This window comes from Sinohyriopsis cumingii, chromosome 6, assembly GCF_028554795.1.
Source record: "Sinohyriopsis cumingii isolate HCF-2022 chromosome 6, ASM2855479v2, whole genome shotgun sequence".
Taxonomy (NCBI): domain Eukaryota; kingdom Metazoa; phylum Mollusca; class Bivalvia; order Unionida; family Unionidae; genus Sinohyriopsis; species Sinohyriopsis cumingii.
This window is the reverse complement of record NC_142966.1, coordinates 13421357-13561540: the sequence shown is the minus strand read 5'-3', so window position 1 is coordinate 13561540 and position 140184 is coordinate 13421357. Positions and strand designations below refer to the sequence as shown.

Genomic DNA, 140184 nt, shown 5'->3' with positions numbered 1-140184 from the left:
GTACAAACATATGGTATCCACAAACCAATCTTGAGTGAAAATATTACTTTATATGGCAGAAAAATATCACCGCTGGTAAAACAATATCAGACACTGAATATAACCTTTAAGCGCCATTAAATACATTTCTATTGCTTGCAATGATTTCTGCAGAATCTGGACGCTAATAGAGTATTTTAAAGAACAACATGTTGGAAAATGAGGCAAAATGATGGCAGACGACATGGTAAATACAATTCCGGAAGAAATTAAGTCTGAACAGGATTCTTCTTGAACCAAAAGAGCCGCGATCATTATAGCAGTGAGGCACGTGTGGGGTGAGATAATCGGAAACTTTCTAGTGGAGTGGACGAGAAGATAGAAGAAAGGCTTCCACAGAGTAGTGTATAAATGGGTGGGAAAAGTTCAAGGGGCATCGATAAGGGGCTTGGGGTTAGAAATCGCGATATGGAAGTATGGCTCAAAACTCAAATGATACTACAAACAGTTTTGAACATATCAATTAGGAACACGTCCTGACACTTGTTTGAGCAAAGGTAAATCTACCGGGATGAACCTTAATATGCCTACAATAGATAACCATTGACCCAAGGTCTGGATAAGATGGTCTGGAATTTCCGCCTTAGCATCACTAGTAGCGACTCCTATGTGGAGGGAGCGGCCTTTGCAATGTTGTGAATTATACCCTAAACAGGAAAAGACCGCCTTATAGTATTGATAAAGAAAGTCCTACTAAAGGCCTGATCCGTATTCATGAGAATGAGTTGATCACAAGGTTTTGCTCCAGCTAATGTCCAAATACGATGGAATTTGTACATCCAGGACGCACAAATACATCATAGTTCGGAACACAGAAAGGAATATTCTCTTTGAGGGACAGAAAGCCCCCACACCTCAAACACCACTAGTCTTCGATGCTTTAGAATGCAGGATCTCTAGTATGTCTGAACTATTATGTCATTCATACACATTGTTTGCTCCATACAGTTAATATCAATTAAATTCGCCAAAGTCCGAAATGGAAAATAAAATGCTAAAGAATATGTGAAGATGTAAGGTTTCTTTGGCGTCCGTTTAATGTACATTAAAATAACACATGAGTTTGGTCATTCGTATACCACGGTAATCACCGTTACGTATTATATGTTTCATAGACCTACTAAATAAAACCGTGCTTGTTTGTTTTTTCTTTTTTTGTGGTGGACCTGCCATTTGTTTCCCAAGGTAAAAAGTTACGACAATACAAATGTAATATTTTATAGATATATACACGGCCATTTAAAAACAAATGTAGACAATAAAATTTGAATGGGAATCTTATTCTCTGATAATATGAAATGACTTTTCACAATTCATTTCTTCTGTAGTAGAAACAAAAAAGTTCTCAATGTCTTTTCATATAAAGGATATTTTTGTTTAAAAGTATGTTTAAAATTCGGAAAGGTTTAAGGAGTGTATTACATAAAACTTTACTCACGTTAATAAAGTTAAATACTCATCTGCTCTTAGCGCAATGCCACTTTTGTTGGATGAAACTTGAAATGATTGGGCGGATAACAGTAACTACGAATATTTACAATATTGGTTAGAAATTTTGCAACCAATCTTGATGGTATTTTCTCCATTATTGGCTTTACTGGATCAATTACAGTGACTTAAACGTTCTGAACCTCTTTGTGTTCCAAAAACGTTAGAAAATTTAACCCTATATGAAGAACGATTCTACTACTAACATCGATTCTACTACTAACATCGATTCTACTACTAACATCGATTCTACTACTAACATTGATTCTACTACTAACATTGATTCTACTACTAACATCGATTCTACTACTAACATTGATTCTACTACTAACATTGATTCAAGACTTACAAAAATGGCACTAACAGCTGCCTCGCTTGGCGCTCAGCATTAAGAGGTTAGTGTTAGGACTGGTCGGCCTGGTGTCAGGATAATGTGACTGGGTGGGACATCATGCTACATGTTTGCGGCATGATGTCCCAGTGCTAGACATCACTGTAAACTGTCACAATGCAGACATCGCAACAATATGACTGAAAAATTGTTAAAGCTACATTAATAAATCCAAATCACACACACACACACACACACACACACGCACACACACACACTAACATTGATTCTACTACTTACATTGTACGATTCTACTACTAACATTATATGAGTCTACTACTAACAGTATACGAGTCTACTACTAACAATATAAGAGTCTACTACTAAAATTATAAGAGTCTACTACTAACATTATAAGAGTCTACTACTAACATTATAAGAGTCTACTACTAACATTATACGATTCTACTAATTACATTATAAGAGTCTACTACTAACATTATAAGAGTCTACTACTTAAATTATAGGAGTCTACTACTAATTTTATACGAGTCTGCTACTACCATTATAAGAGTCTACTACTAACATTATACGATTCTACTAATTACATTATAAGAGTCTACTACTAAAATTATAAGATTCTACTACTAACATTATAAGAGTCTACTACTAAAATTATAAGAGTCTGCTACTTAAATTATAAGAGTCTACTACCAACATTATAAGAGTCTACTACTAAAATTATAAGAGTCTACTACTAATATTATAAGAGTCTACTACTGACATTATAAGAGTCTACTACCAACATTATAAGAGTCTACTACTAAAATTATAAGAGTCTACTACTAATATTATAAGAGTCTACTACTGACATTATAAGAGTCTACTACTAACATTATAAGAGTCTACTACTGACATTATAAGAGTCTATTACTTAAATTATAGGAGTCTACTACTAAAATTATAAGAGTCTACTACTAATATTATAAGAGTCTACTACTGACATTATAAGAGTCTACTACTAATATTATAAGAGTCTACTACTGACATTATAAGAGTCTACTACTTAAATTATAGGAGTCTACTACTAAAATTATAAGAGTCTACTACTAATATTATAAGAGTCTACTACTGACATTATAAGAGTCTACTACCAACATTATAAGAGTCTACTACTAACATTATAAGATTCTACTACTAACATTATAAGAGTCTACTACTAAAATTATAAGAGTCTACTACTTAAATTATAAGAGTCTACTACCAACATTATAAGAGTCTACTACTAAAATTATAAGAGTCTACTACTAATATTATAAGAGTCTACTACTGACATTATAAGAGTCTACTACTTAAATTATAAGAGTCTACTACCAACATTATAAGAGTCTACTACTAAAATTATAAGAGTCTACTACCAACATTATTAGAGTCTACTACTAAAATTATAAGAGCCTACTAATAACATTATAAGAGTCTACTACTTAAATTATAAGAGTCTACTATCAACATTATAAGAGTCTACTACTAACATTATACGATTCTGCTACTAACATTGATTCTACTATTAACAGTATACTATTCCACTACTAACATAGAAAAGTTAATGAATTAAAGATTCTACTACTAACATTTGATTCTACTACTAACATTTTATTCTACTACTAACATTTGATTCTACTACTAACATTTGATTCTACTACTAACGTTGATTCTACTACTTACATTGATTCTACTACTTACATTGATTCTACTACTAACATTTTATTCTACTACTAACATTGATTCTACTACTTACATTGATTCTACTACTAACATTTGATTCTACTACTAACATTGATTCTACTACTTACATTGATTCTACTACTAACATTTGATTCTACTACTAACATTTGATTCTACTACTAACATTGATTCTACTACTAACATTGATTCTGTTACTAACATTTAAAGGGTCTCGAATGGCCCAGTGGTCTAAAGCGCTCTCCGTTACGGATCACTGCCATCTCACCTCTGTCTGCGTGGGTTCGAGTCTCGGATTCAGCCAGTGTGGGTATGTGCAAAATAAGCATATTTGGCCAGGGAAGAACATTTAAAAAAAATACTTACTCATCGGCAAACAAAGTCCAAATGAAACTTTGATGAGGGCAAGAAAAAGTGCTGTTCAAACATACAAAATCTCATCAGGAGCAAAGACAACCCTGTAAATTTACTTCATGCTTCTGGCCAATGTATAAATTCCTCCTTTATTAAACAGCAAGCTCTCTTCAATGCATTAGGATACGAAGAAAGCCATTCAGAGGTTATATTGATACAGACATAAAGAAAAAATAAAAAGAACTACTGGCAGAGACTTTTAAGTTCTTTTTTATTACTGACCGTATAAAGGAAATTGATGCAGCGAGAGTCTTGCCGATGTTCCAAGTATGAATACGATCTCGTTGCCTTGTCAGCACCGATGATGACAATGCAAGAATCACAGTTAGTAAAAATTTTATCCAGTGTCGTCTTTAATAACTCAGCATCTATCAAATTTGAAATTAAAGGACAAATAGGAGATAAGATTGATTTGAATGACAGTTATTTATTCCGAAAAGACAAAGTTTTCAGTGTGGACAAAACCAATCCAGTCGCCAATGCCAGAGTAGCACATCCACCTCCGCTGAAGAACGAATGAATCAAATTGTTTTCATGCATTCATTGTTTAGTGGAAGTGGATGTGTACTTGAACGGTAAACTCGTTAGCAGCATCATGGATATTTACACCTGTCGAGCTTTGCTGGAAAATGTATTGACTTGCGATAAGGAAGCCAACAACACACACAGATGGTATGGAAACATAACACTTTGTAGGTTCGGCTGTCGGTGACGTTCCTCAGAATGTCGGATTTCTTTAAAGAGCGCCTAAAGAAAATCAAAAGAAAGACGCAGATTAGAAATGATGGATCGTTATCATTTTACATGTGATTGTAAGTCAAGTATTTGCTGAATGGAGAGGATATTAGCCTGAGATTGAATCAAAGTAGTACCGTTTTACATTTGATGGCTAACGAGTATCAAACGAGCATCAAACAAGCCAAACTTTACGTGCGACGTGTGGAAGTCTTACACTTAGTGGGACACGACATTACTCAGACTCTGAGCAGAATGAACGCCAATTATTTTCTACGACAGGTGGATGTGAAAAGTTTCTGTATTGCCTATGGACTAGATGCCGAGTTTAGAAGCTAAGCTGGAAGAGTATCTGCAAAATGTATTAGATTTTGAAAAAAAAGTGTAGAAATACCTGAGTGACCATTCCTTACCTCCGTTGAATTTTCAGCAGGCGTAACGCATAAATCTCTGTTGAAACAGGGTACCGAGACAGTTCATTCATCAACTTTCTTGACATATATTTTCTTCATGGCTGTTTTTTCACTAACCCAGGCGTATTGAACTAAAATTGGTGATTGGTAATGAAATAGTGTTGTTTTAGATACAGGAAATTATTTTTGAACCTGCTGTTTCTTATTTGTTTATGTCGGTACTCTTTACATGTGTAATGTAGTCTTTATGTTCTCGTACTAAATCTCAGAAATGTTTTTCTTGACGTCCTGCTTCTTGTGCAAAGTGCCGCATTTCTTTGTCTTGCCATCCATCCTTGGCTCGTAAACACCGACGAATGAGTAATCAAAAGTAGGTCTTTGATAGCATATTTAAAGTGTCTTTTGGACAGTAATCATAAAATTGGTGTTGAATAACAAACAAAAATGTGGTGTTCGAATACTAATCAAACGTTGTGTGTTGGATATAAGCACAGATTAGAGTTTGAATAGGAAAAAACAATATACATATTTTAACATTCCCATTCATATAGGGGGCCAGATTGTCTTCTCCGTGTGAAACCTATTATTTCACATTTCTCTTAAGGGTCAGAATGACTTTGATATTCATTTCCCTTTAGCAGTATAGCAATCGGAGGCTATGAGCACATTTCCATCCGGGTCCATCAGTTTCCATCCAAGGAACCCTTATTTTACCCTAAAAAGCCTTAAATATCAGTTTTTAATGGTCGCACCAACACCCGGTATTTTTTGGTATATTTTACATCCCTAGCGTGTAAAAACGCTTACAAAATAACAGTTTTGTTATAAAACGTTGAAAGCAAAATGGTCAGTTACTAATTTTTTTAACAGTATCATAAAGCAGAATTAGTGTTTTATTATGGAAAAATAATAATATAAAATAAAGTTATCAGGTAACGCTAAAAATTAATACCATTAAATTCACAACCTGACAACTAAATAACCACAACAACCACTGTTAACTTGTTTGTATGAAAATACATTAAATAAAAGATCTAACAGTGATATGGTGACTTGCAAGCCTACTATCTTTGCCGTTACTTTTTACAATTACTTTTCACAATTACTTGACACTATTACCTTACACTATTACCTTACACTGTTATTTTTCAATATTACTTAACCGATATTACTTAATCATCTAGTAACTGTGACTGAGTGGTCTAAAGCGCTCTCCGTTACGGATCACTGCCATCTCACCTCTGTCTGGGTGTGTTCGAGTCTCGGATTCAGCCAATGTGGGTATATGAGAAGGCTTGCCAGTAGCTTCTCGTGGGTCGGTGGTCTTTTTCAGGGGTTTTCCCGGATTCTTCCTCCACCATGAATACTGGCCGCCATGTATAGCCTATCGTGTGCTGAAAAATGGCGTTAAACCATACAACAACAACAACAACAACAACAAATCATCTAGCAACTCATCAATGATTTCACGATACACAGTATTGCTTAGCAGCAGAGAGGGTGAACAGACCATAGAATTCCGACAAAAACAAATAAAACAAACAAATAAATCATCTCGTAGAAAGGTCCAGATTTTACAAATGAACTTTCCTTGAGATGTTTATTTTTGCAATGACCGATTGTGCTAATAAAACCTCAGTTCGAAATAGTATCTGAAAAAATAAAGTACTCTACGTGTTTATTTATTTCTTGTTTATTTTTTTGACGACCAATGTTGGTAGGCACCCTCTCTGCTGCTCCCCCTGTTACCCAAATGTTTTATCAATACCCACACGATATCTTGTTCTTGGATCATGTAAATTTATTGTTATAAATCCATGCGGGGTAGCTTGCGCTCGTGAGAAGAAATTTTTGAATTTAATTATATCCATGTCACCACCACACCAGGTTTGATGAATATTTCGCAACGTGTGTGTGTCTACGCCATTAAACACAACTAAAATGTTGCAGTTGTCTCTGATCACCTTCGGAATTTGTGTATATCGTTGAGTAACATAGATCACGTCTGTATTTTTGTGTCTCCCTCGGGAAAATATTCTGGCTGGATTTGATTGTTTATCTAGCATCACATCGTCGTATACAACTAAATTATTAATAAATCCGTCCAAAACATCTACGGATGGTGCTTCATCAATATCGGTTATAAACTCTATAACATCATTATCTTCATCCAGTAATCGCGCGTTTTCATTGAAATCTTTAAGTACATCATAACATCGTTGATCATCAACGGATGGTGCTACTAAATACAACTTATCCCATTTCAACCATCTCATTATCAGATTAAGTAATAATTGCGTCTTACCCGATCCAGATGGTCCTATGATAATCATTCTGATGGAGTTCGGTAGCGCAGGATGATGCTTAACTGGCTCTCGCTGCCGAGTTGCTGAGAAATCAATTATATCCATATATATTATAACATGAATTTATATTGTTTACGCTGTAAAGTTAAAACTCCAACTATTGATTTAGCTACAGTTACAACAAAAAATAAAAAAATAGCGTACGGTGGAAAATGTTCTGTATGCTGTAGAAAGAAATTTTCGTTTTTACCTAATAAGCGGGGGGGGGGGGGATATTGCTAATTTGATGTCAAAGTTTCCAGGTGCTCCATGGGCTAAATACAGCGGAGAAAAACATCTACCAGGATATAATTATTGCGGTCCTGGTACCAGACTCGATATCAGGCTCGATAATCAAGATCAACCAAAACCAGGCGAGGAACCAATAAATGCTATTGATCGAGCTTGTCATGCTCATGATGTAGCTTATAAAAGTCAAAATCTACAAGATAGACATATTGCAGATGTAAAATTAATTCATTCATTAAATTCTATAAAAAATAAAAATATTAGAGAATCATTAGCTAATTGGTTAGTAAGATCCTCGATGAAAGGTAAATTAGCGATTGGGGCTGGTAATTAATAATGGAATCAATTTATTATTCGCCGAGGGGATACTGGAGAGGCAAAGCAGCAATTGGTAAACTCGCTGATGCAGCATCGGTTAAACATTCTACTGCTAAAGCGTGGTTATCCAAACAAGCAATATGGCAAATTTATCTACCACGTCCTAAACAAATTCAGTACTCGTATTTCGATGTCAGTGTTCCTAATGAAGTTCATCAAGCTGATATTCTGTTTTTACCGCATGATACTGTACGTGGAAAAACGTACAAATACGCGTTAACTGTAGTTGATGTTGCAAGTAGATATAAAGAAGCAGAACCGCTATCGGCGAAAACATCATCTGAAGTAGCCGATGCGTTTGAACGAATTTATCAACGAGGTGGTCTACGATGGCCACAGCTACTACAGGTTGATCCTGGTAAGGAATTTCTTGGTCCAGTATCATCGCTGATGAAACAACATAATACCAAAATACGACGAGGTCATACTGCAATTCACCGTGATCAAGCAATTGTTGAGCGATTTAATCGAACACTTGCTGAACGGTTATTTGGATATCAATACGCGAGGGAATTTATTCAGGATAAAAGATCTCGCGAATGGGTTGCAAGATTACCAATCGTGATAGCTGCATTAAATAATGAAATCACACGAACAACCAACATGAAACCCATTAGCGCGGTCACAAAAAAAAATATACCAACACAACGAAAAGATGCTGGAAAACAAAAAATATTAGGTGATGTTACAGTCAGATATTTATATGAGCCTGGTGAACTTGAAGGTGGTAGCGCGAGAGCAACTGATCCTATTTGGAGTGTTACCACACACAAAATATCTACCGTGACAAGATCCACTGGAAGAAATGTAGGCGTTTCCAGACCTGCAATCTACAGATTAGATTCTGCTGCTCCTCAACGTGGATTTACACGTGAACAACTACAAATAATTCCCGCGGATACACAACTACCGCCGCGATCACTTCGGTGATTTCGATCACTTAACTAGCGCCTCTACGTCGATTACATTCGAGACAGGTTAACATGATATTGTCTCGTGTATGACCGCGACTATTATCTTTTCTATCTACGGTAAATTGTCTTGAATCATTACTCGAATACCGCCATAACATTATACAATTACAACATGTGCAATGATTGTTCTGCTGCTGTTTTAACTCAATAATAAATTCAACATCAAGATCAAAGTCGCGTTTATTTTTTTTGTCAGATTGTTTGTATCCGATTAATTTTTTTCTTATTATATCATCATCGATGATGTTAAATTTATCAACGATTTCAGGAATTATAATTCTACGTAATTGAGATATATTTCTGACCCTCGATACCGCTAAATAAACTAAATTTGACCACTCGATGCGATCGTCTATAATCCAGACTCGTGTATCAGAAATAGTTAATCCCTGAGACGAGTGGATCGTCATAGCGTATCCTAACACCCATGGAGATTTGTCAGCGCGTAATGCATCTTCGACCACACTGATATCAACGGCGACAATATCATTTAATACGAGATTTTGCTTCCTTGACTCTGTCTGTCCTGGAATATCAACATTAATATTCTGTTTTCGTGTATCTGATGGTCTATAACACAACGGTACGGGTAGTTCTGAATATTGTTCTTTATGTAGCTGAAATAACTGTTGTTGTAAAGCGTCTCTGATTATCTTTCTACTTGCTACGATCAAATCGGTGGGTCTCCATGAGTTCAAAAAATCACTCATTGAGGTCTCTGAGATCACTCCACGTATTATTTCACACTGAATTTTGTTTGATTGTAATCTGATTAATTTTTTAAACTCCTTCAAATTTGCATCAAGAGCTCTATGATCATCATCTATTTCTTCGTAATAATCAACGAAATTTTTTAACCAATCATGTGGAGATGGTCCAACAAAGGGCGGCGGTTGACCATGATCGCCACACATTATTATGGCGGTATTTTTCGTCAACAACCAATCAAGAAACGTTTTTAATGTATCTAATGACACCGTGCATATCTCATCCCAAATAATTATTTTAGGTATATATTTTTCCCCCATCCGTTCAGGAGTCCATGTATCCCCGCGCCATCGGAAGAAACTATGATACGTGCACGATTGTACTTGCCGCTGTTTCATCTCACGTGCAAGTCTATGTGTGGGTGTCAGCACGATCATATCTGAATTTCTAAAAACATTAATCGCTCGAGTCGTTTTGCCGCATCCACCAGGTCCATTGAAATATACTGTCTTATATCTGGTTATTGGATCACTCAACGATGGTGCCTTCGACATTTCTGATATTTTATTACCCTTACGATAAAAATCTCTCACTGGAACATCTGCTGATTCTACATAATTGTGTAATAGTTCCTTTTTTATTCTCCACGAACCCCATCGTTCATCATTACTTGTAAATTTCATAACAGGTTCTAAATATTTACTTGAAATATAAAACGAATCTGTTGCGACTCTGACTGCGGTCTCAGGAAATCTATTAATCATCGATAATAAATTTATAGAAACATAAGCCAACATGGAAGATCTTAGATGAGTATATTGCGGGGATACGTCATTTATGTAACTAACGATCGTACCTAATTTTGTTCCGTCGGATAAATAAACACTCTCTCGATTTACAAATGTATTTTTCGCCGTTGTATCAGCGATTATAAAATCGTACTCGGCATCATCTAAAATTAATCGTGCGTGATGTCTTTTATAATCATATGCACCACCTTGAGTAAATTTACCTATAATTTTTCTACCGAGATCTTTTGCGGTTTTGAGTTTAATCTCGAGAATTTTAGGAATATCATCTTCGGAAACTTCAGGATATTTTTCCTTAAACTCGCTGATAACTTCAGAATCTGACATGGGCAACCAAACTTTGGTCTGTGCATGATATGATATAATTGCCTCACTGACCACCAACGATGTCAGTATCGCACAATCTAGCATATATCGCAACAGAACTATAGGTGCCCAACGTTTTTCACAGAAATGTCTACTAAACCAAACATAACAAATCTTGTGAAGATTTTCGTTAAACTCGAACGACTCAATACAGGCGAATCCAGTCAGATCAAAATCAGGTAATGGTCCATTAATTGCCACTCGCGTCATCTCGTTTGTAGGGTGACCAAATCTTTCAAAGTACGTAGAACAATCTCCGTATCCTAGAAAACTTCCCGGATAACATGCAACCATATCAACCGAAATAACATCATTGTAATTGTATTTGGTATTCCATAATCCGCCATGTCCATATTCGACGCAACTTGCGCGTACGTCCTCGAGTAAATCAAATCGTGTTGGTTTCCATGAATTTCGTTCTCTGGCGAAATGAGCCGCAACAGATGGAACGGTAAAACAATTAGTTAGTAATTTGTCAGTATTTTCCGCGTGCTTGCACTGTTAAAACGTCGCAAGATTTTTCATCTCGTCATGGAGGGATTCTGTGCGATATATTTCACCGTTCGGTTTGACAAACTGATCAAATTCACCCTCCTCATTACTTTTGAATAACCATACCGATACAGGATCGGTTTTACTTATTTCGTTGATAAAATCAAACATATCTGTGGGATAAAATCTAACAGTTCGATCACGTGGAAATATTGTTACTGCGTTAGTCCATGCGTGCGCGTTATGATCAATAATATTTATTGGAGCTCCCTTCGATTTATATTTCGACTGGTACAGTACTTCTCCCGTTATTGTTGCTACGGTTATTGGAAATTTTAATATTTTTCCTAACTCAGCAACATCTTTTATTGTAGCACCAGTATCCCTAACTGAATCAGCCCACGAGTTTATTTTTTCACGCCTTAAATCAGTTAATCCATTTCCACGCATCGCGTTTGTAAAGTGTTCTATTACTCGTTCAGCCACACAATTTAACCTTGACAAGGTCAAGGATGATAATTTCATCGGCGCTAGTTTATCAACGTTGGGTTTTTTATTTATCTCATAAATTCCATAAATAACTGCTGTTACAGGATACGCTCGCTCATAATACGGTTTATCAATACCCGTCAACAGACCCGGTCTGGAATTTTTGCTTAATATGATAGTTTTATTATTGCCAAGAACAGGATCATATTTGTCACGGATAATCCAACTACCTGTTTCTGTTAATACAATAAATTTTACTCTGAAGAAATATTTTTGATTGCCCTCGTATTCAGCGATGTAGTTAATGATAGTTGCTGCTCGCTTGTTATTCATTGTAGCGTCCGTGACAAAGTCAGTGTCCTTGACTCCGTTAAGGCGTATAATCTTGAACGTTGACCATGTATGAGATGCACCATCCGTGTAAAATTCTTTCTTAGCGTCATGAATTTTCGAGATCAAACTTTTATTTTTCGGATCAACCAGATCTCGTACTGGCAAGTCAGAAGATAATCTGTCAAGGTTGAATTTATACTTAACAGGCCTAGTTTGGGATAATCTCTCAAACTCGTTCATATAATTAAAACAAATATTTAAATAAAGAAAATTATATATATATATATATACAATGTCCCAATGTAGATGGTTGATGATCGGCTCAGTAAATCGATGCAACAAATCCTGTAGAAAGGAATTTTGTTGGATGCACTCACAAAACATACGACGAGGAAGTCTAGGACCAATACCATGTCTACGGTGTGGTATTGGAGTACGTGGAAAGACAAAATTATGTGGGAAGTGCGGCGGGAAACGGTTCAGAGAACTTAAAAGATATTATGACAAAAAAAATAATAGCGGTGAAAACGCTATAAAATCCGTGGAGGATTATATATCAAGATTTCAGACAAACAATGATTTAAACATATAATATTATTATAATGGAGCAAAATATATTTGTCCCACATCCTGTCATAACAAACTATGAATCAAATATTAATGGTATCATCAGACACTGTAGGTTAAAAAAACCAGTTGGTAATGTTTCTAATACTGGCTATCTTAGATTTACAGTTGGAAAGAGAAGATATCTATGTCATAGATTTACATACGAGTGTCACAAGGGTTTGATCAATGACGGTCTTGTTATTGATCATATTGATGGAAATCCTCAAAACAATAATTTATCCAACCTTCGTGTTGTCACTCGAAGCGTGAACTCTGCATGTGGTAATACAGGAAGATATAAGACAATCGGAAAGAGGGGGGTAATTACTACAAACATAGAAACCGGTAAAGTAATTATGTTTCAGTCTATGAACGCGGCTGCGACATATTTTGATATTAACTCGCGTTCAGTACAAAATGTAGCAGATAATATAACCAGATCTGCTTTCTCGAAAAAATATAAGCAGAAAATTACATTTCAGTATCAATAACTATCATCACCACATTATTAACTATCATCACCACATTGAATTAATTTTTTTAATTTATGTCACAGTAGGTCCTCCATACACTACTGAATTTTTGATTTAAGGGGAGATTACTTTGTAATATATAGTTTTCTTCGTAGATGGTTGGTTTTTTATGATCGTAATTAGTCAGTTTAACTAATTACATCGTAACTAATTACATCGTAACTAATTACTCGTAGAAGTATTATTTATGGTTTTTAAATATTTTCCCATCATACAAAAGATAATATTATTGATCCGTAGGAAGCTGTGTGTAAACAGAAACCGTTACTCATTGTAATTGACCTGCAGTTGTGTGTTCACTGAACTTACAATTCTGGAAAGTTCTTTGACTGGTGCATTAATGATACTGTTATTATTGATTTTCGGTCTGCTACAAATACAGAAACTATTATTCAGAAACTGTTATTATTCAGAAACTGTTATAAATACAGAAACTGTTATTATTCAGAAACTGTTATAAATACAGAAACTGTTATAAATACAGAAACCGCTACAAATACAGAAACTGTTAAATACAGAAACCGTTATTATTCAGAAACCGCTGTTTAGTGTAAATATTGGTTCCTTAGCTATATATTAACTTCCGAAACATATGTTCGTAACAATGTTTGATAGCTCGATCAGTATGGTATTGGACTGTGGCGCTCGCGGTCCAGGATCGAATCCCCATGGCTGACAATTTGTCGGTGGTGCGCATAATTGCGATTTTTATAATAGTGGGGGGAACCGCAATAACCCCTCCGCTCAGCAAATTCACAAACCACAATATTGACTTGTGGTTGATACATATTTTCGTATCACCCACTGGATTAATTATTGTGGGTGTGATTTTGCTGAGCGTACATGTTTGTACTGTCCTTAGTTAAGTTATATGTTTGTACTTCATTCATAATCTGAGCTCGCTAATACACTCGATAGGGGCTCTTCATTCATTGTATATAACCATTTCATTGTATATATGTATACCTCTAAACTTGGTAGATTGCGGTGGCAAGCTACGAGTTTAATGAGGACTGTGCTGTCCTTGTGCCGTCCTTAGTTAGTTATATGTTATATGTATACCTCTAAACTTGGTAGATTGCGGTGGCAAGCTACGAGTTTAATGAGGACTGTGCTGTCCTTAGTTAGTTATATGTATACCTCTAAACTTGGTAGATTGCGGTGGCAAGCTACGAGTTTAATGAGGACTGTGCTGTCCTTAGTTAGTTATATGTTATATGTATACCTCTAAACTTGGTAGATTGCGGTGGCAAGCTACGAGTTTATGAGGGTTGTGCCGTCCTCCCTCTTGGGCCTCTAGACCGTTGTTTGGCGGGTTAGGGGCTCTCGTAGAGGGAATATTTGCCTAATGAACTTGGTAGATTGCGGTGGCAAGCTACAAGTTCTTGGCTGTGCTGTCCCTGAAACATCCCGACGAACTCGCTAATACACTCGATAGGTGTTCTAGGGATATTTTTTTTATTTTAAAGATTTATATATTATATAATGAACCATGAAAATATCAATGATGTAATTGTCGCTATTAAAAAATTAAAAAAAGATGGAATTAATATATCTGATGAACTTAATCCTGAAAAAATAGTTTTTGACTTTGAGATTTTACAAGAACGTAAAACCATGGGGACACACACACTATCATCTGAATACAGGCTCATGAAACGGATTCAATCGGCAATGTTTCAGTCGCTAGCTACCGTAGAAGATGATCATGTGAAGGAGTTCGTTCCTCTTTCTACCGCCGTAGAAAGAGTTAAGTCGTTATTATCCCACGAGTATGAGGCGAAGAAAACGATTAGTACCCGCATAAGACAATTAAGAAAAATAATGTCAGCGAGTAACTTCGTTACTGATGATAATGAAAATGAAAGTTTTGGTAACTGGGGTCCATGTCAACGCTGACCACGTGTATTGGTAGTCAAAATCAAGAAAGTTCTAACCTTGTCAAATTTGTTCCTAATAAATTTTATTTATTATAAATTTTATTTATTATAAATTTTATTTTTACTGAGGATTTTTTTTTTTTATACTAAAATCAAGAAAAATGCACAAATTGCTTGATTCTGACGGGGTAGTTGGTAGTCAAAATCAAAGAAAAATGCACGAACTACTTGATTTCTGATGGGGTAGTTGGTAGTCAAAATCAGGAAAATTGAGCAATTTCGTTGTATTTTAGTAAAAAAAAAATAAAAATCTCAGTAAATAAATAAATAAAATTTATTAGGAACAAATTTGACAAGGTTAGAACTTTCTTGATTTTGATGGGGTAGTTGGTAGTCAAAATCAAGTAATTCGTGCATTTTTATGTTTCTGAGGGGGTAGTTGGTAGTCAAAATCAAGTAATTCGTGCATTTTTATGTTTCTGAGGGGGTAGTTGGTAGTCAAAATCAAGTAATTTGTACAATTTCAGTAAAATTAATAAATATTATTTTTTTTAAGTTGATCGAATTTGAGTCTGATCTCTGTTACAAATGTTCTTCTAACTGTTAAGAAATCCTCGCGTGTAAAACCCTCCTCCACATGAAGATCTACGATAAAAGTCCTTACGACAGAAATCCTTAAGATTTCACATACAGATTTATTACAAGCTCTTCTTCACGTATGTCAATCAAGCGATTAAGGTGGTCTGTGAGTTTAAAATTGATTCGTGTTAACATATTATTGTGACACCGCAAATACACGGGATTAGTTGGTTCTTGCACGATTAAATTTCCAGGGGGAACTTGTGGTGTGAACGTGTACAGGATGTATCCTTGTTGAGCCTGATTTGATCTTCCGAGATCTATTTGATAGCTGCCATCGATTACGTCACAAACCAGATTGACCGCGACCGTCGGTGTTATATTAACGATCCGCGGGGATACGTGTCTTCCGCCGCCATGTGGATCATTATCATGTCTGAGAACAGTTGGGGGTGTTAGTTTTTTCCACGCATCAAGTATTTTAGGAAAGTTTTCGTTGATAAGATCGTTTAATAATTTTACTAGTTCTCTAGCATCAATCCCCGGTATTACAAATGTTGGTAATTGTTGTTCAGTTATTTTGTAATGATTGAGAAACCATGGTTTAGCTTTATAATTATCAATATCATCATCACCGTATCTAACCATGTTCACAATGATAGTTTTATTAACGTATCTAATATCTGATATGACCTGATTTAGATGTTTTATCGTCTCAATGATTTTTTGTTTTACGTCATCGCTGTAGCTATCAGTAAAGAAATTTCGTAGTTTGTTGATTGATTGTTTAAATTCAAAATTAACAGGATCAGAATATGATTTAATAAATTCTTCATCAACGAGTGGATTTAATAGAACACCTGAACGATTACTACGTACATTATTTATTATTTTAGGAACGTCACCATCAGGAGTAACTGTAAACACGTGAAGATCACCGGTCTGGATCCATGGATATTTACCTCTATATTCAGGAACTATCATAAATTTTCTTTCATCTGTGATAAAATCAGCCCGAGTTGGTTCTGGTGGTCCTTCATACACCGGGGGAACATCCGGCCAACCTAGCACGGATCTGATTGAAGATTGATAAATATCAACGGCATAATCAGGCGAGTTTATTTCAACCGTCGAGGACAACGTCGGCTCATGAACGTTTATTGATATTTTTGATTCCTTTCCCGTTATTGATTTTATTCTACGCGCAAATTCCTCACTGATTTGTTCGAGCTCATAACTGCCGGTTGGTATTTCAACAACAACCCAGTCAGGTGTTCCATCGGATTTGTTCTTGTTAGCAAATACAAGCGAATTATTTGCTGGTGTACCATGAAACGATTTTGATCTGATATTTGGCCAGCTGTAATATACCCGTAATTGAGCTTGTGCTATTTCTTTTACTGGAATTGCAGTAGGAAAATTAACACTAAATTCAGGATTAGTTGAACTTACCGAGATCATCGTTATCTTTGGCGGAGTTGTGTTGGTCACGATCTGCTGGAGTAATTCTGTCATTATTGATACTTGTATCTTTAATACCTTCGTCGTATATTTTGGTCATCATTGAAAATTCGAAATCAGATATAATTCCATCACTGAGACTCGCTGATAACAACGAGGATAATTTCGAGTATGCTACCGTCACTGTATGTAATTTTATTTTGTAATCGGATAACTTTTCGTTCGTACAAGTACATATTTTTTTTGTGATGATACCAAGCACACCTGCAATAGTTGTTGCTGCTGAAATACAAATAGTTACAGCTACTGGTGCCATCGTTGTCAACGCTGATAATATTACACCGGTTCCAGCAACAACAGCGGATACTGAATAAACAATCACATCAACGATAACCAATCGTCGTCGATATTTTTTTACTTTTACTGTATATTGATCGACTTGATCTTTTAGCGCAGCCTGCCATTCACGCGCTTGATTGTATCTGTATTGCGCACCGTCCATATATATTTATGCAGTAAACAATTGAGGTGTTTCAGCTACAAATTCCAAACACCACCAGTAAGATGTTGCGGTTAATTCCTTATCAGTTGCTTCCAGCATAAATACTTCTTCGGTTCCGCTATTTAATACAACAGATACAAACCCGGGAAACCTGTCGGTGGAATGACGCCATGGAAACGTTGTAAATATGTAAAATTTTGCAGCACTAAACACAGACAGCCTGTACACGCCAGTGACTGTTGCGGTATATTTGATGGTATTATTTTGTTTTGACCATGTTGCAAATCCCGATGATACCGTGCATACGATGTTTGTGATATGCCCGGGAGTTATTTCAGCTGGAATTTTAATCAGATTGGTTTTATTGATAATCTCAGGAATTCCCGCTACGATGTCTAGTTGTGTTCGTTTGATCGTGTCTAGGTTACTTTTGATATCAGAAAGTTTCATGTCAATGACGGGAGGATTTCCAAAGAACTTATTTGTGGCATCATCGGTTTTTTGAAAATTTCTTCGAAGCCTTGTAAACGCGCCCGTGTGAACGTCATACTCGGCCCGTAGCGTGGATAATTTACCGTCTACGGTGCCATAGTTGACATCAACGTATTTTTTTGTTGCTGCGTCTTCGTCAGATGTTGGATCTTTTAAAACTACTATTTTGTTTCCGTTCATGCTGAGTTCACCCATCATTGTGTCACCGGTGTTTCTCACGCGATTAGCAACACTTTTTACAATTTCATCTCTGATGGTTTTAAGTGACATACTTGAATCTCTGATTTTGCCGCTATCAGTAAACACGGGAATATTATCCGTAACTGCACCGAGTACTCGCCGGACTATATCATTCCATCTGATATTGCTGGTTTTTAGTTTACCATATCGATCTTGAAAAATAACAACTTCATCTGGGTCAACTCCAGCCAGGTTCATGATATCAGCGAGGTCATCTTTAGTCGCATACTTTGACAGATCAACGTCGGATTTTATTTTCTTACCAGTACAAGATCTTCCGTAAATATCAACCATTATAATAAGATCCGTTGTTTAAAATGCTTTACGCGCAACATATCGGTTGCTTGTATAATCGTGCACGACTTTATGTGGCGGCATGGATGATTTTGATATTGCGTCGAGTACATTAATTACTTCACGGCCGCATATTGGCGGATCTGTTATTGTTTGTGTGGGTAGCGTTGAATACCAAACTTTATAACCGCTAGTTGTTGCGTGGAGTGGTGCGACATACTTGATAAATTCAACAGGTGGAGCTAACCCGTACGAGTCAAAATAAACAATTCCACGCGGATCAATCGCGTATGATACCCAATGAGTACCAGGTCCGGAACGTTTGTCGAGATTAATAATACCTGTTTCTAGTTTGTTTGGTTGTTTCGGTAATTGATCTCGCATAAAAACACCTCTAAAGGCGGATATTTTTAATTTTTTAGCAGCATCAAGTAAATCAAAATTTGATGATGGAACATTTAACGAAATGACCCTGGAAGCCTTAGGCCTCTCCCCCAACGAGATCCCGGTAATCTTAGACCGCGCCCCTTTTTTTTGTACCCCCGCCCTGTTGCTTTCTTTAGTGCCATTCCAGCGGCTGTTCCAACAGCACCTAACGCGGCCGCTTTTGCTACGGCTGGAGCAGCTGCAGCTATTAATGCCGGAATGGCCGCAAGAAGTGGAAATATACCACCTGTTTTAACCATGTCTTTGATGGCGCTCGAGGAGAGATGGAATTGAACTCCAGTTTTTGATTCTAGGGCTTTATTGAAATGTTTAATCTGATTATTTGTCAGCGATAATTTGTTTGGACCACCACCAATCTGATCTCGTTTTAGTGATATTTTAGTTCCGCATTTGTTGGCGGTTTTTGATTGAAGCTTTTTTACCTGACCCGGGGTCAGAGTAACATTAACATGACCATACGACATTTTTATATAAAATATATTTTTCTAAATAACACGATTAAAGATTTTCCACCGGTGCATCAACGACCCTCATTCGATTACTGCCACCTTCAAGTAGCATGGCCTTGTCGCTAAGTATGACCGCGATCGCTCTGTAGGCACCACCAGCTGGCGGGGCAGTAACATGAGCTCGAAAGTGTATATCAACAACAGATTGTTTGGATAAATCAAGATGTTCTAATGAAAAATAATAAATCGGATATAGACCTGTAAAATCTAATTGTGATATTTGCAACCCGGTATCTATATTTTGATCACGTCCCATGAATGACATTAAACGATGATATGCGCGCGCTACATGATTCTGTGCATAATTTAGTTGTATATCCTCGGATGGTTCTTGATGTCCATTTATCCGTAAAGAAACCTCACTAACTCCAAGATTATCAAATATCATATGTGATTGTTGTTGATCATTTATCCGAGCATTATCTTGTAGTGCAATAAAAATATGTCGTGGTGCAGAAACACCCTGTTGTGATGCTATATGCCATGTAAATAAACCATTAATATTGCTTTGAGCAGCATCTGTGGTTACTGTTAACCATGATAGCAATGATTTACCCCCTTGATCCATAAAAGATAGTAATTTTTGTTCCTCAGTAATAGATGGAGTCATTACTGGCATCCACAATGAAAGTTTTGATATATTTACTTTACCATCAGCAACAGCATCAGCACCTCGCCAGATTGTATCATTATCATCACCTTTTCTTACGAGCACAATTGTGTGTTTAGCTCCAAAGATGACTTTTCTAACATTTCTGCAAAATCCAAAGATGTGAGATAATGGAATTGCACACGAAAAATTTCTATTATCTCCTGACAGCGCCGCCCGGCGTGTTGCAAATCCCAGGTTGTAAGTCGCATTAACGGTTCCTATAATATCAAAATCAGCACCTGGTCTGTCTGCGTGCTCAAAATCAACTGGTTGTGGATTAATTGCAGTATTTTGTGGTGTTCGTATTTTGGTATACTGAACATGATTAGCGTTGTTGGTAATATCCTTAGCATAGCAAACATCATTGTTGGACCAGCTGATCTTGTAAAGTCGTCGGAATATCTGGCTAGACCAATTATTGTTGTAGCAACATCGACATCCTTCTGAATTGATTCAATATTTTTTCCATCAATCATGTATGTGGCGCTATCAAACAGTGCCATAATTCCGTTGTTGACAAAACCAACACGCAAATTAGCAGCATATGGCGTATTAGCTACAACATTCGTTACAAGTCTACCTTCTACTTCAATAAACGCCTCAGCGGGCAAGAAATATCTACTTGTATCATGAACCTGTAATTCGATTCTCCCCCGCTGATTTGGTAGTCTTGCGTCATAAGAATAAAATTGATAATCACGTACTGACTCGTACTTAAGGACAGGTGCATCCATATCAAATGCTGGGTCTGATTCGCGCCTGAACATTTTTATTATAGTTACCATTTTTCCAAATGATGATCATCGTCGACGAAGACCACTTCCTGCTATTAAATTTGATGTTATATTTTTTTCTGCTTCTTCAGATATCGCCGCTAGTTTTTGATTTGCAGCCTGATTTATTATTTTACTAACATCTGCCGGCATCACCTCAGTACTTGCCAGTTTCACCGGTGGTTGTTGTTTTCGTCGCAATAATCGTGCTAGTCTTTCTTTGATCGCCGAGAACGCCTTACCAGCAACATTGACAATTGCACCAGGAGCTTTATCACGAACAATATCAACAGCCTTCATCGATAATTGTTTTGCAACAGGTGCTACTTTGGGAGCTATCCTCGTGAATAATCCTCGAATGACATCACCAAGTCCATTTCCGTAAATTGCTTCATAGATTGGTAATCGTGAGTTTACCGCTCTAACCTGTGTGGGTTTACGATGATTATCATGCACGATCATCTTATTTTATTTACCATTTATCTAACAACTAGTCATCAACGAGCTCATCAATAAGTTCTCGGTAAACGCCAATATCCATGATACCACCTTGAAATAGTCGCCGACAAATATCAGCTGCTTCATTGGTTATTTCTGGTGAATTATTTCCAGCTCGTTTTCCTCCTATGAGAACTTCTAACCGTGACACGTCATTGATGATATTATCAGGACATAAACCAGATCCTGTTTTAGGTTCATCTTGGGGTGGTGGTTGCATTACCGAAGTAAGTACTTCAGTGGTGTCCGGGGGTGAACCTTCTCGAAATCCATGTGGTGAATCTGTCGGTGTAAATGTCATTTTCGGTGCAGGAATTTTCTTCGAGGAGGGTGATTTAAGTGACTCTTTAGCCTTTTTAATTTCCGACATCAACCTTTGCTGCGGCGAAGAAGATTGTTGTTGTTCTATTTGTTGCAGAGGTGGAGGAAGCTGATACTGGGAGGACTCTCCTTGTTTTGGTTGTTCCCGTCTCCCTCTAAGTCTTTTTACTTCTTCTTTAAGTCTTTCAAATTCTTGACCTCTAGCTTGTTTTTTATTGTAATATACGCGATATATCCATTTAATGAAATTATCATCGTTTGTTTTTTCATGACCGGGTTTTAAAATACTAGATTTATTAGATATATTTTTTAATATCATCTCAGGTAATCTCTCTCTTTCAGTGTTTCTAATTTCCTCAACAACTCCTTCGTTAAATCTTGCAATTAATCTTAAGCTCTCTTCTGCTGTTTTGGGTTCAGATGCAAGTTTTTTTCTCACATCGGCGACTTCAGCACGAAGTTCTTCAATACCTTCAAGTATTTCCTCATCAACAGGTGGAGGCTGAGCTGCGGCTATGTCAGTTGGAAGGTCTCGTAAAATCTTCTTTGTTTGTTTGGTTCTTCTTGCTATTTTTTCAGCCTGCACTGCAGTTTGTTTTGATACCGGAAGAAGATCTTCTTTGATGACAGTTGCAACTTGTTCAGTAGCTGCAGTGACGGGCTTAAACAGTTTTTTAGTGTCTTCTTCATACTCAACTTTTGCTTCTTGTTGCGCTTGTAGATTTTTTCTAAATGAGTCTCTGACAGGAAGAAATTTTTTAATTGTTTCTAATCGTTCTCGAGCTGTTCTTGCAGTATGAGATTCTGGATGTACCATTTTTATTATAACATAATAATTTAATTAATATCAGCAAAAGAGGAGCAGCAGAGAGGGGTGATGATAAAATTAAATTTAATTAAATAGATATCATTAATATAATGAACAACTGTGCGTGGCTGCGTCAAGGAACCACTAACAATTGTAATAAAAAATGCCGTGGAGAATATTGCAAGAAACATAATTATCTTATAAAGAAAAATCCTCATGCTGGTCCACGAAGATGTGTTGGATGTAACAACGGCGTTAGAGGATTATATCAGATTTGTAAAAATTGCGGTGGAGATCGATACAGAAGTTTGATGATATATTATAAACACAGAAAGAACATAAATCCCAAAATAGAAAAACCACCATCAGAACTTGAATATTACTTGAAACATAGAACAAATTCCGAAGATTCAGATGAAGATGAAACAGATGAGGAGAAAGTACAGCGAGAACGTGTTGAAAAATATTCATCAAACTTGGTATGGTGGTAAATTAATAGCAGCAGAGAGGGTGCCTACCAACATTGGTCGTCAAAAAAATAAACAAGAAATAAATAAACACGTAGAGTACTTTATTTTTTCAGATACTATTTCGAACTGAGGTTTTATTAGCACAATCGGTCATTGCAAAAATAAACATCTCAAGGAAAGTTCATTTGTAAAATCTGGACCTTTCTACGAGATGATTTATTTGTTTGTTTTATTTGTTTTTGTCGGAATTCTATGGTCTGTTCACCCTCTCTGCTGCTTGCTTAGATTATCACTTGCAAATAACTCACTGCTAGATGCTTCTTTAATCTTTTCATTATCGCATAATCTAGCTCGTTTTAGGATGGCTTTAATCCGCGCTGCTTTATCCATACTCCGATTAGTGTCCTCGATCAGTTCATCGATAAGTTCTCGGTAAGTGTTAATATCCATGACGCCACCACGCATCGTCATGTACAAAAGCAGCAGAGAGGGCGATCAGACCACTTTAGGGAATGGTCACCCTTGTTTTTAGACAAAAAAAAAAAATAGTGACCCTTCATAGAGGTCAATACCACGTCTAGGATTATTGCTTGTCCCAAACAGAATTGTAGACAAGGCCCTCTCTGCTGATATTAATTAAACAATTGTTATATTAAAAAATAATGGTACATCCAGAATCTCATACTGCAAGAATAGCACGAGAACGATTAGAAGCAATTAAAAAATTTCTTCCTGTCAGAGACTCATTTAGGAAAAATATACAAACGCAGCAAGAAGCACAAGTTGAGTACGAAGAAGAAACTAAAAAACTGTTTAAACCCGTCACTGCAGCTACTGAACAAGTTACAGCTGTCATCAAAGAAGATCTTCTTCCGGTATCAAAACAAACAGCAGAACAAACCAAAAAAATAGCAAGAAGAACTAAACAAACAAAGAAGATTTTACGAGATCTTCCAGCTGATATAGCTGGGGTTCAACCTTCAACTGTTGGTGAGGAAATACTTGAAGATATTGGAAGACTTCGTGCTGAAGTCGCCGACGTGCTTAAAGAACATACACCTGAACCCGAACTAGTAGAAAAAAAAAACGTAGAATTGATTGCAAAATTTAGGAAAGGGGTTGTTGAAGAAATTAGAAATACTAAAAAGGAACAATTACCCGAAGCAATATTAAATATTATATTTAATAAATCTAGTATTTTAAAACCCCGTCATGAAAAAGTAAATGATGATAATCTTATTAAATATATATATCGCGTATATTACAACAAAAAACAAGCTAAAGGTCAAGAATACAAAATTATTAAAGAAGAAGTAAAAAGACTTTATAGAGAGAGACTGAAACAACAAGAACAACTCTCCCAGTATCAACTTCCTCCACCTTTACAACGTAAAACAATTTCTGCGCCGGTTATGACATATTCACCGGTAGATTCACCACATGGATTTCGAAGAAGTGACTCACCTGACATATCCCCGGTCATCACTGAAGTACTTTATCCGGTGATGCAACCACCAGTATTTAAAACACCTCAAGATGAACCTAAAACAGGATCTGGTTTATGTCCTGAAAATATCATTAATGATGTGTCACGGTTAGAAGTTCTCGTGGGAGGAAAACGTGCCGGAAATAATTCACCAGAAATAATTAATGAAGCAGCTGATATTTGTCGGCGATTATTTCAATGTGGTATCATGGATATCGGAGTTTACCGAGAACTTATCGATGAACTTGTTGATGACTAGTTGTTAAATAAATGGTAAATTAAAAAAGATGATCATACATAATAATCATCGTAAACCCGTGCAGGTCAGAGCGGTGAACTCACGATTAACAATCTATAAAGCTACTTACGGAGATGGACTTGGTGATGCTATTCAGGGATTATTGACAAGGATGGCTCCAAAAGTAGCACCTGTTGCAAAACAATTATCGATGAAAGCTGTTGATATTGTTCGTGATAAAGTTCCTGGAGCAATTGTCAATGTTGCTGGTAAGGAGTTCTCGGCGATCAAAGATAGACTAGCACGATTAATGCGACAAAAACAACAACCACCAGTAAAATTACCAAGTACTGAAATTATGCCAGCAGATGTCAGTAGAATAATAAATCGAGCTGTAAATCAAAAACTAGCGGCGTTAGCAGATCAAGGACTCGGTGAACCAGGGAATAATATTTCAAGTTTGATATCAGGGAGTGGAACTTCCCGAACGCGATAATCAACATGTTAAAGGAAGATAATTATAATAAAATGTTCAAGCGCGTATCCGATGAAGCATTTGATATTGAGGCACCTGTCCTTAAAGATGAATCGGTACGTGATTATCAGTTTTACTCTTATGAAGCACGAATACCAAATCAACGTGGAAGAATTGAACTACACGTTCATGACACAAGTAGATACTTTTTACCCGCTGAGGCTTTTCTTGAGGTAGAAGGTACAATTGTGAAATTGGATGATACTAATTACTTAGATACAGTAAAAATTGGTTTTGTCAACAACGGGATCATGGCACTGTTTGATAGCTCCACTTATATGATCGATGGAAAAAATATTGAATCGATTCAGAAAGATGTAGACGTTGCTACAACAATAATAGGATTAGCAAGATATTCTGATGATTATACAAGATCAGCAGGTCCTACAATGATGTTTGTGAAAGATAATACTAATCTCCCCAACGATAATCCGTATGATATAAGACGACCAAGAAACGAAACCAATACCGCTGATGCTGCTGTGTGGCCAGTGGTTCATGGTTCTAACGCAGATTTCAACTTGGGATTTGCAGCGCGTAAAAGTATGTTGCTAGGAGCTAATAGAAGATTCTCATGTGCAATTCCACTATCTCATATCTTTGGATTTTGCAGAAATATTAGAAAGGTCATCTTTGGAGCTAGACACACGGTTGTTCTTGTGCGAAAAGGTGATGATAACGATGCTCTGTGGAGACCTGCTGGTGATGATGGTAAAGTAGTACTATCGAAACTTTCACTGTGGATGCCGGTAATGACTCCAACGATCGCAGAAGAACAGAAATTAATTTCTTTCATGGACACTGGTGGTAAATCCTTGTTGTCATGGTTAACAACAAACACAGATAGTATGCAAACTAACGTTAACGGTCAGTTTACATGGCATATAGCATCACAACAGGGTGTTTCTGCACCGCGACATATGTTTGTTGCGTTTCAGAACATCAATCGTTTAGGCTCACAAGCTCACTCTCATATGATATTTGATAAACTAGGTGTCACAGATATTTGTTTACGGATAAACGGACAACAAGAACCAACAGAGAATATACAACTAAATTATGAGCAGAATCATATAGGACGTGCATATCATCGTTTGATGTCATTCATGGGACGTGATCAAAATGTGGATACCGGTTTGCAAATATCGCAACATGATTTCAGAACTTTGTATCCGATTTATTATTTTTCATTAGAACATCTTGATCTATCAAAACAATTTGTCGTTGATATACATCTTAAAGCAACATTGAATACAGGTGGTGATAATTATAGAGCAATCGCGGTTATACTCAGCGATAAAGCCATGTTACTTGAAGGTGGTAGTGGTCGAATGAGAGTCGTTGATGCACCAGTGGAAAATATCTAATTATTCAGAAAAATATTATTTATATAAAAATGTCGTATGGTCATGTTAATGTTACTCTGACTCCAGGTCAGGTCAAAAAACTTCAATCAAAAACCACCAGCAAATGCGGAACTAAAATATCACTAAAACGAGATCAGACGGGTGGTGGTCCAAACAAATTATCGTTGACAAATAATCAGATTAAACATTTCAATAAAGCCCTAGAATCAAAAACTGGAGTTCAATTACATCTTTCTCCGAGCGCCATCAAGGACATGGTTAAAACCGGAGGTATATTTCCACTTCCCGCGGCTATTCCAGCGTTAATAGCTGCTGCTGCTCCAGCTGTAGCAAAAGCAGCCGCGTTAGGTGCTGTTGGAACAGCTGCTGGAATGGCTCTAAAGAAAGCAACAGGAAATGGATCCAAAAAAGGGACGCGGAATAAGATTACCGGGATCTCGCTGGGGAAAAGGTCTGAGGCTTCCACGTTAGATGTTCCAGCATCAAAATTTGATTTACTTGATGCTGCTAAAAAAATAAAAATAAAAGCCTTTAGAGGTGTTTTTATGCGAGATTAATTAGTCAAAACAACCAAACAAACTCGAAACAGGTATTATTAATCTCGACTCGAATTCAGGACCTGGTACTCATTGGGTATCATACGCGGTTGATCCACGTGGAATCGTTTATTTTGATTCATACGGGTTAGCTCCACCTGTTGAATTTATCAAGTATGTCGCACCACTTCACGCAAGAACCTCTGGTTGTAAAGTTTGGTATTCAACGCTACCCACACAAACAATGACAGATCCGCCAATATGTGGCCATGAGGTGATTAATGTACTTAACGCTATATCAAAATCATCCAAACCGCCACATAAAGTTGTGCATGATTATACAAGCAACCGATTTGTTGCGCGTAAGGCGTTTTAAACAGATCTTGGATCTTAAAACATAATGGCTGATATTTACGGAAGATCTTCTACCAGTAAGAAAATAAAATCCGACGTTGATCTGTCGAAGTATGCGACTAAAGATGAACTTGCTGATATTATGAACCTGGCTGGAGTTGATCCAGATGAGGTTGTTATTTTTCAAGATCGATATGGTAAACTAAAAACGAGCAACATCAGATGGTATGATATAGTTCGACGAGTACTTGGTGCAGTTACAGATAATATTCCTGTGTTTACTGACGGTGGTAGAATCAAAGATTCAAGTATATCGTTTACAACAATTAGAGATGAAATTGCAAGAAGCGTTGCTAATCGCGTGAAATAGACCGGCGACACAATGACATGTGAACTTAGCATGAACGGGAACAAAATAGTAGTTTTAAGACATCCAACATCCGACGAAGACGCAGCAACAAAAAAATACGTCGACACCGTAGATGGTAAACTATCCACGTTGCGGGCTGAGTATGACGTTCACGTAGGCGCGTTTACAAGATTTCGAAGAAATCATCAAAAAACCGATGAATCTATGGATAAATTCTTCGGCACTCCGCACTCCGTTGACAAAACTTTCTGATATCAAAACTAACCTAGACACAATCAAACGAACACAGCAAGACATCGTAGCGGGGATTCCTGAGATCGTTAATAAAACCAATTTGATTAAAATTCCAGCCGGAATAACTCGTGGGCATATCACAAACATCGTATACACAGTATCATCGGGATTTGCAACATGGTCGCAGAAAAATAAAACCATCAAATATACCGCAACAGTCACTGGCGTGTACAGGTTGTCTGTGTTCAGTGCTGCAAAATTTGAATTATTTACAACGTTTCCATGGCGTCATTCAACGGATAGGTTTTCCGGGGTTGTATCTGTTATATTAAATAGCGGAACCGAAGAAATATTTATTCTGGAAGCAGTTGATAAGAAATTAACCGCAACATCTTACTGGTGGTGCTTGGAATTTGTAGCTGAAACACCTCAATTGGTTACTGCATAAAAATATATGGACGGTGCACAATACAGATACAATCAAGCGCGTGAATGGCAGGCGGTGCTAAAAGATCAAGTCGAACAATATACAGTAAAAGTAAAAAAATATCGACGACGATTAGTTATAGTTGATGTGATTGTTTATTCAGTATCCGCTGTTGTTGCTGGAGCAGGTGTTATATTATCAGCGGTGACAATGATGGCACCAGTAGCCGTAACTATTTGTATTTCAGCAGCAACAACTATTGCAGGTGTGCTCAGTATCATCGCAAAAAATATGTACTTGCATGAATGAAAAATTATCCGATTACATGATAAGATTACACACAACGACGGTAGCATACTCGAAATTGTCCTCGTTGTTATCAGCGAGTCTCAGTGATGGAATTATATCTGATTTCGAGTTTTCAATGATGACTAAAATATATGACGAAGGTATCGGTATTAAAGATACAAGTACCAATAATGACAGAATTACTCCAGCAGATCGTGACTAACACAACTCCGTCAAAGATAACGATGATCTCGGTAAGTTCAGCTAATCCTGAATTTAGTATTAATTTTCCTACCTCAATTCCAGTGAAGGAAATTGCACTAGCGCAATTACGAATATATTACAGCTGGCCAAATATCAGATCAAAATCATTTAATGGTGCACCAGCAAATAATTAACTTGTATTTCCTAACAAGAACAAACCAGATGGTACTCCTGACTGGATAGATGTTGGAATACCCACTGGTAGTTACGAGATCGAACAAATCAATGAGGAATTTCAGCGTAGAATAAAATCAATAACAGGAAAAGAAGCAAAAATATCAATAAAACGTTCATGAACCGACGCTATCCTCGACGGTTGAGATACACTCTCCTGATTATTCCGTTGATATCTATCAGTCCACGATAAGATCCGTACTAGGTTGGCCTGATGTTCCCCCGGTGTATGAAGGACCACCAGAACCAACTCGGGATGATTTTACATCATCGAAAAGTTTTCATCATAATATTAAAATGAATTATACAAGTTTCTGGTGGAACATAGAAAAACGGGTATGGGATAAACGGGGTCAATTTCGTGTCGATAAAACCGGTGAGTACTATTGGCTTTTACACAACGTTGATGGCGGTAATTCATTTTACGATATAAATATCAATAATGTCATTTATATCATAAATTCAGATCACGAAGAACAACTAGCTAATTTACGTGATAGTTTTCGGAAATATTTGTCTGATTTGACATCTACGCGTGAAGAAATTATTAAACGAGTAGAAATTTTAAATCATGTAGCCGATACTATTGAATATTTTCATAACAGAATCATAAATTTGGTTTTTGAATCACCGAGCGATCATAGAAGATTTTTCGCAACCAAGTACAAAATATCCGAAGCTGACATTGTAACGTGTAAGTTCCCTGATTATAATCCGGATAGATTAAGAAAATATGTCAATGATGTCATTGATGAATGTTTTCCTAAAATACTCGATGCATGGAGAAAACTAGCACCACATCCAACCATTCTTAGACATGATAATGATCCACATGGCGGCGGCAGGCACGTATCTCCGGGAATCGTTAATATAACCAGCACAATCGTGGTCAATCTGGTTTGTGACGTAGTCGATGGCAGCTATCAAATAGATCTCGGAAAATCAAATCAGGCTCAACAGGGATATATTTTATATACATTTACACCACAAGTATCCCTTGGAAGTTTAATCGTGGAAGAACCAACTAATCCTGTGTATTTGCGGTGTCACAGTAATGTGTTAACACGAATAAAGTTTAAGCTCACAGACCACATTAATCGCTTAATTGACATACGTGGAGAAGAGTTTGTAATAAATCTGTATGTGAAATCTTAATTAATCCAGTAAATATTATATAATGTACCAGCACGTGATGGTCTTTATACATGACAAAGAAGCACTTGAAAACGCCATCAGAATAGTGTTTTCACAAAACACAGAGCAATTTAGCGTAAATTTAGCTATTGAAGAATACGGAAGCGAGGATTTCTTATTAACACAAGAACAGTTAGATGAACTCCGTCGAGAACATATTATCGAGATCATTTGTAACAGAGATCAGATTCTAAATTATGCACACTCCTGTATTAAAGTCGATCAACTTAAAAAAATAATATTTCAGAATAAATAAAATATTATTGATACAGGGGGTGATTAGATCTTTGATCATAGATCTTTGATCTTAATATTTTATTTTATTTTTAGTTTATCAGAAATATTTTATTTTATCAGAAATATTTCAACATTTTTAGTCAAATTTGTTATTTTTTTCAGCTATTTTAGTTGATTTGTCAAGGAAAATTTGTCAAATTACAGTTTTTCGTCCGGTCAAACCTCAAGCGGTTCTCTAATTGTGTCATCGATAAATCGTCAAAAATCCTCATCTGTTTCGAAAATTACCAGACAAATTAACAAAAATTGCATGAAAAATCTCATTTTTTGAGCTAATTTTACTGATTTTTAACGATTTATCGATGAAACAATTAGAGAACCGCTTGAGGTTTGACCTGACGAAAAACTGTAATTTGACAAATCGACTAAATAATAGCTAAAAAAAATAACAAATTTGACTAAAAATATTGAAATATTTCAGAATAAATATATAATATTTCTGATAAAATAAAATATTTCAGAATAAAGATATAATATTTCTGATAAAATAAAATATTTCAGACAGGGTTGCTTTGGTCGTTACCCGCTGACATAATTTTTCTTAAGTATCTTATGCGGGTACTGATTGTTTTTTTCGTTTCGTACTCGTTGGATAATCCCGATCTGACCTTTTCTATTGCGACAGAAAGAGGAATAAATTCATTTACTTGATCATCGTTCACCATAGCCAGTGACTGAAACATAGCTGCCTGAATCCGCTTTATGAACTTATATTGATATGATAGAACATACTTATTTTCATTTTTAATTTCTTCTAACGTTTCAAAATCAGATATTTTTTTTTCAGGATTTAGTTCATCAAATATATTAATTCCGTTTTCTTCTAGTTTTTTAATAGCAGAAATAATATCTTTGATATTTTCATGGTTCATTATATAATATATAAATCTTTAAAATAAAAAAATAATTTATCCCTATAAAACCCCTATCGAGTGGTTAGCGAGTTCGTCGGGATGTTTCAAGGACGGCACAACATATACAATGAATGAAGAGCCCCTATTCGAGTGTCAGATTATGGATGACGAGCCCCCATCGAGTGTATTAGCGAGATCATATGTAATGAATGAAGGACGGCACAAACATATATTATGAAATGAACTTCTATTCGAGTTTTTTAGCAGGTTCATTAAGTATGAAATGAAATATTTACAATGAATCAATGAGATGAAATAAATGAATGAATGAAATGAATGAATGAAGGACGGCACAAACATATACGGTCAGAAAAACCCACCTACAATAATCAAGCCCGTGCGTGATACGAAAATATGTATCAACCACCAGGGCGGGGGGAGTGGGGTTGCGGTGCCCCCAATTATTTTAAAAATCACATTTATGCGTAAACCACCGACCAGTCATCAACCATGGGGATTCGATCCTGGAACGCGAGCGTCACAGTCCAATACGATACCGATCGAGCTATCGAATCTTTTTACAAACATATGTTTCGGAAGTTAATATATAGCTAATAATCATTGAAAAGGAACTAATTTCAAATATTTTTGCTCAAAATACAATTCTGAATTCAAGAAATACGTTTATACAATATATTCTCACCAAACAAGTTAGATTTATAAAGCTGGATTAAGGAATTTCCTATTTACTATAACGTACATAATCACGCCATTTATGATAGAACATCCGGTCCAGATCATCTAAATGCTAGATTTTTCCATCCACTCAATAACTGTTCAATGGAGAAATATATATTACTCAATTTTCCATTCGTAGTCAAAGGGAGTATTACTCGATAAATAAATAATCACACATACGTACACAATCTCGCATTATATTTCTGCACTGAACAAGAAAAATGCAACTAATTTTTAATTCCAAACACCATTATGCACGTATTTCTGTAATCGAGTCAGTATATGCAGGATCCATGTGCTGTACATTGGATCTAAAATTAACCCGCCACGATCGATACAGACTAGACGCTGGATTCTGCACTCAGTAAGCTGGAATATACATGTCATACTGCGCTCGGTTTTCTGTAGGTTAGATGAAATATACATGTATTCTATGTGCTGTCTATGTGTTGCGCTGTTCTAAATGTTTCAAGAAAAGAGCAGAAAAATACACAAACTGTATATTTTTGTAAGCTAGAAATCATAAACGGATATACTCCACCAGGCATCACAGACCTTGGATGTTGTATATGATTATGACCATATACCGAGGATCATAAAATTACTTCCCTTTCATGAGTAAAAAAATAAGTAGCATAATAATGATAATTTCTGACCCCCCAAAAATAAATCTAATTCGAGGTGGTGATGATAGTTAACAATGCTGAAAGGTGATTTTCTGTTTATATTTTTTTGAGAAAGCAGATCTGGTTATATTTTCTGCTACTTTTTGTACTGAAGACGGATTAATATCAAAGTATTTCGCAGCAGAACATATCGAACGAAATATAATTTCTTCGCCAGTTTCTGTGTTTGTTGCCTTGATCACCCTTCTAGAAACTGTCTTACATCTTCCAGTATTACCACGTGCACAGTTTTCGCTATATGTAATAGCCTGAAGGTTGGATAAATTATTGTTTTGAGGATCCCCGTCAGTATGATCGATTACAAGACCGTCTTTGATCACTCCGAAGAAACATTCGTAGATGAAACGATGACAATGATAATGTTTTCTCTTCCCAACAGTAAACATTAGATAACCAGCATTAGTAATATACCGGTTTTTTTAACTTACAGTGTCTAATGACACCATTAATATTTGATTCATAGTTTGCTATGACAGGATGTGGGACAAATATATTTTGCTCCATTATAATAATATTATTTGTTTAAATCATTGTTTGTCTGAAATCTTGATATATAATCCTCCACGGATTTTATAGCGTTTTCACTATTATTATTTTTGTCATAATATCTTTTCAGTTCTCTGAACCGTTTTGCACCGCACTTTCCACATAATTCTGTTTTTCCTCGCACTCCAATACCACATTGCAGACATGGTATTGGTCCTAGACTTCCTCGTCGTATACTTTGTAAGTGCATCCAACAAAATTCCTTTCTGCAGGATTTGTTGCATCGATTTACTGAGCCGATCATGAGCCAAGTACAATGATTCATCGTGTATATATATAATATTCTTTATATACATATTTGTTTTAATGATATGAACGAGTTTTGGAGATTATTCCAAACTAGGCCTTCTAAATATAAATTCAACCTCGACAGATTATCTTCTGATTTACCAGTACAAGATCTGGTTGATCCGAAAAATAAAAGTTTGATCAATAAAATTCACGACGCCAAGAAAGAATTTTACACGGATGGTGCATCTCATACATGGTCGACGTTCAAGATTATTCGCAACACTGACTTTGTCAAGGACGCCACAATGAATGACAAGCGAGCGGCAACTATCATTAACTACATCGCTGAGTAAGAGGGCAATCAAAAATATTTCTTCAGAGTAAAATTTATTGTACTAACAGAAACAAGTAGTTGGATTATCCGTGACAAATATGATCCTGTCCTTGGCAATAATAAAATTGCCATATTAAGTAAAAATTCCAGACCGGGTCTGTTGACGGGTATTGACAAACCGTATTATGAGCGAGCGTATCCTGTAACAGCGGTTATTTATGGAATCTATGATATAAATAAAAACCCAACGTTCATAAACTGACACCCATGAAATTTTCAAGGTTAAATTGTGTAGCCGAACGAGTAATAGAACACTTTACAAACGCGATGCGTGGAAATGGATTAACTGATTTAAGACGTGAAAAATAAACTCGTGGGCTGATTCAGTTAAGGATACCGGTGCTACAATAAAAGATGTTGCTGAGTTAGGAAAACTATTAAAATTTCTAATAAAAGTATCAACAATAACGGGAGAAGTACTGTATGAATCGAAATATAAATCGAAAGGAGCTTCAATAAATATTATTGATCATAACGCGCACGCATGGACCAGCGCAGTAACAATATTTCCACGTGATCGAACTATTAGATTTTACCCCTCAGATATGAGCATGTTTGATTTTATCAACGAAATAAGTAAAAACGATCCTGTATCGGTATGGTTATTAAAAAGTAATGAGGAAGGTGAATTTGATCAGTTTGTTAGACTAAACGGTGAAATATATCGAACAGAATTTCTCCATGACGAGATGAAAAATCTCGCGGAGAAGTTTTTAGAGTGCAAGCACGCGGGAAATACTAACAAATTACTAACTAATTGCTTTACCGTTCCATCTGTTGCGGCTCATTTTGCCAGTGAAAAAAATTCATGGAAACCTACACGATTTGATTTACTCGAGGATGTACGCGCAAGTTGCGTCGAATACGGACACGGCGGATTGTGGAATACCAAGTATAATTACAATGATGTTATCTCGGTTGATATGGTTGCATGTTATCCGGGACGTTTTCTAGGATACGTAGATTGTTCTGTGTACTTTAAAAGATTTGGTTACCGTACAAATGAGATGACGCGAGTGGCAATTAATGGACCATTACCTGATTTTGATCTGACTGGATTCGCTTGTGTTGAATCATGCGAGCTTAACGAAAATCTTCACAAGATTTGTTATGTTTGGTTTGGCAGACAGTTTTGTGAAAAACGTTGGGTGCCTATAGTTTTATTACGATATATGCTAGATTGTTCGATACTGACATCGTTAGTTGTCAGTGAGGCGATTATATCATATCACGCGCAGACCGAAGTTTGGTTGCCCATGTCAGATTCTATCAGTTTTGATGAAGTTATTAAGGAATTTAAGGAAAAATTTCCTGGTGTTTCCGAATATGATATTATCAGAGAAGCTCCTAAAATTCTCGAGATTAAACTCGAAACCGCAAAAGATCTCGGTAGAAAAATTATAGGTAAATTTATTTAAGGTGGTGCATATGATCATAAAAGACATCACGCACGATTAATTCTAGATGATGCCGAGTACGATTTTATAATCGCTGATACAACAGCGAAAGATATATTTGTAAATCGAGAAAGTGTTTATTTATCCGACGGAACAAAATTGGGTACGATCGTTAGTTACATAAATGATGTCTCCTCACAGTATACTCATCTAAGATCTTCCATGTTGGCTTATGTTTCTATAAATTTATTATCGATGATTAATAGATTTCCTGAGACCGTAGTCAGAGTCGCAACAGATTCGTTTATATTTCGAGTAAATATTTAGGATCTGTTATGGAATTCACAAGTAATAATGAACGATGGAGTTCGTGGAGAATAAAAAAGGAAATATTACACAATTATAAAGAATCAGCAGATGTTCCGATGAGACATTTTTATCGTAAGGGTAATAAAATATCAGAAATGTCGAAAGCGCCATAGTTGAGTGATCCAGTAGCTAGATATAAGACAGTATATCTCAATGGACCTGGTGGATGCGGCAAAACGACTCGAGCAATTAATGTTTTTAGAAATTCAGATATGATCGTGCTGACACCCACACGTAGACTTGCACGGGAGATGAAACAACGGCAAGTACAATCGTGCACGTATCATAGTTTCTTTCGGTGGCGCGTGGATACATGGACTCCTGAACGAATGGGAGAAAAATATATACCTAAAATAATTATTTGGGACGAGATATGTACGGTGTCATTGGATACATTAAAAATGTTTCTTGATTGGTTGCTGACGAAAAATACCGCTATAATAATGTGTGGCGATCATGGTCAAGCGCCGCCTTTTGTTGGACCATCTCCACATGATTGGTTAAAAAATTTCGTTGATTATTACGAAGAAAGAGATGATAATCATAGAGCTCTCTATGAAAACTTAAAGGAATTTAAAAAATTAATCAGATTACAATCAAACAAAATTCATTGTGAAATAATACGCGGAGTGATCTCAGAGACCTCAACGAGTGATTTTTTAAATTTATGGAGACCCACCGATTTGATAGTAGCAAGCAGAAAAATAATCAGAGACGATTTACAACAGCAGTTATTTCAGCTGCATAAAGAAAAATATTCAGAATTACCCGTACCGTTATGTTATAGACCATCAGATACACGAAAACAGAATAGTAATGTTGATATTCCTGGACAGATTGAGAAGCAGAATCTCGTATTAAATGATATTGTCGCCGTTGATATCAGTGTGGTCGAAGATGCATTACGCGCTGACAAATCTCCATGGGTGTTGGGATACGCTATGACGATCCACTCGTCTCAGGGATAAACTATTTCTGATACACGAGTCTGGATTGTAGACGATCGCATCGAGTGGTCAAATTTAGTTTATTTAGCGCATTCGAGGGTTAGAAAAATATCTCAATTACGGAGAATTATAATTTCTGAAATCGTTAATACATTTAACATCATCGATGATGATATAATAAGAAAAAAAATAATCGGATACAAACAATTTGATAAAAAAAATAAACGAGACTTTGATCTTGATGTTGAATTTATTATTGAGTTAAAACAGCAACAGAATAATCATTGCGCAATTTGCAATTGCATAATGCTGTGGAGGTATTCGAGTAATGATTCAAGACAATTTACCGTAGACAGAAAAAATAATAGTCGCGGTCATACACGAGAAAATACCATGTTGACCTGTCTCGAGTGTAATCGACATCGGGGTGCTGGCACTAGTGCTAAGTAAGTGATCGCGGTGGTAGTTGTGTAACCTCGGGAATTATTTGTAGTTGTTCACGTACAAATCCACGTTGAGGAGCAGCCGAATCTAATCTGTAGATTGCAGGTCTACCTGAGGATCTTGTCACAGTGGATATTTTGTGTGTGGTAACACTCCAAATAGAATCAGTCGCTCTTGCTTTACCACCTTCAAGTTCACCCGGTTCATATAAATATCTAACTGTAACATCACCCAATATTTTTTGTTTTTCAATATCTTTTCGTTGTGTTGGTATATTTTTTTTTTGTAATTGCATTAATGGGTTTCATGTTGGTTGTTCGTGTAATGTCATTATTTAATGCAGCTATCACGCTTGGTAATCTTGCCACCCATTCGCGAGATCTTTTATCTTGAATAAATTCCTTAGCGTATTGATATCCAAATAACCGCTCAGCAAGTGTTCGATTAAATCGCTCAACAATTGCCTGATCACGGTGAATCGCAGTATGTCCTAGTCGTATTTTCCTATTATGTTGTTTCATCAACGATGATACTGGACCAAGAAATTCCTAACCAGGATCAACCTGTAGTAGCTGTTGCCATCGCAGACCACCTTGTGGCCCGGGTCCTCGTTGATAAATTCGTTCAAACGCATCGGCTACCTCAGATGCTGTTTTCGTTCATAGCGGCTCTGCCTCTTTATATCTACTTGCAACATCAACTACAGTTAACGCGTACTTGTACGTTTTTCTGCGTACAGTATCATGTGGTAAAAACAGAATATCTGCTTGATGAACTTCATTAGGAACACTAACATCGAAATACGCATACTGAATTCGTTTCGGTGGTGGTAGATAAATTTGCCATATTGCCTGTTTGGATAACCACGCTTTAGCAGTAGAATGTTTAACCGCTGCTGCATCAGCAAGTTTACCAATTGCTGCTTCGCGTCTCCAATATCCTCTTGGTGAATAATAAATTAATTCCATTATATATTACCAGACCCAAACGCTAATTTACCTTTCATCGCGGATCTTACTAACCAATTAGCTAATGATTCTCTAATATTTTTTATTTTTTATAGAATTTAATGCATGAATTAATTTCACATCTGCAATATGCCTGTCTTGTAGATTTTTACTCTTATACGCAACATCATGAACATGACAAGCTTTATCAATAGCGTTTACTGTTTCCTCGCCTGGTTTTGGTTGATCTCGATTATCAAGTCTGATATCAAGTCGAGTACCAGGACCGCAATAATTGTATTCTGGTAGATGTTTTTCTCCTGAGTATTTAGCCCATGGAGTACCTGGAAACCTTGACATCAAATTAGCAATATCACCACCGCGCTTATTAGGTAAAAACGAAAATTTCTTTCTATCACACACAGAACATTTTCCACCATACGCTATTTTTTATTTTTTGTTGTAACTGTAGCTAAATCAGTAGTTGGAGTTTTAACTCTTCAGCGTAAACAATATAAATTCATGTTATAAAATATATGGATATAATTGATTTCTCAGCGACAAGAAAACGAGAACCTGTTAAGCATCATCCTGCGCTACCGAATTCCATCAGAATGATTATCATAGGACCATCTGGATCGGGTAAGACGCAGTTATTACTTAATCTGATAATGAGATGGTTGAAATGGGATAAATTATATTTAGTAGCACCATCCGCTGATGATCAACGATGTTATGATGTACTTAAAGATTTCAATGAAAACGCAAGATTACTGGACGAAAATAATGATGTTATAGAGTTTATAACAGATATTGATGAAGCACCGTCCGTTGATGTTTTAGACGGATTTATTAACAATTTAGTTGTATACGACGATGTGATGCTGGATAAACAATCAAATCCAGCCAGAATATTTTCTCGCGGTAGACATAAAAATGCAGATGTGATCTATGTTACTCAACGATATACACAAATACCATAAGTGATCAGGGACAATTGTAATATTTTAGTTGTGTTCAATGGCGAAGACACACACACGCTGCGAAATATTCATCAAACCTGGTGCAGCGGTGACATGGATATAATTAAATTCAGAAATTTCTTCTCACGAGCGCAAGCTGCTACGCATGGACTTATAACAATAAATTTGCACGATCCTAGAACAAGATGTCGTGTAGGTCTTGATGAAATATTTGGATAACAGGGGTGATGATAAAATTAAATTAAATTAAAAAATATCATTAATATAATGAACAACTGTACGTGGCTGCGCCAAGGAACCACTAACAACTGTGATAAAAAATGTCGTGGAGAATATTGCAAAAAACATAATTATCTTATAAAGAAAAACCCTCATGCTGGTCCACGAAGTTGTGTTGGTTGTGACAACGGCGTTAGAGGATTATATCAGATTTGCAAAAATTGCGGTGGAGATCGATATAGAAGTTTGATGATATATTACAGAAAAAGAAAGAACATAAATCCAAAAATAGAAAAACCACCATCAGAACTTGAATATTACTTGGAAGATAGAACAAATTCCAAGGATTCAGATGAAGATTCCCAGGATTATTCAGAATAGCATAGCAGCAGAGAGGGCCTTGTCTACAATTCTGTTTGGGACAAGCAATAATCGTAGACGTGGTATTGACCTCTATGAAGGGTCACTATGTTTTTTGTCTAAAAACAAGGGTGACCATTCCCTAAAGTGGTCTGATCGCCCTCTCTGCTGCTACAAAGGATAACTCACAAGAGTATATGAATAAACATTCAGAGTTTATGAAGGAAAATGCAATTAAAACAATAATAGGACTGATCACAGGCAGTGTAAGAACAATAAAAAAGATATCATATTTTTCTATTTTTTTTAACTGTGCACCGACTGAATTTGTCCGGACTTTTGATTAACAACATGTTGTGTCGGTGGTAAATCCAGAACAAGTTCGATCGCTTACTTTTGAGTCGTTTTCAATCTATATTTATGTTTAGCTGATAGGCTGGAATACCAGAAAGAATATGTATAGGCAAAATAACACTAAATAAGGACACGCACAATTAACCTGTTTGCATTAATAGTTAAATATTCACATTTTCAGGGAAGAGACTTAATTCTTGCTTAAGACAGTCAGTTGCCCTGGTAAAAGGTGATTTATATCAGTACCAAGATATGGAACGGAGTTTATTTTTAGGCAATATTAGAACCATTACTATTTATCTTAATATAATATAGGGTCTCAAAAAGTTAAAACTAATTACAATGCACAGCTTCTGCTGTGCTCATTTTAAATCACTTGACACAAATAGCCAGAGTAATGACCTGAATGGGTGCATAAACCTTCAGCAGTTAACTGTATGAATCAAAATTATACCATCAAGCCTAGTGAAGAATTAAAAGACTAACATCTACATGATCATAAATACAAAAAATTGATCCACAGCTACACAGGAAGATGTATATCGATAACACAGTCGTGCTGTTCATGTTTCGTGTCCGAACTTTAGCACTGACCATTTTAGAAATAAACGGCCGCAGTAGCAAGTAACGAAATATACTTTGTGTGAATATTGTCATATTGGAATAGCAGCATATCATACAGAAACTATATGGATCATAATATGCAATGACAGGAAGTCATTAAATGCATTTGGAATATAACATGTAATGACAGGAAGTCATCAAATGCATATGGAATATATCATGTAATGACAGGAAGTCATCAGATGCATATGGAATACAATATGTATTGACAGGAAGTCATCAAATGCATTTGGAATATAACATGTAATGACAAGAAGTCATCAAATGCATATGGAATATATCATGTAATGACAGGAAGTCATCAAATGCTTATGGAATATATCATGTAATGACAGGAAGTCATCAAATGCATATGAAATATATCATGTAATGACAGGAAGTTATCAAATGCATATGGAATACAATATGTATTGACAGGAAGTCATCAAATGCATATGAAATATAATATGTATTGACAAGAAGTCATCGAATGCATATGGAATAGAATATGTAATATCGGGAAGTCATCAAATGCATATGGAATAGAATATATAATGACAGGAAGTCATCAAATGCATATGAAATAAAATATGTATTGACGGGACGTCATCACATGCATTTTAAAAATTTGATACACATATATTGGACGTGCAAGATTCAGAAGAAAAAATTGGATTAAGCTTGTTTAAAAATGAACACTGCAGACAATGGGAACATTAACTGTATGTTTCTGCAGTTTCCGTTAAATAGTATTCCCTGATGACATGTTTGTGTGATAAAGTGTTATCATCTTAGTCAGCAATGAGAGATACGCGTCTATCCCCATTTATCAAACATCGTCAAAAGTTAACTGTTTTACCCATGATTTCTGAAAATGGGGATAAAATGGATACACTGCATTTTAATAGCGTGAATTTGAATCTCAAAGTTTCTGATTTCATTTAACCTGACCCATTGACTTTATTGAGATAGTTTAAGTGGACCAATCAATTTAATATAGCTAGATGACCCGATGGAAAAATATAGTCAGTCCCAGGCACTAGTTTGGGTTAATGAATCTCCATCCTTAGGGACAGAAGTATTTGGCTAGGAGTACGGCAGAGTCTCGTTCTGAGACTTCTGACCCTTAAGTCGACACCAGTGTAGACATTTTATCCCATTAATCTACGCATTCTAAAATTCACGCAAAAAACTATAAGCCAAAAAGAAGTACAATTTCTGAGGTTACTTGACTTAATCGCGACGACTGGATACTATTTAAGAAGCAATACAATTATAGGTATGGACAAATGCATACAAACAATGTGCAATATAAATATAGATAAGGATACATACATACATACGTTGTGCAATATAAATATATGTATCTATACATGCAAACATACGTTGTGCAATATCAATATAGGTATGGATGCATGCATACATGCGTTTGCAATATCAACACAGGTATGGATGTGTGCATGTTTTCATTGTGCAATATAAACATAGGTATGGATACATGCACAAGCATACATACATTGTACAACCATAAATTGTGCAAAGAAGATGAGGTAATTCTAATTTCATACAATCGCATAATCAGACAAATAACTCTGTGTGAAGTAACCAGGTAGCGTACGCTATATGTACAAAAAGTACTTATCTACATGTATGTTTACAATTAGGGAAAAGGAATTATAGATCTATGCACATGAGGCTGTTGATTATTACAATACCCTGAAGAAATGAAATGTATATTTCGCGATTAATATTCTAAAAAATAGGAGAGATCATTTTATAGCCAGGATAGCCAGCAATTCTACTTTCGACACTGGTGTGTTTTATTTATCGTTGTTATTGTTACTGCTGTAGTTATTCTCACATGGGGAACAAATAATTTGTTGACGTATTTATTGTATAATGCACTGAAGTTTATTAGCTGAAAGACAAATTGTTTCGTTATGCATACAGGGCCAGATAACAAAGATATACGTCAATATCTGATGATCATTGCTTCGGAGATATCAGTAGACAAATAGATTTATATATAGTGCAAACTCAGCTATATTCTTTTATTATCTTGATAAGAAAGCTTTGTGACCTGTATCTTTTAATATTATGGCCAAAGCTTTGTGTCTGAAATTAAAAAATTGCGTTCTCGAATACGACCAGATTATTGAGGTAATTAATGTTTATGTTCTGCAGAATGTTGTATACTATGTACGTAATGTACATTAATATACCACTATGCAATAATCGTGTTTTAGCCATGTATAATGATACTAACTAATAAAGTCATTAAACAGTTTTAGTGTTCTGTATTGTAATTTTACTCTTATTAATAATTTAATGCTAGCCAAAACCCCAAAGCGTGCAAACTAATCAGTGAGAATTATTATAAACATGTACCAAATTACAATTTAAGTAATTAACAGTAGCTATCCACATTACATGTTCGCACCATATTAAGAGTTATAAGACTAACAATCACTTTAAACAACGGACGGCATGTGCCATTGAACTTGGTAAATCTCAGTTTACTAAAAGCGCTGATATTATTCGATTCTTGATGCAAATGCACTAGAACCAAGACAATAACATGTGAGATTCGAACCTCTATCATCACGATTTAAAATTAAAGACGTTATCTAGTGCACTATAGTGATACCGATCTAAGTTAAACCAAAAGGTGACAATGTTCAAAAATATTGATCTAAGACCAGCTCTGATGTATTTACCAAGAAGGTAGAATCTTACAATAAATACTTGTCTGTACAGAAGTTCCATATTACAATGAAAATAACACATACAACTGGCAATATCAGATCTATAAGATGTTATGTATGACATACATCATGTGTACTTACAACGAGTTGCTGGAATTCAAAGCAATATATGTTACTGGTACAATTGACTGAGAAGAGCAACAACTTCCACAGTACTTATTCTCAAAGGCGGGAAATATTTTAATTGGTTGTTTGGGAAATACCATCACAGCAAGATAACCTATTTAATATGCAAATGATTAATATTTATACCATGCATCCATCTTCTTTTAAATTATTAATTAAAGGTGGAAAATAGAATTTCCACATGAGCTCGGCACATCATACAGATGAAAAACTTTAAATTTTGGGTAATTTATAGTTGTTAAGTTCAGTCTTGTGAGAACTATTGTATTGTGACACACACACGCAGACACACAGAGACACACTCATAAATTCTCTCTCTCTCTCTCTCTCTCACACACACACACACACACACACACATACACACACACACAAACACACACATGAATCCATTTGAATTGATGAAATCGGAAGGATCCCAAAGTAAGCAAATTTATGAAATCTGTTTAAAAGGCCCTATAAAATTAAAATGTCACACACACATACACACAGAATCACATACACATACACATACATACATACATACATACATACATACATACATACCTACATACATACATACATACATATATTATGTGAAATATTTTCAGATGAACATCAGTGTTGCTTACTCAATTAATTATCATCATAAGTTTTCAATCATAAATTGCCTATGAATTCAAATGATTTTGCGATTTGTTTGGTTTGTTCGTATGAATTGTTATACGGTTTTGAGATTAGACGAAATCATAATCTTCTCTAACTCGTTTAATATCATCTTATCCATACGCATTATGCAAACATCGATATACTTCCGATGATTCTGAAATGTATTCCTGCTTACATGCAAAAATTAAAAAATGTTCGAATCTATGTTGTGCATATTCATTTGTACCGCTTATCAATTGTAAATTATACTTACTAATGTATTTACAAGACGGATGCTGTCAAGGACTAATATGTGCTCTTTTGGCACTCTTGAAACATGTACGTATCAATTGCAATGATATTGAAGCATGTACGTATCAATTGCAATGATTTTAAAGCATGTACGTATCAATTGCAATGATTTTGAACCATGTACGTATCAATTGCAATGATTTTGAAGCATGTACGTATCAGTTACAACGACTCTTGAACATTTACGTATCAATTACAATGACTCTTGAAATATGTACGTGTCAATAACAATGACTCTTGAAACATGAACGTATCAATTACAATGACTCTTGAAGCATGTACGTGTCAATTATAATAACTTTTGAAGCATGTACGTATAATTTACAATGACTCATTGAACAACAATATCAGAACAACTAAGACGGTACTTTCCTCAATTCAGGACGCTGGGGTAGTTCATGAAAAAGAACCTGTTTTTCAGCCTCATTGTTTTGTACTTATTTACATTATTGTATCTTGTGTTAACCTACAAACACTTATCTTGTTTAAACCTAGAAACTTTACACTTAATGATAGGCACTGACGCGATACAAGGTTTCAGACTAACACTAACATTATATAGTGTGTAAAATGGTACATTTACATATACTTCAGAAAACTGTACAGTAGCAAGCGTCACCTGAACGCAAAATATTAACCTAATCAATGGAGCATGGTGTACAGACAACCTAATCAATGGAGCGTGGTGTACATATATCCTAATCAATGCAGAGTGGTGTACAGATAACCTAATCAATGGAGCGTGATGTACAGATAACCTAATTAACGGAGAGTGGTGTACATATATCCTAATTTAGACCAATCAGTGTAAGACTCTTCGTGACATCAATGGATACAGGTATGTTGTCGTTGCAGAAAGAATATTAGAGACATTAAGTGGCAGGCTTCACACAATACACACGCCCAGAGGAGGGATTTTATTTATAGAATCAACATTATGTTGATCTTAGTTGCTTTATAGTAGGACCAACAGCAAAATCATATTATCTTGTTTCTGATAATTTACATTATTTTGCAACGTTTCTTTTTCCGCCTTCGTTCTATCACGTTTTCAGTAGGTGTCTCCTGGTCGCTGTCCACCTCATGGAGCATTTCCGGATACGTCTCTACCAAATAATTTTTCATTTCATCCTGCCCATTCATGATTGCTTTATGTAGCAAAGTCTTTCCATCAGCGCCCTTATGCCATGGATCAATACCGTAATCGATAAGATAACTCAAGACGGCAATACTACCACTGTGTGCAGCTTCATGAGCTGCAGTCTCCCCGAGGCAGTCCTTCTGATAAAGCATTTCGGGATAGGTCTCTACCAAATACTTGGTCATTTCTAACTGACCATTTCTGCATGCTATGTGTAGCAATGTCTCTTTATGAGAGGTCCTATACCATGGATTTAAACCACGTGCAATCAGATAGGTTAATACAGTCACGTTGCCTCTTTCGGCAGCGTAATGAGCCGGTGTTCTCATTTCGCTGTCCACTTCATGCATCATTTCAGGATATGTCCCCACTAAATATTTTGTTATGTCTAACTGATGAGCAATGCTTGAACTATGTAGCAACGTAACTTTCTCAGAGGTTCTGCACCTCGGGTCTATGCCACAGTCAATTACATACTTTAAAACAGCGACATTGCCGCCCTGTGCAGCATAATGAGCTGCTGTGGTCCGCTTGTTGTCCACCTCGTAGAGCATTTCCGGAAAGGTATTTACCAAGTAATGTGTCATTTCTAACTGTCCATTTACACAAGCTCTATGCAATAACGTTTCATTCTGAGTGCTCTTACACCACGGATCTGTGCCACAATCTAATAGAAAATTTAATACAGGGATATTTCCATTCTGTGCAGCATAATGAGCAGGTGTTCGTTCACAGTTGTTAACCTCGTTGAGCATTTCAGGGTATACCTCTACCAAGTATTTGATCATTTCTAATTGACCATTATTGCAAGCACAGTGCAGGAGCGTCTCTTGTTGAGACGTTCTGCACCATGGATTTGCGCCTCGAGCAATTAAATTACTTAACATAGCGATGTTTCCGGTTTTTGCAGCGTAATGAGCAGGAGTTCGATTATCACTGTCTACCATATGGGACATTTCATGATAGGTCTCCACTAGGTAAGTAGACACTTCTAGCTGATCTGCAAGGCATGCACTGTGCAGTAACGTTTCTTTTTGAGAGGTTTGGCACCACGGATCTGTACTTCGATCAATTACATACTTTAATAAGTCTGCGTTGCCGCTGTGTGCAGCATAATGAGCAGGTGTTCTCCTTTCGCTGTCTACCTCACAGAGCATTTCAGGGTAGCTCTCGATCAAATATTTGGTCATCTCTAACTGCCCATTAATACATGCTCTGTGCAGCAGTGTCTCTTCCTGAAAGTTTCTACACCACGGATCTGTGCCACGATCAATTAAATACCTCAATACAGCTACATTGCCTCCCACAGCAGCATAATGAGCAGGTGTTCTCTTGTGGCTGTCCACGCTGAAGGTCATTGCAGGATAGGATTCTACCAAGTATTTGGTCATTTCTAACTTACCATTTCTGCATGCTCTGTGCAGTAGTGTCTCTGCATGAGAGGTTCTACACCATGGATTTATGCCCCTTGCAACGAGATATTTTAATACAGCGACATTACCTCTTTGTGCAGCATCATGAGCCGGTGTTTTCTTGTCTCTGTCCACCTCATGAAGCATTTCAGGATAGGTCTCAGACAAGTATTTTGTTACTCGTAATTGATTGTTAATGCTTGCAAAGTGCATCAACGTCTGTTTGCGAGAGGTTCGACACCACGGATCTGCGCCACAATCAATTAAATATCTTAAAACATAGACATCATCACTCATTGCTGCATAATGAGCAGGTGTCCTATTTTCGATGTCCACCATATGGAGCATTTTAGGATATGTATCAACCAAATATTTCGCCGTTTCTAACTTCCCATTAATGCATGCACTGTGCAGCAACGTCTCTGCTTGAGAGGTACGAAACCACGGATTTGTACCACATTCAATTAAATAGTTTAATACAGCGACGTTGCCGCTTTTTGCAGCGTAATGAGCAGGTGTTCTATTGTAGTTGTCCACCTCATAGAGCATATGAGGGTATGCCTGTATCAAGAATTTAGTCATTTCTGACTGACCATTTCTACAAGCCCTGTGCAACAGCGTCTCTCCATGAGAGGTTCTACACCCCGGATCCATGCCATGATCAACTAAATGGTGTAACACAGAAAGATTGCCTTTCTCAGCTGCGTAATGAGCCGGTGTTCTCTTTTCCCTATCTATTTCCTGGATCATTCCAGGAAAGGCCTCCACTAAGTATGTTGTCACTATTAACTGGTCTTTAATGCAAGCTGTATGCAACAACGTCTCTTCCTGCGAGGTTCTACAATATGGATTAGAGCCACGATAAATTAGATACTTCAATACAGTGACGTTGCCGCTGTGTGCAGCATAATGAGCCGGTGTTCTCTTTTCGCTGTCAACCCCGTGGAGCATTTCAGGATAGGTCTCTACCAAGTATTCGGGTATTTCTAACCAATCATTAACGCATGCTCTGTGCAGCAGAGTCTCTTCGTGAGAGGTTCTACAAAACGGGTCTGCTCCAAGATCAATCAGATATCTTAAGACTGCCAAACTGCCACTCTCTGCAGCATTATGAGCAGGCGTTCTCTTACAGATATTCGCCTCATGAAGCATTTTAGGATAGTTTTGTAATAAGTGTTTTGTCATTTTTAACTTACCATTCCTGCATGCTTTGTGCAGTAGTGTATCGTTTTGAGATGTTCTACATTGCGGATCTGTGCCACAATCAATTAGATACCTCAATACGGCAACACTTCCGCTTTCTGCTGCATAATGAGCCGGTGTTCTCTTTGTCGAATTGTCCATGTCATGAAGCATTTCGGGATAGGTCTCTATCAAGAATTTGGTCACTGCTAACCTACCGTTAATGCATGCTTTATGCAGCAATGTTTCTTCCTGAGAGGTTCGACACATATGATCTGTGCCACAATCGATTAAATACTTCAAGACAGCGACATTACCGCTCTCTGCAGCATAATGCGCAGGTGCATTCCTATCGTTGTCCACCTCATGGAGCAATTTAGGATACTTCTGTACCAAATATTTGGTCATTTTTAACTGGCCATCAATGCATGCCCTGTGTAGCAGCGTCTCGTTTTCATTGGTTCTACAAAACGGATCTGTACCACACTCAATTAGATAACTCAATACAGCGACATTGCCGCTTTCTGCAGCATAGTGAGCAGGTAATCTATTTGATCTGTCTACCTTATGATTCATTTCAGTGTAGGTATCTACCAAATATTTGGTCACTTCAAACTGACCTGTTATGCATGCTCTGTGCAACAATGTCTCTTCGTGTGAGGTTCTAAACCAAGGATCTGCGCCACGATCAATTAAATTCCTCAATATAGTGAGATTCCCGCTCTCTGCAGCATAATGAGTTGGTGAAGTATTATCGGAATCCACCTTCTGCATTATTTCTGGATAGGTCTCTAGCAAATATGTACTCATTTCACTAGAACCGCCTAGACATGACATATGCAGTAATGTTTCTTGATGTATTGTTTCCCGCCTCAGATTTCTTATGACATTGGTAGAATTTCCATCTGAGGTTGAATTATGAATTTCTTTCAAACCATTCTTCTCCAATTCACAAATTTTGTTGAAAATATTTATATTGCCACCAAATGCAGCACACAAAAGTACTGAAAACCCATCTTCTGTTTCGCTGAATGTCAGTTTGGGATAGGTATCCATTAAGTGATCAGCAATATCCTTCTTTGCGTTCCAACAAGCATAGTGAAGAAGATTCCAACCGAGTGAATCAGTACATGTTGGATCTAAACCCAATGAAAAGAGGAAGTTCAGAATCTCTATGCTTCCGCCAGAAGCAGCAGAATGACCGACACTCCGGTTATCATCGTCTAATTCGCTGAATAGGCTTGGATTTCTTGAAAGCAACAGTTGGGCAATGTCAAGTCTACCGTACAGGCATGCAGTGTGAAGCAAGTTTTCCCCGTTGTCTGCTCTATAATTAACATCAGCTCCATATTGCAAAAGAAATTCGATAGCATCTATAGATCCTTGTTTAACAGAGCTATGTAGAATCTCATTGGCATCTACACCACTATTTTCACATATTCTTTTAAGTACATATGTATCCTTGTGAGCACACGATGCTTTGGCGCCTTTCGCAAGAAACTGAACAGCTTTTTTCTTCATATTCCCTGATATCTGGTCAAATACACGTAGAAGCTCATCAACAAGATCTCTGTTATTGGCAATTGCAGCATGCACAATGATCGAATTTTCGTCGTTGTCAGCTAAAAAATGTATTTCTTTGCATTTGGCAGTAAACGAGGTTCTAAAGTCTTTACTCAACCAAACATATGCCTCCGAAATAATTGCGAAATCCTTTGGATTTCTCCCCATCAACGATGTTATGAATCGTTTGATCAAAATTGTTTGATAATATGGCTTTAAACTTAAAGTATTTTCCTCTCTCGTTATCGCAAAAGAATCAGATGCACATTTGCAAACGAGTTCCAAGGGACAATAAAGCAGTGTTTCTTTAGGAAAGAATTCTCCATAGGACATAAATACAGCCTCGGCGATGGAATCATGGACAAAAGAATAGGATTCTTCAGCTGTATCCAACGAAACATATGTTTCTTGCAGAGATTTCAGCGTGTCTAGGACTTTAATGGGTGTTACGTCACGAATACCACATGTCCTAAAAACTGAAATGATTCTATTTTCCATCTTTTCACTGCCGTTCTCAGAATCTCTTATTGATTGTAGGTTTAATTTTCCTTCGGAGAGCATCACAAGAACAAGGCACCCGTAGGTCATACTATCATTCTGACGGAATTGTTTCATTTGTTCAAGTATGATTTCCCGAGGATTAGAAAAAAGATCGAATAATCTTGAGTTCCCCTTAATCATCGCTGCGGCTCTACACAACTGTGGAAATCCCACGGGTGAATCATGTATATTACATAAGTCTGATACTTCATCTTCGTTTAAACCAAAGTCTTTAAGATACTTGTTGGCGAATTCAGCCTTTTCTGTTAATTGCAAACTAATATTGTCTAAGTTCAAAAGTATTTCGTCGGACAACAGAGGACAGGAGCTATTAGATTTGGATTGTATTGCCACTATAATTTTCAGATATAAATTTGATTTCATAGTAAAAATGACGACGTGTTTTCCATTCTCTATTAAGGCTGACATGAATATTGCTTCCTCTCTCCATTTCGTTAATTCTCCTTCGTTCAAGTCAAACTTCCCACACATGTCATCAACAATAATACCTAAAGTATAAGAACAATCTACCAGGGTCCTCCATCCATCGATTGTGGATATTATCAGCGGTCTAATGCTGGAGTCATCTTTGAGTATTTTGTTCATGAGCTGATATGCCAAGTAAGTTTTACCTTGTCCAGATTTACCGGCTATTATCAGTTTCTTGTGTTGCTCCAGTATTTCCGTTGCTGTTCTGTAACCTTGGGTTTCGATAAAGTTTGCATCTGCATGAGACCTATGTTGCTGAAGAACCATTCGGCTTGAATCTGAAGAAATACAAACGATAGTAGTAATAGGGGAAACCCTACGGACAATGAGATTTTAATGTTAATGTAAGAGGGTTGTACCCTACGGACAAGGGGAATTTAACATGCGAAATTTAACAGGAATATGTAGGGACAATGGATAGGGACTTTCTACGGACAAGGGAAATTTAACATGGGTGGGATGCTCTATGGATAAAGGAAATTGAACATAGAAATATATAGGGAAAATGGATTGGGACTGACTACGGACAATGGAAATTTAACATGGAATCTATATATGATGTATATTGGGTCTGTTTACGGACAAGGGAAAGTGGGGTCTTTATAGCGTCTGACGTCACGGTATGGGAGACTGGTAATAATGTTGCAACAATGTAGAAACAGACGAGGTGGCGTCACAGTACTGAGCAAAGAGCGAGTGTGTAGGTGTGCACCGGGCTGACCTCAATCGGGAATAAAGAGTGGGACTTAGATTTATATAACACACACAGTATACAACATACAACATACAAACACTTATACAACTGACTAAAACACTTTTTAAGGCAAGAAAGCAATTCTTTTCGAGGCATATGGGTCGCCCTGAAAAGGGCTTTTGGGTTTATGTTAACATTATTCCGTTAACATAGTGGGCATTGCATAGGTCTTCTTCTTTTTCTCAAACTTCTTCTGACTTCTGGTGCGTAGATTAAGACCATTTTCAAACAACCTTGTCTCTCCACATAAATTCTTCTTTTCCATGCGCTTGTATCTGTGATCCTGATAATTGTCCATGATGATTTCACATACATGGGTAAGTCCGTACGGAACAGCATTGATGATAGGAGAGTAGATGATTCTACGTTGGTCCACATCTTGTGACGAGAACAGGTGAAGGGAATTGACTGAACGGGTCATTTATAGGGGAAGGGAGGATCGAAACGGATTGAGTTTATTCATACATCCCAACACGCGTTAAAAAATTCAGTCACAACACGGAGTCAGTCTTCCAATCCGAAGAGAGCAGTGTGTAACGTCACATTCCCTATATAGATGCGCCAGCGTCTGTGCGCAGTCAATCCACAGTTTTCAAACATGACAGAAACTAAGAAGACAATGAATTGGGGAGCACCGGATGAGGAGACGAGAAACGATGGAATGGCAGCGGCTACCAAAGTCAACACAGGCCTACTTCCAGAAAGGGTTAATTTTAACTGGGATTTGGTCGATTTTCTTTCTTCTTCGCAAAGATTTGTTCCGGTAGGAGTACCTTCGCCACCTTCCCCTTCTTTACCACACGTGGAAGATTTTAAACAGAGACAGAAAGAAGAATTGGAGAAATATTTACATCAGCAGAAGGAAGCAGAACAAGTTTTTCTCCTTCAACATCAGCGACAAGAAGAAGAGGCAAGAAGGAAACGACAGAAAGAAGAAACAGAGAAGAAACAAGGTCTAAGAGAGAAGGAGAATAGTGAAAGTCAAACTGTCACGGTACTCTTGGACATTTTAGCAGAGTTAAGGAGTCTAAAACAAATGTATCATACCTTTTTATTACGACGGAAGAGAAAAAGACCTTCCCGGGCTAACAACCCAACTCTGTTACTACGCCTGCGATACCACCCTCATGATTTCTACCAAATCATCATCGACAGGAAGCAGTCCAGAAGTAGGTTTTGGTCGTGGAAAAGGCTTAAGGCAGTTAAAAATGGTTACGTCCCGTTCCTGAGTTTGATTTTTAAACAAACAGATGCCTAACGGTCGTTTTGAGGGCCACTCACTTCTCTCGAAAGGAGATAGTATTTCAATTGCCAAAATCAATGAAAACTCAAAAAGCCCTTTTAACCCATCATGTACGTGTTTGAATGTTTGAGTGAGTGCATGAGTGTAGGTTCTTATTCTAAAAGTCAAAATCATGAGACACTTACGATTTATGCCTGGTCTATTCTGGTACAAATTTTACAATCCAATTCACAACACAACACTTTAAACGGTTCATAGGATTCTTCTGTGTCTTTTCACTATCTCTATTTTTTAAAAACTTTCTTCACTTTCACAGATTTTTCCTCTACTTCGTCCTCACTTTTTCCTCTTCTTCTTTTCTTCTCTTTTTTCACTTTCTTATCGTGTCTGGGTTGTTCCTTTGGGGAGGATAACTCTTCTTCTTCCTGTTCGGAACCATTCTCTACTTCTTCTTGCTCCTGTTGTTTCTTAGGGCAATCTGAAGACCGATGTCCTTTTTCTTGACAATGATAACAGGTATCTTGACTTTTGTCTCTTTTAACACCTGTTTTGCTTTTTTGACGGTCTGGACACTCCGAAGACCAATGTCCTTTCTTCTGACGGATATAACAAGTATCTTGACTTGTATCTCGAAAGTATGGTGACTAGTTCGTCAGCTTGTCTGAAGAAAATCTTCTTATGACACCTCGCAAAGCTCTGATCAGAAGTTCGATCTGTGTGGGCTTTTCCATCGTTCTGCTCGGTTTGAGAGTGAAATGAATATTGGAAGGGAAGACACACACCCTTTATAAATACACTGGTCTGACATGGATATAAAGTGACCCATGTCATTTAAAATGTAGACATTTGACTTTTCGCAGTCAAGATGAAACGATCGCATAAATTAGTGGAAAAAGGAAAAGAAAGTAAGAGGCAGAAACGTGATCTATCGCCTCGTACAGTAACTGAAGTTTTGGCACAAATTAATGCCAGTGATTTTGAAGATGACATGAGTGAACCAGAATCCAGACCCAGAGATTCTACATCCAGCTAAAGTTCACCATTAGTAAACCCTGAAAAGTACTACCACATCCGAGAGACAGAAAAGCGTTCCTCTAGAAAATTTAGAACGACGGCTTACACGTACACGGTGAAGTTTAAAGATTTCAAGTCCGACGTACCGCTGGAGAAAGTAGAGGGTTTCATCACCGAGGTGTGGGATTCTTTGTTAAACACACTTAAGCGACAATGTCAAGCGAAAAAAGACGATCGCTTGAGACTTTATATTCATCACGACAGTCTTAAGTCTCATGTTTGGATTGAGTTTAGAAGCCCAGCAGAATTAACACCTTCCAAAGGCATCGACAAGATTGAACACGTGCAACAATCCAAGACCAATTTCACATCACCGATGGAAATGCCACACTGTTCATGACCCACGTGTCTCTTCCCCAAGGGACAGGACACAAAAAGGTGTGATTGGTGGGCGAACTTCTCAGCACCAAAACTAGTCTCGTCCGAATTAACAACCCTCAAGACCAGATGTGTTTAGCCCGTTGCATTGTGGTGGGACAAACGTATGCCGCCAAGAACGACACAGTAGGATGGAAAAAAGCTTGGCAAACAATTCAAAAATCGAATCGTGCCAAACAATGAAATGAAGCAGAACTTCTGTTACAGCAAGCAGGGCTAACCAAAGACACACCCTGTGGCATTCCTGAAATGCAAAAATTGCAAGCTGTCATAGCTCCACGCTGCACCTTGAAAGTGCACCCTCAAGACGTGCGCGGACCTCTAATGTTTCGACGCAAAGATTTCCAAGACGGAAAATACATTTAGGTTTATTATCACGATGAATATTTCGATGCCATTACCAGTGTCACCGCATTCTTGGTATACGGATATTACTGTGAAAAATGTGACTATGGCTATAACAATCGAGAACAACACAAACATTGTGGATCAAAATGTGAGGGATGTTTGGCCTCTCAACCCTGTCTGGACGAAGGACAAGAACGAGTGCATTGCCCTGCTTGTCAGCGCACTTTTATCAGTCCAACCTGTTACCAACAACATCGAAATACACAAGGTTAACAGCGGAAAAGTGCTTGTAAGCTCTTGAGATTGTGCCCTACTTGTGGACAAGGTATACGTACCAATAGTGCCAAGTTACACGTATGTTCAGGAAAGAAACGATGTCACATTTGTCACCAAATCGTGGACTTGGAACACCAATGCTATATGCAAAAATGCCATCAAGAGGAGGACGACGACCAGAAGAAAGGGAATTTCATTTTATTTATATTTCGAAAGCATGCAAGAGACCGGTATTCACATTCCTAGTTTCTGCGTGGCTCATCTAGCCTATCTTTAGTCATTGCCCTCACTGCAGCAAGATTCCTGGAGGACGTGAAAAAATCTTTCGGGGACCGAACACGATAGCCGATTTCGCCCAATGGATCTTTGACCCCATCGATGAGACGTGGTACCAAGAGGATATCGAACGTTACGGAGATTATCATCGCTATGCCACGGTAATGGCTCACAATTTCTCAGGATACGATGGACAGTTTCTTTTGAGATACTATAAGGAACAAGGCACCGAACGACCGAAAGTGACTTTGAACGGAACCAAATTTATTTCCATGCAAGTGGGACAAGTGCAGTTTAAAGATTCGATGAGTTAATTGGCCATGCCTTTGAGTCGAATGCCTAAAACGTTTGGAATTACAGAAATGGCCAAAGGTTATTTGCCTCACTTTTTCAATACCCAAGCCAATCAACAAACCGTTCTGCCCCATTTGCCTGAGTCTCACGATTACAACCTCGCCAACATGCGTACAGAGCAACGAGAAGTTTTGAAAGCTTGGTACCAGGCTCACGCCTCGGTCCCCTTCGACTTCAGGAAGAAATGTTAAAGTATTGTCGTTCCGACGTAGACATTTTACGACGTTGCTGTGGAAAATTTCGAGAACTGTTCATGGAACACGGAGGGATTGTTAAGGATGAAAGGTGAAAGAGGCCTGCACCATTGCCAAATCATGTTCCTTAGTGTACCGTCAACGATTCATGCCAAAAAACACCCTGGCTGTCATCAGCCCTCAAATGACCAACTTGTGCGACAAGGAAGACAAATGGATTCAGCACGTACGCAATGAAGAAGGTGAAAAGACCATCTGAACGTATTGGGTGGATGGATGGGACTTAGAAAACCCCAAGATCGTGTACGAGTTTAACGGTTGCTTATTTCACAGATGTCTCCTCTGCTTCCCTGAACGTAACACTAAAAATCAGTTTTTACAACGGACCATGGAAGACTTGTACGAGACCACTTGTCAGCGGTGAATCAAGTTAGAACAGCAAGGATACCATGTGGTGGAAATGTGGGAACACGAGTACGATCACCGTTTGAAAACCGATCCTGAATTTAAATGCATCGTAGAAAGTTACAAGTTGATGGACCCACTGAACCCGAGGGACAGTTTGTACGGAGGAAGGACATATGCCACCTGTTTGCTGTACCAGGCCAACGAAGAGTAAGGAGAAGAAATTACATACTGGGACGTGTTTTCGGTGTATCCTTACGTGTGCAAATATTATCGCTTTCCTGCAGGGAACCCGCAATTGCTGACGGAACACATCAACCTGGACAACATTCAACAATGCGAAGGACTGATCAAGTGCAAAGTCTTGCCTCCCACTGACTTGCACCATCCTGTGTTACCTCACCATTGCCAAGGAAAACTGGTGTTTCCCATTTACAGTACTTGTGCCGAGACGTATAACCAAGATCAGCCTTGTCAGCACACCCAGGAAAAACGCGCCTTGACGGGAACGTGGGTCAGCGTGCAATTTTTTAAAGCTCTGGACCTGGGATACCAGCTGTTAGAAATGTACGAAATTTCCCACTTTCCCACCAAAATACCACAGGGGCGACGAGACTCAGAAATGCATTTTTGCAGACTACGTGGATTCTTTTTTGAAACTGAAACATGAAGCTGGCGGCTATCCTTACTGGTGCCAGACTCCCGAAGACCAAAAGAAATTTAAAGAGAAATAGTGGTTACAGGAAGGCATCACTTTACACAACATAGAGAAAAACGAAGACAGGCGGTCGTTTGCCAAGGTGATGTTAAATTCCTAGTGGGGCAAAATGGCACAACGCCCGTGTTTACCTAAGACGGAGTATTTGACATAACTTTCCCGTTACTTCCAGATGATTCACGACAAAACCAAATGCATGAAACACGTGGACGTCGTTCGTGAGTATTTGAGCTTAGTTGATTACGAAGAAAATCTGGACTTTGTACAAGGCGACGAATTTGGAAATATCATCATTGAGGTCTATGGGACAGCCCATGCTCGCGTAAAATTGTACGAAGCGTTAGAACTGTTAGGTGATCGTGTCCTGTACTATGAAACGGACAATTGCCTGGGTCAGCATCACCCTGACATCGAAGGACATCGTTTATGAGCCTGGACAGAAGAACACCCCGATGAGAAGAGTTTAAGTTTCGCTAGTGTTGGTCCTAAAAATTACGGCTACGAATATCGGGACAAACAGGAGAAGTGCACACAGAGTGTAAAGTGAAAGGATTGACTCTCAATTATCGCACCAGTCGAGTGGTGAACTTTGGGGTATTGAAAGAAACTTTGGAGTCTGGAGAGGATCGAGATTTTAAAGTGACCACCTGCGAACCGCACAAGATTGTACGTTTACCCACTCACAAAATCGTCAGTCGACCCTTGGTAAAGCTGTATCAAATCGTGTACCAGAAGCGAGCGCGTCTTCCCAGTCACTTCACATTACCGTATGGACATGTCGGTATTGGTCAGCATATAAAACGAGACAACGTCCAATATCTATAGTTCATTGTCACTACAAAAACCAAGCGAGAATCCTTTGAAACAAACATCATTCAAGTTCGGTGATTTTTAAGTGGAGTGCGATGCTGTGCCTTGCGATGAAAGCAATACAGTAAAGCATCATGGGAACTGTGGTATCACTACTACTATCACTACACCTACCATGGAAAGGGATGCTGTGAGTGTCAAACCTGATGCGTGCAAAAGCGATGACACTCGTTATCGTGGACTCTTTACTGGTTTTTATTGTCAATGTCAACCTCACGTGAGACCATGCGTCTACCACCCTACGGATTCATTGAAAATTGAGCAAACTCCTGTCGATGTCACCCTACCCTCATCGAAACGAACCTGTGAAAGATGAATATTCGTTCCCTATGCGTTTGCCTGAATAGTGCGACTTTGAAAATCGTCTTCAATCGTTCAAAAGAAAATGGCCTAAATATCTGGGAGGACCTACCCCTGAAGAGTTAGCCAGAGCCGGATTTTTATACTTGGGCGAAGGGGTTAAAGTCAAGTGCTTCAGTTGCGGTGTGTCACTACACCAGTGGGAACAACAAGATTCAGCATATCTGGAACATGATCGATGGTCCCCGAATTGTCACTACCTACCTTTAGTAGGCCCGTGTTATTGAAGTGACATACGATGTCGTTTAAGAAACCAGATTGGCCAAGGGTCAAACGTTGGACACCACCGAGACCAGTATTTAAACCCTATTTATAAACAATTATTCAAGCATTACCACACAAACTGCAAAAGAAGATTTCCAAGGAAGTTTGGCAGGGACTTGCCAGAGCAAAATCTCAATGGGTGACTGTAGAACCTTTGTGTCGAGAAATTCACCAGAGGAAAGTGAAAGAAGTCAACTACAAGTGAAACGCAGACTCAAAATCATTTCTCGATTTTAAAATTATGCTCTTTTCCAAAGTATACGAAGACTGATTATGGGAGTCCACTACTGCAGTCACAAATATAAACGAGGCTATTGGCCACGACCCAGTGATTCCTGATTCTTGTAGGGCATAATCATGGATGCTTGATAAGAGAACATTCGTGGCTTGCCTGTGGAGTTGAGAGAACGCATTTATCGAGAGCTGGTCAAAATACAAGTGAAACGCAAAGAACAATTGCATCCGTTACTTCACCGGAGTTTAAACCACTGGTAACTGAATGCTATAAGAGGGCTGATTCATTTGAAAACGTTCCAATGATCAGACATTGTTCAACTGGACAAGGACAAGAATACTTTGGTGTCTACTCATCCTAATACTTACATGTTCACCATTATACAAAGAGTACCAGAGGAAGAGTTAGTGGATTACCAAAATCTTTTACGTGATCGAATTTAGTCTCAAGAGGAAAATTATCTGCGACGTGTAGTGTGTGAACTAGAAACTAAAAAATTTGGTTTAGTTACTGGAGTACAATCAGTTTTGTGCAGAAAGTACACTTATTACCTCCGAAAAAGAGGGTATAAAAACAGGCTACCATGCAACAACCTTTATCAGAAACGATATGACAGATTCATTGGAAGGAAATCAATGATATTATTTAGACAGTGGAAGATTACCAATACTTATTACGAGAACTGAGTCCATTCAATTGGGGTCGTCGTGTGGTGTTTATCTTAGTGACTTGTTTTTTGGGATTTAGTTTACCAGTCGATTCATTGTGGACTCGTTACAAACAGTACTTACCACCAAATAACACATGAAAGTGGACCCTTTAAATGTCGACGAGAGACTCATTTTACTCAAACCTTCTGGATACTTATAGACCTCTACCGGGAAAAAAGATTCGTCAATTCTTATGTACCGAAGATGTGTATGACGATGTGTGTGTGTGACTTACAACCGCATTGGAGAGATGTACATGACTGGAAAAATTGGGGTTTTGAGGCTTGGACTCAAGAAGTGGATCATTATGCTCAAGAGCTGTGATCCTCCATTCAAGCTTCCAAGGAAAAAAGTCACTTTTAAACCTGTGTTAATGACAGTGCCAGAAGAACCCGTCACCGAGGACAATCACTTCCTTCAGGACAGGACTGTCATCGATATTCCCGAAAGACCATTCCGGGAGGCCACTTGTGTGACATTACCCTATGTAGAGACTGTAAGAACATTACACACTGTCCCAAGGACATCTTGCTTACCAAAAAACATGCTGTACAGAGACTTGTTTAATCGTTAATCGTTTTAATGTGTATTTTATTGCTGTATATAACCATTTGGCTTTTATGTATTTTTGTTTTTCGTGTTTATTTTAAAAAGATCAATAAACGTGTCCTGAAAAAAGTATAAAAACTCTTGTCTTGTCTGTCTTTGTGTCAAAGTGACATTCCTTGTACTATGGCTACCTCTGCTGTCTCTAATCCCTCTTCCTCCACTTTAAAGTCATTAACGAACACTTAGATCGTACCAGTTGGTAGGCCGTATATCTTCGCCATCCCTTTAACATGTTAATTGCTGGGCCTAGCGGTTCAGGCAAAACCGAATTTGTCAAACATTTGATGGAACATAAACCTTATTTGATCGATCGTCCACCTCAACGGATCGTGTGGTGTTATAAAGAGTGTGAATCGGCGTACAGCCTCTTTTTCGAGAAAGTCAAGGCGATTCCATCATGTTTGTGGAAGGCGTTCCTAACGAAGACGACGGAATCATGTAAGACCACAGCCAAACCCATCTGGTCATTTTCGACGACATGTTAGAAGAACACGAAGAAGAAATTAAAATGTGGTTTACGCGCAAAGAGAATCATCGTAATGCCAGTGTCATTTACATCACTTAAAATTTGTTTCCACAAAGTAAAGCCCAACGCATCACCAGTCTCAATGCTCATTACGTGGTCTTGTTTAAAAGCCCTAGAGATAAATCGCAAGTGTAATTTTAGCCAAACAGTTAGGAACGACTTGGCTGACTCATGCGTACGACGATGCCACTCAAACCCCACACGATTATCTCCTCGTCGATTTGGAACCCACCACTCCCGATTATTTGCGATTTCGTACCCACTGGTCTCACCACTGGTGTCAAGACGGAGGGCCTGTCCTGTACACGTCTCAGTCGATGACTTAATCACATAAATTTTATAAAAATCTCGTCCTGTCAAATTGATTCTTGCCGTGTATTGCTTCAGTCGTGATAAAAATCCACAAATATGTGCTCTTGTCTTAGAAGCCAGTCTCAAAGAAGTCTTACGATGGTTTATGGTGACATCACATCAATTACTGCAAGGCATCATACAGATTAAACCAAACGCTTTGTTGACAGAAACAAAGTAGCCATGACACAAACTGGCCGATCCCCGCATCGACACTCAAAGCAAAAAGGAAATTATTTTGAAACCTGGAGGGAGCGGTTCTCTAGGACGGGCCATCATTCGCTTCCTCTTAAAATGGTATCCTAATGACCCCAAAGTTCTCCCGAAGAAAAAGCCACAACCAAAAAAGCCAAACGAAGCCCACAGAGACAAAAAAGCAGCGGTGTTAAGACCAGGTCACACCTCAGAAACATAAAAGCCCACAGAAAAAGAAAAAGAAAAGTCCCCAGGACAAGAAAACGCGTCCGAAAAGTTTCTTCCCGCAAGAGAGACACTTCGGCCAGGAAGCAATTTTTACATTCGCAAACCTCGACCTGCAACGACGCTGACCACATATCCGGTAGCCTCAGGTTCTTCCACATTTCCGTTGCTGGTGATGCCTGCCCAATCCAAGTTGACACCCGTACTTCCTCAGTTGATGAAACCATGGAAACCTACGTCTCCAAAAGCTTCACCCCAGTGGTGACACCCTCCTCCTCTTTAGCTGCAGTGACAGCTGCTCACAAAGTACCTGCTCCGAAAACAAAGTCCAAGAGAGATCGGGCATGTTAAAGAGTTTACTGGATTTGTCCAAGCAAGAACTGTCCCGATTTAATCCGTCGCGAACATGTCCTCGACGCGTGATGCCTGTCATCAATTTGATACGGCGTAAGGAGAATCAGTGGCGACGCGTTCCAGTATAAAAAAGACCCGAGGCAAAGCATGGGCATCAGTGTTTTTCTGCTCCTGAACTCCCAAAGATGTCACCCCCTAGAAGTCATCCCTCTTCTAAATCCAAAAGAAAGAAAAGGAAAGGACTGCCTCCTCGTTTAGTTAAATATGGGGACATGTTGCACGTCCTGTCCAAAGCTTCTCCACCAATGCGGAAAAAAAAAACTCATTCAATCTGCCTCCAAAGATGTCATCGATACTTTGTGCGAATGTTGTTTGAACGTCTTGAAAGGTACGATACCTTTGTCTAAACACCAGAAACAATGCTTAGTCAAACATTGTCACGTTCTTCGTCAAATGGTTCATAAGAAATTCCCATTCGTCAAAAGAAGATGTTGGTCCAACGATGAGGAAGTTTGTCTCTGTAGTTAGGACCCTTGCTGAAAGGAGTATTGGAAAAAATGCTGGGAGGACTTGTGGGAGCAAGATAAAAGGGACCTCTGGAATCCAAACATCTCAGATGTGACTCTTGAAATAGTATGGAAAGACGAAAACTAGCATAGTGCCTTACAACGATGGATGGAATACCATCGTTGGCAAGAACAACGCACTCCACATTTACCTCTCAATCCAAATTTGACCGAGATGTTCCAGTTACAACACGAATTGCAGACATTGATGGATCGCCACGATTAGTCTGAAACAGAAAAATCGCAAACGTACGGTCGACTCTTACAACGACTGTAACTCTTTCACCAGAAAGCGTTAGAAGTAACTGCTCTACCCACTCGAAAGATTTTAAGGCCTTGATGAAAAGTGCATCACTCACACCACCACCACTACCCCCAGTGGTCAAGACAGATGCAACCGCACGAAAGCCTGAGGAAGAAGTGGTACGAGAAGTCTTTCAAAAACCATTAGCAACTCCCATTCCTAGTAAAATTGTACCATCATTGTTGACCCCTTCCCCCACACCCCAACGAGAAGAAATGAAAGCTTGGGTTAAAAAGATATGTCCACTCCTCCTTCGACAGAAGTGAAAAAGAAAGAAGGGAAACCAGAAGTGAAAAATGAAATGAAGACTAAAGCCATTTCACTACAATCACCTCCACCGCTAACTTCGACTTCTACTCCCATGGTCCATCTGACACGTAAATCCATTTCCAAACCACCCTTTCGCACCGTCCAAAGTATCATCAGCGAAGAGTGAGTGACTTATTAAAAAATGGAAAAGGTGTTAACCAGCATTTACTAAGATCCATCCCATCCTTCAGGTTACGGAGGAGTTCAGAAGTTGTATCGTGCTGACGAATACGACTGAAAAGTCTACGTTTACCTGAAGTGGAACGATGGTTACAAGAACAAGGCACATACATATTACACAAACCCATTGGACGAAAATGTTCCAGAAATCGCACCCAAGTGGAGGGCATCGATCATCAATGACAAGCCGATTTAGCTGATGTCTCTCATTTGGCCAGCTACAATCGTGGCTACAAATATTTGTTTTGTGTCATCGACGTCTTTTCCAAATTTGCCTGGGTCGTACCATTGACTTTCAAATGGAGCATGGAGTTATTGCGAGCCCTCCAAGTGCCGTTGAAACAAAGCGGGCGTCACCATTCTCGATGGCAAACCGATAAAGGCACCGAATTTCTGAACCAAGCTTTCCAAAAAGAATTAAAGAAACGTGACATTCATTTTTTCACCATCGAGAATCCTGAAACCAAAGCCAGCATCGTGGAACGTTTTCAACGCACCTTTTACGCATCAACACACTCTCAACATCTTACCGCACTTGGTTCAAGCGTACAACCAATCTTACCATCGAAACATCGGGCGTGCCCCACAAGAAGTGACTCCGGACAACGAAGTGCTCATGTTCGAGCGCTTGTCTGGTACGTCCCCGACGGTCACTGTCCCCAAGAAAAGTGGAGTGTTTACTGTAGGAGATTGGGTGCGCACTGGTAAAACCAAGTGCACTTTCGACAAAGGTTACTTACCCAACTGGACCACCGAATTGTTTCGTGTCACTGGACGAGTGCATGGTCGTCACCCTGCCGTCTATAAATTGGAAGACATGAACGGGAAAGTGTTAAATTGAACGTTTTACATGCCCGAGTTAAAACGCGTCACCAAAAAAGAAGACGACATGTACGATATTGATAGCATTCTCGAACGCAGAACCCATAAATTGGGAAAACGACGTGTCAAGGAAGTCAAAGTACGTTGGAAAGGATATCCACCCAGTTTTGATTCTTGGATCGACGCTTCTCAAGTCATCGACTATAAAAAGAAGTGACCATCATGCCCTTTCACACAGACGCAGCTACGTCGACCACTCCTTCACCCAGTTCTTCTCTGCAAGATTTACAAAAACAACCCTTGTGGGTGTGGTGTGGAGAACGTGTGCCTAAAACGCAAATCGTCTTTTTTCTGCCAAATCTTCGTGGTGTATTGTGTCATCGGTGCAACCATTGCCAATTTGATTTGCAACAAGGAGACAAACAATTGTGGACCATTTTACTGAGAAGTTGCATCGATACCTTCTTCCGAATCCTTCCGTGAAATAATCCTCGAACGGCAACAACGGGAATCTTGCGTCCAGTGTCAGTCACCACTCCAGTAATAACAATCACATTTTGGGCGGAGACACTCCTCTGACTTCCAGTGACCCTCAGACAGCCACAGAACTCTGGAATTATGAACCACAACAACCAGTTTTCTTGACGTTACCCAGTGACAGTTCCATGGAGGTGTTTCTCCATAACCCTTTGTGTTGTCACACGGCCAAATTACTTCAGTCCATCCAATTAGATCACGACGCTCATTGGGAAGTGGCTTTGGTTGAAATGATTTACCCTACACGAATCAAATACATCACTGAAAAGCAAAACACTTTCCTGGTCTAAATCCTGATTGCCCAATTGCAAGAATAAAAAAATAATTTTGGGTTTTCAGATAACACCAAGTCAGCGAGCAATCCATCCTTCAGCATCTACACGTTGAAAATTCCTTCAGGTTATTATTTTAGTGGTGAACATTTGGTGGACACCCTTGCGGACAGGTTCGACTTAGCCTTTGGCAAAGCCCTGAACAGAGTCAAAAGAAGTGTTAAGATTGAGTATCATAAAGTGGCTTGTCGCCTCATGATCTATTATCAGGATACCGACACAATGTCCCTCAGGTTTTATAATAGTTTGTTTGAAATTTTGGGTGGACATCCACAGATGGTAGCACACAATTTTGCTTCCAAAATCAACAGTAATATGGATTTGTACGGGGGGTTTTGGAAACCCGGTAGAACTGAACGAATGACTTAATTTGATCTTTGTGTACTCCTATGTGGTGGAGTATAACGTAGTTGGACACACCTCCGTACAGTTACTGCGTGTCATTCCTTTCAAAGTGGATATTACCACAGCAAATGACCAATTTGTACATCCACATTATTTACCTGTCAGTAAGTCGTATTTCGACACTGTCAACATTATAAAAGATCTGGGACAAAATATTCCATTCTCTAAAGGAAAAGTCACGGTGGAACTCCATTTTCGAAAGAAATTCTCCAACGAATTGTATGTCATGTATCCAGTGCACCGAGGAGTCACTTGACAGCGAGGACATGGTTTTGGAGATATGTTGAAATCAGCCTTTCGTTCGATGGCCCCAGTGTTGAAACCGATGGTGACACGAAGACTGCATGCTTTGAAAGATGCCACATTGACGCACGGTAAAGAATTTCTCCAAAATGTCATCTCTGACAAACAAAACCGCAAAGAAGCTTTCTTCAGAGCAGGCAAAAATGTCTTGCTTCAAACAGGCAAAGACATTTTGGGCCGACGAGAAACTCCTGTAAATGCCCTGAATGATACTGAGTCAGGCATTCCCGCTTCCCTGACGACACAGCAAGGACACGGCAGAAAGAGGCGACGAAAACAACACTTCAGAAACCTTCACACTCCTAAAGCTAGAAAGACAAAGAAAAGAAGAACTGTTCGAGACTTAGACGTTTTTGATTATTAAATGATCCAACCAAAAAATGATGCACCTAGAGTCTTGCGCCTGTTGCAAGTCTGAACTGGATCTGTTTGCCATGCCAACTACTATGATGACAATGCAAGAATCCCAATGGGTCGAATTTCATCCCATCTTCTCTGTCTATGGACAGAACGAAGATTACATCGATCTGAATAGCAGTTACAAGTACTTGAAAGTAAAAGTGATCGACACGTCCACAGACGTTCCCGATTTCAAGGACGAAGATAAAGTAGCCCCCGTCAACAATTTCATGCATTCCTTGTTCAGTGGTGTAGATTTGTATCTGAATAACAAACTGGCCAGTAGCAGCATGGACACGTACCCTTACTGAGCGTACCTGGAAAATCTCTTGATGTACGAAAAAGAAGCCAATAACACCCATCTGGATGCTTGTGTGGTATGGAAACCTGACATAGCGGGCAAGTTTGACGATACCGATTTGAATACAGATAAAGACCCCAACCACAATGCGGGATTCAATGCCCGACGAAACAAAATCAAAGGCCCCAACAAACATTTAGACCTGATGGATCGTTGCCATTTAAACGTGTGGTTGAAAGAGAGGTATTTGCTGAACGGTGTGGATATCCGCCTAAGACTGAATCGTAGCAGTGCCACTTTCCTTTTAATAAGTGATGCTGTCTATTAGAAAACCATCATCTAAGAAGCCAGACTCTACGTGCGACGTGTGGAAGTGTTACCTAAAGTGGGAAACGACATCTGTTACACTTTGAGCAGAACGACACCCAAGTATCCAATATGCCACGTAGAAGTGAAAACTTTCACCATTCCCGCTGAATATCAATCCATGGTCAAAGATCATCTGTTCCAAGGACACTTACCCAGACGTTTGATCCTTGGTATCGTCAAAAATACAGCCTTCAATGGAGCCTTTGAGGAAAATCCTTTTGAATTTCAGCACTACAATGTGCCTAAGATTGAAGTCAGTCGCGATGGCAAGACCTTGTGTACCAGACCTTTCGAACCTGCCTTTAGTGACGAGAAGAAGAATTACTTGAGATCGTACTTGTCCCTGTACGAAGCCACAGGACTGTTAGGAACCAACACGAGTCACGGTATTACGTTCGAGGATTATGAAGAAAGTTACCCTTTGTGGGCTTTTGATTTCACCCCAGACCAAGGCAGCGACGAGGGACTTTTCCACCCTATAAAATCCGGCCAAATTCGCGTGGAACTTCAGTTTGCAAAGTCAATACCCGTAAACAACACGGTGAACGTCATCCTGGATAATACCATATAAATAAACATCTTTAGAGAAGACATTGTAGACGATTAGAAGCTATGGAAGACTGCTATCCCTCTTTGCATAGTGGAGAATCGTTGGATATAGAATGGAAGCACATCGAGGAAGTAGAACCCCAAGACGAAGACGAAAAGGACATAGTGATGAAGTCCAGATGGCCAGAACAAGAACAATATTTAGTCTCCTGTTGTGCCAAACACTTGGCAGAAAAAATTTCGGAATTGATCAAGAAAGATTGCTATGGATGTCAAAACGATTATCCCAGTCAAACTGAACATGATTAATGTCTGATGCTGAGTCAAGAACAAAAAATTGGACGGGTATCTGGGCGAAGCTTGGAGTCTCATCTCGGAAGAAGCCGTGTTGAATTTGTGGTAGCTTGCGTGAACATTCCTTTCCTCCATTATTAACTGTACACATTTATCGCATCGAAGCTCTCATGGCTCAGAGTGCAGAGATAAAACGAAGAAACGGTTACTTGTCAAACACATTCAAAGAGAAAGTCAGGATTGAATTGACCACTTATCATTACCTGTGAAGAAAAACAACACAAAAATGGATACCTGTAAACTTTATTACCTTTTGAACCACGGCTCGTACACTGCTTCTTGGTATCCTGTCGTGTGTGATAAAGATGAACTACCTCTTTGCAAACCTCATAACCATCAAGCTAATGTCATCAACATAGACGACAGTCATCTCTCAGAAACCCACGGGGTAGCCGTCTACTTTCCTAAAGAAGGTTGTATGGAGTATTTTGATTCGTATGGATTGCCCCGCTTTGGAAGACGATATCATTGACGTTATGAGAAGAAATGCTCAGACAACACGATTCAATAATGCGAAATCACAAGGCACATATTCCATGGTGTGTGGACAATATTGTGTGTATTTTCTTCATCAACGCAATCTTGGATATTCTTTAGAACATTTAGTGACTTATTTTGATAGTAATTCCTCTAGAAACGATGAGAAAGTAGATCGATGGTTTTGTGACCGTTATGGTTATCTTTTGTCTTTAGCTAGGAAAGGTAGTGTACATCAATGGCCCAATGACTTCCAACAGTGGAAGTCGAACTTCAGTTCACAACGTTGTCAACATTGTCCAAAATAGATTGTTATTTGAAAAACATGTTGTTTATTAAATTGTTTATTTAAAAATATGTTGATTGTTGGATGTTAGTTATTTGAATAAAAATGTTGTGTTTTGAAAAAGTGTGTTTCGTTTGTCTGCCATTTGTATCATGAAACATGCTCTTTGACTTCTCTCTATCCCTCAAATCAAACTATTTTAGCGTTCCAACTTTAAACTGTGTAGGGATGTTTTCGATCGTGTCCGTGCTTGAACTATATAAAGCGGGGTAGTCTCCAGTCTGACCATCCATTGTTGACTCATCCTCCTATGAAGATGTTCTCAAGACTAGCAAAGTTGAACGAAGCTTACGTGAATTTACATCGTGTCAGGCAAAGCCTGATACCGAAGCCTGAAGAGATAGAGAATATCAGAATGTTGAAAGTAACTGAAGACCTGACAGAAGAGCTCTTTAGAGAGGAAATCAGGAAAGAAAAAGAAGAATGGAAGAAGTACAGACTTCAGAAGCAGCAGCAGCAGAGAGAGAGAGAGAAAGCAGCAGCAGCAGCAGCAGCAGGGACCAGACAGAGGTTTTTTGACTGTCGTGTAGACACCAAAGAGTTCTCCTTCTCTTTCCGACGAAGCAGACCCTATCCTGTGGGAAAGCCTGCCGCCAGTTGGGGACGCAATCTTAGACCATAAAAGAATGCCATAGCTCCCCGTCCACAAAACAGCCCTTTTCAGGGCCACCCAATGCTCTAGAAAAGAAATACTAATTCAGTTGCCAATGATATGTTATTAAGTTTAAAAAATAGAAATGTGCCTATAAGCACTTCATTTCTTTATCTTTGTTAGAAAGTGTGATTATAAACACTTCGTTTCCATAGCTTGGAAAAATTTGTAATTAATGTTTGTCAGTAAAAATGTAAGTGACTGTTTCTTTTAAGTCCGCGCGTTCCATGTATATTGGATTAATGATATGGGTAATGTAAGTTTTGGTGACATGGGATGTTTTCCTTCCGTGAATGACAAATATAAAAGGAACCCTCGTCAGTCTAGCTACCCTTTTGATTCGCGAACAACGAAAAAATGAGCAGCAGACTAACGAAGCTTCTGGAACTTCAGATGCACCTGTAGTACGCCCGACGCCTGTTGGATGAGCTGCCCATGGAGGCAATTGAAGAGAAAGAGAGAATGGAGAAGGAGGAGGAGAAGAGAAAAAAGAGGAGGAAAAGAAAAGACAAATTTTGCCTCAGCTGATCATGAGGCATACAAGTGAAGTTAAGCCTATGGTGATGACACCTCCACAGGCAGCACCAGCACCGGCACGACAGCCACAAAAGCACAACACACACTAGCAGCAGTACCACAACCTGGACCAGTACCGCAACTTCGTCATCCACGGATGTGGCATAGAAGACAAGAACGCTTCAGAATCCCCCAAACGTGAGATTGGGATTCTGAAGCAAATCAACCAACCTCTGCGCTCCCAAGAGCAAGACTGAACTGGGAGCAAGATTGGAGTAGGAGATGTGTTTGTGGTGCCAGACCGGGGAGATGTCACCATTAGCCAGGTACATCAGGAGTTCCAAAATAAACCCTTTTCAGGGCTAACCAAAGCTCTAGAAAAGAGACACTCTTCAAGTTGCCAATTTGTGTGAATGTGGAGTAGTGTGAATATAAACACTCACTCTTTTACTAGTGTTATTGTGTATGTGTGCGTGTTTGTGTCTGTGTGTATTTGTATGAGCCCACGTACGTTTGTGTGGATAGTAGAGTGTGTGTAAGTGAGCGTAAGCTTGTGTGGATAGTAGATTTGGGTTTGTTTTTCATCCTTCCTGTGTGTGGATAGTATATTTTGGGGTTTGTAAGCGTTCGCGTACGTTTGTGTGGATAGTATATATTGTGGTTTTTTCTCCTTCTCGTATGTGGATAGTATAATTTGGGTTTGATTTTGTTTCTTCGCGTGTGTGGATAGTATATTTTGGTTTTGTTTTGCTTCTTCGCGTATGTTGATAGTATAATTTGGGTTTGATATTGCTTCTTGGCGTGTGTGGATAGTATATTTGTGTTTATATTTTGCTTCTTCGCGTGTGTGGATAGTATATTTTGGATTTGTTTTGCGTCATCGCGTACGATCATAGTATAATTTGGGTTTGAGTTTGCTCCTTCGCGTGTGTGGATAGGATAGTATATTAGTGTTTATTTTTTGCTTCTTCGCGTGTGTGGATAGTATATTTTGGTTATTATTTTCTTCTTCGCGTGTGTGGATAGTATAATTTGGGTTTGATTTTGTTTCTTCTTCGCGTGTGGATAGTATATAATATATAATATGTGAAGTGAGTGTTCGGGATGTTTTCCTTCACGTCCGTGCTTGATATATATGAAGTCATAGCGTCGTATTTCGCGCCAATCTACACAGAATAAAGGAATATGAGTATAGAGAAATTTAACGAGCTAAAAGACAGTTGGTATTGGATGATAGATGCAGCTTATGTGGTGGAAAGGCTAGAGAAGGAGTTAAGGTATCCATTTATATAGTTACCAAGGATTTTGTCACAAATCAAGTGACCAGTCTAAAAGTTGCCAGGGATCTGGTTCAGGGTATGATTGAAGAGGAAGTTAAAAAGTTAAGAGGCTTGATTGTATTTGAGTATGTGAAAGTTGGTAACTTGAAAGAAGCCCTAGATATTGTAATCAGAGTAAGGTGTTTCTTGGAAGATATACTGCAATGGACAGAGTGGTCTTTTGTAAAATGGGGAATGGAACAGATAACGAAAGTAGAAAAACTGATGAGAAATGTGTTGACAGAAGATGTAAAGAAGATAAAAGAAAGATGGTCAAAGGGGAGAAAAGAAAGAGAAAACATAAAGAAAAAGTAGGAATCTGAGAGACTAAACAACAACTGGATGAAAGTCCAGGAGAAACTCAGATTGATGGGCCATCATGACTGGATGCCAGAAGATGAAAAGAAGAAAGGAATGTTGGAAAAAGTGAGGAGATGGTGGAAGAAGTGGAGAAAATAGAAGAAGAAGAAGAAGAAGAAGAAGACAAAGGCCCTTTTAAGGGTCACTCATATGCCTCGAACAGAGTTGCTTTCTTGCCTCAAAATAATTTTTGTCTATTATATAGTTGTTTGTGACTATATGTTGTCTATTGTCTGTGTTATATAAATCTAAGTCCCACTCTTTATTCCGGATTGAGGTCAGCCCGGTGCACACCTACACACTAGCTCTTTGTTCAGCACTGTCACGTCACCTCGCCTGTTTCTACATTGTTGCAACATTGTTACCAGTGTCCCATAACGTAACATCAGGCGCAATACAGACCCCACTTACCCTTGTCCGTAAACGTACCCAATATACATCATATATAGATTCCATGTTACATTTCCCTTGTCCGTAGACAGTCCCAATCCATTGTCCCTATATATTCCGATGTTCAATTTCCCTTGTCCGTAGAGTATCCCACCCAAGTTAAATTTCCCTTGTCCGTAGACAGTCCCTATCCATTGTCCCTATATATTCCTTTGTTAAATTTCCCATGTTAAATTCCCCTTGTCCGTAGGGTATACCCCCCCCAGTTTAACATTAAAGTCCCATTGTCCGTAGGGTATCCCCTATAACTACTAACGATAGTGCAAATGATTATACCTATGTAGCAAAATGATTCGAGTCAAAACAGCAATAACGGGATCCAGCTTTTGTCATAAAGGGAAACAACTCTGTTGGTGTTACCAAATAATCGACAATTCTGCTGTCATTATTTGTAGTGGATGTGTTATTACCATCTGTATTGTAGAATAGTCTACCACCAGTACATGTATGTTGCAAGTTCTACATATTTCTACCAATGACAAACCAAAGGCATTAAACATTTCAAATCTTTCGTTTTACGTTGGATGGTCCCCAACCCTACGTACCCAGTATATATTCCTTGTACGTTTCCTTATACAAGTTTCACAAAGGGAAACTTTTTCAAAATAAATAATTGATTTGATTCCCCCAAAATTTGTTATCATAGCCAATTCCTGACATCCAGTCATCTACGACCAAAGGAGGCTGCTTTCTTTCTGTCTCAGCCGGTTGTTCTAGAACAGATTGTCAATTTTTTTTAAATAATAAGAACAACACTACATTAATGAAAGATCAAACTGAGGAATCGTGTCATATATATCTATATATATACATACATACATACATATATATATATATATATATATATATATATATATATATATATATATATATATATATATATATATATATATAAAAGCTAGAATAATTAAATGTCAACTTTCAATTATGCTTTCGGAAAGGTTGTGTGCAAGAAAAACCCCAACAAAACACACACACACCCGCAACACATAAATGCTTCCGCAGTTGCCTTTTTGCCCACAAACAGTGTTTTATTAAAATGTTCGGGCAAAAATAATTCACATAAACAACAATATTTCAGCACAAAGTTTGAAAAGATTAAATATTACACTAACTGGTAATACAAATGCTCCGGTTGTAAATAATTAAAATGATATTTATTTCTTCAAGCTCATTCACCCTTTTCAAAATAGGATGAATTAATTTCAGTTTTTGAGCAGATTGTTGGAGGGATGGAAGTTTATGATGAACGTTTCTGTCATGTCGCCTGGCCCTTTTAATATTGGAACTTATTAATGCAAATAGAGACAAGAAAGGTTGCTTAAGGGGGTGGGGGTGGGCGACTAAGGAGAATACCGTTCGTACGCTGTTATTGTTCTGTTGGCACCGATAGACAGCGAAGACACTTAACACTTTTCGATCTACTAAAGAGTTTCTGTCATTATTATTAAATAACATGCAATCAAATTATCAACGACAACTGTATTCTAAAAATTTTAGCTTCACCGGAAATGACATTGTGGCGAAACAGTATATAACTTATTTTACCGTGCGAGAATGCTTTCAACTTGACAAACTTATTTTATCTTTCGAGAATCAAAATACTATTCAAGAATGCTTACAACGGTGGCAATCGTCTTTTACCATGATATAATGCTTTCTACCATGGCAAAGTTATTTTACCATACCAGAATGCCTGCAACTATGGCAAAATTATTTTACCATGCAAGAATGCATACGACTATGCAAACTTATTTTACCATACTAGAATGCCTAGAACTATGCAAACTTATTTTACCATGCTAGAATGCCTACATCTATGCAAACTTATTTTACCATACTAGAATGCCTACAACTATGCAACCTTTTGTACCATGCTAGAATGCCTACAACTATGCAAACTTATTTTACCATACTAGAATGCCTACAACTATGCAACCTTTTGTACCATGCTAGAATGCCTACATCTATGCAACCTTTTGTACCATGCTAGAATGCCTAGAACTATGCAAACTTATTTTACCATGCTAGAATGCCTACATCTATGCAAACTTATTTTACCATACTAGAATGCCTGCATCTATGCAACCTTTTGTACCATGCTAGAATGCCTACAACTATGCAAACTTATTTTACCATACTAGAATGCCTACAACTATGCAACCTTTTGTACCATGCTAGAATGCCTACATCTATGCAACCTTTTGTACCATGCTAGAATGCCTACAACTATGCAAACTTATTTTACCATACTAGAATGCCTACAACTATGCAACCTTTTGTACCATGATAGAATGCCTACAACTATGCAAACGTATTTTACCATGCAAGAATGCATACAACTATGCAAACTTATTTTACCATACTAGAATGCCTACATCTATGCAACCTTTTGTACCATGCTAGAATGCCTACAACTATGCAACCTTTTGTACCATGCTAGAATGCCTACAACTATGCAACCTTTTGTACCATGCTAGAATGCCTACAACTATGCAAACTTATTTTACCATACTAGAATGCCTACAACTATGCAACCTTTTGTACCATACTAGAATGCCTACATCTATGCAACCTTTTGTACCATGCTAGAATGCCTACAACTATGCAAACTTGTTTTACCATACTAGAATGCCTACAACTATGCAACCTTTTGTACCATGATAGAATGCCTACAACTATGCAAACGTATTTTACCATGCAAGAATGCATACAACTATGCAAACTTATTTTACTATACTAGAATGCCTACAACCATGCAAATTATTCTACCATATCAGAATGCTCACAACTGTGGCAAATTTCTTTTGCCAAGCAATAATGTTTACAACTATGGAAAACTTATATCACTATGCAAGAGTGCTTCGAACCACGGCAAACTTATTTTGTCATGCTAGAATGTTTGCAAATATGGAACACTTGTGTCGCTATGTGAGAATTATTACAACTTGGGCAAACGTATTTTACCATCCAAGAATGTTTAGTTTACAGTGCGAAAATGTTTACAACTTTGACAAAGTTATAATACTATGCGATACTGCTTATAGCTATTACAAACGTCTTTCCAAATGGAATTGGTGGTCGTAGATATGAAAGTAGGAAACTGTGACTAAAATATTTTTAGCAGAATGCTTTTTTTAAATAATTAACTCAAAATTTAAAACCTTTACACACCAGCAAGTCCTTACATGAAAATATCTTATTTGCTACTGTATTTTCATGTTCGTTAATTTTCATTGATATTATTATTATTATTATTATTATTATTATTATTAAACCTAATCATAGCATTAAAAGTTTGATATTGAAAGATAAGTAACCGAATGATTCGTACCAATTATCCTATGTTGTTTCGTCTTGTCTATGAAGACTGATCCTTCTTTACCTGAAAATAAAAGACATAGACAGAAACTAAAAGTTGCATAGTAAATATCGTGTATTAAAAACATGCTGTTAAATATGACTAGACCAATTGATAGGTGATTGTTATTTCAAGATAGGTCTAAAAAGTTTCGGACAATAAATCTAAATGAGATACGTCAGTATTCTCAATAAATGAAATAATTCTAACATCCTTTTGATCGCTGAATCTAGATAGATTACCACATAAATGAATTTGAAACAATACCGGTATTTATTTTGCCGCTGTTAGGAAGGATAATCCATAGTGATAATCATAATTGCTAAGTTTTGGAAGTAGAGTATACTCATAATGAAGTAGAATATTGTTTGACACAATAATGCCATGGCAAGAACAGGAGATGTGAGAAATGCTAAAATATTTTTCCTGATGTAAATCCTACCGAGTTTTCACTTGTAAGCGAAACAATTCAGTTGATGGCGGCGGAAGGAAAAATAATCCAGTTATTTAGATGATACCTATATCAAAACTACACTAGTTTAGTGACCAGGTTGTAAGCAAAAAATACTAGTATCTTGACATAGTGAGGGTACCACAGCTTATAATAATCTCTTTTTATTAAATCAGCAACAACAATGTTATTATTATTATTATTATTATTATTATTATTATTATTATTATTGAGGTTGTTATTATTATTATTATTATTATTATTATTATTTGGGTATGTAAATCCCAACAATTTGAACAATAATGTACAAGGAGAAGTGCCATTCAATTCATATATGTATCTGCTTTGTGGACTTACTTGGTTTGGGAAACTTTTTCTTTTTAGGCAGCTCTGGCAGCTCTGGAAACAAAATATATCGTTACACATAGAAAGGAACTGAATTAAAGAGCTAGAGGAAACGAGATCAGCAAATAAATGGAGCTTACCAAATATTAGCTGCTCATTAACACTATATTTTATGCCATTTTAGATGAAACCAAATCATGCAGATAAAACATTGCAAAGAAGTAGTTATTTAATCGTATTAACTTCAGAATAAACATGATTTATCATAGACAATTTTTACCAAAAGAGATTTATTACACAATTATTAATAAAGAAAGTTAATAATAATAATAATAATAATAATAATAATAATAATAATAATAATAATAATTTATTATTGTCTTTATTATTATTATTATTATTATTATTATTATTATTATTGTATTTAGTAATGAACATTTTCAAACATTTCGAATTAAATATTAAACTGTTCTTATACCTGTCTCATTTATGAAAGATAGCAGGTTCCTATGAAATCAAAAGCAACAAAAATCAGCAGTTACTCACTTTCGACAACCTTGGAGATGGTATCTGATATTTCGTTTAGCTTATTAGTCGTTACTGAAAAACAAATAGGAAAGTTCAGCCATATTTACATTTGCTGCTAGCAACATTCTAATTCAAAAACGTTGAATGCAGTAATGAGAGACTAATTAGGCATTCAAACCAATCGTAGTTTACTCTTTCTTTTTTTCTTGATATAATGATGGTTTTGGGTAAGTGCTGCACTAAAGCAGTATGGAACCAGGCTAAAGTCGTGTTGGATTCTCTAGTATATTAAATTCTGTGCATGATTCCTTTCACACACTTATCATTAGAATATGTATTGATCATGAAAAAGTACATCCACGAGCACCAGTGGAACAACAAAATGGTGCATATTGCGGTGTGATAAGGGCACAAAAATGCAGACAGTGTTGTACCTCTGTAATGAAAGAAATGAAAAGAAACAACATGGAGAAATTTGAAAAAGAAACTGAGACAGAAATACAGTTTCAAAGACTGCAAGCTGTAAAACGTGACCTTGAACAGCATCAAATGTAATGCAAATTATATAGACGTTGGTGTAATTGTTAGAACATTGAAAACTATTTTAATGTTTATTCAGGGAAGTAAAGAGAAGTAATACATGCAATTCACACGTTTACTCAATTAATTTTATACTTTTCTTGGGGAAAGGTTGCACAATATACCATTATATCGCATCCATAAATTATTAAATCACAAAGTAACCTAAATTATGTCATTTGTGAAGAATTTATCACCATCTGAGAGAAGCAACATAAATATCGTTTAGATATACATATTGTGAAGATGCAAACATCAGAGAAAATTCATGTTACACCTTGTATTAATTGAAAATAAACTGCATAAGTAAATGGTACGAACTAGAAGCAAGTCTAAATGATGTTAATGCAACATAGAAAAAATGATATTGGGAATAGGGAAATTAAATACAAAATACCAGAGATGCAAGTATTGGGACATAATTTTTAAGTAAAAGTATTAAGACTGAAATTTTCTCTAAATTGTATTAAAATTAATTTTTCATTAAATTATATTGGAAGTAATTTTCACTAAAATTTATCTCGATATATTTTATCTCAATATAGTGGAAAATTAGTTAAATTTATCTCAATATATTTTAGTGGAAATTCTGTCCTAATACAAGTATTGCATAACAAAGGAAAATCACAAGAGTATTACATGTGAGTGTGAAAAAGTTAATATAAGATCGTTGTATTTGTAAAATAAAATAAATTACAAATACAATCAACAAGTGACACTTTGCAGAACTTTATCGTAGATTAGTAAAACTAACCAGTGCATGACATCTAAACCTTGCGCTGCAACTAAATTGAACGCCCAAGTGAACCAGGTAATTTCAAAATTATTAAACGACATAGCATGTTACTACTATGAAACAAATGTCACAAATACGTCATTAAATATTTTGTAAATGTACATCTTGCAATTTGCAATATGATAATTCTATGAAAAGATGCAGGTCGCAGTTGGACATAAAAGTTGGACAGAATTAAATCAATCTTGATAGCGTGGATAGCAATATCTATTTGTCAGATTTCCTTAATGAGTTTGAAAGAAACAAAGTACCAGGTGTTGTTCCATCTCTGCATGACAGAGCTACCAAGCACAGGTACTGTTAGAGAGTTACTAAAACAACTAAAATATTTCATGTACATGTGCAGATCTGAAAACCGCACTTGCTATGTATAGTCCCAAAGATGTGTTAATGATGCATTCAGATCCAGTAACATTACCATATATATGAAATAACTTAATTTGAGATGTAATATTTTTAAAATTCTACCATACCACTGACCGTATATACCGTAGATTGAAACGATTTATACTTGATTGATAATGGGTCAGAAAAAAAAACAAAAAAAAAACGTAGGCCAAGATTTGAATGAGCCTACCGATAATGCCGTGCGTGTAAACATAAATATAAATACGCAACATGCACTATTGAATACTGGTAAATATAGTCAACTGATGAAACGAATTCTACGATAGGCAAATACGAACAAAAGATGGACACGTTTCCTTTTGAAAGAAAGGTTGTTAAAATTGAAAGGAGCAGCGGGGGGGGGGGGGGGGGGGAACAGACCTTTGCTTGAAAGGCGTCGAAACGTCGAAAATAAACCCTCCTACGAACGATTGAAAAATAAAAAGTGTCGACAAATTTTTAAAAAGCGTCGACACTTTACTGAGAAAAATCTCGGAATTTTTCTAATTAATATTACTGCATTGTCGTTGGTGATTTTTTCTAGTTTATTATCCATGCTGTTTACGCAATTACGCCTTCGCTGAGGTCATCACCCCCTCTGCTGCTATTAATTTATCCAAATTTACCACCATACCAAGTTTGATGAATATTTCTCAACACGTTCTCGCTGTCGTTTCTCCTCATCTGTTTCATCTTTATTTGTTTCATCTTTATTTGTTCTATGTTTCAAGTAATATTCAAGTTCTGATGGTGGTTTTTCTATTTTTGGATTTATGTTCTTTCTTTTCCTGTAATTTATCATTAAACTTCTGTATCGATCTCCACCGCAATTTTTGCAAATCTGATATAATCCTCTAACGCCGTTGTTACATCCAACACATCTTCGTGGACCAGCATGAAGGTTTTTCTTTATAAGATAATTATGTTTTTTGCAATATTCTCCACGACATTTTTTATCACATTTATTAGTGGTTCCTTGACGCAGCCACGCACAATTGTTCATTATATTAATGATATCAGTTTAATTCAGTTTAATTTTATCATCACCCCCTCTGCTGCTATAATAATTAAATCTAATGTTATAATAAAATGGTACATCCGGAATCTCATACTGCAAGAATAGCACGAGAACGATTAGAAGCAATCAAAAACTTTCTTCCTGTTAGAGATTCATTTAGAAAAAATCTACAAGCGCAGCAAGAAGCACAAGTTGAGTATGAAGAAGAAACTAAAAAACTGTTTAAGCCCGTCACTGCAGTCATCAAGGAAGATCTTTTTCCGGTATCAAAACAAACAGCGGAACAAACCGAAAAAATAGCAAGAAGAACTAAACAAACAAAGAAGATTTTACGAGATCTTCCACCTGACATAGCCAGGGAAATAGCTGCAGCTCAACCTCCACATGTCGGTGAAGAAATACTTGAAGGTATTGGAAAACTTCGTACTGAAGTCGCCGACGTGAGAAAAAAACATGCATCTGAATCCAAACCAGCAGGAGAATTGATTGCAAGATTTAACGAAGGAATTGTTGAAGATATTAGAAATATTGAAAAAGAAAAATTACCTGAAATGATATTATCTGGTATATTTAATAAATCTAGTATTTTAAAACCCGGTCATGAAAAAGTAAATGATGATAATTTTATTAAATGGATATATCGCGTATATTACAACAAAAAACAAGCTAGAGGTCCAGAATACGAAAGTCTTCATGAAGAAGTAAAAAGACTTTATAAAGAGAGAATGAAACAACTAGAACAGGAACAACCCTCCCAGCGGAAACTTCCTCCACCTTTACGTAAAATAATTTCTGTGCCGGAAATGACATTTACACCGATAGATTCACCACATGGATTTCGAAGAAGTGACTCCCCGGTCGCCACTGAAGTACTTTCTCCGGTAATGCAACCACCAGTATTTAAAACACCTCAAGATGAACCTAAAACAGGATCTGGTTTATGTCCTGATAATATCATTAATGATGTGTCACGGTTAGAGGTTCTCATAGGAGGAAAACGTGCCGGAAATAATTCACCAGAAATAATTAATGAAGCAGCTGTATTTGCCAGCGATTATTTCGCGGCGGCATCATGGATATCGGAGTTTACCGAGAACTTATCGATGAACTTGTTGATGACTAGTTGTTAGATAAATGGTAAATAAAAATAAGATGATAATACATAATAATCATCGTAAATCCGTATCGGTCAGAGCGGTGAACTCACGATTACCAATCTACAGAGCTACTTACGGAGATGGACTTGGTGATGTTATTCGGGGATTATTCACAAGGATAGCTCCAAAAGCAGCACCTATTGCAAAACAATTATCGATGAAAGCTATCGATATTGTTCGTGAAAAAGCTCCTGGTGCAATTATCAATGTTGCTGGTAAGGCATTCTCGGCGATCAAAGAAAGACTAGCACGATTATTGCGACGAAAACAACAACCACCTGTGAAACTGGCAAGTACTGAGGTGATGCCAGCAAACGTAAGTAAAATAATAAATCAAGCTGCAAATCAAAAACTAGCAGCGTTAGCAGATCGGGGACTCGGTGAATCGGGAAATAATATTTCAAGTTTAATATCAGGAAGTGGAACTTTCCGAGGTGGAATTTTCCGAACGCGGTAATCAACGTGTTAGACGAAAATAATTATAATAAAATGTTCAAGCGCGTATCCGACACAGCATTTGACATGGAAGCACCTGTCCTTAAAGATGAATCGGTACGTGATTATCAGTTTTATTCTTATGACGGACGAACACCAGATCAACGTGGAAGAATTGAACTACAAGTTCATGACACAAGTAGATATTTTCTACCCGCTGAGGCTTTTATTGAGGTAGAAGGTACAATCATAAAAACGGATAATACTAATTACTTAGATCCAGTAAAAGTTGGTTTCGTCAACAACGGGATCATGGCATTATTTGATAGCGCCACGTATATGATTGATGGAAAAAATATTGAATCGATTGAGAAGGATGTAGACGTTGCTACAACAATAATAGGGCTGGCAAGATATTCTGATGATTATACAAGATCAGAAGGTCCCACAATGATGTTTGTGAAAGATAATTCTAATAACCCTGAAAGCGATCCGTATAATATAAGACGACCAAGAAATTTTGCCAATAACGCGGATGCCGATGTGTGGCCGGTGGTTCATGGTTCTAATGAAAATTTCAACTTGGGATTTGCAGCGCGTAGAAATATGTTGCTAGGAGACAATAGAAGATTTTCATGTACAATTCCACTATCGCATATTTTTGGATTTTGCAGGAATGTTAAAAAGGTTATTTTTGGAGCTAGACACACGGTTGTTCTTGTAAGAAAGGGTGATGATAATGATGCTCTGTGGAGACCCGCTGGTGATGCTGGTAAAGTAGTATTACCGAAACTTTCACTGTGGATGCCGGTAATGACTTCAACGATCGCAGAAGAACAGAAATTAATTTCTTTCATGGACACAGGTGGTAAATCCTTGTTGTCATGGTTAACAACAAACACAGATAGTATGCAAACTAACGTTAACGGTCAGTTTACATGGCATATAGCATCACAACAAGGTGTTTCTGCACCACGGCATATTTTTATTGCGTTTCAAAACCATGATCGTTTAGGTAATCAAGTTCACTCTCACATGATATTTGATAAACTAGGTCTTACAAATATTTCCTTGCGGATAAACGGACAACAAGAACCAACAGAGAATATACAACTAAATTATGAACAAAATCGTATAGGACGTGCATATCATCGTTTGATGTCATTCATGGGACATGATCAAAATGTAGATACTGGGTTGCAAATATCACAATATGATTTCAGGACGTTGTATCCGATTTATTATTTTTCACTGGAGCATCTTGATCTATCAAAACAATCTGTCGTTGATATACATCTTAAAGCAACATTAAATACAGGTGGTGTTGATTACAGAGCAATCGCGGTCATACTTAGCGATAAAGCCATGTTACTTGAAGGTGATAGTGGTCGAATGAGGGTCGTTGATGCACCGGTGGAAAATCTGTAATCGTATTATTTAGAAAAATATATTTTATATAAAAATGTCGTATGGTCATGTTAATGGTACTCTGACTCCTGGTCAGGTCAAAAAACTTCAATCAAAAACCACCAACAAATGTGGAACTAAAATATCACTAAAACGAGATCAAATTGGTGGTGGTCCAAACAAATTATCGTTGACAAATAATCAGATTAAACATTTCAATAAAGCCCTGGAATCAAAAACTGGAGTTCAATTTCATCTTTCCCCGAGCGCCATCAAAGACATGGTTAAAACCGGTGGTATATTTCCACTTCTTGCGGCTATTCCAGCGTTAATAGCTGCTGCCGCGCCAGCCGTAGCAAAAGCAGCCGCGTTAGGTGCTGTTGGAACAGCTGCTGGAATGGCTCTAAAGAAAGCAACAGGGCAAGGATACAAAAAAAAGGGACGCGGCTTAGAATTGCCAGGATCTCGTTGGGGAAAGGGTCTGAGGCTTCCACGTTAGACGCTCCAGCATCAAATTTTGATTTACTTGATGCTGCTAAACGATTAAAAATAAAAAACTTTAGAGGTGTTTTCATGCGAGATCAATTACCAAAACAACCAAACAAACTAGAAACAGGTATTATTAATCTCGATGAACGTTCTGGACCTGGTACTCACTGGGTATCATACGCGGTTGATCCACGTGGAATCGTTTATTTTGATTCGTACGGGTTAGCTCCACCAGTTGAATTTATCAAGTATGTCGCACCACTCCACGCAACAACCAGAGTTTGGTATTCAACGTTACCCACACAAATAATGACAGATCCACCAATATGCGGCCGTGAAGTAATTAATGTACTTAACGCTATATCAAAATCATCCAAACCGCCACATAAAATCGTGCATGATTATACAAGCAACCGATTCGTTGCGCGTAAAGCGTTTTAAACAACAGGTCTTATTATAATGGTTGATATTTACGGAAGAAGATCCTCACGTGTTAAGAGAGCATCCGGCGATGTTGATTTGTCAAAGTACGCGACTAAGGATGACCTCACTGACGTTATGAACCTGGCTGGAGTTGACCCAGATGAGGTTGTTATTTTTCAAGATCGACATGGTAAACTAAAAACGAGCAATATCAAATGGAATGATATAATCCGACGAGTACTTGGTGCAGCTACGGATAATATTCCTGTGTTTACTGACAGCGGCAGAATTAGGGATTCAAGTATGTCACTTAAAACCATCAGAGATGAAATTGCAAAAAGTGTTGCTAATCGCGTAAAAAATACCGGTGACACAATGACAGGTGAACTTAGCATGAACGGAAATAAAATAGTAGTTTTAAGAGATCCAACATCCGACGAAGACGCAGCAACAAAAAAATACGTCGACACCGTTGACGGTAAATTATCCACGTTACAGGCCGAGTATGATGTTCACGCAGGCACTTTTGGAAGATTTCGCAGAGTCCATCAAAGAATCGTAGAAGAATTCTTCGGCATTCCGTTTGTCGTTGACATAAAACTCGTTAATATCAAAACCAACATTGACACGATCAAACAAACACAGCAAGATATCAAAATCAACATTGACACGATCAAACAAACACAGCAAGATATCAAGACCAACATTGACACGATTAAACAAACACAGCAAGACATCGTAGCGGGGATTCCTGAGGTCGTCAATAAAATCAGTCTGATTAAAATCTCAGCCGGAATAACTCCCGGACATATCACAAACATCGTATACACGGTATCATCGGGATTTGCAACATGGTCGCAGCAAAATAATACTATCAAATATACCGCAACAGTCACTGGCGTGTACAGGCTGTCTGTGTTTAGTGCTGCACGATTTGAGATCTTCACAACGTATCCATGGCGTCATTCCACCGACAGGTTTTCCGGGGTTGCATCTGTTATATTAAATAACGGAACCGAAGAAATATTTATTCTGGAAGCAGCTGATGAGAAATTAACCGCAACATCTTACTGGTGGTGTTTGGAATTTGTAGCTGAAACACCTCAATTGGTTACTGCATAAAAATATATGGACGGTCCACAATACAGGTACAATCAAGCGCGTGAATGGCAGGCGGCGCTAAAAGATCAAGTCGAACAATATACAGTAAAGGTAAAAAAATACCGACGACGATTAGTTATCGTCGACGTGATTGTTTATTCAGTATCCGATGTTGTTGCTGGAGCTGGAATAATATTATCCACGGTAACAATGATGGCACCAGTAGCTGTAAATATTTCTGTTTCAGCAGCAACAACGATTGCAGGTGTGCTTAATATCATCGCAAAAAAATATGTACTTGCACGAATGAAAAATTATCCGATTTCATAATAAAATTACACACAGCGACGGTAGCATACTCGAAATTGTCCTCGTTGTTATCAGCGAGTCTCAGTGATGGAATTATATCTGATTTCGAGTTTTCAATGATGACTAGAATATACGACGATGGTATCGGTATTAAAGATACAAATATTAATAATGACGGAATTACTCGAGCAGATCGTGACTAACACAACTCCGCACAAGACAACGATGATCTCGGTAAGTTCAACTAATCCTGAATTTAGTATTAACTTTCCTACTGCAATTCACGCTAATGAAATTACACTAGCGCAATTACGGGTATATTACAGCTGGCCAAATATCAAATCAAAATCATTTAATAGTACACCAGCAAATAATTCGCTCGTATTTGCTAATAAAAACAAACTCGATGGAACACCTGACTGGGTTGTTGTTGAAATACCCACTGGTAGTTATGAGATCGAGGAGATCAATGATGAATTTCAACGTAGAATAAAATCAATAACAGGAAAGGACGCAAAAATATCGATTAATATTCATGAGCCGACGCTGTCCTCGACGATAGAGATACATTCTCATGATTATGCCGTTGATATTTATCAATCTTCAATCAGATCCGTACTAGGTTGGCCTGATGTTCTCCCGGTATATGAAGGACCACCAGAACCAAAATTAATTGAATTTCTTACTGACGAAGCCAGTTTTATAACAACTCCAGAATACCGAGATTCGTATCCATGGGGGGTGTTGGGTAATTATTACATTTTGAGAGATGGTAAAGAATATCCTATGACACCGTTTTCTATCTATGATTATGATGCAAAAAACTGCAACTAATATCGTTTATGAAGGATATCTCATATTATATGCTAACAATATTAGAATTGAATACACAACTACATTAACGATACTAGCACAGTTGTTTAAAAAATATATCCTGGATTATACTAATGACGATCTAAAACATCAGATCATTGCAACGATACAACATTTAAATCAAATTGTATTAGATCTTAAATATTTTAATCAGAGCATTATTGAGGTAATAAATGCTAATACTTATATAGATACAGGAGAAAGAAATAGTATCAAACAAGCATACATTGATCATTATAAAATAACTGAAGCAGAATTATTAAAATTTACACTACCAGTATTTGAAACCGACGAATTGATAAGATCACTCAAGGATCTTATCACGGAAAGTCTTTCTGAATTACTTAATGCATGGAGAAAAATAGCCCCACCAACAACTGTTCTTAGAGAACCCACCAAATAATCAACCCGTGGGTGGTACAAAACATGTATCAACCACCAGTTGATATATGGGTGGTGTTTCTCGCGGAGAGAGGCTGGCGGTGCCCCAATTAATTATAAAAATCGCTAATATGCGTAACCACCCGACCAATTGTCAGTCATGGGATTCGATCCTGGACCGCGAGCGTCACAGTCCAATGCCATACTGACTGAGCTATCGAACCTTGTTACGAACATATGTTTCGGAAGTTAATATATAGCTAAGGAACCAATACAATTCTGAGTTCAAGAAATACGTTTTCACCAAACAAGTTATTTATAAAAGCTGGATTATTTACTATACCACGCCATCTAACTGTTAGATGTTTTCATCCTTCCTGTGACTATACGAGATTTTCAGTCCTCTCTATAGCTGTTCAGTGGAGAAATATATTTACGAGATTTCCCACTCGTAAATCTGTATCGTGGTCATTGCTAATATTACTCGAACCACACACACGTACATAATTTCTGCACTGAACAAGGAAAATGCAACTGATTTTTAATTCCTACATGTATTTCTGTAATCGAGTAAATGCACGCAGGATCCCTGTACTGTTAACCCCACGATCGATACAGACTAGACGCTGGATTCTGCATTCAGTAAGCTGGCATATACATGACGGTTTTCTGTAGGTTAGATGTAATGTGTTGTGTTGTTCTAAATGTTTCACGAATAGAACAGAAAAATACACTAACTGCATATTTTTGTAAGTTAGAAACCGAAATAATTATGACCATAAAATTACCTCCCTTCATGAGTCAAAAAATAAGTAGTGTATGGGGGAAATACTATGACATAAATTTAAAAAATTAATTCGAGGTGGTGATGATAGTTAACAATACTGAAAGGTGATTTTCTGTTTATATTTTTTCGATAAAGCGGTTTTATATATATTTTCCGCTACTTTTTGTACTGAATGCGGGTTAATATCAAAATATTTCGCAGCAGCACACATCGAACGAAATATAATTACTTCGCCAGTTTCTGTGTTTGTGGAATTTACCGTCTAGCAGCAGGGGGGGGCGAATCGGACATTTTGTCCAATCGTTATTTTGCTTAATTATTACTTTCTGCACTCAACGGATCCGGTGTAGTCAGCGCTGGTAAAAAAAAAACGACGTCGGTCCATCTTACACGATGGTGACGTCATTTGGTTTAATTAACACCTTCTGCGCGTCGATCCCCAGCGTCGTCAGCGTCCGGTAAGCACATCGACGACCGCGTCGATGTCATCGCCCCCCTCTGCTGCTAAGTGGTTATTTACAATGAAAATTATTTACAACTAACCGAATATTTGGTCAAGTCCGATACGATATCGTGTCCGAGGATCATGTAAATTTATCGTTACGAATCCATGTGGGGTTGACTGAGCATGACTAAAAAAGTTTCGAAAAGTATTAAAGTCCATGTCACCGCCGCACCATGTCTGCCAAATATTTCGTAGCGTGTGTGTATCAACGCCGTTGAACACAGCAAGAATATTACAGTTGTCTCTAATTACTTTTGGAATCTGAGTGTATCGTTGAGTGACATATATCACGTCAGTGTTTTTATGCCTGCCTCTGGAAAATATCCTAGCTGGGTTTTTTTGATTGTCTAACATAACATCATCGTACACGACTAGATTGTTAACGTCGCCATCAATATCATCAATACCCGGTGCATCATTGATATCTGTAATAAACTCGATGACATTTTTTTTAGCGATCGCTGATGCATTCTCGTTGAAATCTTTCAACACCTCGTAGCATCGTTGATCATCTACGCTAGGAGCAACCAAATACAACTTATCCCACTTCATCCATCTCATTATTAAATTGAGTAACAATTGCGTCTTGCCGGATCCAGATGGTCCGATGATAATCATCCGGATCGAGTTTGGTAACGCTGCAACATGCTTAACTGGTTCTCTTGTTTTAGTCGCCGAAAAATCAATTATATTCATATCTCTATACATAAATTATGGATCTATATTGTGTGAAGTGTAGAGTACGTACTGGCACAAATGATATGACAACCGCTACAACAAGAAATAACAGATCGGCCCTTACTGGCAAGTGTGTACAATGCGGTACAAAGAAATTTAGATTTATTTCTATTAGACCCGGAGATGTTTTAAAAAAAAGCGAGGAGGTGACATCGCAGCCAAATTGGCAAAACTCCCCGGAACACCGTGGGCAAAGTATCCAGGAGAAAAACACCTCCCAGGATATAACTACTGTGGCCCCGGAACACGATTAGATATTAGACTCGATGATCAAAATCAGCCCAAACCCGGTGAGTATCCAATAAACGCTATCGATAAGGCGTGTCATGCTCATGATGTTGCTTACAAAAGTAGCGATCTGCAACAGCGTCATATCGCGGATGTAAAATTAATTCACGCATTAAATGCTATTCCTGATAAATCCGTCAAAGAAAAATTAGCCTCATGGTTGGTAAAATCGGCTATGAAAGGTAAATTAATGATTGGAAGCGGAGCTTCTGGCGCTGGTAATTGAAAACGATAGCGTTTATAATAACAACATGGAATCCATCTATTATTCTCCGAGAGGATACTGGAAGGGGAAGGCCGCAATTGGTAAGCTTGCAAGCGCTGCAAAGGTAACAAAGACCACTGCGGCTAATTGGTTATCCAAACAGGCTATATGGCAAATCTATCTACCACCGCCTAAACAAATCAACTTCTCGCGCTTTGATGTCAGCGTACCTAATGAAGTTCATCAGGCTGATATACTATTTTTGCCGCATGACAACGGTTACAAATACGCGCTAACCGTAGTTGATGTTGCGAGTCGATACAAACAAGCGGAGCCGTTAAAAACAAAGTCGGCAACTGAAGTAGCCGCTGCGTTTGAAAGAATTTATCGAAGAGGCCCTCTGCGCTGGCCAAATCTATTACAAGTTGATCCCGGTAGTGAATTTCGCGGTGCTGTTTTATCAACGCTGAAACATCATAGCGTTGCGATACGACGAGGTCATACTGCGCTACATCGTGATCAGGCAATTGTTGAACGATTCAATCGGACTCTTGCTGAACGGTTATTTGGATATCAATACGCGAAGGAATTCATCCAAGAAAAACGATCTCGTGAATGGGTTAAAAGGTTGCCAGGTGTAATTGCAGCGTTAAATAACGAGATTACCCGAGCAATCAACATGAAGCCCAGCGACGCGATTAAATACGAGTATATACCCGGAAAATCAAAAATAAATAGCGTTTCCAAGCCGATTCTTGGCGATGTCACTGTTAGATATCTATATGAACCAGGAGAGCTTGAAGGCGGTAAAAAAAGAGCTACTGATCCTATTTGGAGTGTTACCACACATAACATATCAACGATAACACGATCAACTCGTAGACCACCGATCTATAGACTGGATTCAACTGCTCCTCAGCGCGGATTTACACGCGAGCAACTACAAGTGATACCTGACGATACTCAATTACCCCCGCGTGGTCTTAACTAGCGCCGTTGCGTCTATTGCACTCAAGACAGGTCAACCTCACATTGTTTTTGACATGACCGAGACTGTTATCGATCCTATCCACGGTAAATTGGCGAGTGTCTTTATCCGAATAACGCCAACTCATTATACAATTGCAACTCGCGCAGTGATTATTCTGTTGTTGTCGTAGCGAGATTATTAATTCGGCATCAATATCAAAACGCCGCTGTTTTTTTTTATCCTGTTGGCGGTAACCCGAGAGTTTTCTATCAATGACGCTTGCATCGATGGTGACTTTGTCGCCGGCTTCGTCAGTGACTCCGTCACCGGCTCCGTCAATAACAATTCTTCGAAGCTGATTTATCCTTCGTACTCTGGACACTGCAAGATAGACTAGATTCGACCATTCGATGCGATTATCAACTATCCAAACAATTGTGTCCGTGATGGTTAATCCCTGCGAGGAATGTATTGTTGTTGCGTATCCTAGCGTCCACGGGGATTTATCAGCACGTAGCGCGTCCTCGACGACGCTGATATCAACGAGCACAATATCATTCAGCACGAGAATTTGTTTTTTTACCCCCGACGCTGTCGGGCCCGGGATTTCAACTTCAATGTTCTGCCGCCGTGTGTCCGCGGGTCTATAACATAACGGCACTGGACGCGTTGGAAACTTTTCCTTATGCAACGTAAACAACTTCCGCTGAAGTGTGTCTCTGACTATCTTTCTACTCGCTACAATCAAATCGTTTGGTCTCCATGTTTCCCAGAATTCATTCAACGGTGTTTCCGGAATCACCTCGCGGATTATTTCACACTGAACTCTATCCGGCTGTAATCTGATTAGTTTTTTAACCTCGCGCAGTTGTTCATCACGTGCTCGGTAATCAGTATCGGTTTCTTCATAATAGTCCACGAACCCGCTCAACCAATCATGTGGACCCTCGCCGACAAATGGTGGTGGTTGGCCATGGTCCCCACACATGATTACCGCTGTATTCGCGCGCAGCAACCACTCAAGAAACATTTGTAAAGTATCTAACGAAACAGTACATATCTCATCCCAGATGATAATGTCGGGAATAAATTTTTCACCCATTCGATCAGGAGTCCACTCACCGCCGCTGTATCGAAAAAAGCTGTGATAAGTAACGGCGTCAACATTTCGTTGTTTTATCTCTCGCGCTAGTCTATGGGTCGGTGTAAGCACGATTATACTTGCCCGCGTTCGAAATAATTCAATTGCCCGAGTCGTCTTTCCTGACCCGCCACAGCCGCTTAAATAAACCGTCTTGTGTCTACAAATTGGATCAGAACACGATGGTGCATTAGACCATTCTGACAATTTATCACCGCGTAAGTAGTTGTTCTCAACGGTGACATCTGCTGACGGGGAATAATCGCGTCGTATTTCATTTTTAATTCTCCATGTACCCCAACTCTCGTCCGGACTAGTAAACTCGGCTACGTTTCCCTTATACGCTACGTCAATATAAAATGAATCAACGGCTACTCTAACCGCGGTATCGGGGAATCTATTTATCATCGAGAATAAATTGATAGCGGCATATCCCAGCATAGACGCCCTCAAATGTGGATACGCCGGGCTGTCTCCATCGCTGTAGGTAACAACTGTACCCAACCTCGTTCCATTGGACAAGAAAGCTGTGTTGCAGTTCACGTATCTATTTTTTGCCACTGTGTCCTTGATTACGAAATCATATTCTGCGTCATCTATAATCAGCCGTGAGCAATATCGTTTGTAGTCGTAGTTTTTTCCACCTTGTGTGAACTTACCGATTATTCTTCTACCGAGATCTTTTGCCTCGTGGTTTCGTTGGTTAAATATCCTCCTGGACCATTCGACGATATATTCCTCGTCGGCATCGATGTGTTTTCTGGATTCGTCAATTATGCTATCTAGACGCTCTGGTTCTGGTAACCAGACTTCAGTCTGCGCCCGGTATGATATAATCGCGTCACTGACAATCAACGAAACTAGCATGCTACAATCAATCATATACCGTAGCAGCGCTATTGGCAGCCACTTCTTTTCAGCCATGTGTCTACCGATCCAAATATAGCAACAGCGATGAAGTCCTGCCGCGAACTCAAATGATACTATGCGAGCGAATCCGGTTAAATCAAAATCAGGCAGTGGTCCATTAATAGCAACACGAGTCATTTCATGACTGGGGTGTCCAAATCGTCTAAAGTACTCAGCGGCGGATCCATACCCGAGAAAACTCGCTGGATAACAGGCAACCATATCAACCGAGATCATAGCGTCGCGGTTGTATTCAGTGTTCCATAGTCCACCGTGATAGTATTCCAAACAACTGGATTGTACATCCGGTAGAAATTCCTTGCGCGTTGGTCTCCACGCATTTTTCCTTGCTGCAACATGAGCTACAACCGATGGAATCGTAAAACAATTTGTTAGCAGTTGTTCATCATGCTCTTCAAATTCCATGGCGGTTTTTTTCATCCTGTTGTGAAATGCTTCAGTGCGATATAATTCGCCGTTTGGTCTTACAAACTGATCAAAGGTATCCATGTCGTTTTCAGCGCTGCGAAGTAACCACACTGATACAGGGTCGTTTTTACACAAGTAGGCAATAGCATCAAATAGTTTCCTCTCCGCGAGAAAACCGTTCTCTTCCAGGAATTCCCCCGGGATATACTTTACTGTTCTATCCCGTGGAAATATTGTGATCGCGGGCGTCCATGCGTGTTCGTTATGATCAATAATTTTGATTGGGGTTCCCTTTGATTTATACTTTGATTCGTGTAATACTTCACCGGTTATTGTTGTAACGGTTATTGGAAATCTCAACGACGTTTCTAATCTCGCTATGTCGCTGATGGTTGCTCCACGCTCTTTTACGGTTAGTTCCCACTGGTTGATTTTGCTACGTCGTAAATCAGTCAATTTGTTTCCTCGACATGCATTTGTAAAATGCTCTATTATTCGTTCTGCTACACAATTTATCCCAGTTGACTGTTTCATCGGTTTCAGTTTTCCGATATCAGGTTTCTTATTTAACGGGTATATTCCATAAACAACTGCTGTTTCAGGATACGCTCGTTCATAGTATGGTCTGTCAATTCCGGTTAACAACCCCGGCTTGGAGTCGCGGCTGACAATGACTGTTTTCATGTCGCCGAGAACTGGTTCAAATTTATCACGTATGATCCAATCGCCTGATTCCACCCGGACAATAAATTTTACTCTGAAGAAATATCTTTTACCGTCAAGTTGTGATATTATCGTTGCTGCGCGGTTGTCGTTCATGGTAGCATCAACAACACCATCAATTCGAAATGTTGACCAACTATGAGATGCGCCATCACGCTTGAATTCATTAATACAATCGCGTATTTTATTCAACAGGGTTTTATCGTTTATTAACGCTTTTGGTGTGTCCTTGAGGACTCTATCGAGATTGAATTTAATATTTTTCCGGGGTTTAATTGCTGCTAATCTCTCGAACTCATCCATATAATTAAAACAAGTATTTAAATGAAAGAATATAGTATAATGAATCACTGCAAATGGTTGATGATTGGGTCGACAACCCCGTGCAATAAATCATGTAGAGGTGAATTCTGCGGATATCATTTACAAAGCGTTCGTAATGGTTCTCTTGGCCCCCTCCCGTGCTTGGTTTGTCACGTCGGTGTAAGAGGAAAATCGCAGTTGTGTATTAATTGTGGCGGAAAGCGATACAGGGAACTAAAACGCTATTATGACAAGCGAATTAAAAACACCGTCATTGACCCCACCGCTGACTTCGTCATCAAAACCCCCCAAGACTACGTTGAAAGATTCATAATTAAACCAAATAATAAATTAGACAAGTAGTATTATTATACAAATGGACCAAGAATTTCAGATGCATCCTGTGCTCGTCAGTTACGAGGCGTCTCGCGACGGCATTGTTAGAAACCGCAAACTGAAGAAGCCGGTTGGTACCGTAAATAATCACGGGTATTTAATGTTTGGTGCCGGAAAGAAGAAATATCTCTGTCACAGAATCATCTATGAATGTTTTCACGGATTAATCGAGAATGGGCTTGTTATTGATCATATTAATAATAATAAGACTGATAATTCTCTTACAAACTTGCAAGCCATCTCTCAGAGTGAAAATAGTAAAAAAGGCCAAACTGGTAAATGCTCAAAAAAAGCAAAAAGCGTAAAATCATTTGATACAACAACTCACGAGGAAAAAATATTTCAGTCGATGAATGAGGCAGGAAAATATTTCGATATTTGTAGAGCCTCAATACAATTTGTTGCAGAACGAGTATATCAAACAGCGATCTCAAAAAAGACCGGGCATAGAATTCGATTTTCATATATAACAGAAATTAGCGAGTGACGAAGTCACCGGCGCCTATGGCGCTGACGAGGTCACCATGACAGTGTGAAACGTTATTGTCTGCTCCGGAAGAAAACAAAGTATGAACACCTCGGAATTGATACACGGGGTTTTCATTTTTTTTTATTTAAAAACAAGATGTTTTATAAGAATAATGAATATCGAAGACATCAATAATATATTAGCCGAGATTTCAAAATTAAAAAATCAAGGAATTGAATTATCTGATGGTCTCGACAGTGAAAAAATATTATCCGATTATGAGATTATTAACGAACAGTCGAAACGGGGACGTTTTACCCTGGCCCGCGAGTACTTTTTTATAAAACGATTACAACATACGATCAATGAAAACTTGTACCACAATGACGCAAATGCATTCATTGGACTATTTACTGCCGTTGAAATAATACGAAAAAAACTCGGACGTGTTTATGAACGACGCCGGGAGATTTCTAGTAAGATCAAAAACATTAGAAGGATTATAGACGAAAACTCCGGCGAGAAATTAGAAATTGCTTCACAATTGCAATAATGGTAGGCGAATCACTTACTACTCGGCTAGCCAGAGAGCGGCTAGCAGCGCTTAAAAAGTTCATACCGTTACGAGACAGGGTCCGAGAACAACTTCAAACGCGACAACAAATGCAAACCGATTTTACTGTTGGAAGCGAACAACTCTTTGCCCCGGTAACTAAAGCGACCAAAGATGTTACGGCGGCAACTGTGCCCGTCCTCGATGCGCTTGAAAAGATAGCGGCAGAGACAAAACAAACAAAAAAGTCTTTAGAAACACTCCCTGCGAAAATAGCGGCTGCTACAACACGGAGGCCACCACCACTCGCTATAACCGAACCACAAGAACCTTATGTTACAATGGCCGATGAAGAAGAACTAGGCGCCACCGCAAGAGAACCAGAAGAAGAAATACCGGAAGAAGAAATACCGGAAGAAGAAATACCGGAAGAAAAAGAGGGGAATATACCCCGTATTGTACTCAAGAAGAGCACAATAGATGAAATTAGAGGCTTCAGCAACAGGGAAGAATTAATTAATTTTACTGCCAACAATTTTGCTAAGAGCATACGAGATAAGAAGCATATCAATAGCGGTTACGAGAAAAATATAAAGTCGTTAAAGGACTGGGCAAGAATAGTGTATTTAGCAAGTAAACATAAAGATGCATTACCACATCGTAGTAAATCCGATTACGACGCATTCCACAAGGAAGTTAAGAGTATAACACCAAAAAAAGGAAAAGGATACTCTGTTGGTAAAGAATCCTACGGCGTTACCTGTCCTGGTAGTGTTCTCAGTGATATATCACGGCTGGAAGTACTAATCGGAGGAAAACGAGCCGGAAATAACTCTCCGGAAATAATCAATGAGGCCGCTGATATTTGCAAGCGGTTATTTGCAGGCGGTATTATGGACATTAATGCATATCGAACGCTCATAGACGAACTCGTGGATGATTAATTGGAAAACTGGTGTTTTTAATAAGGATGATCATACACTACAACCATGATAAACCAGTACTCGTCTACGTGGTAAACTCGCGATTGCCTGTTTACCGCGCGTACTATGGAGATGGTCTCGGTAGCACCATTGCGGGGTTATTTACAAGAATGGCTCCAAAAGTAGCGCCGTTAGCCAAACAATTAGGAATGAAGGCTATTGATGTTATTCGTGATAAGGGTATTAGTGCCATTGGAGATGTTGCCGGAAAGGCGCTTTCAGCCGCGCGGAACAAACTAATGTCGTTGGTGAAATCCAAGAGAAAAAAACAGAAACCACCGGTAATGCCATCAACGACAGTGATGCCTGCAAATGTCAGTAAAGTAATAAATAACGCCGTGGAAGAAAAATTAGAGTCGTTGGCGACGACTCAGTCGTTGGCGGCGACTCCGTCGTTGGCGACTTCGCCATCCGCCGATGCGGCAACCAACGCGCTCATGAACGCGATAGCGGGGAGTGGTTTAAATTCAAAGAATTTACGACGAAAAAATCGCAATTGAAAACATCAACATGATAAATAATAAAATGTTTGCGCGAACCGCTGACCCCGCGTTTGATATGGACGCCCCAGTGCGCAGGGATGATTCTGTCCGTGATTATCAATATTATTCTTATTATGCAGCGCAACCCGACCTACGATCGCGAATTGAACTTCAAGTCCAAGATACCAGTAAATACTTTCTGCCGTGTGAAGCGTTTATCGAAATTGAGGGAGAACTCGTGACAAATGCCGCCGATAATGCACCATACGCAGATGACCATCGTGTTCGAGTTGGCTTCGTCAACAACGGTATCATGGCGTTATTTGAGAGCGCCAGATATCTTATTGACGGGCGAGAAATTGAATCAATAGAACGCGAGGTTGATGTTGCAACGACGATAATTGGGTTGGCGAGATACTCGGATGATTATACAAGATCGGCGGGCCCATCTATAATGTTCGCAAAGGACACCACTAATAACGCTGATCATATTCAGTATATCAACGTGCTAGCGAAGGAAAATATCGCAGGTGATCAGGCTGAAGCAGCCAATCCAGATCGCAGAGCAAAACCAGGCGCTGATTTCAATATTATAAAAAGTCTTAACGGTAATTACAATATGGGATTCGCAGCACGAGTAGGAATGTTGCAAGGACCACGCCGACAGTTTTCATGCGCGATTCCACTCCATCACATATTTGGATTCTGCAGAAATGTTAGAAAAGTTGTCTATGGGGCTAAGCATACAATCGCGCTGACGCGAAGGGGCGATGATAACAATGCAATATGGCATGCTGCTGGCGTCGCTGCCGGTAAAGTCGTTTTAACTAAAATGGCATTGTGGATGCCGGTGCTGACTCCATCAGTTACCACGGAAGCACGATTGTTAGCATTTATGGAACAGGGAGGGAAATCGCTGTTGAGTTGGCTAGCGGTAACAACTGATGCTAAAGAGGATAACGTCGCCGATACGTTTACATGGCACCTGGCATCAAAACAGGGTGTTTCGGCCCCACGTCATATATTCATAGCGCTGCAGAATAGGAATCGATTGGGTAGTCAAGAACACAGCCATATGATATTTGATCAATTAGGAGTCAGGGATGTTTCGCTGAGAATAAACGGACAACAGGAACCATCCGAGGACATACAGCTTAATTACGGCGACAACCATATCGCACGTGTGTACCATCGATTGCTGTCATATATGGGTCGTGATCAAAACGTCGACACTGGTTTGCAAATATCACAACTTGATTTTAAAAACCTGTATCCGATTTATTATTTTTCGCTGGAACATCTTGATTTAACGAGACAATCCGTCGTTGATATACACTTCCGAGCTCGTATAGCCCCGGGTGGTGTTAATTATAGAGCGGTTGCTGTCATTCTCAGCGATAAATCAATGCTGCTAGAAGGTGTTGGTGGACGAATGAGAATCGTTGATGCGCCAGTGGAAAACATGTAATTGAAAGCATAAACGCGTTTACAATAAAATGTCGTATAGTGTCGTCAGTGTAGAGTTGACTGATGGTCAAGTCAAGAAATTACGATCAAAGTCGGCTAAACAATGCGGGACCACAATAACGCTGAAGCCGTCACAGATGGCGGGTGGTAATCATAAGATATCGTTGACGGCGCGTCAAATAAAACATTTCAATGATGCGATGAAGAATAAAAAGGGTGTTCAAATAGATTTTTCAGCCGCAGCAATTAAAAACATGGAAAAGACCGGTGGGATATTTCCGCTGTTAGCTGCGATTCCAGCGTTGATTGCCGCGGCCGCACCAGCAGTGGCTAAGGCGGCGGCGTTAGGAGCCGTTGGTACCGCGGCGGGAATGGCATTGAAGAAGGCAACCGGGAAAGGCTACAAAAAAAAACGACCCGTGGCCGGAAAGGGTCTAAGACTACCGGGAACCCCGTATTCATGGTACTCGGGAAAGGGTCTAAGACTACCGGGAACCGTTTATTAACGCAAGAGTCTATGACTCCTGAGTCTATGACTCCTGAGTCTATGACTCCAATGTCTAATTTTGATTTAATAGACGCCGCAAACGCGCTAGCGATAAAAAACTTCAGAGGTGTTTTTATGAGGGATCAATTACCGGCGGCACCAAGGAATATTGAAACCGGCATAATTAACCTCGATGGATCCTCCGGAGCGGGAACTCATTGGGTTGCGTACGCGATTGATCCGCGTGCGATCGTCTATTTTGATTCATACGGGTTAGCCCCACCAAACGAATTCATGCGGTATATCCGGGCGTGTTCAGCCCGGGTTTTTTATTCCACGCTGCCAACACAGCAGTTAAGTGACCCACCGATATGTGGCCATGAGGTATTGAACGTACTTGCGGCGATTTCATCATCGCGAAAACCACCTCATGTGGTTGTAAACGAATACACTAGTGGGGTCGTAGAAGCTCAACGGATTTTAGAGAATAACATTTACAATAATAATGATTGATATTTGGGGACGATCGGTTTCGGCGCTGAAAGAATCCACGGAAACAGCCGCCACCGATGACATAAAAAAACTAATTGAGGATGAAATCGCTGATACGTTGAACTTAACCAGTGTTGACCCAGATGAAATAGTTGTATTTCAAGACCGCCAGGGTAAATTGAAATCCGGTAATGTGTCGCTAAATGACGTTTTATTACGACAGCGTGATGCCGCCGAGAACACCATCGCGTTGTATACCGCCGACGGACGAATCAAACCGGGTGGACATATATTTCAGATAGAGAATACGATAGAATTAATCCGAGACGGTGTTATAAGGTTGAATAGATCAATAATCGAACTCGAAGGGTATGTGAAAACAACTATCGATAGATTTTTTGGGTACCCGATAGTATTCGAACCAAATCTTGCAACAATAAAAAATACTATTTCGGAGTTTACAACGCTGTCGGGCCAATTTTACACGTTGCGAAAAAATGTTAACAGGATCGATGACAACTTTGATAAATTCCTTGGTAAAAAAAATACCAAGCCGGATGAAATCACAATAACTATAAATGATATCACTGCGTATGGACAGGAAATAGAAACAATCAAAACTGATGTTGCAACAAACAAAAAGGGTGTAGACGCGCATGAACGGGAAATAGAAATAATCGGCGTTAATGTTGCAACGATCATAAATAATGTAGACTCGCATGGACGGAAAATAGAAACAATCAAAACTGATGTTACAACGATCATAAATAATATGGACGCGCATACACAGGAAATAGGAATAATCAAAACTGATATTGAAGCGAACAAAAAGGGTGTGGACGCGCATACACAGGAAATAGGAACAATCAAAACTGATGTTGAAGCGAACAAAAAAAATGTAGACGCGTATTGGCGGGGAATAGGATTAATCAAAACTGATGTTGCAGCGAACAAAAAAGGTATAGACGTGCATACATATGAAATAGGAACAATCAAACTTGATGTTGCAGCAAACAAAAAAAGTATGACCGAGAATACACGGGAAATAGAAACAATCAAAACTAATGTTGCAGCGAACAAGAATAATATAGACGCGAATTTGCGGAGAATAGAAATAATCGGAACTGATGTTGAAGCGATTAAAGACGGACTACCGAGAGTAGCAGAGCAATTCGAAAAAATAAAAATCCCTCATGAGAACATCATCAACACAGTATACACAATTCGGCATGGATCATTCGATTGGACTCCTACACAGAATACAGTAAATACTACCGCAACTGTTAAGGGCATTTATCGATTGACACTGGTTTCAATGATGCAGTTTAATATATTATCGTCGAGTTCATCCGGGTTTAACAATACAATATCAACAATTATAGACAGGAACGCAACTGAACAGTTTACAATTTATGCCGTTGATGGAAATTTAGCCCGGGCAAACATCACATGGTATGTGGAATTTGTAGCGAATCTAAGTAATTAAAAACACTAGCTCTTTTAGAATAAAATGACCACCAAGGTAGTTGAATCAGAGGTATCACCGACGTCACATCAATATCGATTCGATACCGCAAAAGAATTTTCCGCGAACTTGAAAACGCTTTCCGAACAATACCGTGTAAAAATAAAAAAATACCGTCGTAAAATAACCGCCATCGACGCGGTCGTGTACTCGGTGTCGGGTATAGTAGCTGGCACCGGTGTTATTTTATCCACGGTAACCACGATAGCCCCGATCGCTGTTCCAATCGCTATCTCCGCGATGACAACAATTGCTGGAGTCGCCAACGCAATCACTAAAAAGATATCATCGTGTTTTCAGAAAAAACTCAACGAGTATACAGTAAAACATCAAATAGTATCCGACGCGTACTCGAAATTATCCGGGTTGATCTCATTATCGATTGATAATTTGTTCGTATCCGATGTTGAATTCTCCGCGATGGTCCAGTTATATAGCTCCGCGATGTCAAAAATCGAGGATTTTCAACTGGAAGCCGAAACCACCTGGTTGTTAAAATTAGACACTAAAAACAACGAATAATAATAATGTCGCTGAACCCCGAAGGGTCTCAATTACTTCAGCGGATCGCGGAGAACACCACTCCGGTACAAACAAGTATGATATCGATAACATCAACGAAACCCGAATTCAGTGTGAACTTCCCATCACCGGTTCCAGTAAAGGAAATAGCGCTGGCAAAATTGCGAGTATATCACAGTTGGCCTAATATCCGAGCGGACGCATTTAACGGACAACAACCTAATAACTCGCTGGTTTTTGCACGGACAAATAAACCCGATGGGACCCCAAACTGGGAGGAGGTTACAATACCAACTGGGTCATACCAAATAGAGCAAATCAATAAAGAATTTCAACGCAGGATAAAATCGATCACAGGAAAGGAATCAAAAATCGCTATTACGGTTCATGAACCGACGTTATCGTCGACGATTGAAATAAGCACACCGGGGTATATGGTTGATATTTATAACAGTTCAGTAAGAACCATACTAGGATGGCCTGAGAATCCACCCGCGGACATCCCCCCATCAACTATCCTCAGACACGATAACGGAGATGGTGGTAGGCATATTGCTCCATACAACGTAAATATCGCATCAGTGATAGCGATCAATCTAGTGTGTGATGTTATCGAAGGGAGTTATCAGGTGGATACCAAGCAATCAAATCAAGCTCAACAGGGGTATATCCTTTATTCGTTTTCACCAACAGCCCCTCCGGGATTTTTGATCATTGAGAGTCCGATTAATCCGGTCTATATGCGATGCCATGATCGGTTTTTAACGAGAATTAATTTCAGACTTACCGATCAGTCAAATAACCTAATTGATCTGCAAGAGGAGGAGTTAGTGATCACTCTGTTTGTAAGATCATAGCAGCAGAGGGGGCGATGACATCGACGCGGTCGTCGATGTGCTTACCGGACGCTGACGACGCTGGGGATCGACGCGCAGAAGGTGTTAATTAAACCAAATGACGTCACCATCGTGTAAGATGGACCGACGTCGTTTTTTTTTTACCAGCACTGACTACACCGGATCCGTTGAGTGCAGAAAGTAATAATTAAGCAAAATAACGATTGGACAAAATGTCCGATTCGCCCCCCCTGCTGCTCGTCTTTCTAGAAACTGTCTTACATCTTCCTGTATTACCACGTGCACAGTTCACGCTGTGAGAGATAGCTTGTAAATTGGATAAATTATTGTTTTGAGTGTTCCCGTCAATGTGATCGATCACAAGACCGTCTTTGATCACTCCGAAGAAACATTCATACGTAAATCTATGACATAAATAATGTTTCTTTTCTCCCTCGCATGTGAACATTAGATAACCAGTATTATTAATATAACCAACTGGTCTCTTCAACCTGCAATTTCTGATGACACCATTAATATTTGATTCATAGTTTGTTATGACAGGATGTGGGATAAATATATTTTGCTCCATTATAATAATATTATTTGTTTAAATCATTGTTTGTGTGAAATCTTGATATATAATCCTCCACGGATTTTATAGCATTTTCACTATTATTATTGTTTTTGTCATAATATCTTTTAAGCTCTCTGTATCGTTTACCACCGCACTTTCCGCATAATTCTGTTTTGCCTCGCACTCCAACACCACACTGCAGACATGGTATTGGTCCTAGACTCCCCCGCCGTATGCCCTGTAAGTGCATCCAACAAAATTCACCTCTACAGGATTTATTGCATCGATTTACTGAACCCACCATGAGTCATTTGCATTGAGACATTGTATACATATATTCTTTATTTAAATATTTGTTTGATATATATGAACGAATTCGATAGATTATCCCGAATAAAACCCTCAGGTGGAAATAGATTTAATCTTGACAGAATATCCTCTGACTTACCGATGAAATATTTGGTTGATCCGAAAAACAGAGGTTTGATTAATAAAATTCACGACGTCAAGAAAGAATTTCACACAGATGGTGCATCTCATGTCTGGTCAACGTTCAAGATTATACGCAACAAAAATATCGTTAACGCTATGATGAACGACAACCGAGCGGCAACTATCATTAACTATCTTGATAATCACAAGTATATTTTCAGAATAAAATTCGTCGTGTTGACAGAAACAGATGATTGGATTATCCGTGACAAATATGATCCTGTCCACGGCAATAAAAAAACTGTCGTACTAAGTAGAAATTCCAAACCAGGTCTATTGACTGGCATTGACAAACCGTATTATGAACGAGCATATCCCGTGACCGCGGTTATTTATGGAATCTATGTGTTAAATGAAAAACCCAGCGATGATAAACTATCACCGACGAAACTTTCAAAAATAAATTGTGTGGCTGAACGAGTAACAGAACATTTTACAAACGCGGCCCGTGGAAACGGTCTAACGGATAAAAGACGTAAAATAATAAACACGTGGGGAGATATGGTTAAAGATACAGGTGCGTCTATCAAAGATGTAGCTGGGTTAGGAAAAATATTAAAATTTCCAATAACCGTAGCGACGATAACAGGGGAGATTTTGTATGAATCAAAATATAAATCAAAAGGAGCCTCAATTACAATTATTGATCATAACGCACACGCGTGGACTAACGCAGTAACAGTGTTTCCACGAAATCGAACTGTTAAATGTTATTCCCCAGATAATTCTGAAGGAGGTATGTTTGATTTTATTAACGAAATAAGTAAAAACGATCCTGTGTCAGTATGGTTATTTCAGAGTTCTAACGACGAATCAGATATGAAATTTGATCAGTTTGTGAGACCGAATGGCGTTATTTATCGAACAGATCTTCTTCACGAGAAAATGAAAAATCTTGCACTGCAATATACTGATGACGCTGACGAATTATTGAGTAGCTGTTTTACTATTCCGTCAGTTGCGGCTCATTTTGCTAGAGAGAAAAATTCGTGGAAACCAACTTGGTTTGATTTTTTCAATGACATAGTATCTAGTTGTGTCGAATATGGACACGGCGGATTGTGGAATACTAAATACGATCACAGAGATGTTATTTCAGTTGATATGGTTGCGTGTTATCCCAGAAGTTTTCTTGGATACGGAGATTGTTCTGTGTATTTTGAGCGATTCGGTCATCCGACGCATGAAATGACGCGAGTATCACTAAATGGACCATTACCGGATTTTGACCTAACTGGATTCGCTCGTATCGAGTCATTCGAAATGTCTAAAGGACTTCATCCAATTTGTTATGTTTGGTTTGGAAAACATTTTTCAGAAAAAATGTAGACACCAATAGTACTATTGCGGTATATGCTTGATTATACGATATTAACACGGTTGATTGTAAGTGAAGCAATTATATCATATCGAAAACAAACCGAGGTTTGGTTACCACATTCGGACGAAACCGATTCGAAGGATCTTGGTAGAAAAATAATTGGCAAGTTTACACAAGGAGCAGCATATGATCACAGACGACATTGTGCAAGATTGATCATGGACGATACTGAGTTAGATTTTATACTCGTTGATACAACGAACAAGAACACGTTTATAAGTCGAGAAACAGTTTTCTTGTCAAATGGAAATAAATTAGGTACAATTGTGAGCTACATGGACGATGAGTCACCTCAGTATACTCATTTAAGATCATCGATGCTCGCGTATGTTTCAATAAATCTATTATCGATGATAAATAAGGTTTCTGCGCATGCCGTCAGAGTTGCTACTGATTCGTTTTATATAAATAAAAAAACATTCAATACTGTTAGAAGGATTAAACACATCGTGGGGTTCGTGGAGAATAAAGAATGAATATATGCTCGATTATTCCGAATCCGCTGATGTTGCGGTTAAAGATATTTACTGTAAAAAATGTCAAACGTTGACAACTTCGTTGTTACCATCGGTATACGATCCAATAACCAGACACAAAACAGTTTATCTAAACGGACCTGGATGTTCTGGTAAAACCACTCGAACTATCGAACTATTTCAGAATTCAGATATGATCGTGCTAACACCTACACATAGACTAGCGAGAGAGATGAAACAACGCGGTGTTAAATCCTGTACTTATCACAGCTTTTTTCGATGGAAGGGTGATGCATGGATATCTTTAAGGATGGGAGAAAAATACATTCCAAGGATCATAATATGGGATGAGATATGCACTGTACCGCTAGAAACATTAAAAACATTTCTTGATTGGTTGTTAACAAGAAATACTGCCGTGATAATGTGCGGCGATCATGGTCAACCACCACCCGTAGCTGGACCATCTCCACATGATTGGCTGAAAAATTTCGTTGACCACGCTGAAGAAGTATCTGATGATCATAGAGCACTTGATGCAGCGTTGAAGGAATTTAAAAAATTAATCAGACTACAACCGAATAAAATTCAGTGTGAAATAATGCGTGAAATAATTTCAGAAACACCCATGAAAGACTTTCTGCAAACGTGGCGACCAAACGATTTGATAGTTGCAAGCAGAAAGATAGTTCGTGATAAACTTCAACGGGAATTGTTTCAGTTACAACGAGAAAAGTTTCCAACGTTGTCAGTTCCGTTATGTTATCGACCAGCAGATACGCGACGGCAAAATATCGACGTTGATATACCAGGAGAGTCAAAGAGGAAACAGAATCTTGTATTGAATGATATTGTTGCAGTTGATGTTGATGTTGTTGAAGATGCTCTACGTGCTGATAAATCCCCGTGGACGCTTGGATACGCGATGACGATTCATTCATCTCAGGGATTAACTATTACTGATACAGTTGTTTGGATCGTTGATGATCACATCGAATGGTCGAACTTGGTTTATCTCGCAGTGTCTCGAGTTAGAAAAATATCTCAATTGAGACGAATCGTCATGGACTCGTCAGTGATTAGTGATGATATTGACGAATATCGAGGTGATATAATAAGAAAAAAATTATCTGGTTATGAACAGTGCGATAAAAAAATAAACGCAATTTTGATCTTGATGTTGATTTTATTAATGCGCTGAAACAACAACAGAATAATCATTGCGCAAGTTGTAATTGTATAATGCTATGGCGGTATCTGAAAAATGATCCAAGACAATTTACCGTAGATAGAAAAAATAACAATCTTGGTCATACACGAGAAAATATAATGTTGACCTGTCTTGAATGTAATCGACGTAGAGGCGCTAGTACTAGTTAAGTGATCGCGGTGGTAGTTGTGTATCCGTGGGGATTATTTGTAGTTGTTCACGTGTAAATCCACGTTGAGGAGCAGCTGAATCTAATCTGTAGATTGCAGGTCTACCTGAGGATCTTGTCACGGTGGATATTTTGTGTGTGGTAACGCTCCAAATAGGATCAGTCGCTCTCGCTTTACCACCTTCAAGTTCACCAGGCTCATATAAATACCTGACTGTGACATCACCCAATATTTTCTGTTTTTCAACATCTTTTCGTTGTGTTGGTATATTTTTTTTCGTAATTGCGCTAGTGGGTTTCATGTTGGTCGTTCTAGTAATCTCATCATTTAATGCAGCTATCACGTTTGGTAATCTTGCCACCCATTCACGAGATCTCGTATCCTGAATAAATTCCTTCGCGTACTGATATCCAAATAACCGCTCGGCAAGTGTTCGATTAAATCGCTCAACAATTGCCTGATCACGATGAATTGCAGTATGTCCTCGTCGTATTTTGGTATTATGTTGTTTCATCAACGATGATACTGGACCAAGAAATTCCTTGCCAGGATCAACCTGTAGTAGCTGTGGCCATCGTAGACCACCTTGTGATCCACCACCTCGTTGATAAATTCGTTTAAACGCGTCGGCTACCTCAGTTGCTGTTTTAGTCGTTAACGGTTCTGCATCTTTATATCTACTTGCAACATCAACAACAGTTAGCGCGTATTTGTACGTTTTTCTACGTACAGTATCATGTGGTAAAAACAGAATATCAGCTTGATGAACCTCATTAGGAACACTGACACTAAAATGAGCAAATCGAATTTGCTTAGGACGTGGTAGATAAATTTGCCATATTGCCTGCCTGGACAACCACGCTTTAGCAGTAGAATGTTTAACCGCTGCTGCATCAGCGAGTTTACTAATTGCTGCTTTACCCTTCCAGTATCCGATTGGTGAATAATAAATCGATTCCATTTATATATTACCAGCCCCTAGCGCTAATTTACCTTTCATCGCGGATCTTACTAACCAATTAGCTAATGACTCTCTAATATTTTTATTTTTTATGGAATTTAATGCATGAATTAATTTCACATCTGCAATATGTCTATCTTGTAGATTTTGACTTTTATAAGCTACATCATGAACATGACAAGCACGATCAATAGCGTTTACTGGTTCCTCGCCTGGTTTTGGTTGATCCTGATTATCAAGCCTGATATCGAGTCGAGTACCAGGACCGCAATAATTATATCCTGGTGGATGTTTTCCTCCGCTGTATTTAGCCCATGGAGCACCTGGAAACTTTGACATCAAATTTGCAATATCACCACCGCGCCTATTTGGTAAAAACGAAAATTTCTTTCTACCGCATATAGAACATTTTCCACCGTATGCTATTTTTTTATTTTTTGTTATAACCGTAGCTAAATCAGTAGTTGGAGTTTTAACTTTACAGCGTAAGCAATATAAATTCATAGATATTTTATACAACATGGATATAATTGATTTCTCAGCGACAAGAAAACAAGAACCTGTAAAGCACCATCCTGCGTTACCAAATTCCATCAGAATGATAATAATAGGACCATCTGGAAGTGGAAAGACACAGTTGTTACTTAATCTTATAATGAGATGGTTAAAATGGGATAAATTATATTTGGTAGCCCCGTCAGTTGATGATCAGCGATGTTATAATGTACTTAAGGATTTTAATGAAAACGCTAACGACGTTATCGAGTTTATAACCGATATTGATGAAGCACCATCAGTTGATTCCATAGACGGACTTATTAATAATTTAGTTGTATACGACGATGTGATGCTGGACAAACAATCAAACCCAGCCAGGATTTTTTCTCGAGGTAGACATAACAATACCGACGTTATTTATGTTACTCAACGATACACACAGATACCAAAAGTGATCAGAGATAACTGTAATATTTTAGTTGTGTTTAATGGCGTAGACACACATACGTTGCGAAATATTCATCAAACCTGGTGCAGCGGTGACATGGATATAATTAAATTCAGAAATTTCTTTTCACAGGCGCAAGCTACTCCGCATGGGTTTATAACAATAAATTTACACGATCCTAGAACAAGATATCGTATTGGACTTGATAAAATATTTGGATAACAAGGGTGATGATAAAATTAAACTGAATTAAAAAGATATCATTAATATAATGAACAATTGTGCGTGGCTGCGTCAAGGAACCACTAATAAATGTGATAAAAAATGTCGTGGAGAATATTGCAAAAAACATAATTATCTTATAAAGAAAAACCTTCATGCTGGTCCACGAAGATGTGTTGGATGTAACAACGGCGTTAGAGGATTATATCAGATTTGCAAAAATTGCGGTGGAGATCGATACAGAAGTTTAATGATATATTACAGGAAAAGAAAGAACATAAATCCAAAAATAGAAAAACCACCATCAGAACTTGAATATTACTTGAAACATAAAACAAATAAAGATGAAACAAATAAAGATGAAACAGATGAGGAGAAACGACAGCGAGAACGTGTTGAGAAATATTCATCAAACTTGGTATGGTGGTAAATTTGGATAAATTAATAGCAGCAGAGGGGGTGATGACCTCAGCGAAGGCGTAATTGCGTAAACAGCATGGATAATAAACTAGAAAAAATCACCAACGACAATGGAGTAATATTAATTAGAAAAATTCCGAGATTTTTCTCAGTAAAGTGTCGACGCTTTTTAAAAATTTGTCGACGCTTTTTATTTTTCAATCGTTCGTAGGAGGGTTTATTTTCGACGTTTCGACGCCTTTCAAGCAAAGGTCTGTTCCCGCCCTCTGCTGCTAAAGGAAAGGCATCGAAATGTCAAATGAAAGTATTCGGTTATACATGTTCAGATTAAATCATTCGATTATACCCAATCAAATCAAAATCATTCGATTATACTCAATCAAACAAAATCATTTGATTATACCCAATTCAATCAAAGCATTCTATGATAACCAATCGAATCAAAAGCATTCGATTATACCCAATCAATTAAAAGAATTCGATTATACCCAATTAAATCAAATAATTTGATTATACCGAAACAAATCAAAGCATTCGATTATACCCAATCAAATCAATGCATTCGATTATACCCAATTAAATCAAAGCACACGATTATACCCAATCCGTACAACACACCGCACCTATTACACATCTATTTCACACGTATTGCACACCTATTACACATTTCATTTCGAGAAAAACGGACAATGTTAAATAGCTAACGATTTTACTAGAGCAAGGTAAGAATACAAATGGAAACAACATCATAAATTCCAACAATATTTAACATAATTATAGTTTAAATTGGACTATGCTTTGATAGTAAACATGCGTAGTAACTTCAGATACAACAAGAAATCACAGAAATCCAGTGGCTTGTGTAAGACTGGGTTAAACACTAGCATCAATACGGAAACAATAGAAACCACATTATAAGGGCTAATAAAGATTGTGTGAAATAAGATAGGAACATGTAGAAGAGAAACAAGAAGGAAAAGTAGGTTCAAAGATTATATCGGAATGGTATTAGTTCTGCTATCACGTCCGCCAAGTCTATCTAATTCTCTGATGGTCACATAACTCTAAAAATCTCAAAAGATACAGCTCGTGTCGTATCCGTTAGCACAGCCTTGTTACGTAAAAACAACGTGAAATAGGAACATATAACGTCGTAAACGACGACGAAGCCGAATATGTCATTCGCGACAGGCAGGTGGTCGCTGCCGTAGTGATAGATCATTGGCGGAACAACTGGCAAACCCACTAATTACAAAACAATTGATACGATTTTGATCAGCTACAAAATAAATAATTTTCCCAGCGCTTTCAAATAACTAACCAATCACCTCATTAATAATTACACGTACAGCTGCTGCTAATAGCTTGGCTGAAACGAATAAATAATTGTGTAAGTTTTGCAAGCCATTCTTAATTGCGTCCAACATTATTCGCCTGGAGTAGAAGTCAGTTCAGTAATTGGTGTTGGAAGAGGTGAACTAGAGAGATTTGCAGGTGTTGTAGGAGCAGAAAGAGATTAAATAAAAAGCAAAAAGCGCTTGCTACCAAATTTGGCATATATGTGGCAATTGCTGAGACAGGCATTGTTATAGCTGTGGATATATCAGTTATTGCTACACAATTTTCTTCAAACAGTACTTTCAACATTCGGTAAATAGTGATTTCTCCTTGAAGTACAATGTTGGTTTGTTGGCTCCCCAAAGAGTTATCCTTGTCCTTATCTCCGTGCACACAGAGAAATATCAAAAGTCTTTCAAGTGAGGGCAAATTTTCTCGTCGGGTATTTTATAGGCAAACCTCTCCAAAAGGGTTCAAAGAGCGTGCAAACCATATTTTGTTGAACTGGCGGAGTTTCGCACACGAAATTAGCCCGGTTGCAACCGAAGAACCTTTCATTAGAAAACTGTTTTGATATTATGCACTGAGCGATGATGACCCACAATACCTGTGAATGTCTGTAACTGGGAATGACAGAGCGATGTCAGTAATACTGCGAGGTAAACCGGCGAAGTCTGAAAAATATAAATGCCCGAAAGTGTCGGGCCGTACATGTACTTAGGGGCACTCGCAAAGACGCAGCCTTATCACGTATGCAGCAACGATGAAGCAAAATACCATATGCGGAGCAACGAATAATGCATCGCCTTTCCTGCCTCAACGATTGTGGAGTTTCGAGAAAGACCCTCCTACATTCAAGAAACCCGTTAGTAATCATCACATGTTCGTAACATTGCATGAGAGATGTTAGACAGGGATGCCCATGCACAAAACTGTCAGGGTTGAAACTGCGAAATAAAATGGATCAAAGAAATATGTGACCACAATTAAATGTGCTCGCCATCATCTGAGACGAGATCTGTGCAGTCCCCCTATGCATCTTTGAGACTTTCTCGTTTGGCGAAACTGTGAGACCTGCAAGTAATTTGATGTGGGACTAGGTCCAGGTCCCGCACATTAGCGGCAAACCAATGCATCAATGGCTGCACGCGACTGTACATGGTGACGGTTTCTACAAAGAGGTCGAGGAATATTACTGGGTCAAGGATGAGTCCCTAAAATATCTCAGAAAGAGAATGCGCCTTGAATCTTACAAGATTAAATGAGAAAAATAGCGCAAAGGCCCTTCTCAACTGTCCCGATGAGAGGTCTGTATAGGAGAAGTGAGTGTGCATCGTGCAGGACAGAGCCCAGCAACTCTTATATGAGCACCATAAAAATGATAGAAAGAAAGAATTTTGTAGACGCGCTGGTTGCACACCTTTGTTAATCAAAGGGAAGTCAGTGGCATCATAGTCATGTTATAATTTCAGGGAGGAATAAACTTGTGCTGAAAGATATCTTGGATGTGACTAATGCAACCGCGAACATGCCATAATAGGTCCAGGCTAAAGTTTTGGTAAAACCATCATCGTATACAGCTCCCATGACCTTCCCATGAAAAACGCGCACAAGGTGTGGAATATCAACAATAACTTTCAGAGGTCTAATGTTGGGTATTTGGAGATAATCCCACGTGGGGCGCCTGCTTCACCATGACTGTATTGATGCGCAATCAGCTTTATGGGACAAGTTTATAAAATCCATAAGGCTGTTTAGAGAACGTCTGTTGCATACACAGTGCAAAATATGTCCCGTGGTAATGTAACCTTCTCTAGGTGGATGACGTGCTCCACCTTAGGTAAAAACAACGTAAACTGCAACATAGAACGTTCCTGGCTTACGATCCAAAAGACACACAGCAGTTTAGTGTAGACAGCCTGGACAAGGCCCTGGGACACTTGAAGGAGAATATGAGGTGTGATGTTGTCCAATTTTGTGTGTAACCAGAAGAAAAGGATTGCACTTCTTTCTTTCGCGGGGCAGGTAGAAAGTGGCTTTTATCTCAGCGATGCGTATGTTGACTGAAGACCAGGTCCGATGATAGTTTTGTCAGGGGACAGAACATGCAACTTTTCATGTACAAACACGCGCTTAGGTTCTTTAGTACTGCAGCTAAGCACACAATATAGTTAGGCGAATCGGTCTTAGCAACAGCGCGCTCTAAGCTGATGAACTTAATAGGCAATCCAGGGTCGGTGGCAGGACGTTGGCCTCCGTTCAGCCTTCCTGGTGCATATGTGTACAGGTATTCGACGACAGGCGTTTGTCTTTCAGACCAATTGTGCACGCCAAAGACACTGTCGAGCAAACCGCTCTGTAGTTTCACGAATGGAATTATCAGGACTTTTGCCTTTGTGCTGCGTTCTCTCGCCATATATAGCCGCCATCGCAACCAACTCAGTCCTGCTCGTTGCAGTTTGGCTTTTTGAAAATAAAATCTGCAGGACTTAATGCTGTCCAAACTACTGCACCATTAGAAAAGGGTTGAACCTCATAGCAATGTCATGCGAATGGCTAATAGTGGTCTCCACCAGATTCACACTCGATGTGCTAATCAGAGAGTTGAGACATAGGGCTAATAAACTTCGGACGGGGGTCAACCCTCTTTACCGATCCCAGTTTGTATATACGTGCCACTAAGCCGGTTGCTTCTGGAAGTCTAGTTTGTTGTGTGATATATACTTCATTTGTATAATATGATTAACCTTGGTCCATACTTGAAAGTATTAGTTTGGGCCATACTGATTTTTTATAAAGATGTTTACTTGAGTTTGAACTTTAGATATAGCATTCACTCTGACCTTATAAGATTCTAAATAAGAATTTTGTTAACAGGTTGGGATAATTTTCCATTAAGGTGACATAATATTTTCAGAAAATGGTTATTACGACATATGTTATGTGCGGATCGACATAATATTGTTTACCTCAGAATTATATAATCCTATTTTAAGATCTGTCTCGTGAAATCAGTCTTTTAGCTATGTGTAGCTATAACCTCAGAGGATTTATTTATTTTCATTATTCACTGGAATAGAATGCTCTAATTGATACGTTTGGAGTAAATCACTATTTTGTGATTATTGCGCATATATGGACAATCTAGACTGTATCATTTATTTTTATCCAGATTGCTATCTAATCCGAACATTTAAGACTATTGGTACATCAACCCATTCAAGATTCAAATTCCTATCGGAGTACTCTTTACGTTGGATTTGTGAGAGAACCTAAGGACTATTTCGGACTCCATTCACAATAATGTATGTTCCTTTTAAATTTTCACTTTTTTGTATTCTAAGGAAATAAATATTTTGAATTTTACTCAACTTGTTGGTTTTTCTCCTCTATGTGACTTAGTTTAAGACAACATAATCGTAACATAAATTTTGGAGCACTAGTCCGGGATACAAATTTCTTTAAGATAATACAGATATAATAAAATTGCTATTGAAATTTAGATTGATTTTCTATTAGAATATTCTTAGTCTCTGGTATTTTAATTTCATATATTTAAGAAATGATGAGTGAAGCCAAAAACGTTTACGATTTTATCTAAAGTTGAGAACGTTATTTTAAATTCTACCCAGGAAGGGTAAGCCTCGTTGAAAGGGACAAGTTTCTTGAGCTTGCTGTAAAATATGATCATTATCGAGCAAAAGCCTTGTATAGAAGCAAGAGATAAGAATATTCTGGTTCAGTGGCTGGTGGAAAATAATGTTTTGGTCACAAGTGCTTTAGTACTTTGAGTTTCATTAGTATGTCTGTGTCTGGTTCGGATAAGAAATTAAACGAATTTTAGTTAACGTACCAGATGGAAATATAAATAAGAAAGATTCATTTTTAGAAGAAAATGAAATCAAACATCAGAGAGAGAGAAAGAGACAGAGAGAAAGAGAGAGAGACAGAAAGCGGAGAAAGTTCAAAGAAATGGAGAGGCAAGATAAACAGAGGGAGAGAGAGAGAACTGCAAGAAAGAACAAAGGGACATACAATTTCTCAGCCAAGACAGTTGTTCAACAGTATTATAACCTTATACAACTCATATTGGTTGAAGAGTTCAAGAATTGCATCCATAGGTATGTCAAGGGCTGTCTTGGTGTGCGAACGGTATTAACTTTAGAAAATGCTGCTTGTAACTCTAATGACTAGTCCTTGACTCCAAATGTTTCATTTATCAGTATATCTTCCTCTCTGCAGGTTTTTGGTAAAAATAACCATGTTGGTATCATAGGAGTACCTCCAAATGTTATTCAAGCACAACCTTTAGGAATCAAAATTCGATGAGATTGATCAGAGATCTTTATTTCTTTCTACATGCATTTACTATAATTAAAAAGGATACCTTATTTCTGATTGCTCTAGACTGAAAGAAGCAGCTGAATAAAGACAGACCTATTCCAAATACTCTAATTTCTAAGATGTAAACGAAACGATCATGCATTAAAGCAATACATTTGTTGGGTTAAACAATCCCCGGTCTGATTTTATTATAGAGAACTGTGAATCATTCACGTCGAAAAGTTCCATATCGCTTATTGGCGATTCTGCCAAGCCTATCATAATAAAAATATTAAGGGACACAGGAGCTTCTCAGCGTCTTGAATTATCCGGTGCTCTGCCTTTGTCTGAGATGTAGTCTTTTTGTGAACGTGTTATTATTCAGTGAGTAGAATGTTCAGTGACACCTACAGTCACAAGAAATGAGCGAATTAAAACGGCTATTATATGAAAATGAGCACTTGTTTCCAGATGTTTCAACAAGAACAAATATATTTACCATGACGTTGAGATTGTAGATAGTACACCTGTGAAACAGCATCCGTACAGAATGAATCCTCTCAAGCAATTATGTTGGAAAAAAGAAATTCAGTATTTGCTGGAGAATGATGTTATTGAACAAAGCAAAACTAAGTGGAGTTCATCATGTATTCTTGCACCAAAACCTGATAATACTATCCGTATTTGTACTTAGTATAGAGAAGAAAACAGTGTTACCAAAGGATTCATTTGCAATGCCAGGAATTGCTGGCTGCATTGACAAAATTGGAAATGAAATACGTCATAAACTTTGACCTTTCGTAAGGGATCCTAGAAAATTCCATTAATGAAATTTCGGCTTTTGCAACTAAAGATGGACTTTATCAATATAAGGTGATACCGTTTGGTATGAAACATTCTACGTCAGTTTAAGAAAAATGATAACATCTGGAGTAGATAATTGTGACGCTTACATAGACGATGGCATCATTTAGAATGACATAAATATTTATATTCAGAATTTAGGTCCATCTAACCGCCTATGTAATACATAACAATATTAAATTTATGTATGCAAGTTTGGACAAGATTAAACCTGTGGCACGTTTGAGGATACAAGTACTTTACTACTTCTGTTAGGTACTTGATTGCTTTTAAAGGAGCTTCCGTTTGATAGCTATGTTAATTTAACCTGACATGGGTGAATATTGGGTCTTGTTTACTTAAATGCTAAGGGCTGAAATGTTGCAGAAACAGTGTTTGTACTTGCAGAAATTTGTCATAAGTTGAATCTTTGCAGAGATCAGTATATTAAGGGAAGAGGGGAGAAAGGGTGTGTTAATAATGGCGGTTAGATGGACCTGAATTCTGATTCGGTACTATTACGGTTTGGGGTATGTTTCCCAGCGAAGTCATGGGTTTCATAAATGTCTTACACAGAAAGATTAGGCTGTGCAGTTCTTGCGCGAGGCGGAATGTCATGACTACACGGGTGGGCGAGAGTCTTCGTAAATATTGTCCAAGGGATGCATAGCTGAGAGCCGTTGAGAGACACGTAAACAGATGTAAGAAGACGGTTCTGCTGAAGAAAATGAGAGAGGACTTCAAAGTTGAAGGTATAGTGTCCTAAATTCATTTCATACGTGTTGAATTGATTTTTTTAAATGTTATATGAATCATGTATGCTAAGAATTGATTATTGTTAGGTTCGTGTGATGATATATGCCAATGAAATGTTATTTAGCTATATTGTAATTAAACTGATGATTGAATTTTATCTGATATAATTGTTTAACTAATTGGTAAATTCTTTAAACCTACGAATGGGTTGTATTACTATTGGATCATCACATACAGTTATTTATTGATAACCTATTAGTGCACCTGTCCAACATCTAGAAATGATGGTGATTAATACGTTTTAGTGCAGGGGTTAATTATCTTAAGCGAGAGCAGATTATTATTTCGATCAATTAGAAAATGTATCTATTTTTGTTGGAGGAATACTTTAATTTCCTGTACTATGTTAATTATATCTGAAGAGAGAGAAGCGAATGTATGTAGACAAATACAGCGCTGTTTGTATTGAATGTCATGTTATGACCAATGAGCAGCGGTGTCTGACGTGAAATATGAAACTGGCTATTTCTGAATACTAGAGAGTGGAATGTTGGTTTATTTAAGGAAAGTTATGCAACGAACATAGGTTTACATTGCATTTATTTTATTTTCAAAATGAAATTAGATTACAATACTAAATGTAAGAGTGAACGTATATATTTTAATTTTATCCGAATGTGGAAGTCTCGTAAAAAATCTTCCCTGAATATTTTAACTTATTGTGAAAGTTGAAACATAAATGTAAATGTGGATATCACTATGGGTATGTACTTTTGCAAGGTGAAATTAAAATATAAGAAAATATAATCTACTTCGATGACGATGAACTCACTGTTGCAGATAAGAATTCATATCGTTGTTCCCCTTTTTTAACTATAAGGGCAACTTAAAGTATCGGAGCATTGAGTAAAGACTAACGTTGATCTCACATTAGGTTCATTAATTGGTCCTAGGGACATTCATAATCCAAAACTATTAGTTCATGTAATTCATACTCTACCCATAGCAATTTTAACATATGCATCCGAAAGTTTAATCTGTGATTTTAGTTATGTATCTGAAACCTGGATCTGTGAATTTAGTATTAATACCAATATAATAATCTGAAACCTGGATCTGTGAATTTAGTATTAATACCAATATAATAGATCTGTGAATTTAATATTAATACCAATATAATAATCTGAAACCTGGATCTGTGAATTTAGTATTAATACCAATATAATAGATCTGTGAATTTAGTATTAATACCAATATAATAGATACTTTCCAATTCGAGAAGATGTAAGTAATCTGTATAAGGTATGTGCAGTGGTGCGATTATATTATCTTGAACCAACAGAAAGAAAGAAAATCAACAAGTTTTATAAACTTAACAAATAATTTAAATCTCTCAGTTATAAAATGGAAATTAACGTGTAACTTGCAGTGTTTATAATTAAATCCAATATAGTCCTCTAAAGTTCTATACAAGCCCAAAATAATAAAGCGTTCCGAATAAATTACAGGTCATCGAATGTGATGACGTGCCAACAGTCTTGATGTATCGCAGTGACATTTCACAATATCTCCCCACGTGAGTTATGTCGCAGCACTAAATCACCTGACTCGACCATCCAACCAGAAGTGTCTTCAAACTCATAAACAGGTCTATTCTTCATTTTAATATTAAGGATGGTAAAAGCCTATACTTATCTCCTATTAGATCTACAGACATGTGCCGAATGTTACACACAATATAGATATATATTATAATAGTTATAAAGGCTTAAACGTTAAGAAAAACTATCCCTAGAAAAATAAAATCAGAAATGATTTTTCATTAACATCTTGAATATATATATATATATATATATATATATATATATATATATATATATATATATATATATATATATATATATATATATATAATGTTAGTCACTTAGGACTTAGTAAAGAAATTAAACTTATAGGATCTTTGAATTTCGTTATGCTTTTGATAAGCTAGGCAGGTTATAAAGGTAACTCGCAAAGTGTCAAAACCATTAATGCATTTGTCCAAAACATAGCATGTCTGTCTTTTAATGGTACAACGTGTCTTTAAAAATGTTCATTTACGACATCTTGAGTATGAATGTCATCCTTACCTGTTTGGAACTTTTCAAAATCCACTGAATGTTTCTGTAAGATCTCTTTAACCTCTTCGTCTTTGAAACAAGAAATATAAAGCAAAATGAAAAAAATAAATAACCTAATGGTAAAAAATTTATAAACTTGCCTGAACGTCTCATCTAATGAATGCATTATTATTGTATTTTATATATTTTTAGACTGTGAGACAACCATGTTACCACGGGCGTCCACTAAGTAGCCTATAATCTGTAGGTGTTAGATAAATTTTCTAGCGTCTAATCATAGTTATATATTTACAAAGAATCAAGTCGAATGGAGGCTATGTACATCCGAGAAACTGTAATTAAACTATCATTTGTTTATATAATTGGTCTCTATCTGATTGGATTGTGTAGATATACAGTTGGTTTGATTGCATTCATGAAAGGCCATCAGCCGAGTGCACGTCCTTCTACGGATGTTTCACTCCTTACCTGACACCCTCCAGTTGGTGGGCCGGCAGTAGTGATTGGGTACTGCCCATCCATATTTTGTTTTCCCGACTGAGCCAGAGCCAGAACTGGCTGGGCTGGAAAACCTCTACGACTTCCACAGGCAATAACAATGTTTTCCATCCTCTGCCCCTGCAAAACTCTACCAATTCCTGGTAATTTATCCTCATTCTCTCGTAAGAGTCTTCTGTTATCTCATCACACGGAATATTAATTTCCACCAGGATCATTTTCTTTGCAGCTGGTGACCAGATGATAATGTCAGAGCAGAACGATGTCTGAGAAATAACAGGAAACATCAGTTTCCTGCTCATGTCGACCGACATCTCTCATGACTTTGCTTCCTGGAACAGTCCAGCCTTCCCTGCCGCATGAGTCTTTTTCTGTTGTCCCGCTTTAACAAAGTTGATAAACTGGTGACTGTTTTCTTTGGGATTCTCTCTTTCCGCATTTCTCTTTCAAGAATATCAGCCATCTTTCTCAGTATTTTGTCATGTATCCACATGTAGCAATCTTGGGCAAGTGCAACGTGGCGTTCTGACAATATGTGAGCGAGTGTTCCTCTTCCTTTGACATAGTTCACATAATGGATCTTCTAAAAGCTTCCATCTCACTAGGCTGGATGGTGACGGTAGGAGGTTATACATCGATCCAGGCAGACACTACAGCCAAACTGATTCATATCGCCATGTATCTTCCCGTGTAAATTTCCAATACCGGTGAGTTTCTCGTCCGGTCGAATCCCTAAGGGTGAAGGAGAAGTTTTGCTTTTGCCACCTTATTTTTCTATACCAAGGATGCCTGGAGTAGCTGTAGTTTATTGGTTCTGTTATATAACCTGATGTTCAGATTATCTGGATTAGTTCTGTACTGAAATCAGTTGCAAAGGCTATGAAAACTATCCATTCCGTTTCAAAAGGACCCTTTCAAAACTTGCATACAATGATAAAATCTTCCAACCAGCAACATGCTATTGTAGTTTGAAATTACGTTTAAATGCATTGGCAATAACTGTATCTTCCGGATAATCCTATGTCTTTTATTCTTCTTTTCAGTATGGACTATTTTCGGTCTTCATGAATTCTACCTTTCCTGGTTTCTCGAAATTACCATTATATAAACTCTCGGGAAAACATTTTGGAGGGGTGATCAAGTTAAGCCGATACTGTTTGTATTATGGAATTAATAAAAGCAGTTTATGGAATATACAAACAAGTGATAGTGCATCGATTGATTACCATAAGTACTTTTAGATGACAAAATACAGATTTTTTTTTAACTTTGCACCTTCGTGACACAACTAACAATGAGACCCACTATAGACCTTCCGATAATACCTGTATAAAATCCCAAAAAGAAAGGGAAAGTTTGGCTTCCTGGCCAATTGTCTATATTTCCTCCACAATGTAATAAAAGCATTTTCCTTATATACATTATACATATAGATTTGGAGATGGCATGTTATTTTACAACATTTGAATTTAGTGGCTGTACTGAAAGCTGTACTGTATGTTGTCTTACCTTTTCAAGCTTATTTTGAATTAAAAAAACTATTCTTTAAATTCAAGAAAATTTTTCGTAAAGATTGCTGATTAATAATAATAATAATACTAATATTATTATTATTATTATTATTATTGTTGTTGTTGTTGTTGTTACAAATAAACCTTAATTATCGTAGTCACTGGATAGAGGAGAGACACATACCATTAGCATGATCATCATCTGCTTCTTCATCTAACGCTATTGCGAATGCTTTAACAATTATAATGACGATGCTCCTGCAAATGACCATAATTACAATAATAAATCCATGATTCTGTTTATTTTTCTTCTACATCATATCGACCTCCCAATATCTGTTATAACAAAAATGCTATTCGCTTACCATATTTGTACCAGACCTCTATTTCTGATTTCATTCTGGCTAGTTCATTATCCAGATCGGGTTCTAGTGGACCACTTATTTCCTGGTCGATTATTTGCTGAAGTTCGGATTGAGTCAGTTGAGTCCCTTGGAATGGCGATATAAGACGCATGTAGATTGTTTCTAGGTTCTTTACTTCACTAGTGAAGATCGCTGTATCCAAACTTGCTAAGGTTAAGTGTGCATAAAGTGTATTCCTGGTATATCTGATCCTAGCAACGTCAGCTTGAAAGGAATTGTCATTAGACAACGGATTTGTCCACACCTTGTCCGTCCAGTGTATATTTAGGTCGAGATTTCTGAATAGCACACACATAAGTGATATGTCAAAATCTTTAATTGTCGGTTTGTTACCGCTAGGTGGATACAATATATTACGTTGGTCCTGTCTTAGAACATTTTTTGGTAACTTTAGCAAGTAACACTTCTTTGAATTAAGGTACGCATCGAGTGTAGTTTGACCTAATTTTTGATGAAAAGTAAAAACTTCTCTCAAAACTTGCGCGCCTACATCAAGCAATAGGCCGCTAAATCGGTAAAAATTTTCTCTTTCAGCCATTTCGCTTTTGGCTGTTTTTCAGGCGGTTGGTATCCTTATAGCTTAGGAATCTAAGAAGGATATATTCATACCTGAAAGAAAACGAGTTTAAGGAACTCAGTCAAAAGCAAGGAAACTAAATATGTTCATTCATTCATTATACAATATTCGTAAATGCATTACGAGTAAAAGCCTGAGCATAATATAAAACTATTTGGAATTCTTGAGTGTCGATCATACTATTATACATTGGATTGTAGGCTGGTTGTATGTATTTTCAGTGTCATACATTGGATTGTAGGCTGGTTGTATGTATTTTCAGTGTCATACCACTTATAAACTATTTAAATTGATCAGTAGAAAATCATAAGAAATGGCATCCCATTACAACTTTACCTTACGTCTGTCAATTTTTCACAGAAGTACGTAAAAATCTGAAAAGCGCAACCAGAAAAAAGACTTAGAGATCTATTTTAGACAAATTAAAATTGTATCTTCTAAATTTGTTATAATCTAAGAACAATTTCTGAAATTTATTTGAGAGAAAAGATGCTCTACGCTCAAGCCGTTCTAATTTCAAACATTGTTACTACACAACTTGGCTTTACAATCAACGCCAATGTACTAAACGGGAAAATCACGTTGTTCAGAAATCTCTCTACATCCGCAGTCTTCTGCTTTGGTGGTCCTTCTAGTGTCACAGTCCAAACATAAAAATACTATATTTAAAGCAATTTTGGTGGTTCTACATGTATTTCCTTCCGTCTCTTGGACAAGGCGAACGATGCAATCGCCTTGGGCCCTGCCCTATCAGGAAATCTAATAAGCAAACCAATGTTTTCTTTGGGGCCCCGCTCATCGCTTGCTGCCTTGGGCCCCGCGCATACTTCAGAGTCTTTCGGATGTGCAAGAATAGTATTAACCAAAGTGATTAATACAACAAATAATATCCTACACCCATTTGCATATGTGACTGTGTATTCCTCGAACACACACACACACACACACACACACACACACACACACACACATATATATATATATATATATATATATATATATATATATATATATATATATATATATATATATATATATATATATATATATCCTTTAATGTTTGAAGGTCGGTATTTGTATAACACGGCTAATTGGCATTTTATGCCAAGGCATCATTTGTGTGTGTAATTGTGTAATTGTGTGTTTGTATGGAAATATATCATACCCTCACTATATTTTGTATGTGTAATTATGTGTTTGTATGGAAAGATGTCGTGACCTCAGTACATTTTGTATGTGTAATTATGTGTTTTTATATGGAAATATATCATACCCTCACTACATTTTGTAAGTGTAATTATGTGTTTGTATGGAAATATATCATACCCTCACTACATTTTGTACGTGTAATTATGTGTTTGTATGGAAATATATCATACCCTCACTACATTTTGTACGTGTAATTATGTGCTTGTATGAAAATATATCATACCCTCACTACATGTTGTACGTGTAATTATATGTTTGTATGGAAATATATCATACCCTCACTACATGTTGTACGTGTAATTATATGTTTGTATGGAAATATATCATACCCTCACTACATTTTGTACGTGTAGTTATGTGTTTATATGAAAATATATCATACCCTCACGACCTGTTGTATGTGTAGTTATGTGTTTATATGAAAATATATAATACCCTTACGACCTGTTGTAAGTGTAATTATGTGTTTGTATGGAAATATATCATACCCTCACTACAATTTGTGCGTGTAATTATATGTTTGTATGGAAATATATCATACCCTAACGACCTGTTGTAAGTGTAATTATGTGTTTGTATGGAAATATATCATACCCTCACTACATTTTGTACGTGTAATTATGTGTTTGTATGGAAATATATCATACCCTCACTACAATTTGTGCGTGTAATTATATGTTTGTATGGAAATATATCATACCCTAACGACCTGTTGTAAGTGTAATTATGTGTTTGTATGGAAATATATCATACCCTCACTACATTTTGTACGTGTAATTATGTGTTTGTATGGAAATATATCATACCCTCACGACCTGTTGTAAGTGTAATTATGTGCTTGTATGGAAATATATCATACCCTCACGACCTGTTTTAAGTGTAATTATGTGTTTGTATGGAAATATGTCATACCCTCACTACATTTTGTACGTGTAATTATGTGTTTGTATGGAAATATATCATACCCTCACTACATTTTGTACGTGTAATTATGTGTTTGTATGGAAATATGTCATACCCTCACGACCTGTTGTAAGTGTAATTATGTGCTTGTGTGGAAATATATCATAACCTCACGACCTGTTGTAAGTGTAATTATGTCTTTTTGTATGGAAATATATCATACCCTCACTACCTGCTGTAAGTGTAATTATGTGTTTTTGTATGGCAATATATCATACCCTCACTACATTTTGTACGTGTAATTATGTGTTTGTATGGAAATATATCATACCCTCATTACATTTTGTACGTGTAATTATGTGTTTGTATGGAAATATATCATAAGCTCACGACCTGTTGTAAGTGTAATTATGTGTTTGTATGAAAATATATCATACCCTCACTATCTTTTGTAAGTGTAATTATGTCTTGTTGTATGGAAATGTGTCATATCCTCACTACCTTTCGTAAGTGTAATTATGTGTTTGTATGGAAATATATAATACCCTAACTACATTTTGCAAGTGTAATTATGTGTTTTTTTATGGAAATATATCATACCCTTACTACCTTTTGTAAGTGCATTTCTGTGTTTGTATGGAAATGTATCATACCCTGACTATCTTTTATAAGTGTATTTATGTTATTGTATGGAAATATGTCATACCCTCACTTCCTTTTGTAAGTGTAATTATGTGTTTGTATGAAAATATATCATACCGTCAGTACCCTCACTACCTTTTGTAAGTGTAATTTTGTGTTTGTATGAAAATATGTCATACCCTCACTACCTCTTGTAGTGTAATTATGTGTTGTTGTATGGAAATATATCATACCCTCACTACCTTTCGTAAGTGTAATTATGTGTTTGTATGGAAATATATAATACCCTAACCTCCTTTTGTAAGTGTAATTATGTGTTTTTGTATGGAAATATATCATACCGTCACTTTTGTAAGTGCATTTATGTGTTTGTATGGAAATGTATCATACCCCAACTACCTTTTATAAGTGTATTTATGTTATTGTATGGAAATATGTCATACCCTCACTTCCTTTTGTAAGTGTAAGTATGTGATTGTGTGGAAACATGTCATACCTTCACCACTTTTGGTTAGTGTATTTATGTGTTTGTATGGAAATATGGCATACCCTCACCACCTTTTGTAAGTGTATTTATGTGTTTGTATGGAAATATATCATACCCCCACTACCTTTTGTAAGTGTAGTTATGTGTTTGTATTGAAATATATCATACCCTCACTACATTTTGTAAGTGTAATTATGTGTTTGTCTGGAAATATATCATACCCTCACTACCTTTTGTTAGTTTATGTATGTGGTTGTATGAAAACAAACTACCTTTTGTAAGTGTAGTTATGTGTTTGTATGGAAATATATCATACCCTCACTACATTTTGTAAGTGTAATTATGTGTTTGTATGGAAATATATCATACCCTCACTACCTTTTGTTAGTTTATGTATGTGGTTGTATGAAAACAAACTACCTTTTGTAAGTGTAATTATGTGTTTGTATGGAAATGTATCATACCCTCACTACTTTTTATGAGTGTATTTATGTGCATGTGTAAACAAAATTCGTTAGCATATAACAATATCATAGCATACCCTCTTTTTATATAGAAAGATAAATGTATGATAAAATGATTGGAAAGAAATCAGCATGATACTTAACCCCAAGAGTATTTGTGATTGCGTGGATTAGAGAAATCATAACCGGTTTCATTTGTTCGTGTACTCGCGTGTTGGTGTGAAACCAGTATCAAGGTATCCATTTTTGTATGTGCAATTGTGTATTTCTACGAAAACGTGACATTCCAGTTTTATTTTCAGTATTTGCACGAGTGGAAATGCTAAGTGTGAAAGTACTTTAGTTTTTCACCCAGGAAATGTTTGCTTGCTACGAGTTAATAACGTAAATAAAAATTCTGTTATTCACGCGTAGCAATTAAATTTTATTTTTATCTTATGAACAAACGTATGTAGGCCTACAAACAAATGGAAAAAACAGACTTTTTACTGGATCCCGCGCGATGTCGTTGGATTCCCGTTTTTGTTCTGCTGTGCATTTTATATTCGCATATAAGATATAAAAATTAACATAACTCATTTGCCTAATTCAATGTAAAACAGCAAATTAAGAAAATAAAACAATGATTTGCACATTGTTGGGAATTGAACTTGATTCATGGTAAAGGGAAGCGATAATGTTTACTACTTGACTACGTAAACGTTTAAGAATAACTTAAATTTCTTGTTCCTTGTATTATCCGTGTCCAGTGAAATATCAAGATTATTTCTCATTCCGGATCAAAATCTTAGGAGAATCTGAACTAAAGAGCGACGGGCAGCGTCTGCAGCTCTGTTCTGGGCAGGAAAGAGGTGGAATTTAATTACTTAGGTTGTAAGGAGTATAACCTCTTTTTAAAATATTTTATTGTAGTTGGCTTTTTCTTGTTCCGATTATTTTCTTCTGTATTTGAATGATAAAAAGATTTGCAAGCTTCCTTGAATTCATTGTTGTTATGAATTAGTTTTGTCTCGTGCGGGTGAGTAATGAGGTGTTGCTTTTAAGAAAATGAAAATGGTCTTTTCTGGCGAAGAATCATGTGTAGAAAACAGTAGACCGGACAAAATGACAGAAATGTCGTGTAGTGGTTGGGTGTTGGTTTTTAAAACAAGATTTGTATTTGATCTTCTTTAATAGTTATTATTTTATTGTTGTCTCTTGGCATATAAGATCATATACCAATGACTAAGGTATGTGCTCATTTTTGGATGTCATTATTGTAAGAATGGAATGTTTGAATCTCAGAGCGTCTCTGTATATTTACAGACACCCCAGAAGGAATGCATATGGGAGCAAGTAGTGGTACATAGTTCTAATGTCGGAGTTTTCAAAGTTAATACTTCGTCCGTTGCATTACTACCGTCGTGGTGCGGATTTTGGGACAGAGTATTGTTTTATCAACAGAGGTAATAATGACCACCCAAACTAGCGTCTTATTGAAATTTATAGGCTACTCATGCGAGATAATCTGCGTGGGCGTAATTGTTGCAGCCAGTGACCGTAGATTCTTAGATCGAATCTAAACCATTGGCTTTGGTGGCATTCATATATCAATGCGGTTACTATGACAGATCTCTACCCTGGATACAGCGCTTATGTATAAATATTTACGTAACCAACTAGGAAAACGTCTTAGATCACATTAAGATAACACACACACACACACACACACACACACACACACACACACAGACAATCACACACTCAGAGTCTGCACACAGGCTCATTACAGTAGTATGATCAAGGTAGTTTTTAGATTTTGGTGTTACTGTTTATTCGAGCCAAAATACGTAACACTTCCCCACAATCAGAAAAAGAAAGATTTATATGATAAAGCTTTCTTCTTACCACAGATTAAAGAATAACGTGAGGATAAGTGTTATGAATTGCACACAGTGTACATGAAATAATACATTGTTTTACACGGCAAAGCGCATCTGCTGTTAAATTATATTTTCCCTTGATATGCCTGATGTCAAGATTATATTCCTGTAACAATAAACTGTATTTTAGCAGTCTTTGATTTGTAATTTTCATCTTGCCGATGAAAGTAAGGAGGTTGCGGTCACGAAACACAATAATCGAAGAAGGAGCTGAATTAAGGTAAGCTTCAAAATGTTGCATTGTTAAAGACAAACATTCCTTCTCGATTGTCAAATAATTTCCTTGGTGCATATTTAATTTCTTAGAAAAATAGCAAACTAGATGATCAATACCATTTTCATCTTTTCGAATCAAAACTGCTCGAACCCCAACATCACTAGCATCAACAGACAATTTAAAAGATTGGCCGAAATTTGGAGCTGTAAGAACTGGCGCGCTCTGAAGTATGGCTTTCAACTCGTCAAAAACCTCCTGATATTTTTCAGTCCAAAGGAACTTGAAATGCGCTTGGTGACCCTTTCATACAAAACGGCATTAATTTATATTGGTACAGTCCATCTGGAGTCACGAGTGCCGAAATTTCCTTTGCTCTTTACGTTAGTGCAATTTGCCAAAATCCATTCAGAAGGTCACATTTGATGACATACACGGCACTCCCGATCTTATCCATACAATCATTGATTCTTGGCAATGGGAATGAATCTGTTTTGTCACACTATTCACCTTCCTATAGCCCGTACACATACGGAAAATTTTATCTGGTTTTGGAAACAGTATGCATGGTGAACTCCAGTCACTTTTACTGGGCGCAATAAAATCATTCTCCAGCAAATATTGAACTTTTTTTCTCAAGTATTCCTGTTTGAGAGGGTTCATCCCGTACGGGTGTTGTTTCAACGGTTTGGAATTTAGAATTTCAAAGTCATGGGAAAACGTTTCTTCGTTCTTGTAGTTACATCTGTACATAAGTGCTCATATTCTAATTATAACTGCTTAAGTTCATTTCTTTCTTGCTCTTGCAAATGTGAATGTTTCTGGTCCAGATCTTTCGTTATTTCTGAATGCCGAAAATTTGCCACTCCAATATCAGTAGAATCCGATGACATTCATTCACATAAATCTTCAATGAGTGCGACAGGTACAACTAAAATAATTGTATGTTTAAAATGGCTATCTCTTTCAATATACTCTTTTAGCGTGTTTATGTGACCGAGTTGCCTTCCTTTACGCCTCCTAGGAGTATTTATGATGTAATTTAAATCATTTATTTTCCTGTCAACTGTGTAGGGACCATACTACTTGGCCTGAAGAGGATTTTGTGGTATTGGCAAGAGAGCCATGACTCTATCACCAGGCTGAAAGCTCCTTTTCTTAGAGTTTTTATCAAATCTTGACTTCATTTTGGATTGAGTAAAGTGCAGATTGGCTCTTGCGACCGCACAAGCCTTTGACAACTTATACTTGAAATTAGAAACATAATCAAGACGATTAATTTCAGAATCTTCATTAGAAAGAAGTTTCTCTTTCAATAACGTCAAAGGACCATGCAAAGTGTGTCCAAAATCCAGTTCAAAGGTACGGAAACCTAAAGATTCTTGAACCTAGTCCTTAACAGCAATTCATAGTAATGGATGCCTTCATTCCAATCTTTACCCGTATCAAAACAATATGATCAAATCATATTCTTCAAAGTCTGAGGGAATCTTCACAATGCCCCTTGGCTCTCAGTGTGATAGGCAGAAGATTTGAATTGTTGGATGCGTAATTCATACATAACTTGCAGGAAAATTCCAGACATGAAATTTGAGCCTTGATCAGACTGGTCAGACTTGTAAAGGTCAAATTGAGTAAAAAATATCTTTATCAAAGCCTTTACAATTGTTTTAGATTTTATATTCTTCAAAGGAATTGCCTCTGGAAACCTTGTAGACGCACACATAATGGTCAACATAATTCTACTAATTGGTCCGTCAAAGGCAGGAATAGGTTGTAGATGAGCCGTAGGTATTTTCGGATTTGGTTTCCCTACCATTTGACAGGTATGACAAGATCTACAGTATTTACTAACATCACTTTTGATTTTTGGCCAAAAGAAGTCAGTCAAGATCTTCGGATAAGTTTTATTGATACCTAAATGACTAGCCAATGGAATTTCATGGGCCGGACTAAGTATTTCCTGTCTGTAAGGTTTTAGAACCACAATCTGATAGTTCACTGACCATTCCACATCAGCAAGTACCTCGGGAGGTTTCCATTTTCTCATAAGAATTCCAGTTTTAATGAAATAACAGATATGAACTTCAGTAGCTTCAGTTTCACTAATGACCCTTTGAAACAAACAGGAGATCTCAGGATCTTTTTCCGGTTTGAAGACAAGTGATTGTCCTTTATCACCCTGATTAGAATAAAGAGAATGAGTCGTTAAAATAGGATCACTATGATCAATACCTTCTAACTGATCCAAACAAGGAGAGAAAGTGACCAATACATGTGTCAGCTAAAGGAATACTTTCCTTATCTACATCATTCTCAATAGCCTTCTTTGCCATAACTCTGGTAACTGTACAACCTGGAAATAAATCCGGGAATTCTTTTGAATAGGATTGACTTTCTGATCCAAGCACTGTCAGGTACAAGTGGATTAACCACAACATTGTCTCCAGCTAGTTCGTTGCCTAGTAATACAAGAATGCCCTCAACGGGTAAAACATAGACTGTTCCGACTGTCACGGATCCTGAGACTAAGTCTGATGACAAATTTACACTATGGAGAGGAACATTAACAAAGCCGCACTCTACTCACTGAATAAGAACACTGTCATTAGGGTGTCCCTTAAAAATATTAATAGGGATTGGATTGGTAAAATCACCCAAGAGTGATATAGAACTTTTCGACATGAATGGTTCATAATTCTCCATAATAAAATAAGTCTGGTTTATTAGATCCAAGAAATGTATTGCTTTCAATACATGACCGTGACATTGACCTCTTAGAAATAAGAGCATTGGAATAGGTCTGCCTTGATTCTGGTGCCTATTTTTCCATTTGTAGCAATCAGACATAATGTGTCCATTTTTCTTGCAATAGGTACACGTTGGAAGAGACAATGATCTTGAATCAAGCTTATCAGAATCTTGAGTTTTAAACGTTGTGCCAGTTTGAGTTTTAGAAGGGCTTTTATTAGGCTGAAATACTTTTCTGCCAGAAGACTGTTGAGTAGAAGTCTTATTTACAAAAGGAACTTTATGAATTAAAGAATACTCAACGGCAGCTCGAGAAGTACTTTCCAAGGTTTCAGTCTGATGCTCATCAAGATAAGACTTAATGTCACTATGGACACATTTTTTGAACTCTTCAAGTTGTTTATGACTTTGATGATCTTGTTCGACTTTCTTGGCTAAGCACCAATCTGTAAAATAACTGCTCTTTTCCTTTAGCAAATTCGACATGATTTTGTCCGGCTTCTTTTCTATCGTTTCTGAATTTTTGCCGGAAAGCTTCTGGGACTAACTCAAAACCCCTTAAGATGCATTCTTTAACCGTATCATAGTCACCACTTTGTTGAACTGACAGTGAACGGTAAATATCACTAGCTAGCACACATTGTAATACCTGAATCCAATGCTCACTTGGCCTTTTCTTATTTTCAGCACCTTTTTTAAAATAAGGAAAATATTTGTCTACTTCTTTTTCTCTGAAAGAGGGCACTAATCGAATATTATTTGGAAGATAAAAACTTAAATTTGTGTTTGAAGCATAAATGTGCTGTTCACTTGCCCGTTCCGTTTCTTTCATTCTAAACTGATATTCCCTCTCTTCCTTCTCTCTTTATATTTGCATCTGTTTTTCTTTTACTTCCGCTTGTAAAAGCATTTGGTCTTTTTGTAATTGCATTTGTCTTTCTTTCTCTTTTTCTTCCGCTTGGAAATGAATTTGTTTTTCTTTATCTCTTACCTGTCTCTCTCTCCTCTTTCTCAAATTGCAACTTTATTTGTTCTTTTTCTTTCTCCAATTTAAATTGTTCTTGTTTCTTTTCCAATTTCTTTTTTATTCTTTTTTCTTTCTTTCCAGTTTCATTTGTTCTTTTTATTTTTCTAATTGCATTTGTTTTTTTTTCCAGTTGTAATCGCATTTGCATTTGTTTTTCTATTTCTTCTTTTTCTGAAATTCCAGCTTCCTTAACTTCAATGCCATCTTGTATTTTAATTTTAATTCCTTCGTTTTTATGTCAGAGTCTGATACATACTTACTGATCGAAACCAAAGCACTTATATCCGAAACATTCTTTTCTACCAAATGCTGAACTAAAATATTCCTTATTTTTTGATTCGTTAAGGAAGCCTTTACCTCAGAAAGATCGTATTTTCTGGCAAGTTGAATGAATTCATCTTTTTTGAAAAGATCTAATTGTTCCTGCGTAGGATTTGAAAGAAAGATTTCTACTTTTGATGACATTTTAGAAAAGCTTTCCGATTTCACAAAAAAATTTTCAAAAATTAAGGAATTCGAATTTAAAAGAACAAGGTTTTCTCAAATATTCTATCCAAATTACAAATTTATCCCGGACAAGCCCCCAATTCTTATGTTACGTTTCTAGGTTCGAATAAACAGTAACACAAGAAGAGTGAAAACAACAAACTTTGACAAATATAGCAAATAATTTATTTCCCTGGAAAAAATACTGTAAAAATGAAACAATATTAGAACTTATGGTTTCCAGAATCAAATCCAAAACTAATACAAGAGTAATTCACGAATACAATTTTTGAAGTCCTAATATTGAAAGGATCTAATGATTACAAGTTCAAATCCCGACGAAGAATCCAAGACGGAAGGCGATGATGTATGCTATGGCTTGTACTGTGTTGACGTCTACAGTTCCTTGTTCAAACAAAGTATTTAATCCTCCGGTTTTGGAAATCTAAAAATTTGTTTCAAAAAATGTCCTTATTCACGAGTTCTGTATCAATAGAATACTATTTCCAGAAAAACGAATTAATCTTCTATAGTCCAAGTAATCAGAAGAGGAATTAACATATAACTCAAATACTTAAAATCTTTAATACTTCATTTCTGGTTACAACATAAAAAACCAACTTGACATCAAGCGTTTAAAAACCCCGGACTCTGAGATCTCTCTCTAAGCATCGCTATTAAAGCTAAGTATTTCGCAATTTAAAAAATGCCTAATTGCGAAATAGAGGATGACCTGATCATGTTTACATGTAAGAGTCACCTATCTCCTGTATGTCATTAATAAGAACCAATCATTTTACTCCTAGACAAGGCTGTTTATTTAACCATCAATCAAGGCCAGGAACTATGACAAAAATAGAAACAAGTGTTTCTATTATTAGGTATCTAAGGAAAAACTGAATTATCTGGAAAATATCAAATTCCTAGTAAATACAATTACATTACATTGACATGTAAAGAATATATAAAGACTTCAAAACCCGCAAACAATCAAAATCAAATCAAACACAACTTAAATCAAATATAAATTAAATCAAATATAATAGTATTCATGTTGTTGGTTTAACGCCATTTTCCAGCACACGATATGCTATACAGGGCGGCCAGTGTAACTGTTTGAGGAAGAAACAGGAAAACCCCAATAATATCCAGTGACCTACAGGAAGATACTGGCAAACGTCCTGACATACCCACATTGGCCGAGCCCGATACTCGAACCCACGCTGACAGAAATGAAATGACCGTGATCGGTAAAAGCAAGCGCTTTAGACCTCGGCCACCCTGGAGTTAGACCACTCGGCCACCCGAGAGTTCTTCTGCTAATGTTCTAGGTCAAAGTATTATACCCCCAACCCTCATGACTTTGTACTTACAAGTGTGCACTAACCGGCCAACTAAAGTTACCACGAAGCGCCCGTGCGAGAGAAAGGTCATGGGTGGTAGAATACTTTAACCAAGATTAGTAACCAAACAGATCCACTATTATCATACTACTCAGTTGAACTCGACAACATTTTCACCTACTTTTTCAACTTCCTCTGTTGAAAAGCCACAGAAAGCTCGCAGAGACTAGCAACAGAAGGGCGTTTTCTTCCGCCACCAGCACGACCACACATGACAGACACCATAACACGTAAGACCACATAAAACCGCAACACAGGCCAGGGGGACCACGATCATGCAGGAATAGTCGTAGTGTTTTCAAATTGGAGAAACGATATCGTTCATAAACATGAGTGTGTGTGTGTGTGTGTGTGTGTGTGTGTGTGTGTGTGTGTGTGTGAATTTGATCTTTAATGTAGCTTTAACAATTTTTCAGTCATGTCACGACGATGTCTGCAGTGTGACAGTTTATAGTGATGTCTAGCACTGGAGCATCATGCCGCAGACACGGAGCATGATGTCACACCCAGTCACATTATTTTAACACCAGGCCGACCAATCCTAACACTAACCTCTTAATGCTGAGCGCCAAGCGAGGCAGCTGTTGGTACCATTTTTGTAAGACTTTAGTATGACTCGACCGGGGATCGAACCCACGATCTGCCGCATCCGAGGCGGGCGCTGTAAACACCAGGCCACCGGAGCGGTACATAAACATGAAACCAGCAAACATGTATCTATGAACACGCAACTCGAGCGAAACGATAACAAACATTTCAAAGAAGATTCATTCTTTGTGGTCTTGAGTTTTCTGGTCTCTCTGGTCTGTATGGGCGTGTCGGTGATGCTCCATATATTTATAGAGAAGAAATATTTATCATATTAGAATTTTTTAATTCGTACTCCATTGAGATTCGAACCCTGTCAGTAGTTTACAGAACCGTATATTACACAAGGATACGTGATAATATGAAGTGAATTTCTAACTATAGAGGAAGAATATTACGTTACATATTAGAGATATAGAAATTAATTTCATATTATTACGCATCCTCCTGTGTGATTCTGGGCCACGAGTGGTCGAGTAGTCTAAAGCGCTCTGCGTTACGGATCACTGCCATCTCACCTCTGTCTGCGCTGGTTCGAGTCTCGCATTCAGCCAATGTGGGTATGTGAGAAAGCTTGCCAGTAGCTTCTCTTGGGTCGGTGGTTCTTTCCGGGGTTTTCCTGGGTTCTTCCTCCACCATTAATACTGACCACCATGTATACGCTATCGTTTGCTGAAAAATGGCGTTAAACCACACAACAACAACAACAACAAGAACAACAAAATCCTGTGTGTTTCAGGGATAACACATACCAATCTGACGTTGCCTATTGTAACTATGTAACTATATTTGGATATTTGTACCGGACAGCCAGCTGGGGAAGGTCGCTTTTTGCACTACTTGGAATTACTCGGCCTGGCTTTTAAGATAACTTTTTTTTTATCTTGCCTGAATCGTTCTAGCCCCTCCCCAGTAATGAAATTAAAACCAAAAAGTTTTTTAATGGTTGGTAAGAATGAGACTGAGAGAATGTAATGAAGAAACCGGATAAAATGGGAATGGGGAAACCCTACCTGGCTACCCCTACCGGTCTTTGTGTGTGTGTATGTGTGTCTTTCTGACTTACATTTGTGTATTGTATTCTTTTCAGCTACCTTCAATACCTAATTATATTCAGATCACAATAGACCATGCTTACCTATATTATAGCTGTAACATGATGCAGCGAAAATATTACCTTTAGCATTAGTCATGTTACACCGAAGCAAAAAGAAAATTCCCCATTCATAAGTGGGTAAAGCACTGTGTAAAACAAAGATATGTTGGCTCATTAGCTAGACGAATCATGCCATATCATGAATATATAAAGTATTTACAGTCCTATGAGCTATCGTACTATAATTGTTGTGTATACACTGAATTGTACCCTCAATAAAATTGTCCAAGATACATTGCGAAATGCTTCAACAGTGTGTGTGTTGTGCCTCCAAGAATCTTGAAGTTTTCAAAATGTGTGTAATGTCCTTATTTTATTGTCGTTATCTTTCTAATTTGTATCGTATTGCAGTCATTTTATGATCACTCTTTTGTGCATATCAATACGAAAGTCTATATCACTGTAAACTCACTGCATATAGGTGAATCGATAGTTGTGTATGAGTGGCACACGGGGCACTCCATACTAGCTCTGTCTGTACTTTCAATGCATATATTTACATCAGAAGAAATATGATCAGTTAAACACAAAGATATAAAGCAAGCACAATTAGAATGAACATAAAGACAGCAATCTGTAGTATGTTTTCCTTCAGTACGTAACTGAGTTTCAATCCCTCTGCAAGACAAACTTGGTACCTTCCGAAATCTAAGGCTACGAATACCGAGACAAACAAGGAGAAGTGCACACGGAGTGTAAAGTAAAAGGATTGACTTGCAAATCATCGCACGAGTCAAGTGGTGAATTCTAGCGTGCAGGAAGAAGCCTTGCAATCTGGAGAGGATCAAACGTTTAAAATGACCACCTACGAACCTCACAAGATTGTACGTTTATCTACTCATCAAATCTTCAGCCATACCTTGGAAAACTGTATCAAATCGTTTACAAGAAGCTAGTGCGGATTCCTAATCGCTCCACTTTACTGTACGGACACGTCCAAGACCGATATTTCATTGTGACTACAAACGCCAAGCTAGAAAGATGAATCCTTTCACGGGACAAGAATCGAGTGAGAGACTCAAGTCCAATGATGAACTCGAGTGTGATGCTGTGCCTCACGATCACATCACCAGTGCAGTATCAGATCTTAGTTGTTTATTTACTAACGCCATGGAATACTATGTACAACCAGTGCGTCTTCCAGACAACAAGACTTTACCTTTCGGAAACGCTGATATCATCCAGTCAAAAAAAAAAAACGAATATTTCGTAGAACGACACTTTATTGCGAGGACAAACGTCGAAAAAGACGAATCACTCTACGCAAATGAAAAATGAGAAAGAACAAATATCACTGACATCTTTCACCATCACACCGTCACAGCAAAGTGCTATCCAAGAAGGGAAATAATCCAGGAGACCCAAAGGAGCATTTTAGCATCCAAATGACTCAGACAGCGACTTCGAGAAAATTTAGGACGACAACTTATACATACACCGTGAACTTTAAAGATTTCACGTTTGACGTTCCACCCGATGAATCAGTAGGTTTCATTACAGACTTATCTGACTCACTGTTGAGGAACTCCAACGTCAATACCAAGTCAAAGATAGAGGTCATTTGAGCCTATCTATGTATCACGACAATTTGAACTCTCCTGTTTGTCTCGGGTTGAATACGCCTGCAGAATTAACTTCTTCCAAACTTTTGAGGGCTATTGAAGACGTACAGACGATGAGAGAAAAAACTGACATCACCGATAGAAAAGTGACCATTTATATGGCATACGTTGTACCTCCATGGGAAGAAAACAGTGACCGGACTTGATCTGTTTATCGATAAGTGAACCTAAAACGATGAATACACCAACAGATTTATAAATGAAAGGGAGTACGTGACTGGAAACACCTACACTGGAACACAAATGGTAGCTGAGCAGATTTAAACAACGTGTGTGACGGGTAAAAAAGAGTAGCATAGACTTTGTCCTATTTGGTCGTTTCATTCTTGTTTTGTTTTAGCTTTTTCTTAACAATGGACATTAATTGTGGCATGAAAAATGCCATTCTTTTATGAAATGTAAATACGTTGATTATTTTATTTTTCAATGGCATGAACTTTTTGTTTTAAAGTGGTTTTCTAGAACCAAGGAATAGACAACTTGTAAATAGGTTTGTTCCATATCTAGATTTGTATATATGAAACGAATAGTGCTTAGACCAACGCACAAGCAATAGAGCCCATGTATATATTTGAATAAATGTTTTGTACCCAGACAATAGACTTCTTTTTGGAGTCCCTATTATGTCTGTGAGTCTTTCTTTAGAACAGCTCTGTCCTCTTTTCTGTGTGTTTCCATCTTCTTTGTTTGGATGTGTATTTGTTTGTTTATGCATGTCTATGTTTGTCCCTATCAACCCTTTGTCCCTATAAATGCATTTGACCCAATAAATAGTTTTGATCCTATAAACCCCATGATGTCACACATGTTCAGTTTTCATTATCGGACAAGTACCATTACCATGTTAAATTCCCAGTGACCCCCAAGTGAAAACCACCTCTTTTAACATAGGAAGTCGTATGTATGTTATGTTTATGTGTTTTTATTTCCTGAAGTCAGTCGTGAAATATTAAGATAACTAGCCATGTTTAATGAATTAGGCGCACATGCAACCATTTATATTGAATCTTTGTCCCTGTTACATTATATACGAGATGAACAATACTTTCTACAATAAAGTCACGGTGGTTCTTACCGGGGTTTTACTGAGTTCTTCTTCCAGCAGTTATAATGGCCGCCATATATAGGCGTTGGTGATGAGAAATGCCCTAAACAACAAAGCAATAAAGATCTGATTAAAACTGACTCTTCATATCAAATAATAGTTCGACCTTTCAATTTTCCTCATTTGAACAAAACAGCCAGCAGCAAGACACATTTGAACAAAACAGCCAGCCGCACACACATATCGAAAGCTAAAGGTAACAGTAAACTTAAATATCTGATACATTTAGAAACTAACGTTGGTGGAGACTAACCTGTTTATAGATTCACTGACAGTCAAGATTGTTCATTATCCCATATTGCTGCGTGAAAGTATTCACTTCAGCGTCTTGAAAATCCTTGGCAAATGGGTAAATTCCAAAGTTAGCTAGAACTCCATTCTTCGGCACTTCTACCCGGGTCCTGCATAAATCAATGACGAAAGTGTGTTATGGAAATGCAGGTTCCCAAAAATTGTATGGTGGTGACGAGCGATAAGACCGCACACAAACAGGGTCAGTGTAGTAGCTAAGTAGGGCGAAGTTAAATATACATGTTAGCATGTTCCATTCGTATTGCCATGCGTAATTATGTATATGTAATATATCACTTCCTAGTTGGTATGTAGTACCCCATTGTTAACTGTCACGTAACAGTTCCGATCTAAAGATACCACGTTTGGAGAAATATTGTATACCTCAGACACTCGCACATTCATACAAAGACCAGAAATACAATCAACCCAGAAAACTAAAATGTCAATCATCGAAATGTTCGTTTATCAGTAAATTACATTTGACCTTCTATAACGTCACCTTTCTGGACAAAGGTAAAACTGCGTATTTGTAAGGTTACTTGATTACTTCATATACGGCTGCATTTTTTATTGTGGTAGAAGTGGCATAAAATCTAAATGTATACAGGTGATGTGATGTGATGTGATGTGGTGTGACGCGATTTGCATTATTAACGTAGCTTTAACAATTTTTCAGTTATTTTGCTACGATGTCTGCAATGTGGCAGTCTATAGTGATGTCTAGCACTGGGAGTAGTGAATGGGGGCACTTTACGTACAATGGGAATTAGCATTACAGACCCCCCCTGGGTTAGATTACGTACAATGGAAATTTAACATGGTGAAAAATCGTGGGTCAGATTACGTACAAGGGGAATTAACATGGCGATAAATCGTGGGTCACTCTACGTACAAGGGGAATTTAACATGGCGATAAATCGTGGGTCACTCTACGTACAAGGGGAATTTAACATGGGGAATAGAGTTTGGGCTTGTTTAGGGACAAGGGGAATGGAACATGGGATTTTTTTTAAAAAAAATTTTTAAAAAAGGGGTAGGCAATTCAAAGACTATCTCTTTTCGAGAAATATGGCTGGCCCTGAAAAGGGCCTTTGGGTTTATGTTAATATTAATATTAACATAGATGGCATCTCTCACATCTTCTTCTTCTTCTTAAACTCCTTCTAACTGCCGGTCCATACACAAGTACCCTCTTCAGACATCCTTGTCTTTCTATATAAACTCTCCTCATCCATAGACTTGTATCTGTCCTATCAACAACAGTCCACTTGGACCGGACATACATGAGCATGTCCGTCCTGAACATCATTGTTGACACAAGGGTTGAAGATTGAACGTCGGTCCACATCTTGAGGCTCCGAGAAACAGGTGAATCAATGCAGTGAACGGCGCTTATTTATAGGCAGAGGTAGGATTGAAACGAATTGAGTTCATTCACCAATCCTAACACGCGTTACAAAAGCCAGTCGCATCCAATCCGAAGAGAGCAGTCTGTGACGTCACGTAGTCAATATAGATTTGCTAGCGCTTGTGTGCAGTCAATCTATGCGACAGTGATTCAACATGACGGAAACTCAGAAAACGATCCATTGGGGTGCACCAGCAGGGGAGACTGCCCAAGGGAACCCGGACTTACTTTCAGAAGAGGTGAATTGGGATTTTGTGGATTTTCTCTCTTCGCAAGAATTTGTTCCGGAACCTGCGTTACCTTCTTCATTACCGCAAGTGGAGAATTTTAGACAGAGACAGAAAGAAGAATTGGAGAAATTTATACAACGACAAAAGGAAGCGGAACAAGCTTTTCTCCTACAGCAACAGCAACAAGAAGAAGAGGTAAGAAAAAAACAACAGCAGCAACAGCAAGAAGAAGTAGCAGCAAAGAAACAAGAGGGTGAAAATCAAACGGTCACGGTACTGTTGGACATTTTAGCGGAGTTAAGAAGTCTGAAACAAATGTATCAGACTTCTTTATCACGACCGAAGAGAATACGACCTTCCCGAGCTAAACACGTCAACCCTGTGACTAAGCCTACCGTACCACCCTTAGTGATTTCAACTCAATCATCATCAACATTACGCAGTCCAGAAGTAGGCCTTGGCCGTGGCAAAGGCATAAGGCAGTTAAAGTTGATTGCTTAAACTCACCCCTGCACCAAAAAGGCCCTTTTCAGGGCCACCCACATTTCTCGAAAAGAAATACAATTTCAATTTGCCAATAACTCAAAAAGAAAAAAACCACTCATTTTACCCTTATAGTACGTGTCTGTGTATGAGTGCGTGAGTTTAGCTTCTTATTTTAAAATCACAACTCAAAGACACTTACCTTATATCATTAATTTATTCTTTTCTCCATTTTTTTTACAATCCAATTCACAATTCACAACACAACACTTTAATAGAAAGTTCATTGACTTCTTCTTTCTCCTTGTTTACTCTCTCTGTTTTTTAAATTTCTTCACCGTCTTTTCCTCATTTTCTTCCCTTCTTCTTTTCTTCTTCTCCTGTTTCTTTGCCTCTTGTAAATAGAATTGTCTTTTTTCTTCCTCTTCTTCCTCTGAAGAATCCCTCTTTTCTTCCCAAGAATCCCTCTCTTCTTCTGAAGAATCCTTCTTTTCTTCTGACTCCTCTTGTTTCTTTTTTGGGCAATCTGGAGACCAATGTCCTTTTTCTTTACAATAATAACAGGTATCTTGACTTTTGTCTTTTTTAGTCCCTGTTTTTGTTCTTTTTTGACGGTCTGGACACTCTGAAGACCAATGCCCTTTCTTCTGACAGATATAGCAAGTATCTTGACTTTTATCTCTAAAGGAAGGAGAGTAGTCCGTAGGCTGGTCTGAAGAGAATTTTCTAATGACCCCTCGCAAAGCTCTGACGAAACGTTCCATCTGGTCAGTCTCTTCCATCGTTGTGCTCGGCTTGAGAGTGAAATGAATAGTGAAAGGATAAGACACACACCCTTTTATATACGCTGGTCTGCTATGACTATAAAGTAGCTCATGGTGTTTGAACTTGAGTCATTTGACTTTTTGCTTTCAAGATGAAACGATCCCATTCATTTGAGAAGAAAGAAGAAGAAGAAAGTAAGAGGCAGAAACGTGATCTATCGCCTCGTACCAGGGCTGAAATCTTGGCACAAATTCATGCCAGTGATTTTGAAGAGGACATGAGTGAACCAGAATCAGAACCCTCTAAACCAAGTTCACCACCCTTAGTCAACCCTGAAAAGTACTATTCCATTCGAGAGACGGAAAAGCGCTCCTCTAGAAAATTTAGAACCACGGCTTACAAATACACAGTGAAGTTTAAAGATTTCAAGGCTGAAGTGCCGTTAGAGAAAGCAGAAGTGTTCATCACTGAGGTGTGGGATTCTTTGCTCACTGCACTCAAGCAGCAATGTCAACCCAAAGAAGACGATCGCTTGAGACTTTCCATACAACACGACGGTTTGAAATCCCCTGTTTGGATCGAGTTTAGCACCCCTG

At 37.8% G+C, this 140184-nt stretch overlaps 1 protein-coding gene across 2 annotated transcripts; it reads right to left on the bottom strand.

Moving 5' to 3' along the window:
- Positions 1-38780: 38780 nt before the first annotated feature.
- On the bottom strand, positions 38781-136901 carry LOC149796384 (uncharacterized). Of its 2 annotated transcripts, XR_016421673.1 has the most exons (8): positions 136662-136901; positions 119793-120461; positions 117428-117487; positions 76637-76690; positions 76103-76144; positions 75268-75318; positions 45766-51642; positions 38781-45705 (listed from the first exon to the last, which is right to left on the bottom strand). XR_016421673.1 is itself a non-coding variant. In XM_089961062.1 (7 exons), the coding sequence occupies exons 2-7, from the start codon at positions 120388-120390 to the stop codon at positions 46040-46042; spliced, it is 6408 nt and encodes a 2135-aa protein (XP_089817188.1). In that variant the 5' UTR covers positions 120391-120461; positions 136662-136901; the 3' UTR covers positions 38781-46039. The 2 variants fall into 2 exon arrangements, 1 of the variants encoding a protein (XP_089817188.1); XM_089961062.1 differs by having other exon boundaries at positions 38781-51642.
- Positions 136902-140184: the final 3283 nt, after the last annotated feature.

Coding starts and splice junctions, on each gene's coding strand:
- LOC149796384 (XM_089961062.1), bottom strand. CDS start 120,390: ATGGCTGAAAGAGAAAATTTTTACCGATTTAGCGGCCTATTGCTTGAT. Junction 117,488..119,792: donor AGAGGTCTGGTACAAATATG/GTAAGCGAATAG, acceptor CTTGTTTCAAAG/ACGAAGAGGTTAAAGAGATC. Junction 51,643..75,267: donor GAAACAACATAGGATAATTG/GTACGAATCATT, acceptor GTATTTCTTCAG/ATTCAAGCCGAATGGTTCTT.